The 123,618-nt window shown below is 36.7% G+C and overlaps 7 protein-coding genes across 7 annotated transcripts; 3 read left to right on the top strand and 4 right to left on the bottom strand.

Annotated features, from left to right (window-relative positions):
* Positions 1-2,903: 2,903 nt before the first annotated feature.
* Positions 2,904-3,622, bottom strand: LOC120417629 (WD repeat-containing protein on Y chromosome). Its single transcript, XM_039579741.2, has 2 exons — positions 3,151-3,622; positions 2,904-3,089 (listed from the first exon to the last, which is right to left on the bottom strand). The coding sequence occupies exons 1-2, from the start codon at positions 3,385-3,387 to the stop codon at positions 2,973-2,975; spliced, it is 354 nt and encodes a 117-aa protein (XP_039435675.1). The 5' UTR covers positions 3,388-3,622; the 3' UTR covers positions 2,904-2,972.
* A 268-nt stretch (positions 3,623-3,890) lies between these two features.
* LOC120417633 (leucine-rich repeat transmembrane neuronal protein 3-like) lies at positions 3,891-5,398 on the top strand. Its single transcript, XM_039579745.2, has 2 exons — positions 3,891-4,015; positions 4,070-5,398. Exons 1-2 carry the CDS (start codon positions 3,984-3,986, stop codon positions 5,346-5,348), a joined length of 1,311 nt encoding a protein of 436 aa, XP_039435679.1. The 5' UTR covers positions 3,891-3,983; the 3' UTR covers positions 5,349-5,398.
* A 6,286-nt stretch (positions 5,399-11,684) lies between these two features.
* On the top strand, positions 11,685-16,023 carry LOC120417632 (uncharacterized protein K02A2.6-like). The gene is made up of 2 exons (XM_039579744.1): positions 11,685-12,970; positions 13,026-16,023. Exons 1-2 carry the CDS (start codon positions 11,685-11,687, stop codon positions 16,021-16,023), a joined length of 4,284 nt encoding a protein of 1,427 aa, XP_039435678.1.
* A 459-nt stretch (positions 16,024-16,482) lies between these two features.
* On the bottom strand, positions 16,483-18,270 carry LOC120417640 (leucine-rich repeat-containing protein 15-like). Its single transcript, XM_039579752.2, has 2 exons — positions 18,121-18,270; positions 16,483-18,063 (listed from the first exon to the last, which is right to left on the bottom strand). The coding sequence occupies exons 1-2, from the start codon at positions 18,144-18,146 to the stop codon at positions 16,623-16,625; spliced, it is 1,467 nt and encodes a 488-aa protein (XP_039435686.1). The 5' UTR covers positions 18,147-18,270; the 3' UTR covers positions 16,483-16,622.
* A 3,767-nt stretch (positions 18,271-22,037) lies between these two features.
* On the bottom strand, positions 22,038-23,653 carry LOC120417631 (uncharacterized). The gene has a single exon (XM_039579743.2). The coding sequence runs from the start codon at positions 23,450-23,452 to the stop codon at positions 22,169-22,171; it is 1,284 nt and encodes a 427-aa protein (XP_039435677.1). The 5' UTR covers positions 23,453-23,653; the 3' UTR covers positions 22,038-22,168.
* A 13,400-nt stretch (positions 23,654-37,053) lies between these two features.
* On the bottom strand, positions 37,054-106,991 carry LOC120417618 (Krueppel-like factor luna). The gene is made up of 3 exons (XM_039579732.1): positions 106,208-106,991; positions 106,007-106,138; positions 37,054-37,983 (listed from the first exon to the last, which is right to left on the bottom strand). The coding sequence occupies exons 1-3, from the start codon at positions 106,980-106,982 to the stop codon at positions 37,808-37,810; spliced, it is 1,083 nt and encodes a 360-aa protein (XP_039435666.1). The 5' UTR covers positions 106,983-106,991; the 3' UTR covers positions 37,054-37,807.
* LOC120417617 (insulin-like growth factor-binding protein complex acid labile subunit) lies at positions 69,960-71,817 on the top strand. Its single transcript, XM_039579731.2, has 2 exons — positions 69,960-70,048; positions 70,107-71,817. The coding sequence occupies exons 1-2, from the start codon at positions 70,020-70,022 to the stop codon at positions 71,596-71,598; spliced, it is 1,521 nt and encodes a 506-aa protein (XP_039435665.2). The 5' UTR covers positions 69,960-70,019; the 3' UTR covers positions 71,599-71,817.
* Positions 106,992-123,618: the final 16,627 nt, after the last annotated feature.

The following is a 123,618-nucleotide window of genomic DNA, read 5'->3' as shown; positions in this document are numbered from 1 at the left end:
TCTAGAACATTGTTATAATTTTTGAACAAAATATATTGCCGTTTTTTAGTAAAAACTATAGCGCGCCATCACCATATTTTAAAAATATTGAAAAAGCTGGTTTTTACCTTGGAAGGCAAAAATTTCGAAATTCAAAGCGATGACCTATACTTTTTATCGATGGAAAATGTTCAAAAATATTCTAGAATCATTTTGTAGTACTTTGAAAAATATTTTAGTACATAAAAATATTTATTCTGGGCATAATATTGAGAAAAATCTATTTTTTTCAAAGAAACTCAAATATATTCCAAGTATTTCGCCAATATCACAAAATTCAAAGCGATGACCTATACTTTTTACCGATGGAGAATGTTTGAATGAAAAGAAGCTTTCAAAAATAAATTAGATCTAAGAAATAATCCTACAATGACTTTTTAGGCAAAGTTAAAAAATTAAATAAAAGCTACAGTTTCACATTTGCATGAAAAAAGTGTTTTAAAATGCATAAGTCAACTGTCCACTTGTTTTCCATTCACAAGTTTCGAAAAAATGGTAATATGAATTGACGAAAGATTTTCCTATGCTAAACATTGGAATTTCATAAAAACTCAAAATAAGCCCAAACATGCTAAATATGATTAATAATACAGAAAAATGCATTTTAGATTGTTTTCAGTGGATTAGATTTCTATTTCTTTTTTTTTTTTTCTAAAATAGGTTTTTTGATTCTAAAATTCCGATTCAGCGAGCACAATAACATGAAAAAACATATACAATGAAACCTCGTTTTACGCGGTGCGTTACGTTTTTTTAATTTGTCGATTCTCTTGAACGTATGGTTTAAGAGAAATCTACGAAACAAAAAGCGTAACGCCACCGCGTAAAAAGAGGTTTCTCTGTAGTTGGAAAAGTTTTGAATTTCGTTAGGGTGGTCTCATACACTTTTTCTTTGAAATTAGCCATTTTCAAATGAAGATATCTCAAGTTTAACCAAAAACCCCAGAGTTTTTTTTTTGCAGTGCAAGATCTCCCTTTACGAATGCGATGTCGCGCTTAAAATTTAAGTTTTACAATTGATTTTTTTTACCTTTAAATGGCTGTAACTTTTGACCATGAAGTCCAAGTTGACTTGTCAAAAAATAAAAATGTTTGATTTTCAGAGCTCTAAAAGTTTCCCGAAAATCACTTTTCTCCAAAACTTTACCCTAAAAAACTGTGATTTTGCAAATCACCTTAATTGTGAACCAGCCTAATTTTCAACCAAACCAAAAGTTGTCTCTTTCCATTTGCAACATTTTTTCTGAGACACCAAAGTTTCAAAACGTCACTATTGTTCGGAAAATGAATTTTCCACTTAATTTTGCGATCTGGACCACTGTGCAGAGTGAAAAGGACTCCAAAATTACCGAAACATGGTTTCCTGCAAACCTTCGATTGTTATTATATTTTTCCATAACAATTGATTTTAATAACGGTCCTGATGTGACCTAGGATATTAACCTAAAGAATAAACAAATACACAGAAAAAAAATGATGGTAATATTCATCAGGAAATGGTGACAGATTTTGTGGCAAAATAAATGATAAATTTTACCCCAGAAAATGATGAATTTTCATCAGTTTTTGATGAATATTCATCAGGTTCACATTTTTACACATTTTTTATGTAATATTACACAAATAAAGAGGTAATATTCAACCTACCAAATTTTCAACATTCCAAAATTAAACTTTTTTTTTCTTTGTACTTTTTAAATGAACACTCCTCCTTTTAAGCCATGTAGTTTGAAATGTAGTAAGGGAAGTTCAAGGTGTTTGAGAAAAATGAATTACGGGTTTGGCATCCGGAGAACCTGAGAACCGGCCCATAAAAAATCAAGAAGTTTGATGCGTCGCATGACCAGTTTACGCTGTTTGATAAATACGGTTCCGGATGTAGCCACTGGAGTTTGATTTTTTTATTGTTTAAGGATTGTTTTACATAAAGATTCAAGGTTAAAGATATGAAAAACGAAGCTTTTGATGTAAAATAATTGGAGGTTTGCGTGAAACCATGTTTCGATAAATTTTTGGGTCCTATTTTCCCACTGTGCAATGATGTTAAATTTGGAAAAGAGATCTTCTCAATCATGAGATCTCCCATCTTTAGTTCAATATTTGGATTCAGGGATCACTACAGTAATCGTATAACTCTTTTCACATCACAAACACACACAACATCCATAAGGACTTCCGGTTTGGCTGCTGCCTGGTTAGGGCAGAAACTGGCAAAAAAAAACGAGTGGAGCAAAAAAAACTTTTCCAATTCTTTCACCCTGCGGATGTCATCGCATTTCAGCGCTTGTTTTTGCGCTCATCTCCTCCTCACTTTGCGCGCTCGCCATCATCGCGCAGTGTGATTCCGGTAAGCGATATTTGTGCATGTGACATTAGACGACGACTCTCCCATCTTCTGCGAAATGCTCCAACTTGATGCGATGGAATTTATTGAACATTTATTGGATTTTCGGTATTCGATGGGGGGCGGCGAAAGCATTGAAAAAAAAGAAGTGCTGTTTGAGATAATAAGAGTTGGCTGGAGTTTTCTTTCATTGAAACCCAATCTAGTTTATCGAGAGAGTTAGGGAAAAGAATTGACGACAACTATGCGGGCCAGAAGTCAATAAAACGCGCGCGACGACGATAGGAAAAGTGTCACACGCGAGTATGTGAATTAGTGGCGAAATTTGAATTCTGCAGGAAAACTTGTTGGACAGTTGGACTGAGCTGGGATTTGCTGCGGAATGATTGGAATGAAGAATGCTTGCATGAGCTTTTACATTGGATATGTTGAGTTGTAATGATGGATCGGATAAAATAAAATTGAATAAAATGATTTTTTGAGCAATTTGTTTATTAATCTACCATTAGTTTTTAGTATTGTATAATAAAATGTACAAAATCAGGAACAGATTCACGTTGACATTAGAGGACACCCATCAAAACGAACTCTAATCTGCCCAAGTGTCCATCACTTTCTCCATCCGAGCTTTGATCAGCAGGTCCGGCGTTTTTGGTCGCACTATTTCCGACGGTGGATGAAGCACCAGGTGACAGTAAATCGGAATCTAAAAAAAGTAAAGTACCACCTGTCACATCAAGTTTGATCCCACTCCGATAAATACTCACATAAAGCAACGTGGTATCGAAAACCGGATGGTCGTGCGGTCGCACTGGTTGTGAAATTTTGAAATGTTTCCCCATGATCGGTTCCTCCAGAGATTTTCCAACCAAAATCAAATTCGGATGGTACCGAATCACCAGTCGAAAGCTACCTCTCCGGGACTCCATTTTTGCGGCGAGCTCCTGTGAAGAACCAAACAACCTTTGCACGATAGCGTTCCACCACAAACTGACTGGTGACATAGTGATACACACTTGGGCTGACAAAGCTGGGGAAAATGCTGCGGGAGGTGGAAATGTTTTATCGAAGCTCTACTTTATGAGCGTTGGTGCGTTGTCAATGTGGCCTCACCGGGAGGTCCTCCCCCGTTGAGCTTGTTGATGCCACGTGGAGCGGCTTCAGCAGCGTTATTCGCTGAGAGTGTAAGCTAGCGTGCAATTTGTTGACGACTGTTTGACATTTCGGCTAATGGCCTGGTGCTTTTTACTAGGAACTGTGAACAGTGAGAAAAGTATTTTTGAGAAATTGTAGGGAATGCTTAAAAAACTTCAAAACCTCAAACTGCATCGTTGAATCAATTTCACTTGTAATTTGATTATTTTGTATAAACCATTTATCTCAGTTTACAAATTTTACACACGCCATTCAAATGCAGTGAATCCGTTGCTGAATCAAACATCTTCCTAGTAGTAACATATCAATTCGCGGTACTTAATCAGCTACAGTCAAGGTTATTTGTAAACAACAGCTGATAACTGCTATAAAATTGTTCTCTTAATGCTGCACAAAGCCAGTTCTTCGCGGAAAGTCTACAGTTGAGCATCATTCCAAAAGATAGATGATGAAGCTTCGAGGATTACGTTGGATTTTGTAAGAATTTTATTAGACAATCAAGAACATTATGCTAACTATTTGACTTTCTAGGGCTACCTTCCTGTTAGGAACCTCATCCGCTCGCGACTACCAGTGTTCCTTGCAGGAGAACCAACTGTGCATCTTCCGTTCCGTTCAACTAAGCTCAGCAGATCAGCTGAACCAGGTGACCTTTTCGAGTGCAGGAAGTTCCCCACGAAATGTCAAGTTCGAATCTTCGTCCATGGTGTCGATCCCGACGGCAGTTTTCAAAAAGCTGTCCAGCGTGGAAACATTCGACGGTGGCAACAGCGGCATCAAGAATCTCATGAGCAGCACCTTTATGGATGCTTCCAAGTTGAGAGAATTGAATTTGACAAACAATAAGATTTCTCTACTGCGGAATGATCTGTTCGTGGGAGCTACCAAGCTCAACGTGCTGGATTTTTCGCAAAATAGTATCAGTGAAGTGCAGGAAAACGCCTTCAACGGCTTGAAGCAGCTGAAGGTCTTGAAGCTGAACAACAACCAAATCGCGAACCTTTCTCCGAACGTGTTCAGTAAGAATACCGCATTAGAGGAGGTCGATCTTCACGGAAATTCACTGTCCAAGCTTGACGACGCCCAGTTTGCGGCTTGTTCCGATCTGGTCGCCCTCAACGTATCCCACAATGCACTTCAAAAGTTTGATCTGAGACAGTTCCTGCGAGATTGGTCTGTCGATTCCATCGACGTGAGCTTCAACCGCCTCAAAGCGGTCAGCATTCCCAAGAACCTGCGCAAGTTGGTGGCATCGAACAACCAAATCCAGATGGTCGAATCTCTGGGCAAGGACCCTTCGCTCATCTTCCTGAGACTGTCCCACAACAAGCTAACCAGCGTAGATCAAGTCCCAAGTTTCAACAAACTAATCACCCTCGATCTATCCTACAACGCGATCGAAAGCTTCGACTTCAGCTCGGTAACCAAGTACCGAAACCTCATCCTGCTCAAACTCGACGGAAATCGCATCTCCACCATCACAAACAGCCTGACCAGCGATTGGACCTACCTGAAGTACGTGCACCTCTCCCACAACCAGCTAACCCGGCTGGACATGGACGTTCTTAGAACGCTCCCGAGGATCATCACCCTAAACCTGAGCCACAACAAGCTGACGGAGTTTAGCGCTAAAAAGCTCAGCGACAAGTTCCCCGTGCTGGTGCGGCTAATGTTGGAGGGAAATGAGTTCCGGTGTGATAAAATTGGGGAGCTCGTGAAGGAGCTGAAGTATGCCCCAACGGAGTACAAGAGCACCGCCGACCAGTGCAAGGAGGGAGAGCGGTTGGAGGCCGGTATATGCTGTAAGTGAGGTGTGATCAGGCTTGTTAATTATTTCTTAAAGGCAATAAATAGATTTTGGCAAAATGATTTGTCGTTTTTCTCATAATTAGAATTTGTTCAAGTAATTATCTGTGGTTCGTAGCTAAGCTCATGAAGAAGATTAAGTGATACTTTATACAGAAAGTATTCCTCATCAATTGGGTTTGATCGTGAGATTTTAAACAAACACCGTACAACTTCCAAGCAATCAATGTTGACACGCGTCATATGAAAAGAATCCCAAAAATCGTGCAATCTCAAGTGCAATTACAAAATCTAAAAAACTCCTATTTTTAACAGATAATTAGGAATAAAAAGTTTTAAAATTAAAAATAATGCATTTTATAAAAAAATAGATCTGAATTCGAATTTCAAAATTCAATTTTAAATTAAAATTTGAAGTCAAAAAAATGCTTGGCGTAGAATTTTATTTTCAAAAAACTACGGTGGCAAAATTTTGAACCGTGCTTCTCTGTGACTCAAAAGATGTTGGTTGTTGTCCTATTAAACATTTAGAGTTTTTGTGAAAAAGTTAATTTAAAAATCTGCTATTTTCTCTGTGCATCTTTTCATTTCCTTATACTCCTCGTCAACACCTACACAGAAAAAAATATGGTAATATTTATCAGCGAATGATGACAGTTTTTTTTTGTCAGCAAAAATGTGTTATATTACATAATTTTTACATCATTTTAATGTAAATTTCAATTAAAAATTCAATTTTAAATTAAATACTGAAGTCAAAAAAGTGCCTGGTGAAGATTTTTTTTTTCTTAAATACATATTTTTTTTCAAAAAAAATTGGAGGCAAAATTTTTGCTCATACTTCTTTCCGACTCAAAAGATCTCTATGACATAGAGTCATAGAAAAGTATGAGCAAAAATATTGCCTCCAATTTTTTTTTTGAAAAAAATATGTATTTAAGTATGTTGCCCTTTACAACATTTAGAGTTTTTTTTGGTGAAAACTGAGGAAAATTTTCTCAATTTGTTTTTCTTACCGATGCTGTAGAAAAAAACTATCATTAGATGATATCAGCACCAAAATATCAAAGTGTATAGTGACTGTCACTAAAGCTCGTGAGTTCACTTTCTATCTTTAGTGATTTCAAGCAAGAACTTTTTTTAACACTCCCCTTCTTTTCTAATTCATGAACACTCTCCGCTGATTTTTCTGTTTTGCCAGCAAAACCGCAAAGAACGTAATACATGCACTGAAATAAAATTGTAGTAAATTTTCAGAACTTTACAAAACTATTTTCACAAAAAGTGTAAAATTGTTCAAAAATAACAGTTTTTAAATAGAAAATGTACCTAAAAGTGACCAGAACATTAAAACAAAGAACTTTGTTCAAATTTTTTTAATTTGTGAAAATTTTTCGATTTAAAATATGTTTTTAACATATAAATTAGAGGCATTTTTTTCGATCATGATTTACAAATTTTGATCCTTAATATTACTTGAAATTTTAAACATCATTTTTGTATTACCACCCTCAAAATTTGAAGGAGATTTGTATGGACGAAAGGATGATGACAAATGGCTTTATTTTTGTGTACAAAATGTGTATGAGTATGAGCCCAATCAAAAGATACACAGTAAAACAAATCATGGTAATATTACATACGAGAAACTTTTATTTCAGAAAAAAAAGTATTTTTCCATCTTAAATTTTGTAAATTTACCACCTTTTTGTTGTAATGCCACTTTTTCAGTATAAATTGAGGTAATATTAGATCATAAGAGAGGTAATATTAAACCTTCAAATTTTACAACTTCCAAATTTAAACAATTTTTTAAATGAGTACGAATATTTAACTTTTACAGAACTTTCAAAGAATTTCTCTGCTATCATAATCTCTGGAGCAAAACGAGAAAAGGACGGATAAGCATTTTGACAGCTTGAACTATTTTGCAAATTCTGAGGTAATATGTAACTTTTTCACAAAATATGAAATGTATAACATTAGCTGACCTCCACGGCTACCTTTTAACCTCTCGGGTTTTGTTAAAAAGTTACCTGTTGTTTCGGAATTTGCAAAATAGTCCAAGCTGTCAAAATGCTTATGCGCCCTTTCCAAATGTTGCTACAGATAGCATAGCATAGCATAGCATAACGGGTCTGCACCACGCTGTAGGGGGTGCCACAATGGTCAATTCAATATTTTTAGACAACATGCGACTTTTAAAAGTGAACGGAATATTTTTGGGAGGTTTGGAATGGGGGTTAGGGGAATTTCATCGGGCCGATGAAAAATGTTGAATGCGTAATGTATTAAATGTATTGGAAGTTTGTAAGTGTAAGTGTGAGTCTGTAGTGTATTATCTAATAAGCATATAGTTTTGTAATAATAATAAATAATAAATATAATCAGGCTGATTCCAGGAAGCTGTAAAAAGTAGCAGTAATTTAAAATACAAATGCTCCAGACATTTCCCATGCTGTTTTAGAAAGTTTCGTCAATTTAAGAAATTTGATCATATAAAGTATGAGGAGATGGTATGTTAGGAAAAGAATAGTAATAATGTGAACATTTAAATAAAACATGTAGTGAGTAGATACATTTACATATAGACAGTTAATTGGAAAATAATTCCAGGAAGCTGTAAAAAATAACACTAATTAAAAACTAATAATTCAGATGGAACCACAAATGAAACAACAGAAACACAAATATCCAACCACCACCACCATCCAAAGAACTAACTCGGAAAATAATTAATAGAAATCTCTAAACAAAATGACACCGAAAACACGAAAAATCCTGAGAACATGTATAGAAGATGTATGAAAATGTATGATAAAATGTATAGAAAATGTATGATAAACCAATTAAATCGGCAGCACTGCACTGACCTCAACACTCAGTCCACAGCATCCACAACTCACACACTTTCGCTCTCACTCGCTCCACTCACCCGATCGTAGGCACTCACCAATTGTCAAAACAAGAACTCATCTCTTTCACGTCGCTTTTATCTCTTTCACGCTCAAACCCTGACACACAGATTCATTCAAACAAGCATATAATCACATGTCATTCATCACACACACACACACACACACACACACACACACACACACACACACACACACACAACATGAAACAAGCTCACCAAATCAGCCTCAGGTATAGGTGGCAGACTCCGATCAGCCGCTCGGTCAAGCAAGAAAATCCGCCCAGCAATCAAGCCGCCGAGTCAAGCTGCTGTTGTTGACCGCCTACGTTACACCAACACCAACACTGTCATACACGCCATTATGTTCTCTCGACTCTCAAGGGCCGTCTTTTCCAGGAAGAGCGAGGAGCCAGGAGCGCGCGGCAAAAAAAAACTGTTTCTCTCTGTACTCTGCTTTTTCACAACCATTTTCGCGAGAGAAGATTATAGACACTAACACCACTAAGTTTTCTCTCTCCGGATGGCGTAGCCCAACAAGTGCCAAAACATGACGCCATTTTCCTCCTGCCCCAAATTGAAGCAAAAATCACAAAAAATTGCACTTTTTTCTCAAGAATCACTTGAATTCCACATTATTCGTAACTAGAATCATTTTCCGCGACGGATGAATAACTTTTCACTGTTAAACTTAATATTTTTCACTTAGAAATCGTTAAAAATTTATGCCCGTGACAGCACACACGACCGAACCGTAGCAGTGCTGCTCTCTCTCCCCTTTCCAAATGTTGCTACAGATCTTTTCAAAATCATTGACAGGTGGAACTGGAAAATTATAGTACAATATAATCAAATGTTTACCTTGCTTATGTTTTGCTTTGTTTTCCCCTAGCTTCAGCTTATATTTTTAAAGTACACTGTTAAAAATTGTAAATTTGGATGGTGTACAATTTTATGATTAAATATTACCCTTTTATGTTGTAACACCATAATTATAGTGGAAAATCGAAATTACACATTTTTGGAGTTTATAATGGGTTAATTATCGTTTAGAAATCTGGAAAAATCTGGCAGACGAAAATCTAACCATTCTGAAAGTTTGCAGAATTCAGAAGGTTTATTTAATTAAATGGCCTAATTTTTTTTGAATTTGCATTTTCTTTGAGAAAATCACGTTATATTTTATTTATTTGCAATTAGATCATTATAAATTTAATAATTTATATAAATTTAAAACTTGAAAACTGTCTCGTTTTTACATTTCACAAATTTCACTTTGCTTATGACTTGCACGTTTTAAAATATTCCCAAAATAAACTGCGGTTTGCTGAATCAAATCTTCATGTTCTTCCTTTTTTCAAACGTTCAAACGTTTCGAAATGTCAAGTTTGCTTATAAAAATACAAGCCTTACCCGACAAACTTCGTTCTGCCTTTTTTTCGTTTGTTGACGTTTTTAACTTTTTTGCTTATTCAGCCTCCTGCGATCAAAATGTGATTTTACGTAATTTTCTCCATACAATTTGCCGATGCTCCAGAATCGGTTCCAGAGTGGCCAAAGTGTGAATTAGTTAGCGTATAAACCTTCCTTGGGCTTATACAAACCCAACGTAACAAAGAGCACCTCGATCCGACGCTCCGTATTGAACTGATTCGCGTTCGAACAAAACCGTCGAAATCTATATATATAAAAAATTTCGACGGTTTTGTTCGAACGCGAATCAGTTCAATACGGAGCGTCGGATCGAGGTGCTTTTTGTTGCGTTGAGTTCGTATAAGCCCAAGGAAGGTTCTTACGCTAACTAATTGACACTTTGGCCACTCTGGAACCGATTCCGGAGCATCGGCAAATTGTATAGAGAAAGTTACGTAAATTCATTTTTTGATCACAGGAGGCTGAATAAGCAAAAAAATCAAAAAACGTCAACAAAAGAAAAAAGGCAGAACGAAGTTTGTCGGGTAAGGCTTGTTTTTTATATATATAGAATATCGTTCTCATGAAAACATTGCGACAGCTTTTTTAAAAAAAAGGTCTTATAAACATGTAAAACTATTCGCAAGCTATAGAAAACATTTGGATCTTTTAACAGATAAATATGTTTTGTAAGGAATTTGAAAAGAACGATAATTGATAATCAACTGTGAACTGAGGAATACTATCCAAATTATCTATTTGATACAAATTGACAGATAAATAAAATTGTCTAATTTGAAAAAAGCTTTGGGCAGATCAGAAAAGCAAATCAATTTTAAAAAGTTGTTAAAATTCCGTTCAAATCAGTATTATGCGAAACATTCCGTACAAAAATTCCGGCCTGTTAAAAATCCGCGGAGTCGAAAATTCGTACGGCAAGGAAAAATTCCGTACAGTTGGTAGCCTTAGTAATATTACACATTTTATGTGATAAAATTACATATATGAATGGGTATCTAGGAATGCCATAATAGTTCAGAAATGATTTACCCATTCCCAAATAGACTTCTTTCCTAAGAAAATGTTCAATATTTCACATTTCAGTCTATTTTTACCGCTTATGTGCTTATGCTTATGCGTGATTTCCACTATAATTAAGGTAATATTACATCATAATAGAGGTAATATTGATCCACATTTTTTTTAGGTCAAATATATCTTTTATATGCCTTGTATTTTTTTCTAAACTAAAGTTCAATGGTCAAAGTCCAGCTGCTTGCGTTTTTCTTCGGTACCGGGACGACACGTTCCGTCCCCCCACTTTCCTGGGCCACACCCCTTCGACCGTCTAGCGCAGTAAATTATTTTCTCCACGCGGGGATAACATTATCCTTTTGTTTTCCATCATTAGCCCATGATGATGCTTGACGTGCGTACGTGACTGTGATCCCTGAGCCGAGATGAGTGATACAACATTGCCGGCATAATTTACGGCCCTGGCCAGAGGACCTCCACCAGCCGGACCTTTTCGTCGTAGAATTATATGTTTTTCTTTTTTTTGTTGTGCCGACGATCTCCGCCTAGTTGGGATGCTGCCGCAGTGGTCCAGCGAAAGTGCTACTCTGGTGATGTCCGATGATGATGATTATGATGATGACGATAATGACGATGACGGTTCCATAAATAATGGGGTTGACCGGTGTTGTGATGTGCTATGGCAACACTGTCCATAGCGAGACGCCGCACCAACACACTCAACGTTGTGAGGTTGGCACACCTTGCGAGGTGACAGTTTTGTCTAAAGCGAGCCACGAAAGAATAAAGACACGTTTTTGTAATCGCTCACTAAAGTTAGTTTTTAGACTTAAATAAATCTCTAATGTTAGTCTCTAACTCGCGTTTGTTATTAGCGAAAGACATAACATTGTTTGGCGACGAGGATTAGTTTCGGTTCGAAGTAGTTTCGCGTCGTTTTTCGGGTTTTCGCGTTCGAGCGGGGTTCCTAACCTCGAAATGCCCCCGAAAGTGACGCCGAAGAAGGACGGGCCGCAGCAGCAGCCGGATCTCACGGCGATTCTGGCGCAGCTCACCGCCTACTTGGAGAACCAGTCCAGAACCCAGGAGGCTCTCCTCGAGCAGCTCTCCAAGCCGAAGGACAACGAGTTCCTGATGGAAACACTTTCAAACACCATCCCGGAATTTGTTTACGACCCCCAAGGCGGACTGGTCTTCGACAAGTGGTACTCCCGGCACGAGGAGGCCTTCAACAAGGGCGGGGAGAAGCTGGAGGAAGCGGACAAAGTGCGGCTGCTCGTGCGGAAGCTGTCCTCGGTGGATCACGACCGCTACGTGAACTACATCCTACCGGAGAACCCACCGGACAGATCGTTCCAGGACACGGTGGACACGCTGAAGGAGATGTTCGGGCACCAAACGTCCGTGTTCTTCCGGCGCTACCAGTGTCTGCAGACGACCAAGCGGAATGCGGAGGATTTCGTCACGTACGCCAGTACCGTCAACCGAGCGTGCGAGGATTTCAACATCCGGACGATCACCTCCGACCAGTTCAAGTGCCTGGTTTTTGTCGCTGGTCTGCAGTCGGAGCGGTACAAGGACATCCGGACCCGGTTGCTGGCGAAGATGGAAGGCGAGACGGCGGAGCACCCGATGACTCTCAAGAAGCTGTTATTGGAGTGCCAGCATTTGGACAACCTCAAACACGACACTGCTGTTATTGAGGGTCCGAAGCCGGCCGTCAAAGCGGTCCAGCAGGATCGCAGCGGCTTTCGCGAGTCGGGCAAACCGGAACGGAAGTTCGACAACAGGAATCCGGCCAAGGCAACCCCACGACGTCCGTGCTGGCAGTGCGGGCAGATGCACTTTGTTGCAGACTGCTCGTACACGAAACACACCTGCAAGACGTGCGGCAAAGTGGGACACAAGGAAGGATACTGTGCTTGCTGCTCCAAACCCTCCGGTTCCGGAGAAGGTGCATCACACACAGCACCCGGAGGCGGCAAGAAGAAGCACAAAAAGAAGCGGGCCGACGGCGGGGGACACTCAAACGGAGTGTACGCTGTCAACAAGGAAGGTGTCGTCGGACGGCGCAAGTTCGTGGAAGTTCTGATCAACAACGAACCGATCGAACTCCAGCTCGACTGCGGATCGGACTACACCATCATCTCGACGGATTCACTTCCCCTGCTCGGCAACCCAGAAACCATTCCGACGGAACTGCGGGTGGCCACAGCCTCAGGCAAACCCCTTCCGCTGGAATTGGAGTTCGAGTGTGACGTCACGTTCCGCGGGACCACCAAGCGTTCCGTGTGCTCCGTCACTCCTGTGCGCTGGGAGCGACCTGATGGAAGCTTTCGGGCTGTACGACATTCCGATCAACGACTTCTGCAAGCAACTCACAACTGCGGAGGACTCGTTGGCATGTGGTGCCGCGCTGAAGGCGAAATTTCCGGCGGTGTTCCAGGAAGGACTCGGACGGTGCACGAAAACGAAGATCCAGCTGTTCCTGATCGACGGGGCGAAGCCGGTCTTCAAGCCTAAGCGGCCAGTGCCGTTCCACTCGCAGCGGCTGGTTGAGAAGGAGCTCAACCGATTGCAGAACATGGGAGTGCTGGAACCGGTCGACTACTCGGACTGGGCGGCACCCATCGTGGCAGTTCGGAAGGCGCAGCGCGACGCAGACGGAGATCCGGTGGTCCGCATTTGCGCGGATTACTCGACCGGGTTGAACGCTGTGCTGGAGGCGAACAAGTACCCTCTCCCTACCCCCGACGACATCTTCGCAAAGCTGGCTGGCAGCAAGTTCTTCAGCGTGATTGACCTGTCGGACGCTTATCTGCAGATGGAGGTAGAGGAGGAGTCGCAGAAGCTGTTGACTATGAACACACACAAGGGGCTGTTCAAGGTCAAGCGTCTGCCGCCGGGAGTGAAACCCGCTCCTGGAGCCTTCCAGAAGGTCGTTGACAACATGCTCGCCGGCCAGGAAGGAGCGGCGTCGTTCCTCGACGACGTGCTGGTGTTCGGCCGAACGCGCGCTGAGCACGACCGGAACTTGGAGCAAACGCTGCAGCGGATCCAAGATTTCGGTTTCCGGCTCAAGATCGAGAAGTGCAAGTTCTACATGACGGAGGTGAAGTACCTGGGCCACATCATCAACCAAAACGGAATCCGCACCGACCCGGGGAAAGTGTCTGCCATCTCGCAGATGCCACCACCGAAGAACCTCACCGAGCTGCGTTCGTTTTTGGGCGCGGTCAACTACTACGCGAAGTTCATCAAGGAGATGCACCAGCTGCGTAGGCCACTCGATCTGCTGCTGAAGAAGGACGCAAAGTGGGCCTGGTCGGACGACTGCCAACGATCGTTCGAGCGCTTCAAGGAGCTGCTCAAGTCTGACCTGATGCTGACCCACTACAACCCGACGCTGGACATTATCGTGGCCGCTGACGCTTCGCAAACCGGAATCGGCGCCACAATCCGACATCGTTTCCCTGACGGTTCGGAGAAGATAATCCAGCACGCCTCAAGATCGTTGACACCGGCGGAGCAAGCGTACGGGCAGATCGACAAGGAAGCTCTGGCGCTCGTCTACGCTGTCACGAAGTTTCACCGGATGCTGCTGGGACGACGGTTCGTTCTGGAGACAGACCACCAGCCTCTGCTCCGCATCTTCGGGTCACACAAGGGGATTCCGACGCACACGTCCAACCGACTGCAACGACTGGGACTCGTTCTGCTGTGCTACAACTTTGGCATCGACTACGTCTCCACGGCGAACTTCGGGTACGCGGATGTACTCTCCAGACTCATCGATTCGGCGGCCAAGCCGGAGGAGGAGTACGTTATCGCCGCTCTGTACCTCGAGGACGACATGTCGGCGGTCTTGGAAGACTCCGTTGGCAACACACCTGTCACTTCCAAGATGATCGCCGCTGCTACCGCCCGGGACAAGGTGCTCAAGAAAGTGGTCCAGTACTTGGAAGGTGAGTGGCCGGCCAGCGCAAGCGAAATCGACAACCTGGACGTGAAGGCGTTCTACCACCGGAAGGAGAGCCTGGCGCTGACTCAGGGCTGCATTCTTTTCGGCCAGCGAGTGGTGGTGCCGGAGACCTACCGAAAGCGGATCCTGCAACGCCTGCACCACGGTCACCCGGGCATGGTCCGGATGAAGAGTCTGGCTCGGAGTTTCGTCTACTGGCCGCACATCGACAAGCAGGTGGAGGACACGGTGAAGCAGTGCGCGGACTGTGCTGCAGCTGCCAAATCTCCCCCACACTCTCCACCAGAAGCTTGGCCAACACCAGCGGGACCATGGCAACGCATTCACATTGATTACGCGGGCCCGATCGATGGTCTCTACTTTCTCATCATCGTGGACGCTTTCTCGCGATGGCCTGAGATCTACCCGACGACGACCACGACCGCTAGGGCCACGATCCAGTTTCTTCGAAGCACGTTCGCACGCCTTGGCCTGCCGATGGTACTCGTGTCGGACAACGCTGCTCAGTTCACTTGCGACGAGTTTGAGTCCTACTGCAAAGCGAACGGAATCACCCACATCCTCACCGCGCCCTACCACCCGCAATCGAACGGGCAAGCGGAACGCTTTGTGGACACCGTCAAGCGAGGAATGAAGAAAATCAACAAGGGAGAGCCACTGCAGGAGACACTCGACGTGTTTCTGGCAACGTACAGGTCGACGCCGAGCGGAACAACCGAGCAGAAGTCACCAAGTGAACTGCTGTTTGGACGTCAAATGCGCACCACACTCGACCTACTGCGACCACCACCAACACCGGTTGCTGAGATGAAGACGACTGCTGAGAACGACCAGAGACGAGAATTTGCACCTGGCGACTTGGTGTATGCGAAGGTGCACAAGCGGAACGACTGGTACTGGGAGGCAGGAAAGGTCATCGAAAGGCTCGGCTCGGTGAACTACAACGTGTGGTTGGACGGCCAACGTTCGGGGCTGATCCGGTCGCATATCAACCAGCTTCGTCCACGGCACGAGTCAGCGGATTCGCCGGCGCGCGGTCGCGCTGTTAACCTTCCGCTGGACATTCTCCTGGGCGAGTTTGGGTTCGCTCAACCAACAACCGAGGACGTCACGCAAGCAGCTGTGGTGGAACCGGAAGGCGCGAACCAACCAGAACTCACCGAGCAACCTGGCAACAACGATGGACCGGAACCAGCTGTGATCCAACGGCCGATCCGGCGGGCTTCGACGGGAAGTATTCCGCCGAGTTGCGTTCCCGTGCCGACGACGACGATCACCAAGAGTGGACGCGAGGTTCGGCTGCCGCCGAGGTTCGATCACTACGTGATGTCTTAAAGAGGGAGATGCTATGGCAACACTGTCCATAGCGAGACGCCGCACCAACACACTCAACGTTGTGCGGTTGGCACACCTTGCGAGGTGACAGCTTTGTCTAAAGCGAGCCACGAAAGAATAAAGACACGTTTTTGTAATCGCTCACTAAAGTTAGTTTTTAGACTTAAATAAATCTCTAATGTTAGTCTCTAACTCGCGTTTGTTATTAGCGAAAGACATAACATGATGTGATGCTTTGAAAAATTAATAATTAAGATATCTTATCGCAGATGAAAAACTACCCTCGAGCTGGTAGAGTGCAGAAAAAGGGTCTCTCACCTGGAAATAGAAAACCGGTCGCGTTGGGAATTATTTATCGGGATCTAATGGAATTAATCTCGCCGTGTGAGGTGTGCGAGTTGATTTATGGTGATTTGATGCTGCGGTACCTGATGGTATGTGATACATTTATTTAGGTGATTCTGGTTACAGTACTCTTTCGATTTTGTTAAAACCGTTGGACGGTACATGTAAAATTTCATTTTTTGCCATCAATTGTGTAAAAATTTACTGTTTCTTCTTCGCGTGCCACCCCCCGGAGTCCCTCCTCCCCCGCCTAGTCAATCTGCCGTCGGCAGGAACTGCGTTTCCACCTCCGTCCGCAGCTCGGCATTCTCCATGATCAGCTGCTTGATCATCTTTCGGGACTTGTAGATCTCCTTGGTAAGCCGCACGATCTTTTCGCGCAGGTGATGTTCGGTCGAGGTACAGCAGATGAACTTGTGCTGCTCGGGCTTGGTGCAGTTCCGGTTTCCGGTGGACCATTTGACGTAGGCCCGCTCCAGCGTCGTCACGATGTTCATCAGGTTGATGCAGTCCCAGTCGTTGTTGTCGGTCGAAACCAGCGCCAGGTAGGGGAAGTTTTGCTCGACGTCCTCGATGCGCATATCGATCAGTTCGTTGCCGTGGAGGTAGATGTTCTCGAGGGCTGGGAAGGTGTCGAAGACGGCCAGATCGATGAACAGGAACTTGTTCTGGGCGAGGTTTAGCGTTCGAAGGGATTTGGCCGGGGCAGGGATGCCGTTGTCGATGATCCAGAGGTGATTGTTGTTCAGCTTGATCACTTTGAGGTTCTTCATGAAGGCGAATATCACGAAGTCGAGTGTGATGAGCTCGTTGTACGAAACGTCTAGCTCGATCAGGTTCCGAAACTTGAAGATATTGTTGATGTTGGCGATGTTGTTACGGGACAGGTTGAGATGGGTAAGCTGGAAGAAGTCTCCTTGATCCATCAGGATTCTACTGACTTGGTTCTCTTGAGCGTTCAGCGTGCGTAGGTATTTCGTAACAAACACTTCGTCTAAGTAGTTCTTGCCGATGTCCATAATTTCCAGCTTGTTCAGCCCCACCAGTTGGGTCATGTTGAACGTGTTGATCATGTTGGTGGAAAGGTTCAACTCACGTAGCATCGAGCACAGGATGAACTGATCGTCGGTAATTTCTTTAATCTTATTGTTCTGCAACTCCAAAATTTGCAACTCTTCCAAACCCGAAAACAAACTTTCCGGCAACTTTTCGATCATGTTATCATCCATGTAGAGTTGCCTCAATCGCCCAAGTCCGTCAAAGGCGTGTTCCTCCAAGTACTTGATCGTGTTGTTGTACAACGACAATATCTCCAACTGCAGTGCTCCATTGAACACAAAGTTGTTCAACTTGGAAATCTTGTTATTATACAAATGCAACTCCTGCAGCCGCTGAGCATTGGCAAACGTCCCACCAAGCAACTTCTGGATATTGCACGCATCACTCGAGAGGTACTGGATCGCTGGAAACGTCTCAAAAACCTTCTTCGGCAGCACCACCATCGAACAGTCCCGGAACGCTATGCTGGTATCGTTAAAGTTCTGCTCGCCGAAGAATATACTATCCGCTTCGGACTCGCTGCGGATGATCACGTCCCGAAACAAACAGTCATAATAATTTGCCGTCAACGTGCAGTTGGACTTGATCTCCCGCCGGCAGTCGACGATCTGCACCAGGACACAAAGTCCTATCAGCCTGAAAGTTTGACATTTTCAAAACTACCACGATACAATTCCAAGGGAATCTACTCACGAAAGGTACCAGAATGATGCCGCCATTTGCCGTCGCCGCTGGAAAGCGTTGCAGTTGTCTGTCTCGGCTCGTCGCACAACGTCAAGCCTTCGGAGATTACGCACATGACGACGCTAGAGAGCGTTATCAGCCGTAGACTGTAGCGAAAGAACATGTGTTCGGTTTGCTGGTGATCACAAAGTTGCGCGGATTATCAAGGGGGGGAAGAACTTGGGATGCTTCAGAGTGACTGAGAATTAAACAGTGATTAACTGGATTTCTTTCTAGGTGAATAAAACTGCAATGGTCAGAATTTACATTATATTATTATTATATTACAAATAAATAACAGTTAATAAATTACTAACTTATGGAAGCTACATAAAATGCAAATGTTGTATAAATGGTCAATAAATATTTGAACTGTTTGTAGACTTATCATCGTACTTAAGAATAAACCAAATTGCATTAGTTTTCTGCTCCAAGACATTACGATTCAGCTATTTCGACAGTTGTTTACTGGCTCTGAAAATAAAGAATAAAAACGAAAAATAAAAACAATGAGGTGCCCTAATATGGGAAAATCAGGGTTCAAAGAGGTTGTCTATTTTGTGTATTGAATGAATATTAGGATGCCCAGAAAAAATGACCCCCTGCGACACAAGCGGAAAACGGTTTTTTGGTTTTTTTTAAGCATCTGTATCAATTTTGAGCGAAATTGGTTCAGATTAACCCATTGATACCCGAGCCTGAAGTTGGGAAGAATCTCACTTTTGGGTATATTTGGATGGAAATAGCGCTCCGTGCAGGCCAAACAGTAAGAAATTTGTTTTTTTTTATTTATTTTTTTCGATTTTTCCCATACAAGTTTCACCCCAGAGTACCAATGGGTAAATGTTGATCGATTTGCTCATATTTGGCACAGAGTCCTAAAATAACTCAAGAAACAACTCGTCTCTTTGTATTCATAGTAATGCATTTTGGTAAAACGCTCAACCTAACCACAATAATCAGGTTTTGAAAAAAAGATCCATATTCTGGGCACCCTAATGAATATTGTGTCCCAAAAAACAAGAATTTCAAGCAAGTGTTTGAAAAAACATACCTATAATTATTTAAAGATAGTTGATAACTTTTCTTATAGTTTTTTTTTATGGGAGACAAAAACTTAAAATATATTTTCTATTAGCCTGATTTCAATGAAAAAATTAAAGATAGACTAAATTTGCTTTGTTGAAAAAAATATTTGCAACGACTCAAGCTTGATTTTTTTTTTCAAATGCAACTCTCGATGAGTATTCAGAAAAATACAAAAATGCAAATTCAGTAGCTTTATTTTTCTTAAATTCATTAAATTTAATGATAAGGATTTTGAATTTGTTGTATTAAGTACAGGAGCTGGTTAAAACAATATTGTTTTGCTTACTTCCTCCTATAATAATATTCTGAAAAAGTATGGAAACAGTTATTATTCCATTGAACAACTTGTGTCATATGGTAATAAAATGTTCAGAAAATAGGTTTTAACTGTTTTTTTGAGTATTTTTTTTGTTATCTAAAAGACTTTTCGAAAACCGTTTGATTTTAAACACACACAAAATTAATTTTCATCGTGGTTTATGATAAGGACTATTCGGAAAATAAGATCGTAAACAAAATTAATTATTTTTTTATGAACGTTTGATCCCATTAACTCAATTTTGCGAACAGACAAAAAGTGACAAAGTTTTTTTTTCAAATTGTGATTTTTGGGAAATATTGACAATTCACTCGAAAAAGTACCCAAAAATCTATTTTGGAAGTACAATTGAATTTGGAATCAAAAAGCATTTTTGTTTAAAAAAAATCGGATCAACATTGTCCTAAAAAGAAAATTGTAGTGATTTTTACTCAGCGTTTCAAACATGTTGTTTCAGAGATAAACGAAGATGGAAACTTTTTTTAAAATCAAAATAGTTTCTTTTTCTTTGCGAAAACGTACATAATTCGTTCATAATTCAACATGATTTTTTTTATAATTTAAAGCATTATTCACAAAAAAAGTAATTAATTGAGAGTTAATAAATCCCGATTCAGAGGCAAAACAAAAATAAAACTAAAGCTTATACGATGAAATTTGTGTGCCGTCTTGAAATTATTTTGCTGGGATCTCATGTAGATAGTACAAGTTGAGCTTGTGGGTACACCTTCGAAATGGAATTTCAATGTGTATTTGAGCAATTTACCAATGGAAATTTTTGCTTTTCACATCTCAAATATTTAGCTTTATTACACCTCCCACCTGACCAATAAAAATTGTCAAAAATGATTGCACTCGAGAGGAAGCATAAACTTAGGGGTCCCTAGAAAAATTTGAAGCAGGAATTAAAAAAAAAATATAAGGAATTTTTTTATGGAGAATTGCAATTGCAAGCAATTTTGGGAATGTTTGCAAGTGCGACGAACCGCCCTAATTCTCCATACTAACTTTGAATATTAACCATTCGGCCCTATCTAAATATGTTTGAAAATTTTGTTGGTCTCTGTTATTTATATTATCAATCAAGATTTTGTTACCGGTTTCCATGTTTTTTTTGTTATCCTGATTTCTGTTATGATTTTGAAACCATTGCATAGCTTGCGTTTATAGTTTTTTATTTATTTCAAATTATTTTAAATTGCCTTAGTTTAGGCCATTTAAAGTTTTATGACAAATTATTGTCCACCCTCTTTTCAAAAATTCCCAGATTCCCAGGATCCAAAAAAAATTATATTGCCTAAAATTCAAACTTTCATTGAAAAAAAAAAAAAAACATGCACATTTGGTTGTGAATTACCTAAAAATACATTGTACAACTTTTATTTTTGTATTTTTATCAAAAATAGTAGTTAATGCAACAATTTGCAAAAAGAGGATTTTTTCAGCACGAGTCGTACATTTATCCAACGAGGTTCACCAAGTTGGATAAATACGACGTGTGCTGAAAAAATCAAGTTTTGCAACGAGTTCCATACAACATTTTTTGAAATTTCAAAAACACCCATTGAGTGAAATTTTAAGTCGAATTTTCATGTATTTTGTCAATAAATCGTTTAAATCAAAAAAATGTTGAAAAGTGTTACTCTTCGAAACAAGTGCTGAAAAGTTCAACTTTTCAGCACCCATTTCAGTGCTGAAAAGTAGAACTTTTCAGCATTTATTTTGAAAAGTGTTGCTATTCGATTCTGTTATTTTTGGTACAGAAAAGTAGGCTATTTCGTAGTTCAAGAATGACGACGGAATTGAAAAAAATATATTTTTAAACTTTTTCAAATTTAAAAAAAAAATATATTTTTAAAAGTTCATCTAAATATTTAAAACAAGCCTTACCCGACAAACTTCGTTCTGCCTAATTTCGTTTGTTGACGTATAGCTTATTTGCTTATTCAGCCTCCTGTGATCAAAATTTGAGTTTAGTAAATTTCCCATACAATCTGCAGATGCTCCGGAATCGGTCCCAGAGTGGCCAAAGTGGCAATTTTTTAGCATATAAACCTTCCTTGGGCTTACACGAACCTAACGCAACAAAAAGCGCCTTGATCCGAAGTTCCGTGTTCAACTGATTCGCGTTCGAACTAAACCGACGAAATTTTTTATATATATAGATTTTCAGTAATAGCATAACTGTAGTAATTTTAAAGCAGTTTTTGATACTTTCTGCTTAAAATTTTTGAAAGTTGGGCATGAAATTAGACATTTATTGACCTGAGCCAAAGGACAAAAACTTTTTACATGAAATGTCCTAGTCTTAGTTACTTTGAAAAATTCACTTCACTTCTTCGCACACATCAATTATTACATAACTTTTTTTTTGCCGATTTGGATAATTTAGTAACATACTTACTATTTATCGAACATTGATTCAATCTCCATGTTCCTGGTAAATGCTTTCAATAACCAATCAAATGATTTTTTCCTTTTAATGACCACACGCAAAGTTTCATTTCACTTCATTAGATGCATCTTCATTTGCTATTTTAGCACTCATCGAAACCCCTTCAACACAGCAAAGCGCATCACCACCACTCGCAACTTTCACAATCCATCACTTCACTCCACCCTGTTTTGCTCGGACGAGACATCTTCGGCGCTCGACTTTTCCGTCGTAACTTCGATGGCCTCCGCTTCGACAACTTTGTGACGTTCCTCGCTCTCGTAGTACGCGTAATCCTCGGCTTCGGCCGATTCCAGCGAGTCCGGATCATCCACGGGATCCGCCACCGGTCTCGCTGCGATCGCCGTTTGTCGCATCTCCTCCATCTTGGCGGTGTAGTTGAGGATGAGGCTGTTGAGTTGGACGCGCATTCCCTCCACGGTATCTAGCAGGGCGAGGTTGTCCCGCTCGAGGGTTTTGACGGATTCTTCCAGCTTGGATTCGGACCGGATTTTCATCTCGATGAGGTACCGGTTGTCGACGAGGTCGGTCGTGTCGGAGCAGCACACTTTGTGGATGTTGCGAGATTTGCACTCGCCCTGGCGGATGATGATGCCGTTGTCGAGCATGTATTTGCTGATGATGGCCAGGTGCTGGCAGCCCCAGTAGTTGTCGTCGATCACGATGCTGCGGATTTCCGGGAGGATCGCCCGGATGGGTTCCATCTCCATGAAGTACATTTTGTTGCCACTGAGCCAGAGGTTCTCTAGTTTGGGGAACGAGTGGAACTGATGCATGTCGATGTAGGTGAGCTGGTTGTTGGACAGATCGAGTCGCTTCAGTTCGGTCAGGTCTAGCCGGAGTGTGTTGATGATCTTGGTCATGCCGGTGTTTTCCAGGTCGAGTTTCCACAGTTTGGTCATTCGGGAGAACATCGCAAAGTCTGTGTTTCCCAGTTTTGGGTTGTTCTCGAGGACCAACACATGAAGATTTGGAAGATTGGTAAGGTTCGCGATGTCCGCGATCATGTTGGACTCCAGGTACAGCTCCTTCAAGTTGTTGGATCCATTTCCGTCAATAGAAACGGAAGTGATCTGGTTGCTTCCGGCGTACATCTTCTCAACGAGTCGGGTAACCCGAAGCGTTTCAATGTTACACCGCCTCACGTACAACTCCCTGATGTCGTCAAAGTTTCGATACAGAGACGGCGGCACGATCGGGAACCGCGAGTTCGTAAACGCAATCTTCTGGTAGTCCAAGCTGCTGGCCATAAAGTCCCCGTACCGCACATCCGTCGACATAAACACGTTCTGGAACACACAGAAATCGTCCTGCCGCTTCTTGTACATCGCGTCGTAAAGATCGAACTTTTCGTAGTTGCAAATTACGACGTCACTCGCGACCTGCCCAACGGCTGCGATCGCGACCACAAACAACGCGAAGATCACCGTCGACTTCATCGTTCTCTTCACCGTGCCGGTACGAACTAGACTGGGACCCGTGGAGCGCCGCGACTTTGGCCAAGGTCTGGATCGATTTGCTGCGAGTGTGAGCTGCTACCTTGCTCACTTTTACTTTTATTAGGCACGTGTGGGCTCTCCGCCAGCTCAAGATCGCGGGCGCGAGAGACGTCATAATTGGTGGCATAATGGTCGGATGAATGCACGACGGACGGTGGCCCGGCGTCGATTGATGGGCATTGTTTTGTTAAGTGGGCTTCAGCCATGTTTGGAAGATTCAACCTCCCCCACCGATTCAGCGTGTGCTGCGCGATGTTTGGGGGCTGCCTAAACGGTTTATTGATGAAGAGATTTGGTGGGATATACTGTTGAAAGGTAGAGAGGTGAACCGGCTTGCGGTTTGGTAACAAAATCGCGTGAAAAAAAATTTCCTCAAGCAGATTCTAAGAACTAATTCTGGGTTTTTAACAAGTTATTTAGCAAACAAGTTTAAAATTCATTGGCTATTTCAATAAAATTGGCTCACCTTTTGTCATTGGAAAACATCACCGGCTCTGCACTCTGCTTGCTTGATTTCAATGGTTTGTTTAATTCAATCAGTTTGAGTTGTTTTGATTGAATAGAACGCGAATTCATAAACGACGACACGCCCCATTCGACACTACGTTTATGGTAGTATCAAAATGTATTTAGTTAGATAATATAACCGGAATTAGGTGTGCATAAATGCACAAAATTATGGTGATGAAATGCTTTCAAAAGGTTGTGATGTCCGATGACATGTTTATGCATATGCCGGAGCTTGATTGAGCTTTAGTTTTGCATAAACAGTATTATAACTTTTCCAATTTGAATCTTGAGTGGCAAATTACAGCAAATTCAGTAATCACAAACCTTCTTTCTCTCTCTCTCTCTAACCGAGCAGTCAATACATGGTACTGTCCAAGTCATTATCCAAACCCGGGCAGGGGACAAGAACCCTTATCATTTTGAACCGACGTCGCCCCAGCGCGTTGGTGGTGGTGTAACACGGAACAACTCCGGTTGTTGATGATGGTTGGTTGCGGATATCGTTCTCGGATGATGTTCTTCACACTCCAGAGGGCCCAAAAACTGTACTGCTGAAACCAGAGGACCGCATGTGTTTGTGTGTACGATGTGCGCCGGGAAAACCGGAGAGAGTTTTCATCGTTTTCATCAACAACCGGGCCACGGGAACAAACAAACATTAATTACAGTGCTGTTTTGTGTGTGATCTATGCATCCCGGGGGAGTGATAGTGGCAGCAGCAGCAGCAGCAGTAGCAACAGCATACAGAAGGGAAGAGGACCAGAGATGGAGGGAAAAAGTCAGCAAAATGTTGCACCAAAATGTCGCACGAAACGAGATATGATAACTAGTGCTCGTTTTGGGGCGGAGCAGAAATCATGTATTTTGTGGAAATGTTCAAATTTTGATTGGAAAAAAGAAATTTACATATCTAAACACAATTAAATATGTTTGGCATTTTTATGTTGAATTGCTGGCATAACATTTGTTTTATGATCGAGCAACCCATTTTGCATCAATGTTTGTCCGTTTAAAATTACTTGATGTAATACAGAGCGGATTCACTAATTCGAATGGAACTGCATTCGAATGAGCGAATTCAAATTCGCTAATTGGAATGACTGACAGCTGTCAAAAGCTTGAAACAAAGTGTTCAGAAATTATCGAACAATGATGTTGAAACGTCAACATCAGTTTGAAAACTGGTTTTGACGGTTGAGTGCTTTTTATTTCGAAAACGATCAAATTAACGAGCATTTGAATTAGCGGACATTCGAAGAAGCGAAATTCTAATTAACGATTTCGCTCTGTATTTGGCAAGTGATTATGCGAAGTTCACTATGTGGCCAACTTATAAAGTTTGTAACATAAAATGTTGAATACTATTCATTTTAGAAAGATCATGTTTTCTTTTTTTCATTGTTGTAATTCGAGCGAGAAGAAGGAAAGCATTTCTCGCTCGCGAACGAGGGAGAGAACTTGTAGTACTTTTCTCTTCTCGCTCGCGCTCGCATTTTCGTTCGCGTTCTCGCTCTCGCCGCGAGCGCTCGCGAGCACCTCGTGCTAGCCGTTCGTCCCAAGTTAGCAATTTGTTTATCAGGCTTATGAATATGAACCAGGCGATGGTATAGAGGTGTAACTTCAATCGCTGTGTTGTTTTTTGTTCGTTTCTAACACGTTCAACTTCTCGCGAACGGGCAATTCTGGCTCGCGAGAAAGCCCGTTCGCGAGCGGAGGAAAGCACGAGCAATCGGTGAGTTTCTCTCGGCAGCTCGAGACTCGCGGCGAGAACTCGAGAGAGAGAAAATTTTCTCGCGAGAGCGCGATAATACCAACACTGCTTTTTTTTAAGGCGACTTCCGTCGTTGCCATGATTTTGCGTTTGACGATATAAATTTCGCTTCGTTCATAAAATTTTCACAAAATTCTTTTTACAATTTATTTAGAATAGAGCCTTACACGCAGACATGCATTGGCACTGCGCGCGGTTAGCACGCGTGCTATTTTAGCGAATAGCACTGCGTTTTCAATCATAGCACTCGCCCTTGCACTCTAACTAAACTGGTAACTAAGACGTTTTTTTCATTTGTTTATCTGGATTTGAGTGACGTCGACCACTCGAAAGTTATGCAAATAATTTCATCAACTTTCATCTGAAAGTTTGGTGTAGTGCTTGCATTCAAGACTTGGTATTGAAAGGTTCATGGATCTATTCTCTACAAGGTAAAGTTTTTTTATGTTGGTGTAATTAAAGTGCCAGCTTTTTTCTTTTAGATTATTGGAATCGGAATGGCACGAGAAACTGAAAATTGGTTAGATGTTGATCACTTGCGTGAATGGATCAACCGCTTGTAGCCTTAGAAGTTTCCAAAAATTAATCCAGTTTATTGAAATGTACCCAATTGACCGCCAAGGCTAGTGCTAACCAAATTTTTTGGGAAATTTCTTGGGCGTGCTATAAGGGAGTGCTAAAAAATAGCACTAGCACTGTGCAATGCGCAGTGTGCGTAGAACTTGAGGTAAGTGCTAATCTGAAGTGCCAGTGCAGAGCGTGCCAATGCATGTCTGCTTACACGTGTTCATACTTTTTGGGTAACGCTTTTCCTCTTCCTTGTACAATTATGAAACCCCTCATAAATCAATGATTGTCAACCAGGAGATCAATGATTGCTTCACAAAATTATATAAATTTTGAGTCAGATTTGATTTAGATCATAAATTCCTTCAGCACCGACATACGGCACATGCCGTTTTTTTTGTGCAGAAATTCGTTAAATTGAACTAAATGCAGAGCATTTCAGAGTGATGATGATTTTTCTTTGAAAATGAGTAGGGCTGTGGAGTCGAAGTCGGCAAATCTCGAACAGCTGGTGTCTGAGTCGGCTAAAATTTATGAAAATATTGCCAGAACAAATATGGTTCCGTCCTCACGGAAGAACCTTCCCCAGGGCACTGGCCATTCCAGGTGTGGCCAATCCGGTCAAAATGGCCATTTTCATTACCAGTTTCAAAAACAATGAATTTGGATACCCATATTGCCCCAAGTAGTATGGTTCGATTAATGTCCCCCCGGTAGAACCTTCCCCAGGGCACTGGCCACTCCGGGTGCGGCCAATATCCTACCAATGTGGTCCCAACCCCATTGCCCCAAATCATTCTGGTTTTCCGGTGACCGTCCTAAAAATCTTCATTAGAACAGAATTCCTCCCAAGTTGTTGCACAAACTGTGTCTTTCAATGTGTGCGTGTGTGTGTGAGCAATAAAATTACCACCGTGGATCCGTCTTTGACGAAACCTCGGTAGGCACTGATATTTTTTTAGGCTATCTGTTAGCTTATATCGTTCACATGAAATGTGGCAACATTGGTGCAACATTCTCGCGTGACAGTTCCAAGAAAGCAGGAGACGAGGCAAAATTTGTAAGTTCTCTCAGCCAATCAGCAGCTGGGATTTGTCCTGCATTCATTTATTATTTTCATCTTAACTTTTGAATACTTTAACAAAGTTTTATCAACTTTGTGAGGTAGGCTACTTGCAATTTAAGACTTTCCCTTTCGTTAGAAGCATAAAGCACGCAGATTGCTTGAATTGGATGGAAGATATAAGCATTTAAACAATTACACAAATCGTTACACTTTCGTTTCGCGAAATTTTGAATTGACACCCGTAGACAGTGCCCTTAGGACAAAGTTCTTTGTCAAAAAGCTGTGGAGTTCTTTGTCAAAAAGCTGTGGATTCAATGGTCTGATGTGGTGTCGTCGGAAATGGAGCGAAAAACTTCATGTCTGATGTGTTTGCAAATTAAAGCATTGGACTAACATTCCTGCCTTTGTTAAACTGCAGGCTTCTTGGGATGGCGCCGTTATTGACGAATAAAATAGGGATTATATCCAATGGGGTCAATTTACAAACGATTGGCATTTACGTAGAGTTCATCGAATTCTGTCATATATTGGGAAAATGTTGGTAAGAACAATATCGATATCATTAAAATAGTTTTTTTTTATACATGAATATTTATGTTTCCCTAAAATCCAATTCCCTCTTCGGCGCCAACTGTACCCCGGTGATAAACCCAGTTAACAACCAAGCGCGCGCGCTGGAACCAGCCCCACCTTCCGGTCGGAAGCAAAGAGGACAACAACGCAAGGGGGGACGGAACCGAGAGCATCCGAAGAAGAAACAGACGATCAACAAGAGACCATGTCGTTACGTAGTTTAGCACTTTTGAAAGGCACACGATGAGGGCGGCGTCCGCGTCGTCAGCTGAAACAAACGGGTGGGAGGTGGGAAATCCTCTCTGGGACTAATGTTCGTATAGTTGGTTGGAAAATTAATGTTTTTCGGAGTTCAGAGCAAGACAAAAACACAATTTGGGTTCATTTTTGTAACAGGAACGTACGTTTATTTTTTGTCCTTAAATTTAATATGCACATAGCAGAATTTTAAGCTGTAACTTTCATTCACGTTTGCGTTTCTTTCTCTCGCTAGCACTCGCTCTCTGTCTCTCTTGGATGAAAATGGTATTTTTTTTTCTTCTTTTCAGTGGTTGTGGTGAGAACCGAAAAGGGAACCTCGTCGCCATATTTGAATTTTGGGTTTGGTTTTTGTTGTGGGTAATTTTTTGCTTCAATATAGTTATAATACAAGACTTTGTTTTAATTCTTCTCCTTTTTCTGTTACTTATCGAAATCGAACAATTTTCACGATGGCTGCAGCAACTGATTGTAACACTTGATTATTTGATTAACGTTTTCCTCTTAGCTGTGGCTGGCGGAAAAATTGGGAATATTTTGCCACTTGCGCGTGCCCGATAAAATATTAAGCTTTTCACTTCAATCGATAAATGGTAATAAGCTGGGTTTTTGATTTAAAGTTATATATAATGTACTTAACGTTTCAATTCTATATTAAATATATCTTGCACAACGAAAGCCTGGCTTTCACGATTTTTTTTCATCATTCTTGTTGGGTTTAAATGTTCAATAAATATATCTCTTTTTCTTCTTGAATCAGCAGCAGAAAAGCCAGCAAATATACGGTTTTGTGTTTTATACTTACAGTATTACAGCATTTTTCGTTTATCTTTCTTCATGTTGTTTTCATTGGTTTATTTAAAAAGCTAGAACATTAAGATGCAAACAATGAATATCTTACGTGATGCCAAAACATTTAGTAAAATTTGTCATAAAGATTATTTACGTTTCTTATACAGTCTGAATATGTCTAAAAAGCAACTTAGACTGATGTTTAAGGAATTATTCGATTTATTTCTGGTTTCTTTTTCATATCAACAATTATGAGAATTTTGAATTCCGAAAGGAGTCTGCTCGTTTAACTTTGTCTTACGCTTTCTTTGCACAGAAATTAACTAAACCATTTACACATTATCTATACACAGAGTCCAAACAAACAGATCTACGAAATGATGCCGGTTTCTGCCCCCGATCCTTCTCCTACTGCTCTACACATCGATCTCGATTCAATCCCCCAAAAAACCCTTTCATTTAGATCCCACGTTCCTGACTCACTCTCGCGTCAATCAATACAGTTAAAGTTATAAATTTTCATAAAAATAGCTTTTCTCTCATCTCTCTGTGTGACTCTCTCTCTCTCGCGTTTTCTCTCTGTTGCGCTTTCCCCACACTTTCTTACGTACTAATTATTTTCGTTTGAAAACTACTGAAAAATATCACTTATTTACTTATAATTACTTATTTGCTTCATTTTTTCCTATGTACAGGTGTTAGTTTTCCTCTTACTTTTTGCATTCTTTCAACACCATCGCTCTAACCAACCACATTAGTTTGCTTTTTTTCCTTTTTTTTGTTTGTTTTGCTTCATAAGTAAAGTAACTTCGCGAAATCATTGCATTCTGTTGCGATTGTTATCTTCAGCGTATAGTTTCTTCTTTATTACAACCAAATCAAGTAAACAAATACGTGGGTTCTTAGTATTTCCAATATGGCGACGAGTTTTTCAATTTCCACTCTCTTTCTCTTGCTTACTCACGTTCTCTCTCTTGTTTGATTTCTCTTTCTTGTGTTTGACAAAAGAAACTTATTCTTCTTTTTCGATTTGTCACGATACCGGGGCGGGACTAAGATTATTACAGAATAAAAAACAATAAAATTAATTACGATTCAAACTAGCGGCTGTAGAATTAAAGTTACCTTTGCTTATGACAATACCTTAAATACAACAAATTACATTTATGGTAATCATTTTTTTTTGTGTGTGCCCTCACGATGATTGTTCGTGAACGATTTTTTTTCTTTCTCTCATTTTCTGTAAAATACGCATTCGTTTTGTCCTGGATTTCGGTTCGTGCAGATTTTGGATGATTTCTTGCGCTTTCTTGCTCTCAAAAGACGAAATATCAAGATAAATGCAGAGAAAAATATCGAGAGTAAAAGAATGTTTAAAGTTTGTGTGTGAGTTTGTGTGTGGTTTGTATCTGATCTAACATCGTTTCGCTACACTCATTCGAACAACAGAAACAGCTTTTATAAACAGCAAAATGACATAGAATTAGCCTAGCAAGAAGATGGTTTTGCACCACCACTTCAAATCTCTGTCTGAAGCAATCAATCTGCAGCGCGTTCTTTCGTTAAAAATTGAACGATTTTTGAAATTATGTAGTTTCACCGTAAGAAAAGATCAAAGAAATGGTTTTTAACCTGATCGTTTTCATTCCAATTATTGGAATAAATAACTATTGAAATAATGAAACAATACATTTTTGTAAAAAAATTTAACTGTTTTGAGCCTAATAAATCAAAATAAAGGGTCCTGGTTGTTCCAAAAAGACTCATTCACTCGCAATCACAAACGCGACGAAAAACTGCTCTGACCGTTTCCTACCGTTTGTCACTTCCACATTAATCCCTACCGAATACTCTCTCTTTGCTCTGCCTCTCACTCCGATCGGGTAGTTACAGCGAATGGCTCAGAGAGGCTAATTGCGCTATGTCGCTCAAAACTGACTCGAAATAGTCCGCGATCGACTTTGTTTTGATTTTTTTTAAATTGCCTAAAATCAATGTTTTCAATAATGTTTTGCAATTTTTTTGCTAACACAACATCAAAGACACATTTGACAGCAATTTCCACCACGTCAAATATAAATTGACGCAAACTGTGGTAGCGCAGGCCAAGCGAGCGCCTCGCTGGTATTTTGCTAGATTCTCTCCTCTCTGAACATATTCGTGTGTGATTCGGGTCGACGGACGGAGTAGGCTAAGAAATTCGTGTTCGCTCGCGAATGGTTGCGCGCTCCAGTCGGCAAAGTTTCGTTCGGCGATGAATGAGTGATTTCTGATCATTGAGCTGAAAATCAGGACAATTGGTAAAAAAATGAACATCATAATAAAATAAATGCATAGAAATAATAACAAAGCGAACATTACAACTCGCGTTCACTCAGTTCCAACAAAGTTTCCTCAAATAATCGCTAGCCAGACCTACAAAATGGCTGATTTTCCCCCGTTTCAGCACACGAAACAAACTCCTTTTCTTGTGTAGATCAGCATTTTCACTTGCTCTAGGATAAAATTCTCTGCTGGTGCCAATAAACGGACTTCCCCATTTTTTCTTTGTTTTTGCGTATGATTGCCCTAAAATTATATGGAATTCAGTTACAAAAACCTTCTAGCCTTACCGAGTAGTTTGCCCTTAACTTACGTAACATAGAGTGTTTCTTCTGTTTTTTTTCAAATGTTTTTGCGTTTTTTCTTCTTCTTTTTTTCTCTTTTCTGGTTTGTTTTACCATTTCTTACTTAAATTTTCTTAAATATAGCTTGTATAAAATTCGTTTCTTTATTTTATTGTTTTAAATTTATCTTTAATCGTATTGGATTTTTTTTTCTGCTTCACTATTTTACACTTGCTTCTGTTGTTTTTATTCTTTCCGCTTTCGCTTTGCACGTGTGAGTGTGTTTTGATGCTGATGAGGGGTTGTTTAATTAATTTTTAATTTGCGAACAAGCTATAAACATATTTAACAGAACTTAAAACATAAACATTCACGCGGAGCAATCATTTAAACGAACAAACAACAGTTTCAATTTTTGGTATCATTCAATCGTGATTGTGTGTGTGTGTGTTTGTGTGAGTGTTTGTGGGAGGGAAACATGAACCTTAACCTAGGAGTGTGCACCCTTAACTGCTAAACATTCGAAGAAGCGCTGAAAAAGCGGGAAAAATTGTGCTACATAAAGTACCGTGAAATGTGCGTCAAAAAGTATACTTTGTTAAGAAGAATTAGCTAAAAAGAGCAAAGATTTAAAAATAGATCAGCCAAATTAAAACTAATTCGCACCTCTTTGAAGTGATCAGCTGTGTTACTCGCCCCTCATTTACTTTCTGCTTTGCCCTCTTTTTACGTTTTTTCCGGTTCGAAAAAAAATCGTAAAAAATATATTTTGTCTAAACTACGTTTGTTTTTACGTTTTTGCTAGGTTATTTTCTCTAAAGTTCTCACCAATTGTTTTCCACAGTTTTTGCTTCTTCTTTTTCGTCCTCTTTCCGATTTCTACACTAGTGCCTAAATATTACACTTTTCATTCTCTGGCTGGTTGCCCCCGTTCCGTGCAAGTCCGCTACTCTTTGAAAGTTTTTGCTCTCGTCGAATTTCGTCAGTTTTGATTGTGAGTGTAAAAATTGTGTTGTGTCGTGTGTGTTCGTGCCACAAACTGCCACTTTTTTGTCTTGCTCTCTGTGAATATGAAGGAAAATAAATAGCTTTTTTTAAGTGTGTGTGTGTGTTTTTAATGTTTGTTAGTGCCTTTACTACCTTATTTTCCGTTTTATTGCATTTTTTGGTTTTGTGTTTAACTTTTTTTCGTGTGTTTTTTTCTTTGTTCATCCTAGTGCTAATCAGTGTGCTAATGCGTTGCTAGAAAATTTTCTGTATATCTTTTTCTTTTTTTTTGGGAATGAAAAACAAACTTATACTGATCGAGGAGGGGAGGAATGGCTCTGAAGTGGAACATCCGAAAAACAAACCTATCTTTTTGTGATGTTTTGTTTCTGGTTGGGGTGATTCCTTACTTTACTTCGTACCGTTACGTGTTGTTTTTTTTTGTTTAGATTCGTCTAGTTTGTTTTTAAAATACGTAAAAAATTATCCAGTCTTTGATTAATACTATTTTGACACATTTTTTCACTGTTCATTTTCAATCAGTTTTAGGTTTCTTTAAATTTTTGGTTTTATGCTAAATTTGATCTAAAATAGTTGTCATTACTTGTTTCGATGCATCTGTGCTCTATTGTACTAAGCTCGCTGGTTTTCCTATCTAGTTAGCATAAGAGAGCACAGAGGCATCGGTTTGTTTTTATGTTCAGAGGGGGTCATTCGTACACTACGTAGGCTACGTAGCCGTGGAAATCCTGCGAATAGCACTGCACAGTTTACGGACGATCCCTTGACGTGGGTTAGTGGTTGATTTTGTGTGTTGTTTTCGATGACAGTGTTTATCTTTTCGGTAAGAAAGCAAACGAAAATTGCGTTTTTTACTGTACAAGAACATGCCAAACATAAAGTAGAGTAGAGTTTCTGAAAAAATGATAGTAAACTTAGGTAAAAGAAATCTGCAACAGACATCTGTTTGTTTATGTTATCTCCCTCCAAAAAATCTCTAAAAGCTTAGGGGAAACATTGTTTGTTTAAATACTTACAAATTGAATCATTTTAGAAGCGAAAACAATTGAAAAAAAAACGTACGAAATTTATTTTTCTGAGTAATTTTTCATTTTAAGTATTTGGAATCGTTGTTAAATAATTTGAATTTCAGTTAAACATATTTTTTGATGAATCTCAAATTTATTGAAATCAATCGGTGGCTAGAAAACTTGTATGGTGTGTATTTTACTACACATTTTTTCATTTATATTTTGAAACCATTATTCACGAGTTTAGGGACATAATTTTCAAAAATCATTAATAATGATTTGTTATCACATGCTTTAAACAATATTAAAAGCTTTAAATTGGGTTGCCATTGGTAGGAATTCATTTTTTTTAAATATTATTTGAAAGTTTTAAATCCCAAAACTTATAAAATCATTTCAGCCTAAAAGTATGCAAATTGGATCTATTTCCTCAAATTGACAAATAGCGAGGTTAACTTGAATTTTTCATGTGAAAAAAATAATGTATGTTTGAATGAGTTTATTTACATTTGTTGAAATTCGTATAAAATTGAGGGTAAGTAAATAACAAACTTGATCAAACTAAATAAGACATTGATTTTTTTTTTCCATAAAAATATCAAATTTGTTGCTACCACTTATGTTGCATGAAATAAAAATAATCTAAATTTACTGAAATACTTTTCTTATGATATTTTCGAATTTTGTTACAATAACTCTTAAAACTAGTGAGCTAAAAACTTATTCAAACTGCTCTTATTGTAAAAATTGTCTAAAGAATACGTTTCCCGATTCAAACTCATATTCATTGAGAAAAATATAACACTAAGAAAAATATTAAAATATTCCTATTTATCAATGTTTGCCTAGTTTTTTTTTTCACTAATTTTGAAAACATTTCAAAATTCGTTGAGTACTTTGAACACATCAAAAATTTAAGTGTTGATCCATGCAATTTTGAATTTGTAAAAATCGAAAAACAAAGAAACCTTCAGCCTTTCAATGTCATCCCGGTTTACGGAATTAAATTTCAATATTCAACTTAAATTTTTGATTTTTTTTAAAACAAAAAGTTCCAAATTATCTAAATGGTCTCTTCCTATCTGTGATTTCAATAGTCACAATTTTTGAAAAGCCCGAATGTGCCCAATTTAATTATAATGACATGATGATCATATTTAAATTATAGTTATATTTCATGAAATGATTTTTTTAACTCCCTGATTTTTTGGAAAAGTTTAAAGGTGAAATTGAGATAAAATCATTAAATAAAATTAGCATTGGCTCAACATAACAAGCACGTTCTTTTTATTTTCTCTTTGATATTGTTTCCCATAAGAAAATGAGAGAAACTTTTGTGCAAAAAACAACAATTTTAAGAAAACATGGTGTGTGGGTCTCGTGGCGCAGGGGTAGCGGCTTCGGCTGCCGATCCCGATGATGCTATGAGACGCGGGTTCGATTCCCGCCTTATCCACTGAGCTTCTATCGGATGGTGAAGTAAAACGTCGGTCCCGGTTTCTCCTGTCTCGTCAGAGGCGCTGGAGCAGAAATCCCACGTTAGAGGAAGGCCATGCCCCGGGGGGCGTAGTGCCAATAGTTTCGTTTCGTTTTTTCGGTGTTTTGGCCGTTATATCATAATTATAAATCAAAAACATGCATTTTACCAATGCATCTTCATTTTGTAGATTATTTTTTGAAAGTAATTTGATGCAGTATATTATTTCTTCTAAAACCTTTCAGATTGATTAAATTGTCAATAAATCCAAATGTTCCATTTTCCGCTCACTAATCGTTCTTTCACAATTGATTTAGTCGTCTGAATCGTCACTCAAAATTAGATCGTTAGCGAATATGATCCTGATCGCATTTACTCGATGATTCAGAAAAGCGGGAGAACAGAGAGTGAGTTCTCTCGCGTGAGTGTATTGTTGGTGAGCGACAATCTAAAAAAATCAAACAGGGCTGTAACAAAGCCAAACGGTGTCCATCTACGATTTCCAGCATGTTCTTGCACAACAACAAATCTAAACGCACTATCAACCAACAATCAACAATGGATTCTGCCAATATCGAAAACAAAATTGCATCAATTTCGAGTGTTTGAATGAGTGTGTGTGAGTGAGCGTTCGTATGCGCGTGACGTGGACTCTCCGCATGGACTCTCGGGATGGGCCGAAAAATTTGATCTACGATCGTAAAACTCTTAAAAATTGTCTACAAATGCACTCTAATCCGGTATAGAAAAAGGTGTGACCACAAGACCTCTATTACGTAACGTGTTACATCCACACACCCACACACTGTTTGCTGCTGCTCTCTGTTGCACTAGTAGTTGTAGTTGTTGTAGTAGCTATCACCTATAGTATTGTACAAGACGAGTAAACGGACTCTTTCTCTTCGCCCACACTACTACATCGAGAGACCTAAATGCCACGGGTACGGTACGAGTGTATTGGTGAGCACTACACGGTTTGCTTTCGACGACGACGCTGCCATTCTTTGCATGTATTGGTGTGACTTCGCTCCTAATTTTATCTATTTTTCCAGAATCTCTCTCCGCTTTGCGTGTATAAACTTGTCGTTCGAAAAAAATGCTGTATGCACATCACATCACAGAATTTGCATATCACGCACACGATAGACAGAGTATTTTTGTTGTATCTGTTGTTGTCCAATGTCTCATTGTTCTGATCTCTCTTTCTGTTATTGTTGTGAGTGTGTTTTTTTTTGTTCGGTGTATTGGTGCAGAGTGAAGCAGTGATGATCGAGTGCATGATTAAACACAAGCTGAATGTTTTCGGGGAAGTTTAAAGGTGACGCACAAACAAAATGGCGACCGGAGCATCAAAATGGCGTCCTCTTTTTGTTAAATTTACACGTTTCGTAATCGTCTACGTTAACATTAATAATTATTTATAATTAAAAGGCAGGATATGTTTAATTTTTCTGTTTTTTTTTTCTTTCGAACAAAAAGAAAATTGAAGAAATTAACAACGTAACGTAAAAAGAAGAAAGAACCTGATTCAAGCGACACTAGCAAAGTTGCGTGGTGGTAACTGTACGGACTAACCCTAGCATTCAAAATGTCACTAGTAGTTGTGTGAGTGTGTTTTTGGCAGTGATGTTTCCTCTCTCGTTTACTTTGTGTCTGTGTTTGTGTTGCCCGCGTCGACCAACTTTGCATGCTTCGTGAGAACTTAACGTAAACTTGATTGACTCATGTTTTTGTGTGTGTTGCTTACAAACGAAAATAAACAAAGTGAAAACAAAACAAAATTACACTCTAAAATGGCCACATTTCGGTAAAGTTAAGTGAAATTAAAGTTAAAATTAAACTACGTGGTATAACAAACTGATGGCGTTAAATCTTTTTACAAAAAATAGCCTAAGTATTAAAAAATGGGATGGTGATGGGGATTGCAGTGTTGCGATTCTTAACAAAGAGTTTAAAATGCACGTTTAAATAACCTTAATATTTTTTCTTAATTTTCTTTTATACTAATACCGATACTTAACGTTTTGATTCGTTTCGAAAATGACCTGGAAGTTCACACAAGGATTCGCATATTTTTGCTTCTTCTTTTTTTAAACATTTGTTTTACATAATTTAATATTTCGTAGTAAAATCGCCTGTCTCACTCGCATTCCTAATTATAGTTCAACTTACGTCCTGATGTGTGAGTTTTTTTTTGTGAGTTTGTGTGAGTGTGTTTACAATAGTCTAATGAGAAAACTTTTTTGATTTTTATTTGTCTAGATAATGATGTGTTTAGAGGGGGAGGGAGGGGGAACGATAGCGAGCATGAGCGGAAACATTCCAATGACGATTATGTTGATGACAGTGATTATGGCGGGGGTGGTTTTATCCTAAACTTCTAACCAGAGCTCGTGCATTTTCAAATGTTTTTCTTTTCCTTTTTCCAAAACTAATTATAACATGATGATGACAATTGCACCGCACAGAGACACTTCCCTTTCCGGGAATTTGCTTAAAAGTTGTGCCTTCAATGAATGTGTTTGTGTTTGTGTATTTTTGTTGTCTGTGTGTGAGTGTACGTCACACTTCCTTTGTGACATTTGGGATGGTACAAGCTCATTTAAAGTCCGGAGCATCCAAACTGCTCCTCCACGTGGTGAGTCCTCTCCTCCTCCTTATGCGTGGCGTTTCATGTGCAGGGCCAGGTGGTCCGACCGGGAAAAGCACCGGTCGCAGTGTCGGCACTTGAACGGTTTCGCGCCCGTGTGCTTCCGGTAGTGGCGCGTCAGTTCGTCGCTGCGCGCGAAACGCCACTCGCAGCCCTCCCACGAGCACTTGTACGGTTTTTCGCCTGGAAAGATTAGAAAAAAATGGATCTATTAGAGTTGATCCTGATATGAAGTGAATTTGATGCTATTAAAGTGGAAAATTTTAGATGGTCGCATTGGTTGCGTAGGGCGAATCCCAGAACTTTAATGAACCTAACCAACCAACGCATATGGCTTCATTTAAGATTTCAATGTTAAAATAAAACAAAAAAAAAATTATTAATAAGTTCTTATGTGATCCAATTGCATAAATTCAAGACACTTAAAACAACTACTCACTCCGAACACATGGTGTGCGTGTTCGAATCTAATCGAATTTAATAATATAATTACATGAAAATCAAAATGTGTTTTTTTCCAAAAATGTTAGCTGACTCAGATGGTAATCCCGAATTTCATCTAGAAGCTCCAAGATCATTATCGCTTAAGTTTTATGGTTTTTCCGATCTTGGTGGTTCCAATGTTTATTTTTGAATAGAACATTAACGATTTTTGCCTTTGGACATCACTTCAATATTTGTAACTAAAATACTCGTCAGAAAAATCTAAAAAAACTAAAATTTCGTCAGAAAAATCGCAAAAAAAATCACAATACACAGATTTTCGACGCCTTATCGATTGAAGATGACAGAACTTGTTTATATTCAATCCTTGAATTTTGAACCGAATTTTGATCGAATTTAAAAAATTTGTTTTTTTTTGGGAATGTGGAATAATTTTTCACCGAATCACGCGGTTTTTAAATGGAAATAAGGTTGAAGTTTTACATGTTTAAAGATTGCATTTGTCAAGCTCCCAAAATTTAATCAAGACTCATATTTATCATAATAACTGTTTGATCAACCAACTTTGTGAAAAAAAATCCTGACGGTCGCACATTTTGGCAAATCATATCCAAAAATTGGATCTCGTACGTTTCGCCGAATGTCGTTTCGCCGACGGTCATTTCACCGAATGTTAAAAAACTAATAATGCATAAACTCACCGAAATATTTGAAAATTATGCCAAAAATATAGAATGCAAAAACTAACAGCAATTTTGCCAAATGTTGTGCTGAAAACCAAAAGAACTGCTCATGTTTGAAAGAATGCGAAAACTCCCAAAAATTATACAAATAATTTGCTTAAAAAACAAAGAATGCAAAAACTTACAGAAATTTTTCAAAATGTTATGCTAAAAATCAAAAGAACTGCTCATGTTTGAAAGAATGCAAAACCTCCCAAAAATTATAGAAATAATATGCTTAAAAAACTAATAATGCATAAACTCACCGAAATATTTGAAAATTATGCCAAAAATATAGAATGCAAAAACTAACAGCAATTTTGCCAAATGTTGTGCTGAAAACCAAAAGAACTGCTCATGTTTGAAAGAATGCGAAAACTCCCAAAAATTATACAAATAATTTGATTGAAAAACAAAGAATGCAAAAACAAACAGAAAAAATCTAAATTATAAGCAGCCAATTAAAAGAACTGCTCATGTTTGAAAGAATGCAAAAACTCACAAAATTATACAAATAATTTGCTTAAAAAACAAAGAATGCAAAAACAAGCAGAAATATTCAAAATTATAAGCAGAAAATAAAAGAACTCATAAATAATTTAAAAAATATGCTCAGTAAACAAAGAATGCAAAAACTACCGGCATTTTTTCAAAATGTTATGCTGAAAATCAAAAGAACTGCTCATGTTGGAAAAAATATAAAAACTTACAAAAATTATTCAAATAATATGCTTAAAAAACAAAGAATGCAAAAACTAACAGAAATTTATCAAAATTATAAGCAGAAAATTAAAAGAACTGCTCATGGTTAACTGAACGCAAAAACTCACAGAAATAATTCAAATGATAGATTAAAACAAGAATGCAAAAAACTAACAGAAATTAATGCAAAAACTCACAGATATTATATGCTGAAATTAAATAACTTCTTAAGTTTGAAAGAATGCAAAAACCTCGCAGATTTTTTTTCAACTGGATTATTTTTTAAGCGATTGTTTATGCATATAATAATGCATAAACTTATAAAAATTACATACTAAGAAACAAAAAAATATATTTTTTAAAAAAAGATTGCAAAATCACCTTTTAGGGACATTATACTTTTTCAAAATATACAATACAATTTGTGACCATTTTATATATTTATTATACGATTATTTGTCAATTCGGCGAAACGTCCCATTCGGCGAAACGTCTCATGCGGCGAAACGACATTCGGCGAAATGACCTTCGGCGAAATGACCGTCGGCGAAACGACATTCGGCGAAATGTCCCGCACCCCCAAAAATTAGCTCCCGAAATCGTAAACTAGCTTTTATGAAATTTTGGGACAATTTGAAGTTCAATTTCTTCTTTGACTTTACCAAGCCTGTCTTTATAAAATTTCGCAGTAATATTTCATATAGGAAAAAAATACTCTAGAGTTGCAGTTACCTCTCTATTGCCCTTTTTTTTAAGAGAATTTTATTTTCCCCGTGTTCAAAAGGTCATTTTTAACAACTTTTGTTGTAGCAAAAACTTCAACTTCAATAGTTTTCAAATTTGCATCTATCATGTTGTTTATGATAGTATTTTGCTTATTTCACAACCTTCTATACTGTTTGCCTTTTAAGTTTTTTTCAAATGACTCACTTTTTCAAATTTTCTTCTTGTTTATCACATTTTCTACTGTAGAATAATATAATTATCATTAAAATTGCAAAAAAATGCGTGGAGGCATAGTCTGGTACATCACAAAAAAAACTGCATAATTCTTTATGCACAAAATATTAGAAAAGTTGAAAAAGTACAGCCATAGAAGAAGATATAACATTTTTTTAAGCGTTGGCAAAGTCACATAAAACAAGTCAAACTTCCAACCTTGATATTTTTTAAAATTTTAGAAGCTATTCTTTCCAATGCTTTTTAGAGATCGAAAATTTGTTGAAAAATTGAATCCTGGTTGTAGTGGGTTAAATAAGATGAATGCCCTAGTAACAATTTGGGTTTTAAGCCTATTAATGTTGTATGCGGGTTTCCAGAACCTTCATAAAACCTGTAAGATTAAAAATGTTATGTATTAGGCCTGTTGAATGAAACATGTTGTGTTGTGATTTTATATTCTCACATGAAAGTTTTTTTTTATTATTATTATCTTAAATAAAATCATCAGAACTAATTGACTTGATTTATAGACAAAGTTATGAAGCACTGGTAAAGTTGGTCGAAGTTTGCTAACATTTTGTTTTACAACATTGGCAAAATCATGCACAACAAGTATGATTTTTGGAGAATTTACAGAATTTCGCTCGTTCAGAGGCGTTATCATGTAAATTTTGGGCTAATAGAAATTGAAAAATAAGTGTAAACAATTCATAAATTAGATAATTCAGATAATTGAATGACGGTTTTTTCATTATCTAAGTATGGAATTTTGAACTAAAATGTAACCCTTAAATGTGCTGAATGATTTCGATTTTTTTTATTAAAGAAGGTGACCAAATGGCGAAAAAGAATATTGTGAAAATGTATGTAGTAAAGTAACAAGCAATCGACCACTCAAATTTGACTAAAATAGAGTTGCAGAATTCGAATTTGATGTTTGAAGTAAGAAAATAAAAGTCGAGTCATCGGATAATTGAGTCTTAACCGAACAACATTTTCTCAAGGATTTCAACCCAACCTGATGGTCTCAAAAGCGTCCAACTTTTTTGAGACAAAAAAAAAAAAACAGACAGAGACAACAACTCGGATTAAGATGTGAATCTTTTGAAAATAAAATGTTTTCATGAATTCATTCAAATTTTGAATAACATTTCTAGGTATGTGAAAATCGTGCTAGACATTTTTAATTTTGTTTTTTCCATCCACGATTTGATCCAAGGGGCAACACACATTAGAATAGAATAGACTGGAATTTTATTTCAAAGCTTTATTATATTTAAAAAAAAGTTATTTTTTATTATTTTTTTCTTATTCAGGTAGAAAAAATTCTAAAAGATACGATCTTATTTATTTAAAAACTGCTTCACTGTGCCCTTTCTTCCACCAAATCCCATCCTTAGCACATTTTGAGCCGCTTAAAATTCACTCCATATTTACGAACATATTTGCCAAAGATCTTACGAAACGTGGCACATCCATCCAACCACTAAGCAGCAATGACATTCACCCCCCCCCCCTCCCAACCACCCTCACCTCCCAAAAACTTGGTTTACATTCCCAGCACGTGCAGGGTTCTGGTTGTCTGCTGCAGATCCTTTTATTATAAAGATGCACCACGCCCCACCCTCTTTCCCGAAGAACACACGACAAGTGACGGGGGAAGGGTCACCACCGGCGGAAGTCCGTGACCGTTTCGCGGATGCACTTGCCACGCCAGAGCCCAAAATGTACGAGCGAGATCCTTCCGTAAAACCACCACCGAGAAGGACGGACTCGCTTTTTTTTTGCTGCTCTTCGTGGGTGGGTGATAGTGGGTGGTATTTACAGAACTAGGCACTTCTAGAAAATGGGGAGTTAAATAATATTTCAAAAGCAACGTTTTATTGAATTATTCTTTTTATGTTAATTAGGAATATTCTAAACAAAAGTTTTTATTATATGATTTTGTCCAAATTCACTTCACAAATTTCCACTGTGTCAAATGTCGTGCAAAAGAATCACCGCTCTATTGTCGCAAATTTTGCCTGCAAGAGGGCTTAGCCAACAGTTTGCGCATGCATAGTAGACAAATACGGGAAAATTCTAGCCCAAACTGAAGGATGCGATGTGGTTGCCGTTTTTTTGTGTTCCCCTACGGCTTGGGAACCACGTTTACAAAACTTTTCCCCATGTGTGGGAGACTGATGTTGGCGGGAGGGGGATGATCAGTTTTGTATGCTGAGGCGTCGAAGCTCAACACGGGCAAATGCTGTGCATATTTGCACAGAGCTTTTGGAGTGGAAGATGCAGCATTTTTTCGGGAAAATAAGATGAATTACTAAAATTCGAAATAAATAGAAATTTAATGGTGAAACTAACACCAAAACTAAAATGAGATTCGAAAAGATATGAAGATTTATTAACCTTCAAGAAAACATCCGAAATTCAAATAAAAAGTTGAAGTAGAACCGAACAATTCCGTACAACCACAACATAAACGTTCGCTTTCTCTAATTGCCAGCAAACTTATTTTCAGTCTCGTGCCAACCCCTGCCGTATTTTGACTGTTTGCTCAAAAGTTTTAATTGTAACTAGGCAAATGGTTGCAATGAGTTTGTGCGTGTCTTTTGGCCTCAATCTGGAAAATTCCTTGCTTCGACTTTCCCGCTCCTCACCAGATAGTGTCACAAAAATTGCAAGAGCAAACTTTCCACCCCGGGCCTTTATTCGAAACAATGTCAACTTTAGCGACTTTTCCTCTCAGACGTTTTTCCACATTCCAGCCCGCAACACCATCATAATTTGATAAATATTTCAATTTCAAACTTTTGTGCTCGAAGCAACGAAAAACTTCACCCTCTGTCAAGTGCGAGTGCGGATTAATTCAGCTCATTTTACAACCACCCTGCATGGTGGATGCAGCGAAAAGTGCATTTTTCAGCAGCCACACCAGTTACCACATCATAAAATTTCCCTTTTTCACGATGCTTTTAAGAGGACAGAGAAAGAGAGTGAAAAAAGGGTTCACCGACCACCCGCACCGGAAGTGGTCATGCTCCTGGAGCCAGTTTGGATCGCAGGATGAAACCTCACAGAAAACAAAAATTATGGCAATATCACATCTGGGAAGGGGTACATTTTTTATGTCAGAAAAATGTGTAATTTTACCTCTGAAAATGTGTAATTTTACCATTTTTCTGGTGTAATGTCGCTTTTTCAGTCTAAATTGAGGTAAAATTATAGCATAAAGAGGTAAAATTCAACCTTCAAAAATTACACCTTCAAAATTTACACAATTTTTTACTGTGCTGAGGGAGGATGTGCTGCTTGAAAAATGATGGCAATTTTTAAAATTACGGAAGGAGGATCGCTTGCATTTGTTTGAATTAATATTAGTTGCTGACATTTTGTGATAAATAGACTATATTCAAGATGCATCGTAAAACTGATTTTTTTATATTTTTTAAACAATCAAATTCGATCGGATTTTGCAAACACCGTTATAGGTTATAAGCAGAGCCGTACCTTGGGTCTATGGCGCCCTTGGCAAAGCATCAATTTGGTGCCCCACCCAAATTTACAAGCATTTTGATAAATTGATGTTATTTTTCAATTATTGCTTCAATTATTATTGATTGTATAATTGCAATAGGGCCCTAAATTTTTATGTAAAGCTGAAAACACGACTGAAAACCATTTCTGATCACTTTAATTTTATTTTAATGCAAAAAAAATGACATGACAGCATTTTATGATAGATCAACTATGATCCCCTTGGTAAGAATTGTCCTTTTCTGTCAAGAAGGGCCGTGAAGTTAATTTTTAGAAATTGAATTAAAAATCCATTTTAAATCCTTTGCGGTCGTACAAAGGGTCATTGTTCTCAGAAAACTAGGCTATATCGTTGTGAACAATAATATCTCAAATTTAGGCTTAATTTTAGGACCCAATTTGAGACCTAAATGTGGTTAAATGGTTAAAATCAGAAACACAGTTTTTTATGATTTATTTTTCAAATTAATATGAGATAGGTTGAATTGAAAATTTATTGTAAGAATTAAGTTGGCTGAATATTTTCTCAAATTTCATAAAATCGATAATGATAGCAGGATTTTGTTTGCTTTTAATTTATTTTTCAGATAAATGCACACAATTGAATGCTCAATCCTGATGAGTTTTGCTAAAACTTGTTAGCAAATTTGATATTTTCTAAGCCTGCACAATTTGATCTTATTTAGTATTGATCTGATTGTATAAGCAAAGAACTTTCCCGGATTTCGCAATTCACGATGAAACTTATTTTAATGGTAATAATAATAGCATTATATAATATATATTTGGTAAAAAATATGAAGATAATAAATTTTTATTCATTTTTATTGATATGCCCATACGACGCTAGGAAATATTTTTTATGATTTATTTGTTTTAAGTTATGTTTTGCATTGTTTTTTTTTCAATTGTATTTTTTGATTTATTTTTAATTCATAAAATTAAATTCCATATTCTAGAAAATTATTATTTTTTGAACAAAGCTATATGAATATTTTTAAACTCTGATATTATTCATTTGTTTTCAACTGAAAATTAGTTTTCAGAATTAAAAGTTTGCATAGTTTCTCATTATCAGAGCTTTTAAGACGATTTAAAAAGTAAATGTGTAAATGTGTAAAAATGTATAAATAACACTTGAACAACCTGAAACATTAATCGATAAGTTGTTCTGATTTCGGCAGATTTCGGCAGAAAAGTGATGTTCAGAGCAGCTGTGTGCACTGAATTAAAAAAAAAAATGTTGGTTTATTGGTGAAAATTAACAGCAGTTTTTCTATTTCAATCTAGTATTTCGAAAAAGCGTAGGGAAATTCAATGAACGAAGATGCTTATAAAAGAGAAATAGTGCTGAAAATATTTCAAAGCCCATTTTTTTAAATCTCGAGAATGTCAAAATTTCAAAAGAAAAGTATATGTTTTATTGCTAAAATAACTCCTATTTCAAAGAAGCTCCAAATATGACCACAATTTCAGAATTTTGCGGATTTTGATTCACAGCCAAATTAACGTGAACATAACAAGTTGGATATTTTTTTAGTCTGAAAGGTATGGCTTAAACTTCATTATAAAACGGTACAAACTTTAATTCTTTATTTGTTTTGAAAAGTTCTTCTAGAACTTCTTGAACTTTCTGCCACTTGAGCGCCCCTTCTTTGATGACAAAATAAATTTAGCATTAAATATAAATTTTCAAGAACACTTCGGTAGAAATATTCATACAATTGATTTTGACGCCTCTAAATCATTTTTTTATATGTTAAACCTAATTATCAAGTTATTTGTAGTTAAACTTTATATGTTGGCGCCTTTTCTGTTTTAAATACCTATTGAGGATGCTATGACTGACATTAAAAAATAGTACAATCACCGATTTCGGCCCCCACAAGGGCTGGCGCCCTTGGCGATCGCCATCTGCGCCAACCCCTAGGTACGGCGCTGGTTATAAGTAAGTTTTAGGTTATGATCATGAATAATTCTCCTCATTTGAGGCGACACCTTGCCTCATGTTGTCCCAGCGTGGCCTCAAACGCAATTATAACCGCCTTAACACATCAAACTGCGCAGAGGGTGGCACCGGATGGACCAATCTTATTTATGGCCACATTTTTTTTCTCTCGAACGAATTCCCTCTTCTCTCGGCCAGGATTCCGTTCCGTAACCTTGCCCATAATCCATTACGCCCGAATAATCAACATTAAAAATTCATAAACTGTACCAATTTTCGAAGGGATGGCGGGGGGAGGAAGGTACGAGTCCGGTCATAAATTAGGTCCATTTTCCAGAACATTTTTTCGCTCTCCCCCTTATCATTATGTTCTTTCATATTAAAAAAAATAACAATTTTTCTTCTCGACATTCCATCGCGAATTTCCCGCCGTGCCGTCAATTTATGGCCATCTTCGGTGGAAGCGCGAGGATAGTCTACACAATCCGGGATGAAAGCCCTGGACTATGCGCGGGATCACGCTGTGATGAGGATTTCGATGGGTGGTGGAAGCTTGGTGGGGAGGTGGAAAATCCCTACATAATGTTCCATCGCACACCCAGTGACGGGTCGGGCTTCATAAATGTCTTCATCTTGCAATTAAAATGAATAATGCATCGTTATCCTGACGAGTGCCCCGGTGGTAGGGACATAACTTTCCGGGGAAAAATATCTTGCTGTTAAGGCGATCGGACACACCTTGTTTGCTTTATAATGTTTTTGAGTTAATCACAAAAAAAACAATTTAATTTTATTGTTCAAGTAAAGCTCCAAAGAAACACACCCAGTTTAAAACAAACATTTTCCGGGAAAATCTCCTTTCCATTCGAATGACCCTCAGGGTAAAACACGCTGCAAAACATCATCAGAGCAGCGTGCAAGGAGTGTATCGAAAGCAAACAAATCGAAGCAGATTTTCTTCATCTGTAACAGCGCCCAGCAAGGCAAATCAATAATCGAGTAACATAAATGCAAATCGACTGAGGGGAACACTCTTGGAGCACATATGGTGCGCGCAGTGCATTTTGTTTGTGGACACAAGCAAAAAAAAAGCGAGGAAAACTTGAATCAAAGAAAATTCAAACCAAACATCACCATAGGGTAACTGAAGCAAATTTCAACCTTAAACCTAAAGTTGCAGTAAACTAAAAATTCGATCGAAATCAAACGAAGCAACCCTGCCCCTCAACCCCGAAGGAGCCCGCAGGGGTTCGAAATTGCTTTATGTGAAAAGTTTAACCGACAGACAAGAGTAATGTTTGCCTGGGGGAGAGGGAGAGATGGGTGGGGAAAAGGAGCAATATTGCAGCAGCTCGGAATGATTTTATAATCATGATACATGTGGAACGATTTTTCCCCATTTTTCCCCTCGACGAGCAGCATCCAGTATCACAGTGCAGCAGCGGCGGGTAATGACAGCTAAACAAATTAAGTTTCTGAAGGGATGTGTTTCAAAGTGATTTACAAATATAAGTTAGCAGAACAAAAATTTCCGAAATATGTTTCAGCGTAAATTAACTATGAACTATGCAAAGTCTATTAAGGGGTTACATACATGTAAATCGGCAAAAATGTCAGAGGATGGTATGAGCACATATTTACATTTTTTGTAAATCTGTTTTCAGGGCAATAAAATATACATTTACAACTTTTAACGAAACAAATTTAAAGACATTTGGTTTTATCTTTGCCGAGACATAGCTATTGGAAGTAAACAGTTTCAAAAAACGGGTGCCACGATAACTCAAAACTGATTCGACTAAATCGCCTCAACATTTTGGTCAAGACTCGCTAAACCGGTTCCGTGTGCATGACGAAGGCCGATTTTTAAAAAGTTTATTTTAAACAAAGTTAAAAATATTTTTATGCTTTTCATATTAGAAATCGTCAGTTGTTGATTTTTGTATTTAAAAAAAAGTAGAATTAAAAAAAATCGGGCTTCGTCATGCACACGGAATATGTCTTGAGAGTCTTCATCCCAAATTTCAGCTAATTCGGTCCATCCCATCTCGAGATATCGTGGCACCCGTAAATCAACTCTATGTTTCGAGAAAAACGCACACAAAGTTCGACAGTTCGCTAAGCGCATGGCAAAAATTCAAACTTAAATCGTCTGTTACTCACTTGAGTCATGAAATATCTTCATGAAACTTTCAGGAGTGGATTTAACCAATTTTCTGTAATATGAAATTTTGTGATTTTCTACATGTATGTAACCCCTTAACTGTTTTCGTAGAAGTTGGTTCAGTTTTTTTGTTTGAAATATTCGTCAAAAACATTTATTGCAATGATTCCATCCTTTATGTAAGAGTAAGCCCACAGAAAAAAAAATTATGGTAATATTCATCAGGAAATGGTGACAGATTTTGTGTTAAAAAATGTGTAATATTACATCAGAAACTGGTGATTTTTCATAAGTTTCTGATGTATACTCATCAGGTTTACATTTTTGCACATTTTTTATGTCAAATTACTCAAAAAAGAGGTAATATTCAACCAACCAAATTTTCAACATTCCAAATTTCAACTTTTTTTGCTGTGTCATTATTTAAAGTATCAACTATTCACAATGTTTTTATTGCAATTTATTAGTTCATTGCCATTTTGTTGGAAGTTATTGAAGGTTTCGACAACTTTCAAATAAATTGTTCAAATCATTTAACTTTTTCATGGATGTTTGAAATTTTTACTGAAAGTTAGGATTAGGTTTCGTTATTGTTAGAAGAAAAAAAAGTTGGTGAAACTGGATCAAACTAAGATTAAACTATAACTTCCTTTGTGTTATGTTACAAAAAAAAAAAAAAACTTTTCATGTGGTTTATGGATGATCCCTTACCAGAAAGTAGATTTCCGAAAATTCGTTTGAATGGGCCCTAAAGTGAATGCAGCACCTAGGAAGAACTAACAAAAATAAGTTTCGAATAAAAAAAAAACAAATTACCTACAGTCTTTTTGTCAAAAGTATACAGACTCCACCTTTGAAGAAAATGAAAATGACAACCCTCGGACCCGGCAATTTGAGGTTATGTTGAAAATCTCCCTCTTATCGTAGTCTTCTAAATATTTTTTTCTTCACAATTTTCAAAACCAAGCTGTAGGCCCGGAAACTGGGCCGAGTGGACCACATCTGGACAAAATTCGTTCAGCCAGAGTAGAGAAAATCAAGTGCATATTTTTGACACACGCAAAGACATTGGTTTGGAGTTTGATTCTTAGGCCATAAATATAAATGAAGGTGGGTCTGGGAGGTCATACTAAAAAGTATTTCCTCAGTGAGGAAAATCAAAATTATTTTTTTTATTAAAAAGAGCAGATATTTACTCAAAAAATTAACATTGAAAATCCAAATATGAGGGCTTATTGGAAACACTGAGGAATACCAATTATCAAACACATAAACTTCAAGAAGCTGTATCTCAGCAACCAGCATCGACGATAAAAAGAAAGTGGTAGGATTTTTTTTTTCAAATTATTTTTCATGATTTTTTTTATTAAAAAAAGCATTTTTTCAAAAAAAAACCTGGAGATGATTAACTTGAAAACGTTTGATGTTTGTTTGACAATATTTTCGATATGATGTACAGTCATCCCTCATATTCGGAACAGTTTACAGATCGGCCAATGTTCAAAAAATCATAGAAAATCGATAATTGAACTTAATGATTCGCTTTTACCTTCATTTGAAAGCTTTTCTTGCGATCTTTCGAATGCTGTATCGAACAACTGCAAATTTTAACTTTTATATCAAGTTTTTGAAGAAAAACTTTGACCCTTGAAATCCACAAATTCGGAACACTTTTTTCTTACGGATGTAAACAAACTTTGGTTCTCTCCATGAGTACACAATTTTTACAAAATAATGACTTCACGCACTGAAACCAACGAAACTCAAGCTTAGTTATGTTTTATGAATGGTCTGATAACTTTTTTTTGTAAAAATATCAGTTAAATTCAGGTGTTCCACAATTGTGGGAGGCACAATAACATCCCACAATCATGGAACAGGCAATTTGGAGGCAGAGTTTTGCTGCTCTGGATAAAGTAGTCTTGGAATGGGGTTTTTTGTTCAAAAAGTACTACTTTTACTAGTGAAATAGCAAGAGAATGTCCAAATGAAGGTCCTAAAAATAGTAGGGTCGACACAAAAGCTGCATTTGGCATGTTATTGACAAATTACCACAAAAGTGTTCCGAATTTGTTGGTGTTCCGAATATGTGGGATGACTGTATCAACTTTTAGTGATCAACAGTAAAAAAAATGAGAAATTATTTTCCACTGCACCTACTTTTTTCCTAAAAAACCTTAATCATGAGCTATAAATCTTGCGAAAACACCAAATTATTCAGAAAAACTAACATAAAAATCTCGATTAAATGCAAAATTGTAGGGAACTACTCTACTCAACTGACATTTTAAATGAAAGTTCATGATGAAGAGAATTTGAATTATAAAAAATCAACAAATCTCGAATGATTCACTTTAATTATTAGTAAAAATTGAATAAATTGAAGCGAATAAAGAATACAGCTTCCTTTGCAAGCAGCGCGATAACGCAGGGATTCCCCTATAATGTATGCCTCCACGTCCAAGAAGAACTCTGTGCAGAGCTTCAAACCGGCAGTGAACGAATACAGACAGTATCTCGCCAGCCTCTGAGCGAACCAGATCAAGATGAGGTCACTTTACGCGCTCGCCACGGTTGTTCTTGTTTGCTTGCAACTTGAACCGTGTAAGTCGGATTACTGGTGGTGTAAATGTCCAGTAGAAGATATAAATGTGATGCTCAATCGAGCAATTAGTTTGTCAGGTATGAACCAGAATGGAATCCCGTCCAATTGTGTGCAGAGAACATCTCACGTCCTAAGGCAACTGGAAGCCGACGCGAGGAAATATGAGCGTGACTTGGAAGATTTACGTAAGCTTGAAGATGAAATCTACTCCCGAGGTACTGATGTGTCCGGTCAAGATTCGAGTAGTACGTTGCGCTTAGATCGATTGATTGAGTTTTACGAGAAACGCGATCTGAAGGAAAATCAGAACATTTTGGCTGGAGAAGGCGAGGAAATTGAGTGTATCAAACTGCAACTGGCGCTGGAGGAAGAGCTTCAGGATATGAACCGGACAGATGGTCAGGACAAAATGAAGCTGGACGATTTGAAGAGACAGATCTATGAGATAACCAAAAAGAACAAGGCTTTGGAGTTGAGATTGCAAGGATCAAAGCCCGTTGACAAAATGCGTACCAATGAGCGGAACCAAGACCCTACTGAAGATGGATCAGAAGAAGTGACTACAGATTCCTCAATCTTCTAAATATAAAATTGTCTCCGAATAAAACATGTTTAATTCTTTGAAATCAGCTAATAAATGAACCGAACTTTCATCATGTTTTTATCTTTCCTGCTGGTACAAGTCTTGAGCTCCCTTACTGTTTAACAACATCCCAAACATTTCGCAAGTCAAATACCGACGAAAGTATTTAAATCACAATTTTAATCAACCTATTCCCAGCAGCACTCGTTGTTGAAATTGCACTTGCCGACGACGACGACGTCTCTATCATCATGCTACACAGCAAAAAATTGTGTAAATTCGGAAGGTGTAATTTTAGAAGGTTGAATATTACCTCCTTTATGATGAACTTTTACCTCTATTTAGACTGAAAAAGCGACATTACACCAGAATAGTGGTAAAACTACACATTTTCAGCGGTAAAATAACACAATTTTTTCTGACATAATAAATGTACCCATTCCCAGATGTAATATTACCATGATTTTTTTTTCTGTGTAGCACATCGTTTGCTTGGTGAATGTGCCACAATTTTGGCTTCGGATTTGGGGTTCCCAGTTTGCTATCCTGAGTTACATTTGTTAGGTTAGGGTAGAAATGCCTGTAACGTGGCAAACGTGTCCTTCAACTTGTATGTAATTTAAAAGTCCTACTGTTTTTATTTGAAGTTGATTTGTTCTACTGTTTTTATTGATTTACTGATATTCTTTTATGTTAAAGTACATAAAAAAGTAGAAGATTCATTTTATATTATTAATTTTTAGGGCATCCCAAAATCTTAAACTTGAATACTACTACCCTAGACATAAAATACAATTCTAGATGGAGGAGGGAGGGATCCTAAAGGTTGAGGAACAACATTCAACTCGTTGCAGAGTGAATGAAACTATTTCCATCAACATGACTATAATCCCACGGGAAGCTTGTTGAAGTAAACATATTTGGCTACACGTAATGGCTGTTGACTTGTTGAGAAAGACGCTTGTCTTATGGGAAATGTTGGAAGGTTCTTTGGTTCTGTGTTTTTCTACCTACTGGCTTTGATTCTACAATTTTTAAGAAAGAATGTTGAAATAAAGAATAAATGATTATGTTTTGATTTAATCATTATATTTCCATTTTTGAATAACAGATTTATTTTAAATTTATAAACTCGCAAGCTTACTATTATCGGATAACTTCAGCAAATCCACGTTGTCCGGTGCTACGCACTCCTTAGCGTCTCCCAAGTTGCCGGTGATGACCCCACTCGATCCGTGTAGCGCAGCGGAATTTTTGTGGAGTTTTGCTTGAAACACTTTGTTCTGTGTTTTCAAACAATTAAGGTACTCTTGAAGCTTTGAAATCGTCGAAATATTGTCCGTATGGTTTCGCTTCAGCTGATCCATCTCGTGTTCGATAGTTGATCCAGTTACTTTGCATTTGTTTCCGCGTTTACTCAAACGGACGATTTGACCAATCTTGTTCGCGTGACGATCCTCGTAGTATTTGAGCAATTTCCGCAGCCTGGTTCTACCGGAGATGAGTCCTTCGTTGGGGATTCCCAGGTCGCTGCTTTTGGACCTAATTTTGTCAACCAGCATTTTGTAATGACTTGCACCTGGCTTCACTTCATTCAGACGATTTTTCAATTTCGTCAAAACGTAACCTGTCTTTTCTGGACAAGTTCCAACAACGTGACTTAGTGATAAACCGTTGGATTTGGCTGACTTTTCAACGATGCCTAGGATAGTATCGTCATAACACTCGCACAATGATGCCCTACACGGCCAAAAAAGAAAACTTAGCAGAACAAAACCGGCGACCGCAAAAAGAGCCCTCATTTTCGATGCAAACTGTTTCGCCTCTCGGGACACACTGTCTTCCCAGGGCATCGCTTTTGCTCGCGCAGAGAGCGATCGACAGTGAACGAGATAAAGAGTGGTTCAGACGGGGCAGTTGGAAATGATTCTGGGGATTCCCTCGAGTTTATTGTGGTGGGACTGGTATGATTTTTGTTACTAGTGAGATTTCATGAGTTTTGAAGAAATGTGAAAATATTAATTTCTACACGAGGCATTATGTAATCGTTGTTTTATTTAGAAAAATCTAATTGTTTCATTTTTGTTTGAATCTTCTTGGGAGTCATGAAGTGACAAAATATGCAACTTCTTTTTGATTGTTTTATTCTTTTGCAAAAATCCAGCAATTTGTCTCTTTAAATCATCCATTTTAATTTTGTCTTGAACACTGATCCTTTTCAGATCTTGCAGTTCTTCCTCCAGCACCAAATTCGTACTTGTACATTTCACGTTTCGTTTCATATCCAGCAATTTTTGCTCTGCTCTCTGACTTTGTCGTTGATTGTAAAATATCAAACTTTCTAAGCTCGTCAAACTTCCGGTATTCCGCCATGATTTAGGGCTACTTTGTACCTTTATTTCGTCCTCCAGCGTACGTAATTCTTCCGATTCACGCTCGTACTCAATTGCCACAGCTTCCAGGTGGTAAAGAACGTGGGACGTCCTCTGCACACAATCGGACGGGATTCCTGTCTGATTCAAACCTGTAAAACGAATTGCTCGATCCAAAATTGATTTTATATCTTCTACTGGGCAGTTGCACCACCAGTAATCCGATTTACACGGTTCAAGTTGCAAGCAAACAAGAACAACCGTGGCGAGCGCGAAAAGTGACTTCATAATGAACTGATTCGTCTAGAGTGTGAAGTGATACTGTCAGGAAAAAATGTATTCCTATGCAATGCGCAAAATTTGAATTGAGTGATAATAAAGGAGCGAAGTCACAACGTTGGAAAATGATTCCATGAAGAATAGACAGTGGAAAAATTGAAAATAAAACTTCTTGTGGAAATTTTTTTCAACACTTAAAAAATCCCATATATTACCTTTATTCCTTAAATCCTTAAAAAAAATTCAAAACTATATTTATTTTTACATCTTTATTTAAATATATTTTATTTAATTGCTTTGAATTTCGCTGTTATTTGACTTTTTTGTTAATTCTACATCGTTCGGTGGCTCACACGGCTCATCAACATTACCATTATTAATATTCCAGTTGAGACTAGTGGTACAGCAGAATACGAGTTCAACCTGGCATGAAGTATTATGTTTTCTTTTTTTAAACAATCCAAATAGTTTTGCAATTTGGAAATAGTATTGATGTCTTCGGTATGGCTTCTGTCAAGATTTGTTATCTCTTGCTCGATATTTCTTCCAGTTTCAGTGCACTGTTCTTCTCTTCTTCTAAGCTGATTGATTTGATAACTGATGTTCTGGTGAATTCCGTCATAGTGCTCAAGCAATCTACGCAGCTTATTACGGGCACTCATCAGATCTTCATTCACAAGTCCAAGTTCATCGCTTTTCTCTTGATTTTTTTCCACCAGCTGATTATGCTTTTGTGAGTTTGGTTCTGCCGCAACAATTCTTACACTCAGATGGTTCAAAACGTAACCTGTAGTTTCGGGACAAGCTCTTGAAACGTTCCTCAGTGATAAACCGTTAGACTTTGCTGATTTTTCTACGATATATGCGATGCTTGTGGTATAACACTCGCACAATGATCCTTGGCACGCCCCAAAACTCAAACAAAGAAAAACAATAACTACCCTCGCCAAATAAAACCTTCATTATAATGCAAACTGTTTCGATGCTTCAGTTTAACTGATCACACAGAGCAGGACTCTGCTTGGAAGGGGAAAGAAAGAGAGTCGTCATCCACAAACGAGATAAGATGCAGGTCGGCAGAAGTAATTCAAATCTCCTGGGTATTCCCATAATTTCAATTCGCTGAGGCCAGGGCCGTATCTAAGGGGGGTGTTATGGGTGTTCAACACCCCCCATGGAAAAAATGGCTTACACCCCTAACGCCCCCCTAATGCCCCAAAAAAACACGGCCCGAAGGGCCGCCATTTTTTTTTTGATCATCCACATCTAGACTCTAGATACGCCCTCATGGAAAATTATAGACATTAAAAAAAGGGATGTAGATGGATGAAGCCTTCTACATAACTAACACTTAAAGAAAAACATCACTATCACTAGATACGCCATCATAAACATGTTTAAAAAGGACTTTGATCGCTAATTCCCATAGAAAAACTCAACTTTCACTAGATACGCCCTCATAAAAATATTTAAAAAAAACTTTGATCGTTGAAGCCAATAAAAAAACTCAACTCTTACTTTATACGCCCTCATAAAAATATAAAAAAACGACATTGATAGTTGACGCCAAGAAAAAAAACTCAACTCTTACTAAATACGCCCTCATAAAAATATTAAAAAAAAAACTTTGATCGTTGAAGCCAATAAAAAAACTCAACTCTTACTAAACACGCCCTCATAAAAATATTAAAAGAACGACATTGATCGTTGACGCCAAGAAAAAAACTCAACTTTCACTAAATACGCCCTCATAAAAATATTTAACAAAAAAACTTTGATCGTTGAAGCCAAAAAAATAACTCAACTCTTACTAAATACGCCCTCATAAAAATATTTAAAAAACGACATTGATCGTTGACGCCAAGAAAAAAACTCAACTCTTACTAAATACGCCCTCATAAAAATATTTAAAAAAAAACTTTGATCGTTGAAGCCAAAAAAATAACTCAACTCTTACTAAATACGCCCTCATAAAAATATTTAAAAAAAACTTTGATCGTTGAAGCCAAAAAAATAACTCAACTCTTACTAAATACGCCCTCATAAAAATGTTAAAAAAAAATTTTGATCGCTGACGCCAAGAAAAAAAACTCAGCTCTTACTAAATACGCCCTCATAAAAATATTTAAAAAAAACTTTGATCGCTGACGCCAAGAAAAAAACTCAGCTCTTACTAAATACGCCCTCATAAAAATATTTAAAAAAAACTTTGATCGTTGAAGCCAAAAAATAACTCGACTCTTACTAAATACGCCTTCATAAAAATATTTAAAAAACGACATTGATCGTTGACGCCAAGAAAAAAACTCAACTCTTACTAAATACGCCCTCATAAAAATATTTAAAAAAAACTTTGATCGCTGACGCCAAGAAAAAAACTCAGCTCTTACTAAATACGCCCTCATAAAAATATTTAAAAAAAAACTTTGATCATTGAAGCCAAGAAAATGACTCAACTCTTACTAAATACGCCCTCATAAAAATGTTAAAAAAAAATTTTGATCGCTGACGCCAAGAAAAAAAACTCAGCTCTTACTAAATACGCCCTCATAAAAATATTTAAAAAACGACATTGATCGTTGACGCCAAGAAAAAAAAACTCAACTCTCACTAAATACGCCCTCATCAAAATATTTAAAAAAAAACTTTGATCGTTGAAGCCAAAAAAATAACTCGACTCTTACTAAATACGCCTTCATAAAAATATTTAAAAAACGACATTGATCGTTGACGCCAAGAAAAAAACTCAACTCTTACTAAATACGCCCTCATAAAAATGTTAAAAAAAAATTTTGATCGCTGACGCCAAGAAAAAAAACTCAGCTCTTACTAAATACGCCCTCATAAAAATATTTAAAAAAAACTTTGATCGTTGAACCCAATAAAAAACTCAACTCTTACTAAATACGCCCTCATAAAAATATTTAAAAAAAACTTTGATCGTTGAAGCCAAAAAAATAACTCAACTCTTACTAAATACGCCCTCATAAAAATATTTAAAAAAAACTTTGATCGCTGACGCCAAGAAAAAAACTCAGCTCTTACTAAATACGCCCTCATAAAAATATTTAAAAAACGACATTGATCGTTGACGCCAAGAAAAAAAAAAACTCAACTCTCACTAAATACGCCCTCATCAAAATATTTAAAAAAAAAACTTTGATCGTTGAAGCCAAAAAAATAACTCAACTCTTACTAAATACGCCCTCATAAAAATATTTAAAAAACGACATTGATCGTTGACGCCAAGAAAAAAACTCAACTCTTACTAAATACGCCCTCATAAAAATGTTAAAAAAAAATTTTGATCGCTGACGCCAAGAAAAAAAACTCAGCTCTTACTAAATACGCCCTCATAAAAATATTTAAAAAAATCTTTGATCGTTGAACCCAATAAAAAAACTCAACTCTTACTAAATACGCCCTCATAAAAATATTTAAAAAACGACATTGATCGTTGACGCCAAGAAAAACACTCAACTCTTACTAAATACGCCCTCATACAAATTAAAAAAAAAACTTTGATCGCTGACGCCAGGAGAAAAACTCAACTCTTACTAAATACGCCCTTATAAAAAACTTTGAACGCTGACGCCCAAAGTAAAAATCAACTCTTAATAAATAAACCCTCATAGAATAATTAAAAAAAAACTATTATCGTTGACGCCCAGAGAATAACTAAACTCTAACTAGAAACACCCTTATCAAAAAATATTGAAAAAAAAACTCAGATAGTTAACGCCAAGAGAAAATTTCAATTCTCACAAAACACGCCCTCATAAAATTATTTAAAAAAAAAAACATTGATCGTTGACGCCAAAAGAAAAACTCAATTAGCATTAGCATTAGCATTAGCATTTTAGGACGCCCTATCCACGGATGGCTCCACAACGCTTATCCCTCTGTTTGGTCTGGTTGTGTTAGACCCTCATCCGGAACAATAATCCAACACGGGAGATACCATGTCTTCATCTTTTGATGAGTGTGTAATACAGCCCAGGGCATAAGGGGGTCCTCGCCGGGTCCAAGCTATCCTTTGGGGAACGGAAAGAATGTTAGTAAACACCTATCTAAAGTGCGCAAGGATCCCTGCGTTGACGCCAAAAGAAAAACTCAATTCTTACTAAATGCGCCCTAATAACAATATTTAAAAAATGTCATTGATCATTGACGCCAAGACACCTCCATTTTTTTTAAACTTTGAAAGAAAAAAAACTCAACTGTCGTCCTCATAAAATATTAAAAAATATATTTTGATAGTTAACTTACACAGAAAAATCAAAAACGCACTAGAGACACCTAGCTATTGTCATCATTATGCCTTTGACTGACAAGATACGATCTCTTGGATTAATTTTTAAAAACTTTGATCGTTACGTTAACAAACAGAGCAAAATTTAACTTTTAGCCACAGGGTTTTTTTTAAATAATGGTCATTTAACCCCAATTGGACTAAAAAATAAGTACAAATTCGAAATCGACTTTTTTCTCATCGTGCTCAAATTTATACTATTGAAACATGTAAGAATCCCGAAATTCAGCAAAATCGATTTCGAGTGGTGTGCCGCGTAAAATGCCCCTAAGCCTTTGTATGGGCAGCTTCGAAGTTTCTATGGAAACCTTTACGGACGAATCAATCAATTTATTTAAAAAAAAAAGCTAAAATGCTGGTAAATTAGGTTTGAGAACGTTCTATTGGTGTTCAAAATTAGGGGCATTTCGCCTCAACTGTAAACGAAAATCAACAAATTTGAAATCGACTTTTTCAAATTATGCTCAAATTTAGTGGGGCTATTGATCTATTAAAACACGGCACCGCCCCAAAGTTTTGCGATTTTCGTCAATTTTCCAAAAAAAAAAAAAATTATTGAGCATGTCTTTGAAACAAAAAATAATAGAGCAAAACTCGACTGTTATTATTAAAAGAAGTTGGACGCTGAATTGCGTCCCGCCCATGTGGATCAATCGGACCGCGCACTGGACTCACAATCCAGAGGTTGCAGGTTCGAATCCCGCGGCGGGCGCTCTAAAATTCTAAGTGTAAATATGGGAATCCGGCGCCGTCGCTCCGTGCCGTACTCAAACACTTAGGAGCCCAGGGCGGCGAAGTTCTTGTAGTTAAAAGGAAGACACTAGTGGTTGGTGCTAGCAATGGTGGCCGACAGCTATAAAGTCAACTTCGTTGGACGCTGAATTGAATGATGTCAACAGATCTTCGATTGGTGCATTGTGCATTTTAAGCAATTGAAAACTTTTTCAAGCATTTTTCTCAACCTACATGTGATTTAATTTTAAATGATTTAGATGTTTTTTGGATTGATATGTAAATAAATCCATCGACTTTTAGCGACTTTTCTGAAGAATTATCATTTATAATTAAAAAAATCTTCAAAATAAAAAGACTCCTCGACGAAATATTTCAATAAACATCGAAAAGTTTTGAGAATAAACCTCTTTTTCTTGGTGCCAAATATTACCTGCGATTTTTATTTTAACTTAGGCCGTTGTTTTTTGAAGTTTATGTCCCTCGACTCTGACCAAAGTCAAGGGGAGCAAAAAAATAAAAAGGTTAAAAAAATTAAATTACAGGCCACAGTTTAAACATGTTCAATACACCTGTCCAGTCGTTTTGCAATCATAAGTTTCCAAAATTTATTATTATTAAACAAAAAATTGCGAGAAAAATGTTATAAATAACACTGATACAAATCTTGTAAGCATATCCGGTAACTCTATGTTTATGAATTCGTAAATATCGATTTTTTTCAAAATCGTCAATTTTTTCTCGAACTCGATGTAAATGTAACTCGATGTTGTCTTCGGCAAACTTGTCCCTTAAAATACGAACAATAACCTTATGACGTTTTTGAAAAATAAAAAAAAAATCCATAAAACGGTAATAACCAAATTGTGCTGATTTCCTCTAAAAATTGATTTTGTTTCGGGGGTTCAATCTGTGAACACAGAAAAAAATCAGTTCCCGAAATCGTGAATATTGTTCATGAATGTGAGAACCACGAAGAAATATATTCATGTTAGTAGTGTAAATGCACCAAACTCATGAATAAATTCCTCCGCGGTTCTAACATTTTTGAACAGAATTCACGATTAAGGGAATTGAATTTTGTCTGTGTACTACAGCTGAATAAAGTCATTTGTATTTATTTTTTTGTGCATCCCTCCCTGAAAAAAATGGGGGCAAAACAAATTATTGATGAAAAAATATTAACTTTTGGAATCATGTACAATAGATTGTAAATTATTTAGGATTTAATATCGTTAAGTTTTATAATTTCAATCATATAGAGCATTCAGAAATTTACAAAAAAAGGATTTAGGGATCGCAGAAATTAAAATATATAATGAGTTTATTGATGTTTAGATTATTTTTTAACATTACTGTTACAATATATAAAGCAAATATCACGTTTTGGCAAAAAATGTTTGAATTTTAGTTCCCCTTCGACATTGAGCCAAGGGACAAAAACTTTAAATTATTTTTTTACTAGCCATAACCAATTCCACCACAATTCATCATTTTGTATAAAAAATCAGCGCCCAAGGAAGGTTTGTCAACTGCGTTAACATATCGTCAGCTGTGTGCTATCTTGTGACATAGACCATTTTGGTCGAAAATGAGTTAATAATGACGTTTTGCTATACTTAACAAACACTACAAGATGCTTTATCCCGATTCTGGAAACTCGCTTCCGTTTCCCGGATATCACAATACACACTTGTGACATAGACCAATTTATCATCAAAATGATCGTGCACACTTGTGACACGTCATACATGTTGTTGGAAAATGTGGAAAATTTTTCTTGTTTTTCACAAATTAATGTTGATACACATTTTCTGAAGGCAATGCAATCTTTTGTTTTTGAAAATATACTGATTAAGTCGGTTAAACTATTGATTTGAGCTTATTTTAGTTTGTATGGGAATTCTGTGCACACTTGTGACACGTAGTACAATTTTATTTCGAAACACACTTGTGACACGTGCTTTACAGATTTTTGATTACATAATTTACTGTATCTTTTAACTGGTGTAACCAAATTAGTTGAAACTTGGAGCGTTTGTTAAGCGATAGTATACGAACCGATTGCTTCAAAAAGTTTGGCTCTACCATTCATAGTTTTGAAAAAAATTATCATCAAACTTTAAAAATCGATTTTCTCGAATAGTACTAAATGGTCGTTGTCACAAGATAGCACACAGCTGACGATATGGCACTGAAATAAACGCCTATGTTGACTGTATACGCCCTTCCTATCACACACATACACCCCTAACGCCCTATTGGGGAAAACACCCCCCATTGAAGAATCCTGGATACGGGCCTGGCTGAGGCTTAGATGGGTTCGTAAGCTTGTTCATTGAAAGAATGCAACAATCAATTAAAATTTTTCACCACATAAATGATTCTTTTGTTATTATTTTTAATATAAATATTATATCAAAAGCAAAGCAATCCACTTTAACGACCCCCGGGTCTTTTGTGGGCTCTTTTGCAAGTTTCTACTCATTTCTAGGCGTCCGAAGGTTATGTGTGGTGAGTCACTCAAAACCTCTTTTACGCTAATGGACCGACGTTTTACTTCTCCATCCGATAGAAGGCGTGATCAGGCAAATCTCGTCTCGAAAAATTCCACCGGGTCCGTCTGGGATTGAACCAAGGCCATACTGGGGTTCAGAGGCTACCACGCTAACCACTGCGCCACCGGACCCGGCATATATTATATGATCCTCTAAAAAATGAGCAAAACTTGACTTCAAATTTGGTAGAACTTTGTGTCATATGACACCAATATAGCGTCCATACAAGCAAGCCATAATGAGATTGCTGCAGCTGTCTTTGCAAAAATGATATAAAAATATTATTACATGGACTCTTTTCTAGTATTTTCAGAAAATTTGAAGGCACTTAACCACTTAATTGTAAAAAATAACAAGTGGCTTATATGAACCTTTGGGAATAATACCCTCGGTCATTTCGTGATTCTAGACTCGATTATCTGAAGGCCTTGGAAAAAATGTCACTTCGGACAATCGAGTCACAAAAACATTTTTGTTGTTGTCTTATTTTCGATTTTCTAGCTTAAGCATAACCCCTAAATTATCTTTGCTGCAAATCCGTCTACAACTTTGTAGAACATTGTTACACTCTAAAAAATAACCTTGCAAAGTTAGAAAAAACACGAAATTTTAAAATTAAAATTTTTGTTCTAAATGAAAAAATTACCCTTCTGGGTCAATGTAGATTCGAAAATTACATTAAATTTCCCATAAAATGACATGTTCCAAAAAATTTTACAGTCGAGTAACGGAAAATGGGAGAATTTTTAAAACTTTTTTAGTGTTTTTTTCGATGAAAAATACGTTTTTCCAGAATTCTGAGTACGCCATCAAATCGGGCGTCTAATTTTACATAAAAGTCCCTTTGACACCAAATTTCTATCTCATCACCGTTTCAGGCTGCAAATTATTGAAAATCACCTCTTTTTTCGCATGTTCAAAAATGGAAGGGGTCGTACCGCCCCTCCGTCACGAGATATCAAAAAACGGACCTCGGATTCGTGATCAGGGACAAAAGTTACCCCTTAGGACAAAGTTTCACGCAAATCGAAGAGGGGTCGGGGCAACTTTTCCCGATTTCGTGTGAGTTGGTAGATAATTACCCATACAATATTTTTAAAGTTTAAAAAGACAGTGTGTTCTACATTGCTTTTTTTGTGAAAAAAGCAAGGAAGCGTAAACTTTCTAGCTAGCACCCCGGAACCGGATCCACTCAGCTTTTCCTGAATGAATTCAATGTAGGTACAGCTCTTCAGCTAAATATACCCAACAACACTTTTGAAACTCCACTGCCAGAGCAGTAACGACTCTCGACACAACCGTTCCGGAAAGTCGCGTTGATGGACGCGTCCCAAAACTACGCTGCCAAATACCTTCGCAACTAATTGGGGAACGTAGTTTCTGGCCGCCACCCCATAAAGTCATTATTCGGCAGCACAGTACACCCTCGAGAAGTTGTTTGTCTTGGTGGGCGATAATGGGTTGGCTGTTCAAACACGCACGAGAACGCAAAGGAATCTCTCCGTTTGCTCTGGCTCTGTGTGTTTCTGAGTGTGCACGAAGGAAGCACTAATTCAGTTAAATGTTTGTTTAATGCTAAAGTCTAGTATTTTGTAATTATATTATATGTTTATTTCTCTGTTCGCAGGGCGAAAACTTTTGTCGCTTCTGTCGTCGTCCTCTTTATTTTCCAAAAGGGGTTGTAAGGGGAAACGCGGGTGCAAAGGGATCGTTTTTCCTGATGATGGTGCTCCAAGCGGACATGACGACGGAATCCGGATGTTTGACGATGTCTCGGAGGAACTCTTCAAACGAAGAGGGGGTGCTTTGCTGGTTGTAGTGTGGAACCAGTAGCAGCAGGAAACAGTCTTGCTAATGAAGTGTACCGATTGGATAGAACAGCTTACGAACGGGGATCAGAGCTGATTGTTTACTGAACGCTTGACGTTGTATATTTTGCTTTGAGGAGTTTTGGAAGTTTAGTAAAAATTGACATATGAATTTATGAATTTAACCACATGTGAATAATTTTTCGACGACAATTTCAATTTTGTGTGTCGAACAGTCTTGCAAACATAAACTCAGAAACAGCACACGAAAGGAGCAAAAATCAAAACAAAACGGACGAGATAACGGGACAAAAAAAGCCCCGCGACCCGCGACCGGCCAGGGAATCCCCGCGAGTTCACTTCTGTCGTCGATCGACGGTGATCGGGCTTCACCGAAGTCAGTTGCTCAGAACGAACGGCCGAAGATAGAGCGGTAATTGAGGCCAACATGAGGCACCTTTTGGTAGCGACTGTGAGTGTGACGTGTTTCCTTAGTGTTGTGTGGTGTTACAGTAACGCACAATGCAGAAGCTTCGATAATGCTCTGCAAGACATCAACTACGAGCTGGATCAAGAGTCCAGAAAGCATAACTTTTACTTCCACTACACACAAAACACCTACATTGCCAAAACGAAGCACGTGCTGAAGGAGTTGAACACAAGAATCAAGCAAAAACAACAAAGTCGAGACTCAACGCAGTGCACCGCCCTGGAGAATGCAGTCAAGGTGAAAAGCCTCAATTACGGGCTGGAGATCGAGGGTCTAGAGGACAGCGTTAGCCGGTTCGAGAAGCTGATCGATTTCCTGGACGAGCGGAACCTCAACCAACGCAACGACACCGATCGGAAGCAGGTCGTCTCGCAGCAGATCGCCCACGCGTACGTCGACCTGCAGGAAGATCTCAAGCAAGCCAACGCCACGATCGATCGGCTCAATCAGACCAACAGCGATCTGACCAGGAACTACCAAGTGCTGCAGCAGGAGTATCACAGGCTGCTGGCGAAATTGCACGCAAACGCGGCTGCGATTCATGGCAAAACGGGAAACGTCACCGGACTGCACAACGAAACAGCTACAATTAAACCGGAGCTGTTGAACTTGCCAACGGCGAATAATGTTACAACACTGACGAACTCAACGGAAGAGGCAGGAGCTTTAGTTAAGGAGCCATTCGATGTCGATGTGAGGACGAATGTCACTACGAATAAGAACAACTCTACGAATGCTGAAACGGATGATTATGAATAATGAAAACTTTACACTGTAAAATAAAGTATGATTTCTTAATCAAACGTGTTATTTTTGTTTTGTGGTTGTAAAAATTCAGGATATGAACACAGTTGGTCCATCTGGCCGAATCGTGTTTTTTAACCATCGAAACCCCCCTACAATATTTCTAGTGTAAACGTATTGTTTACTTTCAGTAATACTAACTAAAGAAATTGGAGATATCACATAAAAGGATTGAAAAGTGTCGACGCTCCATGGAAAGAAACTATTTTTTCCAAAGAAAAAGTTAATTGAATAATTAAAAATTGTAGTTATTGAACATGCTTAAACCCAGAAATACAACAAAAAAAATTGTAATAATTTAGAAAAACATAAACCAGATAACTTTTTTCTCATGAGCAAAATGTGTTCAAAATTGTATTTAAAGCAACGAGCAGGTGGGATTTAAAAAATCATTTTCCTGATACATTCCAGACTCGATTATCCGAAGCCTCGATTATCCAAAGTTTCGATTATCCGAAGTTTCAATTGTCCAAAGGTTTGTATACGACTTCGGATAATCGAATCACGAACATTTTTTTTCGTTTTACACATCAAATTCGAGTTCGGCAACCTATTAAATTGCCTTTTAAATAATAAACAGCATTTTTCAATATTTCGTCACCCTTTTGGATTTAAAAATTCTTAATCACTTTAACGTACCGTAAACCGGGGTGACTTTGATAGGATTTCAATTTGTTTTTAGAATATTTTCCAACAGGTAAGGTTTTTCTTAAGATTATTATTTATAAAACATGTACTGGGGTAGGCCACACAAAGTCCATGCACTATTTCGGAAAAAAAGTTTTTTCAATAGTGTTTAGAAAAATAGTTACGTTAAAAATTCTTAGTTTGAATTCCGGGGTGACTTTGATAGTCATAGTTTTTCTTGTTAAAATCATATTTAAGATTTTCAAACTTCATTTGTACGTTAAATGTACCATCACTAAAGTAGCTGATATAGTATTTAAGAAAAAAATCAATGTTTATATTTAGTTAACTAAGTGTATAAGCTTTTATGCAAAATACCTATAAATTTTAGGTAAAATTGTTAAAAAGTCGGAATTTTGTCTGAAATTTGTTAAAACTAGTTTTGTTTATAAAATTATCGATTTATATTGCATTTTATACTGAATTCGAAGCACGAATCACAAGTTTTCACATTTGACATGAAATTTGTTCAACTGAAATTGCCTATAAATTTAGAGAGTTTTTATAATTGTGTTTCAAAAACACATATTATTTATGTTTAACAAACTTTTTTAACCTTCTCCTAATGGAAAATTGTCCAAAAAATCCGAAAATTCAATCCGTTTTCCGATTAAAAATCATGTTCATTGAGAAAATCATGACACTTTGAGAAGTTTAAAATAATGACATTCATCAACATTTTCTTAACTATAGTTAACTAACTTTTTAAACTTGTCAAAATTTTATGAAAAATTCTTCTTAAGGTACATTGAACACTTCTCTACCACGATCAGTTTGTTTCTAAACCATTCCTTACGTATTTTAATTGTACTCTTCATTTTGCGGAAAAATCGCAAAACTATCAAAGTTTTACGGTAGTTTAGAGGTCATACTTAAGCTCGACAGTCAAAAATTAGAAAACGAAAAAAAATGTTTTCGTGATTCGATTATTCGAAGTTTCCATTATCCGAAGTGAAATTTTTCCGAGGCCTTCGGATAATCCAGTCTGGGCTGCACAGAAAGCAACATTTTTTATTTAACACCAATAATATCTTAAAAAAAATATCTAAAAGAAATTTCGAACAACAGCTAGTCCTGGTGGCCAAGTTTAAAATTTAAATTCTTATTGTATGTTTTTTTGTCAAGCTTTGTTTTTTTTTCTTAACAAGACACTTGACTTTTTTTTACTGAACTGATAATTAAATTGTTTAGACTGTTAAATTATGATAACTTAATAAAAAAGTGAACCTTGATATTTGGGTAATTCTCTACCAACTCACACGAAATCGGGAAAAGTTGCCCCGACCCCTCTTCGATTTGTGTGAAACTTTGTCCTAAGGGGTAACTTTTGTCCCTGATCACGAATCCGAGGTCCGTTTTTTGATATCTCGTGACGGAGGGGCGGTACGACCCCTTCCATTTTTGAACATGCGAAAAAAGAGGTGTTTTTCAATAATTTGCAGCCTGAAACGGTGATGAGATAGAAATTTGGTGTCAAAAGGACTTTTATGTAAAATTAGACGCCCGATTTGATGGCGTACTCAGAATTCCGAAAAAACGTATTTTTCATCGAAAAAAACACTAAAAAAGTTTTAAAAATTCTGCCATTTTCCGTTACTCGACTGTAAAAAATTTTGGAACATGTCATTTTATGGGAAATTTAATGTACTTTTCGAATCTACATTGACCCAGAAGGGTCATTTTTTCCTTTAGAACAAAATTTTTCATTTTAAAATTTCGTGTTTTTTCTAACTTTGCAGGGTTATTTTTTAGAGTGTAACAATGTTCTACAAAGTTGTAGAGCAGACAATTACAAAAATTTTGATATGTAGACATAAGGGGTTTGCTGATAAACATCACGAGTTATCGCGATTTTACGAAAAAAAGTTTTGAAAAAGTTACTTTTTGCGTTTCTCTTTGTTTCGTCGTCCGTGTCTGTCGCGGGTGACCATGAACGGCCATGATCAACGACGACCAACTTTTTCAAAACTTTTTTTCGTAAAATCGCGATAACTCGTGATGTTTATAAGCAAACCCCATTATGTCTATGTATCAAATTTTTTGTAATTGTCTGCTCTACAACTTTGTAGAATATTGTTACACTCTAAAAAATAACCCTGCAAAGTTAGAAAAAACACGAAATTTTAAAATGAAAAATTTTGTTCTAAAAGAAAAAATGACCCTTCTGGGTCAATGTAGATTCGAAAAGTACATTAAATTTCCCATAAAATGACATGTTCCAAAATTTTTTACAGTCGAGTAACGGAAAATGGCAGAATTTTTAAAACTTTTTTAGTGTTTTTTTCGATGAAAAATACGTTTTTTCGGAATTCTGAGTACGCCATCAAATCGGGCGTCTAATTTTACATAAAAGTCCCTTTGACACCAAATTTCTATCTCATCACCGTTTCAGGCTGCAAATTATTGAAAAACACCTCTTTTTTCGCATGTTCAAAAATGGAAGGGGTCGTACCGCCCCTCCGTCACGAGATATCAAAAAACGGACCTCGGATTCGTGATCAGGGACAAAAGTTACCGCTTAGGACAAAGTTTCACGCAAATCGAAGAGGGGTCGGGGCAACTGCTGTGTGAGTTGGCGGAGAATTACCCATTTGCAAAATTAACTATTATATATCTAAAAGTGCATTGTTAAGATCCATTGTCATAAGGGTTAGTGAATATGTAACGATTTCGTGGACAGCGTGAAATTTGTGAAATTCCACAATGTCCAGGGAATTCCGTGAAATTAGAAGATTTTCTTAAATCAATGCATAAAAATATTAAATAAGTATAAAACGTTATATTTAGTTCTATAACTTTTTAAATGAACTTTATTTTTTGAAAGGAACATGAACATTGGATTATAATTGATACAAAATTTAAAAAGAAAATATTGCTACTACCTAGTTGAAGTTAAAAAATATTCAAATAAAAATACATTTTTCTTCGGAATCATCAAATTGTACCAAAGTGAGAAAAGTAAGATTGCAGTAAGGTTAATTCAAATTTTGTAAAAAGTTTTTCTCTCCACTTCAAAATTTTCCAGAAAAATAGGAGGTGACAAAAATGTGTATGCTCAAAACTATGCAATTTTCATTGAAAAAACTAAAAAATAATCTATTTCGTTCTTTAACCGTTTTAATCTAAATCTTGCACAATATTTTGAATTGGAAATACCCATAGCACTACGGAATTAGCTTTTGAAGGATTATTAAAATTTTGTATTTTTTTCACAATAACTTTCAACTGTTAAAATGTATAAATAAGTACTTTTTGCTTAGAAAAAGCTTAAAGTTTGAAACATAGGTAGTTTTTTTTTTGTATTTTCAGGGAACAAAACTATATTTTTCCAAAATACTATTAAATGCGTAGAATAAATAGAAGAGCAATCAACTAACAACAAAGCTCGTTTAAAATATTTGAAACTCGAGTGAAATTTCCATAAACAGTTTTTTTTGCCATTTTGTCGTATATACTTGAAAACTAATAATAGTTTTAAACATACCAAGCAAATTCCATGTAACAAAAAATTGACTATCGTGTGATTTGAAAGGTAGAATTCCAAAATAAAATTGTGAATTCAAACTCGAAATTTTCAAGAAATTTGATGGTCCCAGTGAAAACTTGAAATTTTCAGCATGAAAAATGTATAATTAAGTGTACAAAAATCTTTCCGAAATTTGTATGATCAGTTACAGTTTTTATTTAACCCTCTATAACCCAACCCCGCCTCTAGACGGGCTTCGATTTAAAAAATCGCTAAAAATCCATTTTTCAACCAATTTTTGATCTTCAAAAAGCATTGTAAAGAAGAACTTTTAAAATTTTGGAAAATTTTAGGGTTGGAAGTTTGACTTGTTTTATGTGACTTTGCCAAAGTTTTTAAAAATGTATTTTTTTTAGGGGTCAACTTTGGCTGTGTTTTTTACTAACATTTTCTATATTTTAAGTAAAAAGAAGTATGCAGTATTTTTTCTAGTGCCCCAGACTATGCCTCTACGCATTTATTTACAATTTAAATGATAATGGTTCCATTTTATAGCAGAAAATGTGAAAAACATGCAAAAAATTGAAAAAGTTACTGTAAAAACATGAAAAAATTAGATAGGCAAAATGTAATGATAGGAAGTGGTAGAGTAGGCCAAAAACTACCAAAAACAAACATAAACTAAACAAGATAAATGCAAATTAAAATACTAAAAATGAAACAAGAAAAACATAAAACAAGAGAACTAAAGTTTTTCGTAGAACAAAAGTTGCTCAAAATGACCTCCTGAACACGGGAAAAATAAAAATTTTCGAAAAAAAAATTGGGCAGTAGAGGGTTAAATTATTTTGAAGTTATTTTATTTTTCATTGTAATGATTTGTTTCTTGAATAAAAACTACAACCCACAATTCTGAAAAACTGAAAAGTTAAAAAATCCATTATCGGCATAGACGCACATCTTCCTGCAACGCCAGAATTTTGCAAATGTATTCGTAGTTGACTTTCATGAACTTGTTATCAACCAAGATTCAGTTTGTCAAAACAACCGCATTCTATTTCATTCTGAAAATGTGGCAGCAAGTTGCACTCGTTCTCAGGTAAACGCTAATAATTCCTTAAAATAAAATGCTTTTTAACAAATTTTGCTCATTTTAGCATCCTAGTGACGCTGTCCCCGGCAGCCACCACCCCCTGGACGTACAACTGTGCGCCCCCCTTTAAACCGGGCAGCTGCCTGCTGAAAGCAGTCAAAATCCAGGACAAGGATGTCATCCACCCGGCAGCAACCCCGTCCTCCGATCTGGAGGTCCGTTTCGAAGGCTCCCAGCTGGACTATCTTCCGGAAGCTTTGTTCGGGAAATTCCCAAAGCTGGAAACGCTCGGGGCTAGCAGAGTTGGATTGAAGAAATTGTTGGAGGGAAATTTCGCGAAACCTGCCACTTTGAAGCGCGTGGACATTTCGAGCAACTATGTGGGAGCCCTGCCGGACAGTGTGTTTGGGACGTGTGCTAATTTGGAGGTCATAAACGTGGCTGAGAATAGACTGCAGTTGTTCAACGGGGTTGAGTTGATCGGGTGCGGAAAGCTGCGCAGCTTGAATGTGTCTTCCAATCGGTTGATTTATTTTAACTGGGATCCGCTGGTAGATTTGCGTCAGCTGGAGGAGGTTGATTTGAGTGATAACTTGGTTGGTGAGATGGTGGTGCCTAAATATGTGAAGAAGATCGTTGCCAGGAATAACCACATCCATAAGCTGGGAACCGATCGGGAATCGTTTATCTTTATGCTGGAGCAGCTGGACGTGTCACGGAACCGGCTTGGCAACGTTGATACGCTGGCACGGTTCGCCAAGATGACTCACATTGACCTGTCGTACAATAGGTTGTTGAGTTTGGATTTCGGTTTGTTTCGACACATGAGGGGGCTTCGTGAACTTAACCTGGCTAATAATAACATTTTTGCTGTGACGACCTCTGAATTGAAACCATTAACTCTGGAGTTGGTGGATCTTTCCAACAACGAGTTGACCCGGTTATCAGCGGTTGATAGTGCTGGAATATCTTCGGTGGAACGGCTTCTTCTGAACAACAATTACTTAGTGAGCCTCGAGGTTACAAAGGGAGCCACCAACTTTCCAAGGATTCGCTCGGTAACATTGGATGGGAATGACTGGGCATGTCGGGATATTGAGTCTACGATTGCGGAGTTGAAGACCAAGAAGGTTGCAGTCCCGTCAAGCGAAGCCAAGTGTAGTCCCAATCAGATTATTCGAGAAGGACTATGTTGTCGCGATTTGGGATCTTCGTTTGAAGAACTGGTCCTACTTAAAGCTGAAAAGTTAGCCGAAATTCAGCAAAGTTCTGCAACGTCTTCAACTTCTACCATCAAATCCGTTACCCAAAAGGCAGCCACGGTTGCAACCCCCCAATCAACAACAACCAACCGTCCCACCAATCCCGACTTGGGCCAAAAAACCAACGCCCTAAAGCAAGCCGAAGCCCAAATCGCCACCCTAACCAGCGAGAAGGCCACCCTCCAGGCGTCCCTCGCGAAAGCACAGAACGACATAAAAGCTCTCGGCGAGAAGTTGGCCCGCTGTAAATCCACCGTAAACCAGCGCACCGGCCAAACCGTCCTCATCGACTGAACCGAGACCCCTGAAAGTATGCTGCTGTAATTATTGTCTCAGAAAACCGGTTCCCGTGATGGCAGCGCGACAGCATAATTCTCACTTTCTCCTGCTCGGGGTTGCATAATGATGCTGTCATTACGGAACGGAGGGGAGCGCGACGACGATGGCGATGACGACGACCAGGAGCAATAAAATAATCAAAATAGGCAATAAAATTTTATTTTCATTGGCTGACTTTAACGTCTTCTTTGGGGTGCAATCTCAAGATGGGGGGTTTTTTTGTCACCGGCGCGAGATTAGAGGCTGGTTGTTGATGACTTGAGGGATTGGGATCGTTTGAGACATGGCTGGGAATCCCTTCGATGGAATTAGTCTAGCTTAAAGTTTTCCGAACATCGTAATTCGTTTCAAAAGTTGGTTGACTTTTATGACAAAAATGTTGCTAAATGGTTAAAGCTAATGTCATAATTATAATTCCTTTTTTTTAAATATGAAATCACTTAAAGTTGGGTTTGGTTTTTTTAAAGATCTATTATGGTTAAAACAACTTTTAAATGGCAAAATTTTCAAACTAATGTTATGCATCTATCGTTAGTTTCGATTATGTTTGAATTGATATTTTTAATAATAATAAAATGACTTATTTTGATGCAACTAAAAATTTCAAATTAAAACAGCTTAAAGATTGTATTTTTTTCTAAATTTAACAATCCTCTAATTAATACCTACGTGACGAAAATAGATCTTTAATCAAGTGATATCAGTTCGATATTATCACTAAACCTTAAGATATAAGATTGTTTAGCATTGAAAACATGTTAGAAAAATGAATTTTAACTCTGATCTCAAAACTAATCAAATCTACCTACGTGGGTTATGACTTCCTCTTCACTAACTAAAATAATTTAATATGAATGAATGCGAACATCATTTTCATGCAAGTAATTCCAGTATTAAGCAATTTCAAAATATCACTTCAGAAATCCCGCGAAATTTGAAATATTCAATTGATAAATCGCTGCTCTGTGCCTTTAGTTTGAATTTTAAACAAGCATTTTGGAAGCAGTTTCCAAATAAAAAAAACTTTTGCATGTAAGATTTTGATTTTTTTTGAAGATATTGTTTATAATATTTACATTTCCAACATTTCTTCATTTCATAGAATTTCAAAAAGATTGTAAAAGAACATTCATCAAAACGGTTACGATGTGCTTCGTGTTGGAGATATTTTAGCAAATTAAATTTCTTAAATATCAATAAAATTAATATAGCAGAAATTCTTCGAATAATCTCCAAAGCAATTCAATAAAACCTTTTTTCAAATAAATAATTTGTGATAAAAGGTTTAATATTGTATCTTGAGCTACTGCTACCTTTTAAACTGTTTTCTGTTCATAATGATGCTAAACGAATACATATTCTTAAATTTTTGGAACTATTTTTTGAAATTGCTCTGAAAAAATAATACATGAACAAACTCAACATGATTTTGTTCAATTAAATTTATTGTTTGGTTTATATATAATTAATTAGATTTTCAGAAGTTATGATATCTGAATTATTTCTGATAATATTTATTTTTGAAGCAACTGGGAATAGATCTTGCTTAATGAGTATTAAATTATTACAATTAGGTATGCTTTTAACAGGTTAATGTTATTTCATCAAAACAATATTAACTCCTTACCTCAAAATTAAAATTGATTTTTTTTACGTTTTTGTTTACCTTGATCAAATGAGATGAAAATCGAATTTGTGCAAAAAGAATTAATTCAATTGGTTGAATACCTAGTACTAAAGAAATTACAATTAGAAGTAAAAGAATTATGGAGCACTGGTGCTACTACAGGTGTTAGAGGGTTAAATGTGAAAAAATAGAAGACTTTTTGTGGAATGATGTTAATTTATCGTATAATTTAAATAATGTTGCATAATAATACAAAAAAAAACATTGAAAAATTACTCTATATTGTTTGTTCTCAAAAAATGCAAACATATATTCAAAGCTTGCTTCAAATATTTGAAAACATTGGGTTGTTTAGAGTAAAACCAATACTTAAAAGCTTTACCATTTGTTCAAGAGCTGAAACCAGTATTTGTCATGAAAAACACATTTTCTCTATCTTTTTAATTCAATAAACACAGAGGCAAGTTTAAAAATTCTCATAAAAAAATACCAAAATACATTTTCTTGTAGTTTAATTATTTTTTACATGCAATCAAGCTGTTAATTGATTTTCACACTTATTTAAACCATTAATGTTGATGTCATATATAATTTTGTTGCATAATATAAATTAAAACCAAGATCATAACAATTTTCAATAAATTTTAAATTTCCCGGGAATTCCCGGGAAATTGGCTGAAAATTTCCCGTTTCCCGGGAAATTTGTTACCCCGGGAAATTGGACGCTCTAATTTCATGTGATAGGGTGACCATGTCCTCAAACTTCATGACTCATTGGAAATGTCTTTTGATTGAATTTCTAACTAGGATTAACATAGCAATCCCCTTATGTTTATACACCAAATTACAAGTACAACATTGTTACACTCTAAAAAATAACCCCGCAATTTTAAAATGAATAATGTTGTTTTGGATAAAAAAATACCCTTCTGGGTTTTTTCAGTGAATAAAAAAAGCCGAATTTTTGAAACTAATTAGTATTTTTTTAAAGGAAAATACGTTTTTCTCGAAATTCTGAGTACGTCATCAATTCTGGAATCCAATTTCAGAATGCAAATTATTGAAAAACATGTCCTTTTTCGAATGTTCAAAAATGGAAGGGGTCGTACCGTGATCAGGGACAAAAATTATCCCAAAGGACAAAGTTTCACGCATATTGAAGAGGAGTGGGAGCAAATTTTCCGATTCGATGTGAGTTGGCGCAGAATTACCCTAATTAAAATGTAGCTTGAGTATTGATTATAAACATTTCAAGAAGTTGATTGCATCATACCCAAAAATAATGAGTTGAAACAAATGCAAACTATCATGTTTCTTTTCACTAAAAATATCTGCGGCAAAATCCCAGCTAAAATTGGCCCCTGACACGAACGTTTTAATCTGCCAGCCTCGCCGTCATCACCACCTTCCGGAAGTGCACTTGGCGGCTCGGCCGGATGATCCGTTTAGCTGGAAGCCGCGCCACCGTTGTAAACGGAAGCGCACGAACGGTTTCCAAAGTGAGTTCACTTTGCAGCTTCCCGGCTTCAACACTTGCTGGCGCTTTTTTTTGCTGTTGCTTCTTCACTGCTCTATTAAATTGTGCAATGAAATATGATTATCCATTAAAAGAGCTATAAATTTTATGGACCTCGTTGCACTGAGTTGGTCCGGAGATCGACCGGTTCCCGCTGGGAGGAGCGAGTTGGATCACCGGAGGTCGTGGGGCCACAGGCCGTGGACGGAAAACTGAAACCCTTAATGGGATGTGCGAGGAAAAGTTTCATTAAGCTGGTATTCTGCAAGTTGGCGCGGTAGAATTTTTCCTCTCTATTAATCTTTGGCAGCGGGATGTACACGGCTTGGTTAGATAGTGTAGTGTTCCAGGCCACAATCGAGTCTTTGCTTGAGCCATCGCCAGGATCCGTTGCATGCAACCTTTGACCGTGCACAGAGTCGAGGGTTGAGGTTACCGGAGCAGGAAGCAGATTGATTTAAATGTTTACTTTTGCCTTTTAAGGTGTGAAGAGGTGTTTTAAAATACTTTTTCTACATACTTTAGGATGGTAGGTTGCCCAATTAATCAGCGATTGGAGTTACAAACCTGGAAGGAGAGAAAAAGAGTTTTTAAGGAACTTTTCAATAAATCATAAAGTTTGATAATCTGGCCAAATTATTGGTTCAAAATACCCTGACTAAAATGAGTTTTGTAATTCTTTTTAAATGGATTTCAGCTGTATTTTGAGCAATTTTCAGTATTTAACTTCGCATTACCAACCAAAAATTAACTTTACCAACAATTTGGAATGAGTACAAAATTCTGCAGTAATTATGCCGTCATAATTTAAATAACACCGAAGGCAGATTTGACGCAGCATCCACCCAAAATCGCCAGTCGAGCGTTGCCGGGAAAGTTATGTTACGTGGCGGTAGTCTCTCAGGCAGCCGGAAAATACCTTTCTCAACTCCTGGTAAGGTTACGCGAGGGCGGAAATCATTCCTTCCAGAGCTCGAAAGCATTCGGCAGCCGGCGAAAAGCAGCTTTCCACGCTGCTTTCACCGCTCTACCGAGGAGCGGAAAATGAAATGAATTCATAATAACAAAAACGAACGCGAAATATTTTGGATTTTTCATTACGAGAGCAACATTTTGCCCCGCAGGGAGCAAATCTCAAGAATGCCTTTTATATCATTCCATCTGCTTTCCCGAGCGGGGTACGCGCGCATACCTTAACTCCAAACCCTCACCGCATCCCCCTTAACGCGTATCACCGTTAATGTTGATGTAACGCCACCCCCACCCACTTCGGCTGGGAGGCCGATTACTAAACGTTCCAATTGGAATCACAGGAAATCGCGCTCTAATTATAGCGCTGTTTGTACAAATCAATTAGCTTTGACGGTGGCAAATTAGAGTGAATCGCGTGAAAACATGAAGGGAAGTGGCATCCGTGATTGGGATTCAATCACCATTCCTCCACCACCGCGGTTTTCTTCCCCGCAGGTTATGGGTTGATTTATGCGCCGCTGATTGTTGATTGGCAAGTAGGCAGTTAACGGTGCGAAAATGTAGTTTTGATTGACGCTAAATGTTGTTGGTGGTGATTGCATCATAAATTATGGTAACCATTTTGAAGAAGCTTTGTTCTTTGTCGGTGGATGCAATTGATTGACGGAGGTTTACATAATTTAATTTGATTTTTTCTAGTCTTCAATTATTTTAAATGTTTTTTTCTGGTTATAAAACAGAACAATTTCAAATTTGAAACATAACAACCCAAACATGTTGCGCAGAATATTAAAATTAACAAAAGACTCAACTTTGAGAAAGCTAATAAGGTTTTTGAAAAATGCAAAAATCTTTAAAAGGCACAAAACTGGCAAAAAACAAAACGCACCGATTATACATGTTAAATCCCATTTATAATTCAAAGTCAAAGCGCCAGGTCCTGTACACCTAGGGGATCATGCCCTGAAATGCCCGCAAAATTGACCCGTTTTGTTACATCCTAGTGCAAATTTAAAAAAGCTTCCTGTCTGTATTTGACACTTTTATGAAATTTTCTTCTATTTTGCATTAAAAATAAAATCAAAAGTAAGAATCAGGAAATTATTTTTTGATACCGTCATCAGGGGTGACATTGAATCTGGGAGGTGAGATTGGGTCATACAAAAACGCAGAAATTTGAATTACTCAATGTCACGCTATGACTATAACTTTAAATGTTGGGCTAGATTTTTATCGTTTTTTTTAGAGCAGTCAACTTCACAAAAGTTTACTAAAGTGACAATGAAAAAAAATATTTTTTATTAAATTTACACTTTAATAGGCTGTGTTTCAGCAACCTGCAATCGACCAACAAAGTCATAAAATAAAAAAATGTTGAAAATTTTCTCAGCTTTTAGAATATTTCATAGAGAGCTTTTCTTCATAAAGTATTTTTAAATTCTTATAACTTGAAAATGTTACAGCAAATAAAAAAATCATTTTCGATTGCCATTTGCAAGTTTAACTTTTTGAAAGGTTTTTGATTTAGGATTTTTAGAATTTTGATTGACGGTATTTTTGATTTTTTTTTCAAAGATTCACAGTTATAAGAATTGTATCTTCGGTACCAGGTTTGGCACAATCCTTAACATCAACGCAAAAGATGCGTATTTTTGTCTCGTCCTTAAAAAAACCATACTTTAAATTTATGTTAAATAACCGAAAATATTAAAATTATAAAAATATGATTTTATGAAAACTCAATTGGGTTATTCTCCGCCAACTCACACAGCAGTTGCCCCGACCCCTCTTCGATTTGCGTGAAACTTTGTCCTAAGGGGTAACTTTTGTCCCTGATCACGAATCCGAAGTCCGTTTTTTGATATCTCGTGACGGAGGGGCGGTACGACCCCTTCCATTTTTGAACATGCGAAAAAAGAGGTGTTTTTCAACAATTTGCAGCCTGAAACGGTGATGAGATAGAAATTTGGTGTCAAAGGGACTTTTATGCAAAATTAGACGCCCGATTTGATGGCGTATTCAGAATTCCGAAAAAACGTATTTTTCATCGAAAAAAACACTAAAAAAGTTTTAAAAATTCTCCCATTTTCGGTTACTTGACTGTAAAAATTTTTGGAACATGTCATTTTATGGGAAATTTAATGTACTTTTCGAATTTACATTGACCCAGAAGGGTCGTTTTTTTCATTTAGAACAAAATTTTTCATTTTAAAATTTCGTGTTTTTTCTAACTTCGCAGGGTTATTTTGTAGAGTGTAACAATGTTCTACAAAGTTGTAGAGCAAACAATTACAAAAAAAATAATATATAGTCATAAGGGGTTTGCTAATAAACATCACGAGTTATTGCGATTTTACGAAAAATAGTTTTGAAAATGTTGGTCGTCGTTGATCATGGCCGTTCATGGTCACCCGCGACAGACACGGACGACGAAACAAAGAGAAACGCAAAAAATACCTTTTTCAAAACTTTTTTTCGTAAAATCGCGATAACTCGTGATGTTTATAAACAAACCCCTTATGTCTATATATTAAAATTTTTGTAATTGTCTGCTCTTACTGCCGCTCTAATCAAGTCCGTCCCATATGTATTTCTGTCGATTTTGAGATAAACCTAAAAATTGTCTTGTTTGAACTTCTACTTTAAGCCTATTTAATATAAAAGATATGTTTGTTCTAAAAAATCCAAAATAAAAATCACTTTGATGCTGTCCCATATGCAAAATAAAGGCAAGTCAGTTCCTTGTATAAAAATGTCTTACAAATCAACAGCAAAAATTATCAAATAATTATATTTACTCAGATTATGTACCTAAGTACTCGCAGAACTGAAAAACACAAAGTTTTACATATTGACGGAATATTTTGAATTTTTGAAGCGTCATAGTAGAAAACTTATTTTGCCTTTTTTTCCTCATGCATGGGATAACCACGGTAATAAAATAAACTACGTACCATTGAGCTAATATTCAATACAATCAGTACTTTTTCCTTCTTGAATGAATAGCCATGGTCTGGTTCTGGATTTAGGTTCCCCTTCCGTTAAACGATTCTGGATTACTCAATTTAAGGGCCCAGATATTGATACATGCAATCAAATATCTATTTGTTCTGCAGCAGAAGAAATAGAAATAATACAACGTTGCTGGCTAAATTTTCGCTGCTGGAAACTTTTCTAGAATCATCCTTCAATTAAATAAACTTGAAACAAACTTTTCTTTTTCAGATCTTTGATAAAAATAATTTGGAAAACCACCAAAACAAACCAACAAATGACAGGCAAATTTCTGTTGTAAATGTTCAAGCCTACCTTGATAACCTGACAGACTTGCCTTTATTGATGGATAAATAAAGTCAGGTCAGTCCCAGCATGAAAATTTATCAAATTAACCTATAAATTTTAACTTTTTTGAGTAAATTTTAGGATAGGGGTACTTTTTGAACCAATATTGAAGTAATTGTTGAAAAAAGTATGTAAAAATTGGTGATTAGAAATGTAAAAAAATGTGAAACATTTTTTGGGCTTCTCACGGCGATATCTCAGCACTCACTTTTTACATATGGGACGGACTAGATTGGAGCGGCAGTCTACTACTTTGTAGAACATTGTTACACTCTAAAAAATAACCATGCAAAGTTAGAAAAAACACGAAATTTTAAAATGAAAAATTTTGTTCTAAATGAAAAAATGACCTCTCTGGGTCAAATTTCTTAAAGTACATTAAATTTCCCATAAAATGACATGCTCCAAATTTTTTTACAGTCAAGTAACCGAAAATGGGAGAATTTTTAAATCTTTTTTAGTGTTTTTTTCGATGAAAAATACGTTTTTTTCGGAATTCTGAGTACGCCATCATATTGGGCGTCTAATTTTACATAAAAGTCCCTTTGACACCAAATTTCTATCTCATCACCATTTCAGGCTGCAAATTATTGAAAACACCTCTTTTTTCGCATGTTCAAAAATGGAAGGGATCGTACCGCCCCTCCGTCACGATATATCAAAAAATGGACCTCGGATTCGTGATTAGGGACAAAAGTTACCCCTTAGGACAAATCGAAGAGGGTCGGGGCAACTTTTTCCGATTTCGTGTTTGTTGGTAGAGAATTACCCATTTTTTGTTCTAATTTAAAAATGAAAATTTTTGATCTAAATGAAAATTGCAGATTCGAAAAGCACAATAAATTTCCCATAAAATGACATGTCTCTCGATTTTTGACAGTTGAGTAACGAGAAATGGCAGCGATCATAAAACTATTTTTTTTTTGCAATTCCTCTGTGAAACTGTCAACTGTCCTTCTGGAGAAACGAAACGACCTACTTCTCCCTACCAAAGATAACAGAATGGAAAATTAAAACTTTACAATACCAGTGTTGAAAAGTTCTACTTTTCAGAACTGTAATGGGTGCTGAAAAGTTGAACTTTTTAACACTGGTATCGAAAAGTAAAATTTTTCAATATTTTTTACGATGAATTTACTAAACATTTGAATGTTTGACATAAAATTCAATTCTAGATGCGTTTTTCGGAATTATAAAAAATTCTGCAAGTAACTCGTTGACAAAACTTAATTTTTTAAGCACTCGTCGTATTTATCCAACTCGGTTAAAATCGTTGGATAAATGTACGACTCGTGCTGAAAATATCTTCTTTTTACAACTTGTTACATAAAGTATTATTGAAGCAATTTTTTTTCAGAATTTTATTTTTTCCGAAAAACACGTTTTGAATGAAATTTTAAATTAAACGACCATGTGTTTTGTCAAATTACCGTCAAAATCAAAACAATATTGAAAAGTAATAATTTCTGATACAAAAGATGAACTTTATATATTCAACAGTTCTGAATGTAGAAACCTTTTAGCACTTGTATCGAAAAGTATTTCGATTAGGTTATTTTTAGTAGAGAAAAGTTTTATCTTTCGAGAATGACAGCAAAAGTAAAAAGTTTGCGACGGAAATTAAAAAAAGATATTAAATAAATCATTATTTAGTCAATTGCTTAGATATCCTATAAGTTTAAACAACTTCAAATGATGAATAACTTAGTTTGATCTGTAAACATCACAAATAATAAAACACAATTTTGAAATTGGACGAAAGGCAATTTATTAAAGCGGATCTCCAAGTTCTCCATCACTATACAACTTTCGTCCGCTCCGCCGCAGTACATCGAAACATATTTGCAGAAGTATGCTTCTCCCGAGGAAAGCAGAGTTTTCCAACTGGCATTTTATGCTGTAAGCTTAAAAAATGTCTGAGGTTAAATTGTTTGCGGTTTTTGTGCGCATTCAACCGTGCTCGTTCTCGTCGACCGACATTGCAGAGTCTCTCTAACGAACCGTCCGTGTAGCCTCGTGGTGGCCTTACCTTTTCTTTTTCCCTCCCCGAACGAAAGTAACAAAGTTCATGTTTGTGTGCTGCGCGTAGTGATATACAAGTTCCTTCTCCGGAGACCGGCCAGCGTAGACGGGTCCGGGCACCGGGTACATAAAATATGATTTTAATAAGCTACCTCCGCCAAAAGGTCGTCCTCGGTAGGCCTGAGTTACAGTCCCACCCCCCAGGTTGAGACTTTCTCAGGAACGCTTAAATCGTGCGTCAGGAATTTCCTTTTGGTGAATTTCGCCGGGCATTCCGCGGGGGTTTGAATCGGGGAGAATTTTCGAGTAAATTTGTTCGCCATCAAGCCCAGGAGGGGGTGAGCCTAATGTGTCTTAGGGATTCACTTGGGCACGCAGCACAGTCAGGCTCTGTTGGTACGTGACACGTGTCACACAGTGATTTTCCGGTGACGCGCCTGGGGCGGCCACTCCGTGGGTGGTTGGCATCATCTTGTCATTTTCTTAAGCGTTTTCCGGTTTCCGGAGTGGTACGACTCCATGCCGTGCGCGTCAAGCGGAGCTAATCTTGGGGAGTTGTCTGTGGGCATTCAAGGAATGTCACCGTAATGGCTTTGTCTTTTGAACGTTGGGAGTTGAGCTTCTCAGTTGGCATTTCTTCATGAAGGTTTTTGAAATTTGTTCTATTATTTTCATGATTTTTAAAATAAGTTTTTTTGGTAGTTCGAATACCTTGGGGTTCTCTGAATTCATTATGCATTCTTACCAAATCTGATTCATCTGAGCTTGTTATGCCCATATATTTTCCACTTGGCCAAGCATTCGGTTCTCATTCCGATTTTAGCCAAATCCTGTTCCATTCCCTCCCAGAGACGGCACACACAAACTCCCAGTTATCCCTGCACGAGTGACTTCCTACCACTTACACAGCAATCGTGCATCGCATCCAATCCAAACCACTCGAACCATGTCATCCCGTACACACAGTGACTTCCTTTGATAAGGCGACTGCTCGAGCTGGCAAACCACACCGAGGAAATCGGTTCCATTTCGGTCGGTTTGCACAAACCTTTCGCCGTATCGAGTAACAGTAACGTCTCGCGTGCGAACGCTCCGCTAAAAGCTTTGAGGAAGTCATGTACATTTGGCCATGTTCCACGGTTTCGTGCGCCGGATTATGCCTAGAAGATTTGTCGGTTTCGTCTCCGGGTAGGGTAGAGTCACTTTAGTACGAGCTACTTTGAATCATTGCAAGAACTAGTGAGGTTATGCCAAGAAATGGTCCTAAAACCCGGTTGGACTCTATTAAAAGGCTGCCACAACCGAGCCACAGCAAGTCCGGATTAGCTGTCGACACGTTGACAGATTTGGCACCCGGATTGTGGCTTTATCTGGAGGCCAGCAGCACTACTTCTAAGTCGCACCACCACTCTTCAAGATGATATCGAGCAGTTTTTTTTTCACTCTAGCTTTACTTTCGCAAACTGAGAAGAAAAAAACTGCGGAAGTCTGCGGCTGATGCGCTTCGGATTCTGCTTCCGGAAACGGGAAATGTAGTCTGTAGAGATTCCAGCAGGCTCTCTCTCCGGCAAACGCTAATGCCTTTTGGCATGTCACGCCGTTCCCTGCTCTCCGTGGGGCAGGATAACTTAAGAAGCTGAAGTAAATCCATTTCCAAAGGATTATAATATTCACGCTGGATGTAGAGGAAGCACTCCAAGATGTTTGCCAGTGCTGGGGTGGGATTGGGCTAAACTAAGTTGACTTTTGGGCGGTAATCTTATTCGGAATAAAGAGCAAAGGACACTTGAGCTTAAAACGCTGTGATGGCTACTCTAGTCAGACAGTCCAAATTCACGCTTTAAGTCCATAGTTGAGTTAATTTTTGTAGCATTACATTTCATAGAACTCAAAATCAACTAGAGCAGGTTCAAAAGCGCTGACCTGTAATCGAACCAAATTCCAAATCTGCGAGTTATTAATCAGCCGATTGATTTCGACAGAAAATGGAGCAAATTTGTATCCGTAGCGCGATTTACTACCCGGCAAATGCTTCTGCATCGCGTAGCCGTAATTGACCGCAATTACTCTCCAAATGTCGAATCGATGCATCGATTTCACGGAATTCGCGTCCTAGATTAGCGAACGCACTCGTGCTAATCATTCTTCCACACATGGACGGTTATTGTTTTCTGCGTTAAAGTTTTTTTGGCAGATTGGGATGTCTTCAACAAAAATATGAATGTTCAAAATCTCAACGTTGTTTCCAATTTTTCTCAAAATTCTACAAACTTCTGAAAAGCTGATTGAAACAAACAAACAATTTTTTTCTGAGCATCCCAAGTTCCTCCAGTGCCCAAATATCCATTCCAATTCACGGCTGTTTAGTATCGAGAGGGCCTCGCGGATCCCGTGACCACTTGCAAAGCTCATTCATATGCATTTCAATGCAACGCCGGAAGCTTCATTGTGCGAAGCTGCAAAGCCGATCGACCGATTCGCGAATGAATTTGACGGCAATAAAACATGAACTGGCGCGATACGGCGGGTGGAAACTCATCGAACGATTTCATTTATGGTGACCGGGTCGAGGGGTAAATTATGGGCAACTTTCAGAGTTGAATAGGTTTTAGGCGGAACAGAATGACGATGGTTTAATGCAACAATTTGATACAGATTTAATTGCTTATTTGAGTCATAATCTTAACATTTATTAGGAATTTATGTTTGAGAAAATAAATCGAATCAGTCCTATCCATTCTTAGACTTGATATAGTATATAGTTTTTTAGCATTGTAGAAATTTGAAAAGAAATTCCAAAGTGAACTTATTCAGGAGTTTTGCAATGGTTTTTTGCAAAGTTTCTTAAAATTTTCATACATTCAATGTCTTGGTCAAAACAAAAAGTATGCTATTCTAGAAAGTTTCGTTTAAAAAAACATCAAGAGAACCTAGTTTGTTAATCAACAAAATTATCGTCGATAATATTGTCGTCTGACGATAACGATAATCTATCGTTATTATTATTTCGATACTTCTATCGGCGATAATGTTATCGCCGATAATGAACGATCACCAACGACGACCAAGATTTTTACAAGATACCGTACTTTTGGGAAAATACTCATTTTCAAAATTTGCAATATGGATATCAAACGAAGCGAAATTTTGTATGCTTTTTCAATTTGTTAGAGTTGAAACCGTATTTTTTTGAAAATATTCAAATTTATTTCATTTGCAATATGGGTTTCAAACGAAGCGAAATTTGGTATGCTTTTTTAGAGTTTTTTTAAAATCAAAAATTTCACAATAGTGTTTTTTTGGAAAATACCAAAATTTTCACACAATACCGTACTTTTTTTGAAAATACGACCAAGATTTTTACAAGATACCGTTCTTTTGGGAAAATACTCATTTTCAAAATTTGCAATATGGATATCAAACGAAGCGAAATTTTGTATGCTTTTTCAATTTGTTAGAGTTGAAACCGTATTTTTTTGAAAATATTCGAATTTATTTCATTTGCAATATGGGTTTCAAACGAAGCGAAATTTGGTATGCTTTTTAAGAGTTTTTTTTAAATCAAAAATTTCACAATAGTGTTTTTTTTTGGAAAATACCAAAATTTTCACAAAATACCGTACTTTTTTGAAAATACGACCAAGATTTTTACAAGATACCGTACTTTTGAGAAAATACTCATTTTCAAAATTTGCAATATGGATATCAAACGAAGCGAAATTTTGTATGCTTTTTCAATTTGTTAGAGTTGAAACCATATTTATTTGAAAATATTCAAATTTATTTCATTTGCAATATGGGTTTCAAACGAAGCGAAATTTGGTATGCTTTTTTAAAGTTTTTTTTTAAATCAAAAATTTCACAATAGTGTTTTTTTTGGAAGATACCAAAATTTTCACAAAATACCGTACTTTTTTGAAAATACTCAAATTTTCAGAATTTGCAATATAGATATCAAATGAAGCGAAATTTTGTATGCTTTTCCAATTTGTTACAGTATTTTTTTTGAAAATATTAAAATCATCACAAATAATCGTTTTTTTTTTTTGAAAATACCCAAATTTTCAAAGCATGCAATACGGGAATCAAAAGAAGCTAAATTTTGCATGCTTCATACATTCATTCAAATTGTGTATACTTCTTATCATACAAAATTTTACGTCGTTTGATATCCATACTGGAAATTAAAAAAAATGAGTATTTTCGAAAAATGCGGCATTTTGTGAAAATTTTAGTCATTATCATTATCATTGAAAAAATATCATTTCTCAAAATATTTAAAATCCAATAATCTGTCTCTGAGCTGATATTTCTTGCATTGTCATTCTTTCTTCATAAATGAGGCTACCAACTCTTGCTTAGAAGAAAACCGTACACTTGGCCGATTTGACCCCAAAAAAAACAAACTGTTTAAAAAATAAAAAAAAAATATTTAGAAAAAAATGGAATTTGGGGCATAAAATGAATAAATTGAGTTGTATTCACAGCATATAAAATTCAATTTGATGCTTGCACGTTTTAAAAAACATTTTTAAAATAAACCGTAACTTGGAGCACTAAATCTTTATGTTTTTCCAATTTTTGAAGTTCACGAATTGTCAAGTTTGCTTTTACGAGTAATATCGCTCTGAGTTATAAAAGAAAATTTGTTAATGAAGATTTTCACAGTAATTCCAAAATTGTTGTTATTATGATCACTAAATTCCTTAAAAATGCGTGTATTACGAAAAAATCCTTACACAAATCTGGTCTGTAAAAAACCACGAAGAGGGTTTGGTACGGAAAAACTTATTATTTTTTGAAACAATATACCTTAAATATTTATAACTTGATAACGGCGGACTTCATAAAAAAATGTTTTAGCCATTTTCAATTGCAAATTTGATTATGCATTCGAAAATGATATGAAATATTTATTTCCAATTTATCAAAAATCATATCTCTGGTGCCATCCTAATCTCTATCTCAAAGATGCCTATTTAAGTATGTTGGAACAAAGTTTCATCAAAATAAACAAATAAAAACCCAAAAATTTCAAAATTTTGTAGAGAATTACTCATAAATGCTTAAGAATATGTATTATTATTGCATGTTAGTGAAAAAATATAATATGAAGAAATGCCAAACTTTTACAAAATAAGTCTTTTTTGTTTCAAGTAATGTCTGAAAATTTCAAAAGTGTTAAGCAAAATAAATGTTACAAAATTCATGAAAAATCCTGAAGTCCCAAAATGAGTACAAAAGTTCCAGAAGTCGCCAAGTTCTCACCGATTCACGAATCAAACACGCAAGTATTAACCCTGATTAACATCGATGTTTTCGCATGTTGGCAACCCGTACAAACGCACGCGTCACCCCTAATTATCACCGAATTAGTTTTCCACAAGTATCGAAACCGATGTTCCCGTCTCTTCACGTCGAGTGTTGTTTCCACCCAATCAATAGTGCTCCATTAGAGAAGGGGGTGGTGGAAGAGCAAGCACGGAAAGTAAACATGTTTTCCGCATAAACTTTTCCCGTTCGACGCAAAGTTCCTGAAATGGTAAGCATTGTGTGCTTCCCAACTGTATTCGAAGATAATAAATACCAGACGGTTCAATGGTGGATGGAGGTGATGCTTCCCATAAAAATATCTTCCTCGGGGACACCTTTGCCCCTCAGCCCGGGTTTTGGTCCTGGGGGAAAGTTGGTCCAACGACGGGGGAAGAAGTTTTGCTTGTAGCAAATGGACTACACTTGGTAGTTTGAAAAAGGTTTAAATTTTGTTATCGAAATATTTTTTTTTGAATTATGTAACTAAATATTTCTGAATTTAAGAAATTGTAAAAAAATAATGTAAATTTTTCAACAACTGAGTGTAGTCCATGGAAGATGTCATCCTCAGCAGCTTAAGGAGGTGGTTGTCCCGAAAACTTTGGCCAAAAATTAGTGAATCAGGTCACATAAAACCCCCACTAATTCCACTCAACCCCTATCCCTCCCCCTACACCTTCTGACCATGCTCTATTAATCCATTGTGTCGAGTTAAAGTTTCTTTTACCGTAGAGAGAGAAAGAAAGATAGCATCTCCTCCACCAAACTCCGACGACTTTTGCACTAATTTATTCAGCTTCAATCAAGTGGTCTTTGCGGGTTTTATCAGGGAAGAAGCAAAATCGCCTCTTCGATAAGTAGTTGGTTTACCACGAATCACCCTAGTTTTTTTGAGGGAAAAGTTTTTAACCCCCCCTCCCCTGTCCTATCCCTCGTAAGCATGTGACGATTTGCGAGATTGATTTGAATAATTAAATGATGACCGGACCCCGAAATGTTCGCAATCCCGGTATGATTGAGTATTCCACCGACGATTCGGGCAAGTTGTAAAATATTTCGATTGAATATTCATGCCGTCGGAAACTTCTTGCCAGCGAGTTCTGGAGCGGGGTTATTCACCTCCCCCTCCGTAAATGATTAAAGACGTTTAAAGTTTTCGCCCCCTCCCGAACTAAACCGCAAGTTTATTTGTCGTTTGGTTAAATTTTGTATCCTTTCCGCATGGTCTCCAGCAATTTTAGTGTGACGTGATTGATGTAATTTATCAAATTAAAATGTGTTCCGACGCCGCAGGAATGTGTCCCCACTCATGAATGGTGGAGGAGGAGAGGGTGGTGGGGCCAAACCAGAACATAATGAAAGTTTTATTGAGTGGTTTCCGCCGTCCCGGGGAAAGGTCCATTTTGCGGAAAATTCAAAACGGATGGACGACGGACACGAACATAATTAATTCCACTCTCTAGTTTTGCTGTTTGCAGCTATCTCGCCCGTGACCGTCAATGAAAAATCCCCATTAATGCCGGATTGCCGGTGATCTGGGAATGATCCCGATGCTATTCATCGGGGTTTACCAATGCAAATTACAGCTCTGCCATAATGGTGGGAAAATCGTGGGAAAGCATTTGTTTGATGCTTACAATGGGAGCTAATGCTCAATGGGCTTGTGCTCAATGGTAGGAAATTACATGATTCTGTGCAAGGATAATTAACAGGATGGTAGTTTTACTAAACTTGCTTTGCAAATAAATTTCCTATTGGTATTCACTTAACTTGAGAAAGGAAACACGAAATTTTAAAATGAAAAATTTAGTTCTAAATGAAAAAATGACCCTTCTGGGTTAATATAATTCGAAAAGTACATTAAATTTCCCATAAAATTACATGTTCCAAAAAAATTTACAGTGGAGTAACGGAAAATGGGAGAATTTTTAAAACTTTTTAAGTGTTTTTTTCGATGAAAAATACGTTTTTTCGGAATTCTGAGTACGCCATCAAATCGGGCGTCTTAAAAGTCCCTTTGACACCAAATTTCTATCTCATCACCGTTTCAGGCTGCAAATTATTGAAAAACACCTCTTTTTACGCATGTTCAAAAATGTAAGGGGTCGTACCGCCCCTCCGTCACGAGATTTCAACAAACGGACCTCGGATTCGTGATCAGGGACAAAAGTTACCCCTTAAGACAAAGTTTCACGCAAATCAAAGAAGGGTCGGGGCCACTTTTCCCGATTTCGTGTGAGTTGGTAGAGAATTACCCTAATTGCAATTAAAAATCTTATTTTGGACTCCGGGGTGACTTTGATAGTCTCTTTTTGCATTGAAGCATTGAAATGTTCGTTTAAATATGTTAATAAAATTTTGATGCAAACCATATAAATTTGAGGTCAAATAACAACATTTGTCACCTTGGCTTGAAATTCATTAGTAAAAGGTTTTTCTTAAAAATGTAATTTTCTACCAAAATATTTTTTAAGCATGAATTTTGAAAAATTCCACTTGGCCATGAAATTGTTAATCATTGAATGCCAAGAAATTCAAAGAAAAGGGTGACGATTTTGCAATTTCCCGGGAATTCCTGGGCCCCGGAAAATTTAGTTTTAAGTACAATAATTATTATTGATTTGTTGTCAAAAAATAAAAGAATTTTTTAAAAATATCATAAAAATTTCCGTAAATTTAATTTCACTTGGTTATAGTTATTAAACACAATATTAGTTAAATATTAAAATATCAATTACTTAGTGGAATACTTTCTTCTTATGGAAAGTTTTTTGTTAAGAACTGTAAATTAGCAGCAATGTAAAAATTACAGGCACAAGGAAAACTGAACTGAATATTAGTATTAAAAATTGGTGTTTCAGTGAAGTCAATTAATCTTAAATACCTAAGTTTTTCCATTTCAAAGCTGTGACTGCTAGTTTTGTTTTAAAGGAAAACTTTGGGCATCCCAACTTAGTGGTCATGTAATCAATTTCAAACAATGGGATTTGTTTTTTTTTTTTAATTTAACGCTTACTGAACTTGCAAATCAAAGAAGAAATGGTGGAATCAAAATGGTCATATGTTTGTTTTTTTTTGTGTATTGAATTTATCCCTTCTTTTGTCGCTGATTGGATCTGGAATTTTTTGCTTCAGTATACAAAAGTATTAAAATACCTGGGAGTCTCGACTGAACAATGGCCGATTTCTCGTGAATTTCCACTCGTCACCCTCTAATCAAAGGGATTTTTGAAACCTTACTTTTTTGTATTTTTGATACAAATGATAAAAATTACCTGTGCCAAAAGAAGCCATTTTGCATCATTAGTTTTTTTTCCATACAACGCTCCATACAATTTTGAGAGCTGGTCATACAAAATGAGCATGTGAATATTCGAAAATCTGTACTTTGAGAAGGAATTTACTGATAAAGTTGGTGTTGGTGTTCAGCAAAGTTGTAGGTTCCGATTGGATTTTTTCAGAAAAAAAATTAGAGCGTGGAAAAAAATCCCAATTTGTTTATTTTACTTAAAGTTAAGCTCCCAATATACTTGTGACCGAGCCACGTAGCCTAGTGGTAACGCTTCCGCCTCGTAAGCGGTAGATCGGGGTTCAAATCCCGGCTCGGACCAACACAACTGGTGATCTTTTCCCTTCTGGATTCGATTGCTTAGTAAAGGGAAGGTAGTGTATCGTCACAAACTGGACCTTATCACAACACCTTAGGGAGGCGACCTATGGAATGTTAACATTAACCTTAACATGTTAACATTAAGTTGAGAATGAAACTGCCACTGAATCCGCTTTGTAAATGCCGGCCCCGATACTCTTCAAGGGTGTTCCCCTCAGGAACTGGGAAAGATTTACTTTACTTTACTTCCCAATATACTATATTATTATTTTCGTTTTTTTCAGGGGACGAAAAAGGAATCTTTTAATAAAGTGCACACGGTTTTCAAGTTATAAACATATTATGGTGAAATTTTTCAAAAAATGTTTAGTTTCTTTAATTTAAAAATAATTCGCAATTTTTTACTTTTTTAACTTTGTTGATTGGACTACTGGTAGCCTTAAAAAGTTTAAATTTTGTGAAAATGTGTTTTCCTCAGTGTCATCTCAGAAGCCTTCGTTTTTCAACTTGAGACATTTTGGAAACTTTGAGTTTGATTTTCAAAGATAAAAATATAAAACTTTGTAAAATGTTCTGCTCGCATCTAAATTTTTATTTTCAAAATTTTGAAATGTAACCAAACATCTAAAAAATCAAAATTTTGTTTTTTGCTCTTTCAAAATGTTATTCTTGATTAAAAATTTTCTAAAAAAAATCAATTTCCCTAAAGTTGATTTATTAACTTTAAAAATCGATCCATTAGTTTCCAAGATATTGCGAGTTGAAAAAGAGGGCCTCCAAACCCAATGTCACCCTCTATAAAGCTATTTAAATCTGTTTTAGATGAATTGAATGTGTAAAATGTCAAAATTATTATTGTGTAGCTTTCAGCAAAATCGCATCCAATAATAAATATATGTCTTTTCCATTTTTTTTTTTTCATTCCGTACTCAATTCCATCTCAAGGAACAATCACCCCGGGAAAACCGCCACAAGTGTTTCCATTCCCAGCAAATATGGAGAATAATCGAAGGGATCGAAACCTGCAAGTAGTAACAGTGATGCTGCAACACGTTCCCCGGTAAGCTGCATCATCCTGGGGAGCGCGCCAGCCATCTTAACTGGCGCGCGTGCAGCATTATTCATATTCCTCAAACTGAAGAGTGTAATTTTGTAGCAGCGGGCAAAAATAAACACCGAACCTCACACCCACACCGCACAATCCCGGCCAACGGAAGTGCATCGTTATGCTGTATACTGCAGCTTCTTGTACAACTGCGATGGGGGATGGAAACAATGGCTTTGTTCTGCTTGAAAGCCCAGCTGGAAGCTCGTTGATCATCGTCGTCGTCTTCCTAGCTGTCCAGCGCGCTGGGAGTATCCTTCTTCAAGTCGTTAATCTTGGCACTCACTGCTGAAGACGAGAGACAAAGCACTACTGCAAGAGAGATGGCGTTGACCATCGTCATCATCCAACTCATCGTGTCGTTACCGCGCTGAAAGCTTTAAAGTCAATCCCCGAGTCATTCTCGGACTCTTCCCAAAGTCGACACTCCAACGAGTTAGTCTGTGTTTTACGAACGTATATATTTAAACAACACTCGAGCGCAAAGATCTACTGGAAACAATCACCCCAAATCCCCACTTCCGGACGGCGGCGTCGTTCCCAGAACTACTACGGCAAGAGGTTGGCATCACGCTCGGTACACAGTTTTATTATATTTATGGAGTCTCGTGATAATAACTATATCATATTTATGAAATTATGCTTCCTTGTGCAAGCTCAAGTCTAGCTCTCTTGTTCACCCGGGATGATGCCTCCTCGGGAAGCAGGCACGCCGCGTGGCACAACTTGGTCCCGGCGAAGATATCATGATACAAACTGCTGCGGGGGGTTCGGTAGCGGACGCCGGCAGGGCAATCGCTGCAATAGAATAACAGAAATTGTTGTCATCCGAGAACCACTTCTTGGGAACACCCCCCGGTCGTTGTCCCAGTTCTGGATACCGGGGATTGTCTCAGGCGAACCATCATTGTTATGCCTCTTTACCTGAGTGTGTGAACACGGGTGAGAGTGTAGCGTGTGGGTGAGGCTTCGCATCAGGTGTGTGTTTGGGTGTGAGTTGCTGGAAGAGGATACTTCATGATCCGTAACTGGTTGGCCATTATGATGGGTGGTGCCGGCATCATTGATATGCATATTCCATGGGGCGGAAGCGAGCGTGCAGTGCAGTGCATGTTCGGTGATCCATATAATGCAAGGCAAGAGGAGGAGATTCCCAGTATTCATGGTAGGATGAGCTGAATATTGATTGTGTCCTGCAGAGAAGTGACGCTGGACTAGGTCCATCAGGGGTAAACAATAAGGGATGGTCTGAGGAATAGTTCAACGTGGTACCATGAACTAGGATCGTTATAGTCTTGAAAATCGAAAACCAAATCAAACATATTTAAAAGACCACATATTTTCAAAATTGGAACTATACATAACTAAGATATGATAGGCAACAACTAATATAAATACATGTACATGTTCCCATTTCGTCCGGTTTAGTCTATATTTTATTTTATTTGGATATTTTTCAGATCGAGTTCTCTCCAAATATTAGATTGAATTGTTATTTTGAACATTATTAGTATATTTCACAATCGCACTAGATATTGTATAATTTCAATTACTATACAATCAAAATTAGGGTCTTAAAAGAATCCTAACTGAAAATTTACTTTTGCACCAAACAGTTCAGACTCAATTATCTCAAGCCTCGATTACCCGATGGTTTCAAAGGAACATAGGAAAGCCAGAGCAAGGATTAATAATAAGGGAAATGTGTAGTAATACCATTCTGTTATCAATAGCATTTTGAGTACTTCAAGGAATATATTAGACCATATTCTGGTACACCCAACTGGCAGTCGCATGATTGTGATGCATGGCGGCATGAAAGTATATCAGAATCTGCATGAAAACTGTCCTCATGCATTTTTTGCGATATAGGGGTATGACATTTTTGCCCGTTACCGACAATTATCGACATTACCGACGGCTTTTTGGTTGTATTTCACAAAAAAAACCCTTAACAGAACGAGGTTTGAACCACCAACTTCTTGGTTATTGATCCGACACGCTACCACCGCGCCATGGACGCTTGATGAAAAGTGAGTGAAAGAGCACCAACATATGCTTCTCTTTGGAGTGTTGCTCGGGGACGGGCCAGCATTATATGTGTTGGTGAGAACTGCAGATCGCTGAAATGTTTACACGCGGGCAAAAATGATCTACGGGCTTGCTGCAAAAAATGTTATAAATTGTGACATTTTCTGCAGCAAATCCACTGTTGCAGATTTTGAGATATATTTTTCCTTTGGGTGTATAATTCAATTTTTTGGTATAATTCTGATATTCATACATTGCTTAAACTTTTGAAAAAATAATGTTGATCCAAAATGAAACATTAAAGCAAGGGCTTTTACTGGAAATGTAAAATTTTGAAGTTGTTCAAAGGAAAGATTTAATTTTTTTTTTAAATTTTGGTAATAAGTTTTACCCAGATTCTTTGAAATAACATTTAATGTTTAAGTTTCGCATTATATGCGGTAGGTGTAGATGGCCACTTTAATTCTATTTTTGAGTTCTCGATTTTCTCATACTTTTCCAGAACCTCAAATAATAGGAATTATTCACCAAAAAAGGTTGCGGAAACTTTTTTCACTAAAACTGCGATAACTTCAAAACTTCCACGATGACATATACATGTTTGGTTAACAAAAGTTGCGTCATTCAATGATTGAAATCTCTCCTATTTTTCTTTGAAAGGCCAACTTATCACCTTTCATTTGCGTATAAGATAGCAATTATAGGTTGAAATGGCGGGGAGTTATGATTTTTTGAAGAAAGTAGTTTTTACGAAAATTGTATTTTTTTTATCACCCAAAAAAAATTTGAGCCCGATCTGAGCACTTTTGTTTATGTTCAGTCAACCTAACATAAATTCTAAATAAATTAAAAAAAACGGCTATGGGCCATTTGTTTTAAAATAGAAACTTAACAACAAATTAATTTAAAAAAATGTTCGTGCTTCAAATCATAATTTCGACAATAGAAACAAAGCTAAAACAAAAAGAAAAATAAAAAAGTATGACTTGACTTGATTTGATGGTGCATTTTAAACATTGCAAAACATTGAGTTTTTATTCCTTAGTTTCGAAAGGAAAAAGAATGGGAATAGCAAAGAGATAAAATTTACTGATTTTAAACTTATTTTTTCTTCAAATAACGCCTTAGGCCTTAATTCTATAAAAACTAAACATCTAAGAGTTTACGCAAAAAAAAAAGTTTTTATCAAGTTTCCTTTTAAATGTCGTTTGTTTTGATATTTCAATTTCATATTGGTTTTAAAGCTGAATAATCAAGTTAGAATATAGTTCTTTAGAAGTTCATTACAGTGTTTTGGAGTTTCTTTCAGCTGTATGTTACATTATAATCCTTTTTGGAACAATTATTGCTATTAATTAAGATTTTATCAAGAGTACGCGAAACTTGTGAAAAGAAACTCATTTAAATTGCAAAGGAAAAGGGATAGAAGATAGAAACCTTTTATTTTAAGGGAAATTTAAAAAAAAAGACAAACTTTTGAAACATACATGAAACTATTTAATCATGTTTGAAATTTAACATTTTTTCATATAAAAAATAAACAAAAACGGTTTTCAATTATTTTTCATTGATTACGAGAAATGTATCCGTTTTTATTTGATAGATTTAAAGTTAAAAAGCAGGGGTGCCCAATATTTTTAGAAAGCCTACCACACAAAAAAAAATCTTTAAAAATATGTAACGTTTTTTAATGTATTAAATTGTAAAAATTCATTTATTAGTTGATTTTTGTTTAAAATTTCAGTTATTTCAGACATTTATGTAATTTAAATACTTTAGAGTAGAAAATTACATTTTCTCAACATTTTATCTCAACGAGCCTTTAACGAATTGAATATATATGAAAAATTGAACAAAATGTTTAAAAAATGTTCAATTCTATCATCAAATGGAATAATTTTCAAATAAGTATGCATGGAATTACAGGCTTTTCGCGACTTTTTTCAAAAACAAAATCACAATTTCCCGACTTTTCCCCGTTTTTTGCGGATTTTGGTAAATTCCAGTCTGTTCCCAACTTTCCAGATTTCGCGACTTAAGTGGTTATTGAGAACAATTTGGAATCATCAGACGAGAAGATTTTCATGTTGCATTAGAATCTTTGTGATATCATCTGGCGTTGGAAAAAAAATTCTGTACTAATAAAATTTTTGTATTACTTGACAAATATCAGACGTAAACCAAATTGATGTAGGGGAGTTTGGGGTAATATGGACAGCGGGGGTAATTTGGACACCCCTTAAAAAATCACGTTTTCTTCGGATATAAAGTGAAAACGGCAATTTAAGTGATAAGGCTAGTACTAGTTATGGCCTAGGAGTATGGACAAATCAAAAAAGTTGGAATAGGTTAAGTAGTTTTGGTATAGTATGTGAAAGTTTCCAAAGGCCGGTTGGCACTGCCTTAAGTTCTAATATTTGAGGGTTGGGAAATAAGGTTTTGCAGAGGTTATATGGCAAAAAAGTGGACATTTTTTGTTTAAGGGGGTTGCTTGGACGATGTCTGAGATATGTACGTATAAAAATTATGCATTTTATCAATTTTTATCATCAAAAATTGCAATTTATGATAGAACATGCTATGGGGGTAATTTGGACATGGCTTGTGGGGTAATTTGGACATACCTGAAAGCCTACCTGTCAGGTAAAAAATAACTTTCATGGTTGGTTGAGTTCTTAAAGGGATTTAGAGGGATTTAAAATGTCAAAACACTCAAAAAGGAATGTGAGCAATCAGAACTTTCACAAAACCCCTATTTTTTAATTTAGATAAATTTATTGCAATATTCAAATGGATGAAATTTGATTACTGCACATTTTGCTTTTAGTCAATTTCTGTGACATTTCTAATTTCTATGCTGGTTTACAAAAATATTAAAATTAGAAGGGCTACATGTAAAATAAAAAAAAATGATGGTTTCAGGTTAATAAGTTTATGTAAAGATTGATTTATATAAATCTCGATTAAATTTTCAAAAGGCCCTATCTGCATAAGAAACCCATGAGGGATAGGTTGTTTTGAAAATTTAATCTAGAAATCTAAACAATACCTCAATCACTAAAAACTATACTTGTGCCTAATCCAGAATCAATGTTTAAATCATTTCAGAATTAATGATTGAATTATGTATGCAACACTGAACAATTTGTTATCTTCCTATTGAATTATAGTTCTATCACAAAATCATTATTTAAACCTTTGATAAAATATTGTGAGCAAAATAAACAAATCAAAATATAAAACAATTACAAAAACATGCTCAAAAAATCAAATGATAATCTTATTCTTCAACATGTGTCCAAATTACCCCACAAAAGGTGTCCATATTACCCCACAAGGTATGTCCATATTACCCCACAAGGCATGTCCAAATTACCCCACAAGGCATGTCCGAATTACCCCATAGGGGTGTTCATATTACCCCCACACAAAAATGTGGGGGTAATTTGGACACCTTTTAATTTTTGCGGTAAAAATGGGTTTTTCATCAAAATTTATCGAAATGAATGACATTTTTCCATCAAATATGGTCTCTATTATCCTCTGGTGTCATCCACATTCCTTTAAAATATCCATACAGCCCGTGGCAGAGCAATTTCCTTAGGGTGTCCAAATTACCCCACACTCCCCTAGTTTTCATCAACAACAGGATAATGGTATGATTTTGTTATTCTGCCATCGATTACTGGGCAATCGTGAGCAAATTTTTATGATTTGAATTAAAATACTCCATATTAGTCAAATTTAAGCTGCTGATTGACTTTCACATTATAAATGCCTTTTTTAATATTTCATGGCCATCAGTAGAATTATACGTTCACAGATCACTTCAGATCATTTTTTGGTCATATTTTTAAAAGCTTTAAAAAAAGCAGTGAAAACTATTTTCAAAACTTTGTTTGATGTTAGCTACGTTTTTCCGAATTTTAAGTACACCATCATCAAATAATCGGGCGTCCAATTTAACACACAAGTCTTTTGGATATCAAATTTATATCTTACCACTGTTTCGAGATACAAATCACTGAAAAAATGTCTTGGTAAAATCCATAAAAATGGAAGGAGTCGTACCACCCCACCGTCACGAGATATCGAAAAATGGACCTCAGATACGAGGTCAGGGGCAAAAATTACCCCAGGCAACAAAATTGCACGCAAATCGGCGAGGGGTCGGAGCATTTTTTCCTCATTTTGAATGAGTTGGGTCCATATGAAGTTTTGTGCAGAGATAAATTTACAATATTTTTTTTCTAAAATTTGTTTGCACTTGTTAAGTATTGTTAAAATATTTACATTAATTCCTGTTGTTTATTGTTAAAATTTCTTCCCTTTTGTTTTCTGAAGCACCAAATTATGTGGATGAAAAACATTTTGATTATAAACTAAATTTAAAAAGTTTTCAACCTCACAAAACACCGCAAAATACCACAAAACCTTAAATGCATCCTCTTGTTACGTCGATTTACGATCTTACATCATTGATCCGTTCATTCATCCCCAATCATTCTCGGTAAAACCCTCTCAACCGAGCAGCATCGCCAGCAGCCGAAAGAAATCAATAAAAAATCACAATTTACAACCATCTGCATAGCGCGCTCGGAATCCGAACCAAAAAGTCAGAGCCAGACTTGGGGCGGGCCCAACTTCGAGACCCCCAAAATCCAACCAAAGCAGCTGTAAAACATCTTCTTTATGACCAATTTGTTTGCCATGAAAGGGGGACGGGGGAACTTCAAGAGATCCAAAATTTTACCTTTTTTTGCTCTCTCTTGTGCGTGTCTTACCACGTGGCCATTTGCGGTGTGGCGCAATTGGTTGGTCCACTTTTCGCGTGTCCCAAATCCCTTCCGGAAGAATAATCTCTCCAGGCCAGGCAAATTTCACGTGTCATTGCCATTAGTATCGAGGTTTTTCCCGCCGGGTTGTTTTTCGGTTCGGTCTTGTCTTGGAGGATTACTTCACGGACTTTTGCCTCCCAGCAGCTGTTATCTTTTTGGGTGGAAAAGCTCTCTTTTTTTTCGTCTTGGGCCAGTAAGTGCCCTTTGATTATCTCGAGCCACGCAATTTGTGATGGGAAAAGGACAAGTTATACGGTTTTCTTTCTTGTTTTGAACATTTTTCATGTGAATTTGAGAGCTTTGTAGGCCAGCTGATGTTTTCGCAACAAGCGCAATACTTTTCCTCATCGAAGATATCTAATGATTCAGAACCAAGACAGAAAATCCCCCGACTCGAGAGTGGGCAATTAGGATGCTTTTTGCCTTCCCCTGAAACGATGATAATTGGGAAGAAATTCGATTTCAAGGGGATGCTATCGATAGCTAGAATCTTGAAAGGGATCTCAATGACTTGTAAATTGAAGTAAATGACCTCGTTCTGAGATCTTCCAGCACAAAAAAAAACAAATTTGTTTATTCTGAGTTTTCCAAAGCTACTCAAACAGTCTTTAATCGAAAAGTGAGCAAACGCTCAAGACCTGGATAATTCACGAGACGTGTCTTATCGCTAGATCGTCTTATTTACCGCTTAGAGTTCGTGATTTAGAGCTCTTTCCCAGAATGGCTCACTTTTTTTTCTCACACCGCAAATCCCAGACACCATTAGTTTTTAACGTCGGCACGTTTCGTGACATTTTAAAAGCAAAATTTCTCAGCCAAATGACGTTTAACAAATTTCAACCTCCCAAAAAATCTGGCATCCATTTCCCGCCACATTTTTTCGCCACTTGTTTCTCGGGTGTTCCTCCTCAAAGTGGAACGTAAATAATCACTTCACGTGCCGAGAGGTGCTTGTCGTGATGATGATGATGATGCTGGTAAAGCCCCTTGAATTAAGCGCCAGTACGATGATGGATCAGCTACATCAGAATTGGGAACGAGGCGCGATGAAAAAACACATTGATGGTGGTGGGTTGTTTTTACAAGTTGTGTCTTTTTGTTTTTCTTCTATGTTGGATTAGTATTTATTGGATTAATTTCAGGACTTGGAGAATGCTTGTTTTTGTTTACGATTCCATTCAAATTGAGTCTCATTAATAATTGTAAAATTTATGAAGGCCAAACATTGTTTGCCTGACACTATTTCCACAATAATTTTTTGAATATTTTTTTTTATTTTTGCTCATAGCACAGAAATGAAAAAGTAAAATCATAAACCCAACGTTTATTCTTATAACAAATTTAACGTCCTTTAAGAATTTGTAAAAAATATTGAATATAAAATTATTCTTTTAAATTTCGGAGTCATATTCAAAAAAAATGAAAAAAACGTTAAAACCGTTGTAACGTCACGGCAGAATGTGTCATGTATTAATTTCATTTAAATATTGTTCAAAATAACCGTAATTCCAGTTTAAAAATATGTCGATAACTAATTTTCAACTAAAATAAGGAACATTTTAATTAATAAATCAATCTCAATTACTTCAAAGAGCCATGATTTTTTAATAACATGATTTCAAATCATAAAACGGAATGCATTTTCAAATTTCCCAAAACTCTAATCTCAAATTTTCAGGCTAGCTTCTGGGGCAATTCCGGTTGAGGCAATCGAAATAAAACGCTTTTCTCTTTTCTATATATTCGTGAACGCTACACGGCAAAAAGTAAGTTTTCGAAATCATAATTTATCTTCATAAATTCGAGAACCACGATGAATATATTCACGTTTATAGTGCAAATGCACCATACTCATGAATAAATTCCGTCGTAGTTCTCAAATTCATGAGCACAATTGACGATTACGGGAATTGATTTTTTTTCTGTGTAGTCTACATGCTATCTGAACAGATTTTAAATGAATTTTCAAATTTCACTTTCATAAGAATAAATGAACTATTTGAAGTTGAAGTTTGTTAAAATTTATTTTCAAGAAAAATTTGCTTTAAATTATGTTTTAACAAAAGTTGTTCTAAATCGCATGTATAACCAGCAGGGATGGAATAATCGCAAAAAAATCATTTTCGCTTGTGAACTTTCTTCACCCGCGGTAGAGAGAGGAGGCAAATCACGCAAAAGAAAATCGCTCCCGGACTTCTCCAAGAAAATCAATCTGTTGATGACTTTTTGTGAATTTCCTTGTTAGCATCACTTAAAATAAATTATTTCGCTTTGTTTACACACATTGCCCATCTAAAAAAAGTGACAGTTCATTTTTCGACGTGTGACGTTACACTTGCAAGTGTAGTAGTGAAAAAGATATTCTGCCGAATAATCAAGATTATGATTTTTTAAGATTCCTTTTACTGATCTTTAGTGCACGAGAGAGGAGAGCCATGCTCCCTTCGGATTTATTCTCTTGATTGACGTCTAAAGATTTTCTTTTGATGATGATTATTCCATCGCTGATAACCAGTATTTAATCATTTTTTAAAAGCTACAGTGGATCTTCTCGTTATCGATATAGAAAGGATCGTCGAGAGCGGGAGTTATCAAATTATAGAACGAAAAATCAAAGCATCTATTTGAAGGGACTGAAAAATTTATTGACAGTTGGAGCAATATTGATATCGAGAAGATCGACAGCCAGAAAGTCCACTGTATTAATTAAATTTCGCGAAAAAATGTTCACCGCGGATTGTAAAAAAGCTAATTATGGTTTTCGTGGATCATAGCACACCTAGAATTCAAAGTCGAGAGAATCGTTCCCTCAAAATTTATTGAGGGCTCAGGGCCAAAATTGAGAGAATAATGCTACCAACTCACACCATCAAAACGAACGTGTTCATTTGTTAATTCTAACAGTAAATGTCCAACAAGTGTCATACATTGACTTCTAACCACTCCTCGTTCAACAAGCTGTGGTGGCCGAGGCAGTTAAGTCGTTAGGTAAGTCTGTCAAAGGTCTCTGGTTCGATTCCCGTGGTCGACACTTTTTGTTTTTTGTTTTGACGGATGAACTTTTTTTGCAAATGAACCTCGAGGGAATAATTCTTTCGCCCATCTCGAGCTGTGTTCTCTGTGTCCGTGGATGGTACCACTATTCTCTCGGCTCGAGGACATCATTCTCTCGGACGAGCGCTGCCTAGTTTTGGGTGCAACCCTGCTCTTATTGGCACTTTCTCTTGCTTATCTTTTAAGGTTGCAATTATGCTTATTCAACGTAAATTGCTTACACTCCTCTTCATGCTTACCAAACTCAGTGCCATCAATGGCATCTCTTTCAATCATTTAGCTCGACTCATTTAACCCAGTATTATGTACCCATCCATTGGGAGGTCGAAGTCTCTCGCTCTCATCTGATGATCATCACCATCGCCATCCGCGCCAATCCTTTTTGGGAAGTGTAATCAATCAGCGGTGCATGAATAATTGATTGTGCATCCACTGAAATGTGACAACCGCTTCTTGTTTCGTCGTCACTTTACGCGCCACCTCCACCCCGGGAAAGTTCATTGAAACTGCAAGATTTGCCGTCAGCTGCACCGTGACTTGGCAAGCGTAGGGGAAAATGATTTCATGTAATTTGACACCGTTTTGGTGTAAATTTTGAACATTCAAGTTATAAAATGGAATATACGTACCAATTACTTAAATGTTCAGAAATTTCCATTTGAAACATAAATATTATTTTTAAGAAAAATTGAACATCAACGAAAAACTCCACTCTATCATCTGGAGTGCAACTCCTAAATCTTGGCAACATTTAAAAAATACATGAACGAGACGCTCGCTTCGCGATGGGAAAGAAGGAAATTGAGGATGCAATCAAGTGTAAGAAAAGCATCGTACCGCGACCGATTTGCCCCCATTTTTCCACCCAAAACCCACCCCTTTCCCCCTTCTTCGACGAAGCCATCCCCGCGGAACGAGGACGATTTGCTATTACTCAAAAAGTGCTTATGTTGCAGTAAATTGTACACGCTCGAAAGCTTTTCCTCCTCGCAGCAGCAACTCGACTATACTTGGGGATATGGGAACGAGGACGAGCAAGGGGGGAAAGCTCTCTGACTCCATGACGACGACGCCGGCAGACGGAAAAGCTGCTGGAAAATGCCGGCAAAAGTACAAACGTTGCTCTCGCAGTAAATATTGTTGAATTTTTCAATGAAAGTATACAAACATTTCCATCATCTCTATGGGATGGGAGGAACAGGGGGGAGGCAAACTTTCTTCCTAGCATTCTCGTGTGTGTGACTTTGTATCCTGAAAAGCCTCACTCTCTCTCGGTTCCCCGTTTCTACAGCTGCTGGCTGGCCTTAAAAAGCTTTTTCACAGAGTCGTCGTTCGTCATCATACGGCATGCATCACAAGCACACAACTCGAGGCGCTTCTTTCGCACATGATGGAACCTTTAGAGACGGATTCGTACTAGTCGTCGTCGTCGTCGTTGGCGATTGAGTTTTGAGGGATGCTTTTTCGCCCCAACCTTCGAACTCGCTCTCTGTCGCTACACTCAGTCAGTCTGTGTATGGTACATTTTTACATAATAGCATTTCAATTCAATCATGATGTAAAGTGAATTTGATTCTTCGCCCAAACGGAGCACATAGAATGTGTGTGTGTGTGTTCGGGGAAAGTAGTTTGATTGCTGCCCCATTAGATGACACAATGTATGCTGGGAGAGAAGTAGTTTGGACACGAACGACATCAGTGACGCCTTTGTGCTAAACTTGAATGAGGTCCGTTTCTTGGAGATAGGAGAATGCGTTTGGCGTTTGGTATTGAGATTATTTATTGGGGTCAATTTTGGTATGGTGAAGTTATGAGTTATTTTTCGGATTTTCAATTCGGTTTTATTGGTAAATAATCAAGATAAAATAAGTATTCTTGAAATACATAACCATTTGATTTTGCTAGGGACGATTTAAAAAAAGCCAAACTGTGATGATCTGTACCGAGCTCCAGAACATACGTATACAAAACATGGGCAAGGATCTGGCCTACAGCTGAATTTTTCAAATCTGTGTCGAACATTATTTCACAAAGTTTTATGTTTTTGGTTTTCCAACCGAAAATTTTGACAAAAAATAATAATTTTAGAGCGAAATTGAATTAGCAATCGAAAAGTACTTAATTTTTTTAATGAAATGTACAATTTTAAACGTTTTTTGAATTTTAAAACACTTTATGAAAGAAAATCATCCCTGAATAAAATATTTTTGATAAAATGAGAAAATGTTCAGCATCGGTCATTTAGTTTCTGAGCCTCGCAAAGAATTCGAATTGATGGATATTATTTTTAAAATGTCACCTAATTATCCAGCAATTTACTGACAGTACTCTTAGTGGTCCGATTTTTAATGCATAAAAATGATTTGTTTTGCGAAATTTTCTGATCTTCTTAATAAAAATAATTTCAAAATTCTAAAATAAGGTTTTATTTTTGAAAAGCTCTACAAATGGATCATTTTCCTAATTTCTTAGACCAAATTATAAAATTTTTGATATATATTTATTGAAAAGATCAGAAACTTTCGCAAGAGTTTCATTTTTTAACATTGAAAATCGGACCAATAGTTAATTACCAAATAATGAAACTTTTTTTTTGTATTCCAAATTAAAGTTCTATTTTATGCCTAAAATTTCCAACATTCAATGCAAAGAAACAAAACATAAAATCAATCGAAAAAAATTCTACAATTGAGAAAAATAGGCTAAACCAAGAGGCTGGAAAATAGACATTGTGAGCAACAAATTGTGCAACACAATATTTAAAAAATATTTTTACAGGCTTGGCTTTTGAAAAACACTCAGGTTTTCTTTAACAAATGAGATTATTACATTTGAAATTTAGCTTCAGTACTTACTAGATTATCCGAAAGCCTTGGAGACACAGTTTTTTTATTGCAAATTTCGAGTCAACAAGTAACTATTTAACAAATTCTGCATTATTAAAAGGTAGCTGAGAAGGTCTGCAAGTCTTTCACACTCAAATTTTGTGAAAAAGTTACCAGTTGGCTCGAAATATGCAAAATAGAGCACTTCAGAGGCCTTCGGATAATCGAGTCTGGACTGTACTAAATTTTTGGCAACGCATCGAAATTTGAAAATATGTTCGAAATCTGTATTGATAGCATGTAGACATTCAAACTTAAAAACTAGTTTTCTGTCTTTAAGCGTAAAATTGCTCAAAAGTTTGAAAATGTAGTCTTTATTCCAATTTGCAATATCCCAGTCATTATTTCATTAAGAACAAAAAAAATCTTTTTTAAATTTCATGTCTTTTGTAACTTTTTAGGGTTATTTTTTAAAGTGTAACAATGTTCTGCAAATTTGTAGAGCACATAATTAATTTTGTTTACATATAGAACCATTACGAATCATCGCGATTTTACGAAAAAAATAACTTAATCCACCTATGTGGTTGGTGCCTTTCTCACTCTTTATAAACAGTGGGTGACATTATGTGACACATACATTTGGACACAAATTTCATATTTTTTTTAGATCCGGAATAAAAAAGTACACAAATATCATGAAGTGGAAAGGTCTTTCAGTTACCTAACCAACGATGGGTTGGATGGTGGATTTGGACATAGTTTACATACATTTAAGCAAGATCCGGCTTCAAAAATGTACATAAATATCACTTAGGTGGGCATAACTCGAGACAGGGTTGCGAGATCATCAATGTTTTGGACTCGTTGGAAAAATCTTTCGATTACCCATCCAACGATGGGTTGGATAATGGAGCAATTCTACACTCTTAAAAATAACCCTGGAAAAGTGACAAAAACACTAAATTGTAAAATGAATGAAATAGTTCCAAATGAAAAAATACTCTTCTAGGTTGAAAAAGTCTTTCTGACACCAAATTTCCAAATCCTCTCCATTTCAGAAAATTATTGAAATACACGTCTTTTTCGAATGTTTAAAATGAAACGAGATGTCACGAGATATCGAAAAATGGAGTTCGGATTCATGGTCAGGGGCAAAAATTATGCTTTTGAACAAAATTGGCGGAAAATGACCTAAATCAAACCACCAAAACCATAATTTTGTACCAAAATTTGGTTTAAAACATTGATTTTTGGTGAATTTGTAGATCAATGATCGCCTACAAGCCGCATAAATCGCGAAGTTCTGATGGTTATAATGTAAAAACGTTACTGAATCCACCTTTAGGTGGTCGGTACCTTCCTCATATACATAAAGTGAATACACTACACAGCATCATAAAAAGTGTATGAATAACACTTATTTTTTCAAAATATCTGAGATCAGGCCTCAAAAAGTGTATTAAAAACACTAAAATACTTATAACTTTTGATGGGGTTGTCAGATTTTCAATCTTTTGGACTCTTTCAAAAGATTTTTTGGTTACCCATCCCACGATAGACCGCATGGTAGATCCGGACAACGTTTTCATCAAAATATGTGAGATCCGGCCTCTAAAAAGTGTATAAATAACACTTGAGTGGTTATAACTTTTGAAAGGGTTATCAGATCTTCAACGTTTTGGGCTTGCTGAAAATGTCTTTTAAATACCTTTCTTAAAATGTATGGCATTTTCCTTACAAAAACATTTTTACAATCTTTCGAAGTTTAGCTAAACTCGATTTTTAAGCACAACTTTTGAAGTACTTTTCTAAACTTCAAAATATTTACTAGGGTCTTGTGGGACCCCAAGACGGATCGAATGAGACCAAAACGGTCCAAATCGGTTAAGCCAGTCTGGAGATAATCGTGTGCATATTTTTCGGTGCACGGACTTACAGACATACACACGCACAGACATTTATTCAGAATTTGATTCTGAGTCGATAGGTATACGTGAAGGTGGGTCTACGAGGTCGAATAAAGAAGTTAATTTTTCGAGTGATTTTATAGCCTTTATATTGGCAAAAATGTACCATCATTTAAAATATTCCCTCGATCATCCTACCTGTATGCGTTCGCTGGTGCGCCTTCAGGTGCGAACTCTTCGTGTAGACCTTCTTGCAGCCGAGGAATTGACACTTGTGTATCCGCCGCTTCGAGTCGGGACTGTGGTCGTGCTGCCGCTGGTGGTGTTTCACTGTTGAAGTGGTTAAACAATTACCCTTGAATTAATATCATACAATCAAGTCGAGGGATCGTGCAGTACCTGTTATCGCCGCGCTCGGTGAGGACGACGCACTTCGCTGGGCGATCGCGGCCTGCAGCTGGGGACTGACTTGTATCACTCGCGTCACGCCCAGGTGGCCACCTTTACTGCTGGAGGTCGTCGTTAGCCGGACGATCGCGTTCCTTGGTATGTGTCCGGAGGCCGTCGATACTCGCAGGATGCCGCCGCCCTGGTGTTCCAGCAACGCAATTTCCGGCTCAGTCTTGATCGTGGCCGCCAGGGTCGTCGTCGTGAGGGGGTTGGACGTTGGGCTGCCGCTGCCTTTGCTGAGGTGTGACTCAGGCGAGGAGGGAGGCGTCAGCGTTGGTAACAGGTCCGAGGTCGTCGCTCGCGCCACTAACCTCAGCTCGATGGCGTTCGGGTGGTGGTGGTGATGGTGGTGCAGGTGGTGCATGGAGATTTTGCTAAACTGTTCCGGCTCGGGCTCGTCGCAGCAGCTGTCCGAGTTGTTCCCGTCGTCTTCTTCGTCCTCCGGGTCGAGGCGTTCCTTTTTCACCACGACCGCACAACTCAACGCGGGACTGCTGTCCCAGGAGGCGGAGCACGGCGACGAGGAGGAGGAGGATGAGGAGGACGAGGACGAGGAGCTCGAGTGTCGGTCGTGCAGGTTCAGCTCCTCTAAGCAGTACGAGTCTACTTCTACCTTCCAGCCCGAAATTGGGCCGGGCGTGGCAAACAGGTCCCATGGTGTGTCCAGGTCGGCTGGCTTAAAGGTCGTCTGCAGCTTGGGCTCATCCTTCAGGTATCGTTCCATCTCGTAGCAGGTCTGCGCGGGACAAGAGGAGAAGAAAAAAAAAATTCAATCAAAAATTCAAAATCGAAATTCGCAGCAGTTGCCTCGGCAGTCAACTGACTTTATGTTCGCACGCCGGAACGCAGGGGGACAGAGTTCAAGAAACCCGGAAAGAATAAATCAAAAATGTGAGAATTTGTTGAAAAGAAAGTTCGCCAAGTTTCCCATCCCCCAACCCTCAACCAACACCAGAACTTGCCCCCAAAAACGTCGACACCCTCCCCGGAAGTGCTGGGACTGACCGAGGCGAGCAAATATTAAGGGGTCGTGCATAAACCACGTGGTCTCCTTAGGGGGGGGGGAGGGGGTCCAAAATCCGACCGAAAAAAACCATGAAAAGCCATGGGGGGGAGGGGGGGGGGGTCGACGGCTGACCACGTGGCCTTTAAAAAAAATCTTTTCTATACAAAAAAATACGCGCATTATGTTCACTTATATGCATACATTTTTTGTTACACTTTAAAATCATACAACTATTGTGTTTAGAATTATTGCTTATATTTCAATGTCACAATATTTTCCAATTCAATATTAAATTATGTATATCAGCAGATTCATATCAATACTTTGAGCCTGTTATTGAATGAACACTTTTTAATACTCATGTAATTCCTTCTTACAAAAGATTAAAAGCTTAAAAAGCTTAAAAAATAAAGTGACAGTATCCAAAGTTAATATACTTTAAAAATGCATACCAAAATGCAAACAAAATTTCTTTTTTATGTTGATGGTATCTTGTAGCTTAAAAATGTGCTTGCAAATTTGCATTGAAAGTAGATGTAGAAATATATTTTCAAAATCTTAGATCTTAGCTACGGTGATTATTGGTCCTATAAGTGATCGAAGAATCTTTATCGAAAGATTTCCTTTTGACACTTAAAACAAACTCAAGATATCTTGTCTCTCCTCTCACATGTCTCTCCTCTCTCATATTTTTTTTTATGTAAAAAGAAACTAAAAACCCCAATTTCAGGATTATCGCGCAGTTCCAGTTTCACTACCTTATTTGCAAGTGAAACGTCTAACATTAAAAAATACCCAGTCACGGAAAAAACGTACGATACATACTTTAAGATTCACCAAAAAATTGGATGAATATTTTGGTCTAAAAGGTATTCCTTATTCCATGGGTTACACAATTCGGATTGTTATATTACATAACATTTCATAAAATACACGTAGTACTATCCATCGTCAAAGTTGTAGGTATTTTTTTTTGTTTTTTTTTTATGTTAATAGGGACCATCTCTTGAGCCAAAGAGAAACATGGGCAAACATTTTAGATTTTTTGAAAAAAAAACAAACTTCAAGCAAACATTGTTTTTTTTTCTTAATTAATTTAAAGATTAAAAAAAAAGGGGCCAAAGGTGCACTTTCCTGAAAATATTTGTTTTTCTTTAACCCTCCACAACCCAACCCCGCCTTTAGACGGGATTCGATTTAAAAAATCGCCAAACATCCATTTTTAACCAATTTTTGATCTTTAAAAAACATTGGAAAGAAGAACTCTTAAAATTTTAGGAAATTTATAGGTTGGAAGTTTTACTTGTTTTATGTAACTTTGCCAATGTTTTTTGATATGTCATTATTTTGGGGGTCAACTTTGGCTGTGTTTTTTTACTAACTTTTCCTATATTTCAAGTAAAAAGAAGTATGCTATGATTTTTCTAGTGTCCCAGACATGCCTCTACGCATTTTTGTTACAATTTTAATGAAAATGGTGCTATTTTGTAGCAGAAAATGTGAAAAACAAGCAAAAAATGAAAAAGTGACTGTAAAAACAAGAAAAATTTAGATAGGCAAAATGTAATGATAATGATAGGAGGTGGTAGAATAGGCCAAATACTACCAAAAACAAACATAAACTAAACAAGATAAATGCAAACTAAAATACTTAAAATTAAACAAGCAAAACATAAAACAATAGAAGTAAAGTTTTTTGTAGAACAAAAGTTGCTCAAAACAACTTCCTGAACACGGGAAAAATAAAAAATTTCGAAAAAAAATTTGAGTATTAGAGGTTAAGCTGGGAAAGTGTCCTATAACTTCAACTTCATACCTCAAATAAAACCACTCAAATATATAGACACATTAAAATAATTTGAATTACATAATTTTCAAATGCCGATATCAATATGTGAAATAAATTTCAATACAATGCCGTTAAAGATCAACATAAATAAAACTCCTTAAAAAGATGGAACGGTTTTTTCAACTCGTTGGTTCTCTGGCATTACTCAACCAACCGGGACAATTTTTTTTGAGTGAATTATAAGGATGTCTAGATGATCTTAAAACTTTGCATAGCTCGATTTGATCAAATCTGTAATTTTTGCGATCAAAAATGTCGTTCCAACTGTTGTTTGCTCTTGTAAAAAAAAATCGCCCGAAATTCCGCGGAGACAAGCCCGAAAACCTGCGAGTTGAAGTTACCGTTCCAACGTTTTAGGGAGACTTGGGCATCCGTGTATATTGGACATACGTTGGGCGTCCCAGTGTTAATAATTTCAAAGATATTGAAAAGATTGAAAAAATAACTTATATTTAATTATTTTTTTGTATATATTTTGAGGTAATATCTCAGCAACCAAAAGTTGGATCAAAAATCTTAAATCGTAGATAATTTCCTAATCATTCAGATAGCCTATTTAAACAACTAAAAATATATTGTAAAATCAATTCCAAATTTAAGCTCAATCTTTTTTTAAATTTATCAAAACACGTAGTCGACAGCAAATTCAATTTAAAGTAAGAGTAAGACTTAAACAATTTGGCGGTCCATGATTAAAAGAATGGTTTTAAGCGCGATCGATTTTTTCGATTATTTTCACATGACTTTTGTTTGTACAGCCGAGCAATTCTCTACAAAATTGGTCTTTATTCTTTAATTTTAATTTTTGAGTTTTTTAATCCGTCTGAAACTTTTTTGGTGCCTTCGGTATGCTCAAAGAAGCCATTTTGCATCATTAGTTTGTCCATATAGTTTTCCATACAAATTGAAATATGAAAATTCAAAAATCTGTATCTTTTGAAGGAATTTTTTGATCGATTAAGTGTCTTCGGCAAAGTTGTAGGTATGGATATGGACTACACTGAAAAAAATGATAAATGGTTATTTATTTTGCTGATTTTTAGTTTCACATTTTGTCACTAAAACAGGTTTTTGTATTTTTTTAATTTTGTCAACTTTTCAGAAATTTCCTGAACGGGCAAAAAATCTTTGTTTGAGTTATTTATTTTTAAATCAATACTGATTTAAAAAATCGAAATATTCATCGCAAAAAAATTTCAACTTTATTTTTCGATGTAAAATCGAATTACAGTGAAATTTTCATAAAGTGCACTGTTTTCAATTTATAGCAATTTTTAGGTACCTTTTTAAGAATAGTTGCAGAAATAAATTACACAACTCGACTTTTTTTGACACACTGAATCATTGGAATCAATCATGCTTAATTAAAAAGAAAAGTAGCTTTAGATTGGATTTTTATGAATGTTAGGAATAAAATTAATATTAACATAAATATAAGCTTTCATAATTAGATAATTTCCTTAAAATAATATAAAAATATTTTTTCCTGAAACAAAACTTTTTTTTTATTAAATAATTTTGATTTAATGAAAATATTTAAAAGCGCATTTTAATTAAATCATGAATGCTGATTATATAACAAAGTAGATTTAATTCTTAAAGCATATTTATTCTGGATGCAATTAATTGCACTGCAATTCCATAATTTTGAATGCATATGTTTTACTTAGTTTCTTGTTTTGTTGAGAGTTTTTTTTTACTTTCTGTACCATTTCAATAAATTGTTATACTGTTATTATTTACCTTAAACTTTGTTATGTAATACTTTTTTCACACTTTTAAGTGAATTTCTGTTTTTTTATATTATTAAATTAGTTTTAATGGTTTTACAGCACATACACAAATTAAAATGTTTTCTTTTTGAACCAATGTCACCCCCTCTAAGGGGTGAGATTGGCTAAATTTTAAAACGATTTGCATTTATGAACGGTGTGATTATACTCAACTTCTGGGAAAATGTTGGTAAATCATTTAAGAACATTCCCCAACATTGTTTATTTCGATATAATTTGGTTTTATTGTGGTTAAAATAACAACAGTAATATCGTTTTTTGACCCAAAGTCACCCCCACTGACAGCATATAATTTGTGGATAAACATTTTTGAAATCTAAACTAATTTTGTTTTTTTTTAGATTTTTCGCCTGGGAGGAAAAAGCCACGTGGTCATATAGGGGGGGGGGGGGTTTGGCATGAAACCACGAAAAACCATGAGGGGGGAGGGGGGGGTCAAAAATGCTCCAAAAAAAGGCCACGTGGTTTATGCACGACCCCATTATGCAAAATGTTTTTGTCACCACGACATGACTGACTGTGGGGAAAAATGAAAGCAAGGAGGAGGACTATTCTTTTCACAGTTTTTCCATCTTGCCCGAATGATAAAAATAAAAACTTTTCTAGGGATCTGTTAGTTTGCAAATTCCATAAAATTCAACTTTCCAAGTCAAAAACTTTCATTTCTGGGTGCTCCTTCGTCCGAAATATCTTTTATTTAGTTATGAACGGTTCCATGCCTCGTAACTGAAGGTTCCACCTCTTGGTAAAGTTTTTTTGGGGGCTCCTCTCATCAAGAGTCTTGCACACGTGTGGTGAGGTACGCCTACTGCTGACAGTCTCAGCATTGGGAGCCACGTGGGAGTTCGTTGATGATATTTATTCTACTCTCGACTTGGGATTGATCCTCGTGTGGAAACTTTGGTTCGAGAAAAAGTGAAAGTTTATCATCTGTTCCTTTTTTTCTGAACAAATAAATGATTTTTTCTCCGAGCAGTGAAAACAATATTCAATATTTTTCTGCTCTAATTTATAAGCGTTATTTGTTTCAAATAAATTTATACAATTTCAAACAAAACTCGAAAGCATTTTGAGCGATTTAAAATCTTTCCCTTATGCCAATATTTGCTGACGACAAAGAAAACTGATAGTTTAAATTACAGAGAAAGGTAAAACACATTTTCGTTCGAACAGTCCAGCATGCCATCAGGTAACCCTCTACAAGCCAGACCCAAAATCATGAAAATGTAAAAAATAATTATAGTTTATAATAAACGAAAGTATCACCAGTTTACGTGGATGCAACTTTTAAAAATAGAAATAAGAATAAAATCTTTGATTTTTGTCATGCATGAAAAAAATCGAAAAAAATGGACAGCAGAGGGTCAAAGCTCAACCCGAGTACTCGCTTTCACATGAGCAAACAGATCAGATTGGACAGCGTTCTGGCCACACTTGTGAATACAAATCACCACCAGCTGATATCAGAAGGGGTGGATGGTGGGAATGGAATGGATCACGCCATTTCCTCGGAATAATGTTTTCTGACCACCTCCTCCCACTTCCAGAGCAACTTTTTTTCTCCTCCAAAAGGGAACTGACGAAATGAAAATAAATGGATCCGTAATTAATGCTCACTTCATTAACACTTTCCGCTGGGGAAAATCTCGTACATGTGCTGAATTTAATTACTATAAATTCGCTCTAATGAGTACCAGCGGAATACAAATAGTTTGTTTGCTCTCTGTCGTTGTGATTCTGGTCTTGTAGTGGTAATTTATCCGTTTGTCAAAACGTTCAGCAGTTGTGCTGCTTTTGTTTTCCAATTCAAAATTTGAAAGTATTACGCAGAGTAGTTTCTGTTAGGGACCTACATAGGGAAATGAAATGTTCTGGGAGAAATTTCAAACACTCAAAGTCATTCAAATTTAAGGTTGAAAAACTTGTAGTTTTTCTTTGGTGCTGGCACTTTTCTTGTACCGAACAAGCACAAACATAACAAAAACTATCAGATTATTATCAACAACAGTTTTACAATACTATTGATTGTTATAAGTCTCGTTTTTTGCCAAAATGATTTTAAATTGATTCCGACCTTGTTCTTACATGACCTTGTTGCTCGATTGGAACCCCGATTTGACAGTTCGATTGGAACCCTGAGAGTGACATTTCGTCTCTCCATATAGGCTCTCTAGTTTCTGTACCTGAAAAAGTCACATTCTTCAACATTTGTAATAACTAAAGTTTCCGCTTTGAACAAGTACCAGAAACAATTCCGAAATCATCGCTCCAATTCCACCAACTCCAAGTACGAAACAACAGCATTTACATTTTTCCACCCCACCAACTTTTCCTTGATGTCTGAATATACCTTTCCAGGGCTGTGTTACATATGCTAAAAGCACCCGAACAACGGCACGAGCTGAGAAATCTGAGAACTTCTTAATTACAAAATACTTTGCAGGTCGCGCGTCCCAACCCACCAACTTCTCCGAACAACAACAACAGAGGCAAAGACTTTACCTCCCACGGGAAATCTCAATTTCATTTTCCTCCACCCCCATTTGCCTACAGGGATCACTTTTCTTCCCGGTTTCAAGCGTCAAGATATTCTCAACGAGGATGCGTGCTCTGCCACTGCCAAACAATAAAAACCGTTTTTTGGCTTTCAGCTTTGAAAACTGTCACGGTGTGACCTGCAGCCTTAGCCGTATTTAAATTTATTTAATAAGAATAATTAGCACACGCTCAGGATGACTAGGGAAAAGGGGGTTGTGAAGGAAACGGGTTTAATGTAATTTTTTGTCTCAAGTCAAAGCAAATAAATACAAAATGAAATTTTTAATTTTTATTTGACATTTGAAATTTTATTATTTTAAACCGCAGTCAATTAAGATATTTTTAAACTTATAAAATCATAAAACAATTTCATCTATTTTCTATTTCCACCAAAGCGCCTCTTCCTCTGTCTGGCGTCGCGGATAATGAAAAGCCTGTGACGCGAGCACAAAAGTTTGAGCAAGGGTTCCAAAAATGGCAAAGTTGAGGCATTACACACCGGCACAGAGTGAACGTTCACGCGTGTCAAGCGAAAAGCGCCAAAGTGTCAGTTTATGTGAAGCGCGCGCTTTCCCGCTAATCTGGGCTGTAAAATAGCGAAGGGGGAGGGGATTACTTTTTCGAATAAAGCTTCAAAATCTATCCAGAAAGGATTTAAGTGAAAATGACAACCGCTTTGAAAGGTATGGGACAGAAAGCAAAAATATACCGGAAGGCCTCCCACCTCAAACGGAATGCATTAATAAATAATCAGCAAATTGCAAACGTAAACCAATTGGCCAACGTGTGACGATACGGATGAATGGGCCTGGAATGATGACAGTTATTTATTTATTGGATTATTTTCCACATTTTTTTTGCACTCCTCAGTCACGGGCCGATAACCTGACAGCGTGAGTGGTAATTTCATCTCTTTTTCATCTTTTGACTTCCTCTTTGAAACTTCCGGAGCTCAGGAAAACCGGCAGATAACTTCATGTTCCTCGAAGAGTCAATCTTATCAATTGCCAATTGCCGAGCTACCGTGGCCGTGAGGTTACGGGTTTCGCCTTGTAAGCGAGGGGTGATGGGTTCGATTCCTGTCTGGCTGGGCAAAGTCAGATCCCTTCAAAGAGTTATTCAACTCACTGGGAATACTGACCGGTAGGGGATGGATTTCGACTAGCGGCGTGCTAGATTTCCAATCCAGAGGTCGTGAGTTCGATTCTCGTGAAGTTTGAAAAAAATCTTATATGAGCCTGCACCTGCACTGCAGGTGGTCCAGATTGGATTACGAGTAATAAATTTTACGGACTCATATACCAGGGCTGTGTGTGGACCTGGAGTCGGAGTCGGAGTCGGAGTCGTCAAAATTCGAACAGCTGGAGTCGGAGTCGGAGCCGGAGTCGGCTAAATTTTATTAGCTGGAGTCGGAGTCGGAGTCGGAGCCGAAAATTTCTGATAACCCGGAGTTGGAGTCGGAGTCGGAGTTATCTTTAACAAAAAATATGTTTTTTTTTATTTTTCAATATTTGCTATAAAACAGCTTTATTTACAATACTTCTTATATTTTTAATTGTTTTTCTAGTCGCATGCGCTGAGTTGCTATTTTTCATTTTTTAGAAATCTATGATCACTAAATGATAACCTGTTAATCCACTCTTACCCAAGTATGTGTTATCATCATAACTCAAAAAAATAATAACAATATTGGTTCTGAAGTCAGAAATATTTAATTGATTTTTGACAGCTTTCTTTAGCCTAAAATTATGTACCATTTCAATTAAAATTTGACCAAATTTAATCCAGTTTTTTCTGAAAAAATACACACACAGTCATCTTTTACACCGATAGCGAATGTCTTGGAGGTTTTAAGTATATCAATTTTCAGGAACAAAGTTACGAGGTACATAAAAAGATAAAAAATAATAATCACTATTTATGGAAATCGGAAAAAAAATCACTGACAGTATAACTCTTACAATAAATAATGCAAATTTTGTTTATAACAAAGTACAATAAAATTAAAGTGACACACTCAAAATATTTGAAACTGACAAAAAAAATCAAAAAGTTTGCAACTAATTTTGAAATAATCATTGAATATGTAAAAATTATCGATTATCTTAATGTTTACTATTGCTCTACTAAAATCAGAGAATGTTGATCCTTAGGCAAACTTTAGTTGCATATTATCGTTGAAAAAATCTCATGATTTCAGGATAGGATAGGATTTCTAGATACAAAAAATGTATAGAAAAATGATAGGATTTTAATTTATATTTCGAATTTTAATTAAAATAATGAAAATCAAAATATTATTCCACCGGTAAGAATTTTTTCATACTGTTTGTCCCACGCCAATATGACGGAAGGTGATTATCATTGCAACTTAATGTACCTAAAAAATTTCTTCTTGAAAAGGTAGCTTAAGGATCCTTTGGAAACATCCGTGACCTTGAAAATATTTTACCTGTGGATTTTTGTTTATTCCCCAATTCTAAGTTTTTTTCATATATTTTGATGGAGGCGCGACCATACATAAAGCTTCGTTTTAAGTGAAGATTCAAGATGTATTGCGCGCCTCCTTTTAAATGTATAGAAAATTTTAAAATTAAAATAAATCCAAAATTCCTAGATAAAATATTTTCTAGGTCACGGATATTAAAAAAGACGTCCTTACCACGAAGATTTTTTTTAGAAACATTGTTTTGTAATAATAATCTTCTTCAGGCATGGCGTGATGTCCATGGACGTCTTAAAAACATCAAAGGACCTAAAAGTGAGCAAATTGAATTTATATGTTAAATCGATCATTAAGGTCAGCTTCCTTTTAATGATCATTCAAAAATAATAAAAATGTAATATTTTAGCTTAAATCAATTTTATGAAAATTTTAGGTTAAGTTAATAAATCCAAATTGATTTACCAAACTGTTCTTCTGAAAATGCCTTCAAAACTGGAGATATTTTTTGATTTCTGTTTCAATAACGTATGAAACTTGTAAAACTAGAAACTTTTTTTCTGTTTTTTCCACATAGAGAGTTTTTAAATAATCCTATTTATATTTCAAAGTTTTCGAAATAATAGTTAACTAACTTTTGAAACATTTAAAAATACACAGAAAAAAATGATGGTAATAATCATCAGGAAATGGTGACAGATTTTGCGTCAAAAACTATAAATGATTAATTTTACCCCAGAAAATGATGAATTTTCATCAGTTTTTGATGAATATTCATCAGGTTCACATTTTTAAACATTTTTTATGTAATATTACTCAACAATAGAGGTAATATTCAACCTACCAAATTTTCAACATTTCAAAATTAATTTTTTTTTCTGTGTATGTGGAGTCGGAGTTGGAGTCGGAGCCAACCATTTTTTGAAAGCTGGAGTCGGAGTCGGAGTCGGCTAGAGTTGGTAGGCCGGAGTCGGAGTCGGAGTCGGTTGTAGCTGAAAGCCGGAGCTGGAGTCGGAGTCGGAGTCGGCTAATCTCAGAAAGCCGGAGTCGGAGTCGGAGTCGGAGTTGCTTGAAATATGACCCGACTCCGCAGCCCTGTCATATACTCTTCCAGATGCAATGATATTCAAAAAGTACTGTTATTTTATTTATTTTATTGTTTTGAAAAAATGGTTTCAACGTTTTTTTTTAATAAAGACCCATGGTAACATCAACAACGCTGGTTCTTCTTGGTTTAAATTATGGAAATCTAGCCTAAACAAAAAATATCTCGGCAAAAATTGTAATTAACCGATTTATGAACTCTTTGCCCTACCCGAGCAAACGGAAATAACGAGGGAATAACATTTTTTGATATTTGAAAATACTAGGCCAATAACATTTTATGTTATTTATAACAGGATTTGTTATTCGTCGTTATGATTTTTTTGTTATTGGATTGTTATTGTAATAACAGACTAATAACAAATCTTTGTTATTATTTTTTGTTATTTTAACCCGGGCAGACGGTAATAACAAAATTAATAATATTTCAATAACAAATCCTGTTAAAATAACAAAAAGTGTTATTATTTTATCCTGAAGTTCAACTTCAAGAAGAAAAAATAATAACAGTTTCTGATAAAAAAACAAAATTTGGTATTGAAGTGATATTATATTGAAAATGTTTAATAACACGCTAATAAGAGGAAATGTTATACATTTCAAAAACTCTCCTTATAACAAAATTTGTTATTCGTTCGGTATACTGACTTAGAAATAAAAATAACCATAAATCGCACAAATGGAAAAGTTTCTAAGTGTCCATAACACAATCTGTTATTATTTTTTCTTTTGTTAAATATGTTTAGATCTTTGGGATAATGTTGTCTAATTTCGTCGGGGTCATTATTTTGGCCATGAAATGGGGTCCTTAAGCTAAAATTATTCTAAAAAGTTGAAATTTTGGAAGTTGATTTTTTTAATTATTTGATAATCCCTAAGGGACTTTGTTAAAATTGGTTAGAACTATGGGATAATTTTGACAAATTTCGTCGGGATCATTATTTTGGCCATGAAATGGGGTCCTTAAGTTAAAATTATTCTAAAAAGTTGAAGTTTTGAAAGTTGATTTTTTTAATTATTTGATATACCCCCTAAAGGACTTTGTTTAAAATGGTTAGAACTATGGGATAATTTTGACCAATTTCGTCAGGGTCATTATTTTGGCCATGAAATGGGGTCCTTAAGCTAAAATTATTCTAAAAAGTTGAAATTTTGAAAGTTGATTTTTTTAATTATTTGATATACCCCCTAAGGGACTTTATTAAAATTGGTTAGAACTATGGGATAATTTTGACCAATTTCGTCGGGATCATTATTTTGGCCATGAAATGGGGTTTCAAGCTAAAATTAATCCGATAAGTTAACTTTTGAGAGTCCTTTTTTTTAAATTTTGTTATATTCCCTAACGGAATTGATTTATTTATTGAGAATTTTTGAAGTGTGAATAACAAAAACTGTTATTATTTTCACAGAGCCAGGAAGTCGGTGCTGACGTTGAAGTTCGAGCTGGAGTGAGACCTCGGAGACTGCATCGGATTCATCTAATTTTCAGCAACTTTTACTTGGAGTCGGAATCTGTGAAGTCGGGTATTTTTGGAGAGCTGAAGTCGTCGTTGACGTCATATCCTGCATCCAGAGTCGGAGTTGTCTTCAAAGTATGGATTCAAAGTCGCTTGGAGGTACCCGACTCTGCAGCCCTGACTAGTACAGAGGAGTTATAGCAACTGCAGGTTTATTTGCAAATTACAAATAAACCAAAACAATAACTTTTTTTGTTATGGAGACATACCAGTTCAATAACAATTTTTGTTATTATGTTGCTCCACCTCTCCGCACAAAATAACAAATCTTGTTATTCCTTCATGATTCCTTCTGTGTTATTGGTTTGTTATTGCAATAACAACATAATAACAGTTTAAGTTATTCTTCGAACAAATCTTTGTTATTGATTTTTGTTATTTTAACAACTAATCCGATCATCCCAATAACATATTTCGATCTTCTCACAATATCAAAAACTGACCTTCCCAAGTTATTTCCGTCTGCTCGGGAACAACTAATCCGATCTTCTCAATAACCGTTGGAGTTATGCTTCCATAACAAAACATGTTATTCTAAAGTTGTTTTGGCTTTCAACCAATATCAGACCAATAACAAATTTTGTTATGATAACATAAACTGGTTTTAAACTCTTTTGCAAAAATGGATTTTTCAAGAAGATTCCATAACACTTTCTGCTATTTTAACAGTATTTGTTATTGTAATGGCATGAATTTTGTTATTACCGTCTGCCCGGGTATCAACATATTACATGTCAAACGTATCACCACTCGAAGTATATATTTTTTTTATCAATTATTAAACTCTTACCCTCAAAATTCAAAATCTAATGTACAAAAAGGAAAACGTAAACAAGATAATATTCTCCCTGAACACGATCCAATCGACAGAGTTGAATTGAAGTGTTTTCCCGACCAATTAATAATATTGTAAACTTGGATATAAATGCTATAGGATCATCTTGAGCAACCATGCGTACTCCCATATTTTTGCAGCAATGTTGCTTTTTTGAAGTGGTTTCGGTTAGAACAGATTCAGAGCAACTAAATGTGTTAATTCATTCCCAAATTTGAAGCTTTCAAGTGCTTTAAATCGTGCTGTCCCTATTCAGACTGTAGTCCCGATTCGCTCCAGATGACGGTACCTCGATAGACAATCGTGGATGCGCATGGTTGCTTGGACGAGCTTCGGTAACAATATTTTGGAGACTGAAAAATCAAGTCTCACATAAGGAGATTGCCAAAACCGCGGTTTTTTTCAACATTTTTATTTTTAAAGCCACCGTATTTTCACAAGGATTGGACTTATGACTAGGGTCAATCTTGATCATTTTAACCATCTACACACAGTAAAAAAATTCTGTGTAAAATCGCATGCAAAAGCATGCACATCACCTTTGTGAGCAAAAGCATGCAATAATGTATGAGAAAACGTGTACACTAGGGCGTCCAATTTTCCCGGGTGTTGAATTTCCCGGGAAACGGGAAAAATATTTTTGGAATCCCGGGAATTCCCGGGATCCCGGGAAATTTTTGAATCAGTAATAAAATCTATGTTTCATTATATTTGTTATGTTTTCAAGCTTAAAATCATTGAATTAGCTTAATAATATCATATGGTGATAATCCTCACTTCAATCTAAACAAAGACGACAGTTTTAAAATAGCCTAAAAGATTTTTTTTTGTGTTTGTGGTGTTTAGGATTTTATATCAACTACTATTTTTAATTCCAGTATGATTAATTATTTTTTTATTTGCGAATCAAATTACATAGATCTTGAGTTTTTTTATTAAAGGTCCAATAAGCTTTTGTCTTCCATATGTTTATAGGCCTATTCAAAAAAAACTTTAGAATTCTTTTATATTTTTTTCTTTTATATATATTTTTATATGACATGACTGAAACAGCCTAAAAAAAATATTTTATATGTCTAAAAAAACAAAAAAACGACAAATAAAATGATACCAGTCAATGTAAAATTTTATATAAGTTTTGAATTCATTGTTTTATATAAAACATATTTTACAAATTATCTTCAAGTTACTACCGCCAACCGAGGGAAAATCAGAATTACAGTCTAAATAGGTACAGGAGATTTTAGAGCAATACATTTGGAAGTACAAATTGTTTTGTTCTGTTCCTGTTTTAACCGAAGTCATCCAAAACGCCATGCAATTATTTTTTGCTTTAATAGCTGTATTTATTCGTTACATTTGTACGTATTTGCCCTAGATGCCGGTGTTTGATTATAAATAATTTGATATGAGATTGTTTTTTTTTTCAAATTTAAAATCGAAAATATACGTAAATATATCCAGTCTTTAAAAAAAATAAAATAATAGAGAAAAAATTTAAAGCGCTAGGCATTTTGCGGTCCTGTTAATTAAAATTATAATATTTTTTCCTAAAAAGCCAATTTAATGCTGAGATTTGCTGAATACAAATTTTAATTCATTTTATTATTCTACTATTTTCACAACCAAATTTGAATTTCCAGACCAAAATTTGATTTTTTTTTTCAATTTCGGGAATTCCCGGGACAAATTATAGAAAATCCCGGGATTCGGGAATTCCCGGTTTAGGGAAAATCCCGGGATTTTTGTCCCGGGAATTCCCGGGATGGACGCACTAGTGTACACAAAAAGCATGTACAAAAGAAAAATAAATAAATTTTGCATACCCCAAAAATAACATCAATCAGGTGAGAGTCATATCCAGATTACCAAGTCCGCGCCCCAACCATCTCGGCTATCTCGCCGCTGTGAAAATGGTTGGATCTACACCGATGTAGCTGTACGTTCCCCATAAATCGTATACAGTTAATTCAGTATACGACGTATGGGAAACCTACTGGTATATCGGCGTTGAACTCAGCATTTACAAGACGGTGAGATAGCCGAGACGGTTGGGGCGTGGACTTGGTAATCTGGATATGACTCTCACCTGATTGATGTTATTTTTGGGTTTCGGGATTTTAGTTTTCTTTTGTACATGCTTTTTGTGTGCACGTTTTCTCATACAATATTACATGCTTTTGCTCACAAAGGTGATGTGCATGCTTTTGCATGCGATTTTACCATCGGATTTTTTGCTGTGCAACCCAACCCCGCCTTTAGACAGGCTTCGATTTAAAAAATCGCCAAAAATCAAATTTTCAACCAATTTGGATGAAAGAGCATTGGAAAGAAGAACTATTAAAATTTTAGAAAATTTATGGGTTGGAAGTATTACTTGTTGTATGTGGCTTTGCCAATGTTTTTAAAAATGTCATTTTTTTAGGAGTCAACTTTGGCTGTGTTTTTTACTAACATTTCCTTTATTTTAGGTAAAAAGAAGTATGTAGTAATTTTTCTAGTGTCCCAGACTATGCCTCAACGCATTTTTTACAACTTAAATGATAATGGTTCCGTTTTATAGCAGAAAATGTGAAAAACAAGCAAAAAACTGAAAAAGTGACTGTAAAAACTTGAAAAAATTAGATTGGCAAAATGTAATGATAGGCGGTAGTAGAATAGGCCAAAAACTACCAAAAACAAACATTAACTAAACAAGATCAATGAAAATAAAAATACTAAAATGAAACAAGAAAAACATAAAACAAGAGAAGTAAAGTTTTTCGTAGAACAAAAATTACTCTAAATGACCTCCTAAACACGGGAAAAATAAAAAAAAATCGGAAAAAATTGGACAGTAGAGGGTTAAGTAAAATAGTCTGCAATATCGACTCCTGCAATTGGTTTTTAAAAATGTTGACGTTTAGATCACTCTTCAAAAAAATAAAAAAATAAATAAACAATAAAGATTTTTGTTTTTTTTAGGAGAGACACCTTTCTGCATTTTTCGTGAGGATTTTAGCAACATCTTAGGCAATTTTCAGAAAACATATGAACGAAAATAAATCGTGACATCACCTTCAAAATTTACTGTTAACCTTAAAAATCTAATATCCCAAAGGAGTGATGCGTTTTTTTCTTTCAGTGTATTTTTACAGAAAGCCCGTCAAATTTCCTACAAATTTGTCTTTGACCACTTTTTGATACGATGCAACGGCTTCGTGACAGAGCATTATTTAAATTACGAAATACAAAAATATTTAAATAACTTAAGTCCTTTTCAAATGTTTTTTCAGCAGCAGCTGGCTCCATTTACACAAAAATGGCTTATATTATACACAAAGTTTCAGGAAATTAAAAAAGTACTTAAAAATTCCTGTTTTGGGCTATGAAGTCCACCCAAATAAGATTTTTCTCCCATTTTTCTAACCATTTTCGAATTCTTCCGAATCATCTGCCTTGCGGAAATTGGCAAATTCTTGCGCTCAAAACTTTCCCCCTAATCAGTGGTCCCGAAGGCCCTTTTGGAGCCTATTACAAGGTTCCCCATCGGGGGACCAACGTATTGACTGGAACAAGAAGTGATTATTGAAAGAACAGACTCATTCCAGAAGGGACTCGTCCCCAGAGTCGGCAGCATAAAAAACGGAGAAGTTCAGGACAAGTTTTTCTTATCCCTTTCCCGGTATACTTGAAGCAAGGGACGCGCTGACGAGGGTAGTGACACTGTTGACAGCAAGTAAAATTAATTGCATTTTATTGGAAGAAGTGTGTGTTCTGGGTGGGATGGTGTTCCTTCTCTGGATGACAGATGTTGAGTTCAATAAGTACGATGCAGGGAGAGTTGTCTTTTCTAATGAGAAGAAGTAAATTCAGTGCAGGTGTGCACGAACATTGCGGAAAATAAGTAAAACATTGTAATTCAGCAGCATTTGCCTCAAGTGGCACAATTAATCATTCTTGTCTTGGCGTGGGACGAGGTACAAGAACCGTTCTGACTGATCGTAGTGCATAAATCAAGTTTAGCACGTTCTTCAAGACTTTCCCGAGCTCGCTCTACTCTCTCTTGGGTAAATAAACGAAACATATTCGCTCATGTTTTCCCCTCTTGAGCAGCAGGTCCCTTTGTCTTGCAATGACAACGAAGCAATAATGTGAAGGGTGCGAACAAAAAATTCTCCTTGAAATTAAAATTATGAGCAGAATAATAATCACCACATAACCGAACCGAACCGAACCGAGTGTTTTCCTTCGCCAACATTTTTCTTTCAGCTTTTCTTACACATTTTTTGT

Source organism: Culex pipiens, chromosome 3 (genome assembly GCF_016801865.2).
Source record: "Culex pipiens pallens isolate TS chromosome 3, TS_CPP_V2, whole genome shotgun sequence".
Classification (NCBI taxonomy): Eukaryota; Metazoa; Arthropoda; class Insecta; order Diptera; family Culicidae; genus Culex; species Culex pipiens.
This window is presented reverse-complemented; position numbering and strand designations above follow the sequence as displayed.

Bases quoted from the DNA above. Each gene is read 5' to 3' on its own strand.
- LOC120417640 (XM_039579752.2), bottom strand. From the start codon at position 18,146: ATGGCGGCATCATTCTGGTACCTTTC. The intron at 18,064-18,120 runs GTGAGTAGATTC...TCAAACTTTCAG, and splicing joins GCATCATTCTGGTACCTTTC to GCTGATAGGACTTTGTGTCC.
- LOC120417633 (XM_039579745.2), top strand. From the start codon at position 3,984: ATGATGAAGCTTCGAGGATTACGTTGGATTTT. The intron at 4,016-4,069 runs GTAAGAATTTTA...TTGACTTTCTAG, and splicing joins CGAGGATTACGTTGGATTTT to GGCTACCTTCCTGTTAGGAA.
- LOC120417617 (XM_039579731.2), top strand. From the start codon at position 70,020: ATGTGGCAGCAAGTTGCACTCGTTCTCAG. The intron at 70,049-70,106 runs GTAAACGCTAAT...TGCTCATTTTAG, and splicing joins CAAGTTGCACTCGTTCTCAG to CATCCTAGTGACGCTGTCCC.
- LOC120417618 (XM_039579732.1), bottom strand. From the start codon at position 106,982: ATGGAACGATACCTGAAGGATGAGCCCAAGCTGCAGACGACCTTTAAG. The intron at 106,139-106,207 runs GTACTGCACGAT...CCACTTCAACAG, and splicing joins ACCGAGCGCGGCGATAACAG to TGAAACACCACCAGCGGCAG. The intron at 37,984-106,006 runs GTAGGATGATCG...TAATCTTTCCAG, and splicing joins GCACCAGCGAACGCATACAG to GCGAAAAACCGTACAAGTGC.
- LOC120417631 (XM_039579743.2), bottom strand. From the start codon at position 23,452: ATGAAGTCGACGGTGATCTTCGCGTTGTTTGTGGTCGCGATCGCAGCC.
- LOC120417632 (XM_039579744.1), top strand. From the start codon at position 11,685: ATGCCCCCGAAAGTGACGCCGAAGAAGGACGGGCCGCAGCAGCAGCCG. The intron at 12,971-13,025 runs GTTCCGCGGGAC...GTGCGCTGGGAG, and splicing joins GAGTTCGAGTGTGACGTCAC to CGACCTGATGGAAGCTTTCG.
- LOC120417629 (XM_039579741.2), bottom strand. From the start codon at position 3,387: ATGTCACCAGTCAGTTTGTGGTGGAACGCTATCGTGCAAAGGTTGTTT. The intron at 3,090-3,150 runs GTGAGTATTTAT...TACTTTTTTTAG, and splicing joins TCGATACCACGTTGCTTTAT to ATTCCGATTTACTGTCACCT.